Here is a 141880-nt window from a genome sequence, read left to right as displayed (position 1 = left end):
ATACTGCGGCTGCTCACAAAAGGCTCTGTGAAAACAAAATGTGTCCCAAGGCCATCTCCAGCTCTTCTGTGCAAACCACCGGCTTCTCTTCCGGCTTTATTGCGAGAAGCGAGTCCCAAGGTCTCAGCTTCTCATAGAAAGCGGGGCCAGGAGAAATGACGTATATATTTTGAGTTAGGGCCATATCTAGAGAAGGGAGGATGGCCCAGAGAACCACAGCGGCAGCCGAGGACGTCACTCCGTGGTGTAACCGGTGGGCAGGGTGGCAAGTGAAGCCGAGCAACTTGGGGACATCCTGCAGGATGCTGTCGCTCAGTGTGGCATCACCGCCATCCTCCTTTCCCAGGGGACAATGTGATGCTTGTGTGGTTCCCATTGTCCCCTTCCTCAATCCCCAGGCTCTGAGCATCAGGCGTAGGATGCTATAGCAGCACTGGAAAAGGAGACGATGCCTATGAACTGCGGTTACAGGTGGCATTGAGGGACAATTGTGGATGGCAATGGGAGAGCAGCTTGGCGAGAGGGAGTCCCAAAATTCAGATGTAGTCTCATACCTCCCAGAGCTTCCCCACCCCGACACAGAAGCCGTAACACACCATCCAGGGAAACAAGGCAGCGAGTGTCTGCCAAAGCATTGTGTAAGGCACCAGGAAAGCTCAGTGCTGCCAGCACCAGTTTTCTTTGTGATAACGCGGTGAGATCTGCTGATGAGAAGCGCTACGCAAGACCTGAGGACTATTAACCCTCCTTACAAAGGCTGCGCCGAGCATCCTGCCCCCCAGGACAGGTGTGCGGTACCGGGGAGAAAACACGGCGTCAGGGAAATAATCGGAGACGTGCAGCAAGATTAAGAAGCGGGGTTAATTTCAGGAACGTAGGTGAAAGACAATTCCAACCGCCAGCATGCACAGAGCAAACAGAAGTAAATGCAACGTGGAGATAACACGACAGGCTCACGGGTGTTGGAGGGATGCAGGGCAGGCAAATAGCAAGAGAAAGCAAAGCGCTGATAAATAAGCACAGAAGTGTGCGCTGGCTCCTGAGCAGGCAGCGAGACTCCTAATTTCTGGGACAAATATTAATGGGAAAAGCCATTTTGGTAGCCCAGTGGCGGAAATTGTCCAGAACTAGGTGGAGAAAGCTTGCAGTTACAAGATCGCCTGGAAAAGCTGCGCTGATGGAGGGTATTTAGACATCCAGTGCAAGGGGGATTTGGGGTGTTTGGGAGATTGTCAGCTACGTGTCCCCAGCTGGAGGTTTCCAGCATTTTTAGTGAAAACTACCCAAAGCGCTCAACAAACTTTCCTCCTTCCCATCTCCTTCCAGCTCTCACATAGAATTGACTCAGGAAAGAGAACTTGTGGTTTTCCCCGTATTTCCAGCAGCCGAGGGCTCTCCTGCGCCCCAGCGAGCGCCAGGACACCCCACTTACCGCCAGCCGCAGTCGGGCCAAGCGCACGTGTAGGGTTTCTCCCCCGTGTGCCGCCGAAAATGAGCCTTGAGGTGGGAGCTCTTGGTGTACACCTTGCCGCAGCCCGGGTGCGAGCACCGATGGGAGCGCACGAGGGAAGCGGGGGCTTTCTGAAACCTGGGGGTCGCCTCCTCCTCTCGTACATCCCCCGGCGGCCCCGGCCTCGTGGCGATGGGCAAGGGGGCGATCTTGACGTATTTTTGGTCCCTGGTGGTCACAGAGGGTTGGGTCTGAGGGAGGAGGGACAGGTTTTGGCCCTGCAAGCTGAGGAGCAGCTGGACACCACCCGCGGCTCTGTGTGTTAGAGCAGAGTCCATCTGGAGGGGCTGGATCTGGAGGACAACAGGAACCCTCCCCGCAGCTACATCACCACCATCAGTGGTCCCTCCAAGCTGGGCAGCGTTTGAGACTTCATCCTCATGAGTCACGCCGGAGATAAGCCATCCCTCAGAGCTACCTAAGCTGAGCTCAGATTTGATCTCGACCTTCCCTCCAGCCGGGCAGAGCTCGCTCGCTTCGTCTTTGAGGAACTCGGCCTTCTCCCTGAGGAACTCCTCGATCTCCTCCAGGGTGGGGATGAAGTCCTGCGAGAGGCGGCCGCAGAAGTCGGGCAGCTTGGGCTGAGCCTCGCACACTTGGGGCTTCGCATCTTCCCCCTTTGCGCGGGACACGGGGAGCGAGGGGCCATCAGAGCGGCTGGTGTCACCCGCATGGAGGTGGCCGGAGCCCTCGGGGTGGCCGGACACCCTCTCGCTGCCGTGTCCCGGCAGAGGGGACGGTGGCACGTTGTGCTGCAGAGCATTGGCAAAGTTCTCCAGGAGGGAAGAGCTGGGCAAGGGGGGCAGCAGCTCCTGGCGATGCACAGAGACCATTTGTTGACTCGTGTCTTCTGCTCTTGGTTCAGCTGGATCAGAAGGCTCTGGAAGAGCTGGGGAAGTCTCCGTTCATCTGCAAGAGAACACCAGCAAGGTAATTTCCAAAAACAAACCGACAACCCCCCAAAAAACCCAACTGACCAACAAAACGTCAACCTTTGAATAAAATGGACTGTGCGTTAGAAAGAAAACATCAAAACTAGTCAGCGGCCTTTGTTTTTAAGGAGGCTGTTGCTCAAAAAACACATGCTGACCATTTTCCTATGCCAACAAAGAGCTGGATACACCCCCAGAAGCAAAGTACTTTGGGGAGTTTAAAATACACAATGAAACACTTCATCCCTCTTCTGCCCAAGCCAGGGGGCAGGGATGCCCTGCTCGATGCAGAGGATGCTTTGTGGCTTACAATGAGGAGCTAATTCAGGTCCAAGAGAGGGGGCTGGTTTCTCCACGCTGCAAATGTTGGTACAACCACAACCTGATGCAGACCCATCGCAGCTGGATTAAAACCAAGTCGTTTTGGAAGAGATAACAAGGCAACCGCTGCTGCCAAACCGCCCGGGGCTCTGTGCAAGCACCGCAGCCGTGAGTGCTCACCAGCAACCACGCTGCTGCGGTTACACCAGCTCTCGGTGCCTCAACCAGCAAGTTTAAGGCGAGTTCAGGCAGGCTGAGCTCAGTCACACCTCCTGAAAGCATCGCAGACGGACTGGGGTCAGCTCACGGGGCCCTTGAGGACACGAATGCCGCTTTTCAAAATGGGTGAGAAGAGTCACGGCGTCTCCAGGTTGGAGTCACATCGTCCCTGCCCCTGTGGACAGCAGCGTGGAGGCTGCGTCCTGCTCCCGCAGCACCTAAACCGCCCCAGAAGGCAGGAGCTTCTTACATTTAATGCAAAAAGCGGGTTTCCAAGAGAAAGAAAACCTCTGCCAAAGTCCTTCGTGAACCTCTTCCAGAGTGAGTGAGTCCATGAGATTTCTGCAGAGCTGCAAACCAGTCAAGCCAGTCCTTGTTATCAGTGCTCCTCAGGGTGCTGAGAGCTGGAAAGGGAATTTTTGAGAAGCTGTTTGGGTTTAAAAGAAAGGCTCAGCTCCTTAAGAAGAAATACTCCCCACGTCCTTCAAACTCTGCTAAGCACGTTGCTTGGGGCTGTTCGTTGTGCTGCCCATCATGTGTCCCCAGCGCAACTCCAACAAACCGTGATGAGCAGAGACCATCGCTGCTCACATGGGAGGTATGAAAGGTGTTTGGGCCAATCTCAGCCTTCAGGTTTTCATCACATCATAAGTTAATGCTCTGAACCATCACCTTCAAGGCAGCACCCAGTTCCACTCCTTCCTCCACACCGATTTCATGATCTCTCTCTGATCCCTGCTTCTCTGACTCTTGTCTCCTTTTCCTACAAGCTTCAGAGGCTACAAAAGCCTTTGCCCTCTGGCTACCAAACACTCTTCCAGAAAGTCTTAAAACCTGATTTTCCAACAAGGTGTCCTTGGCAAGCAGCTCAGGAAGTCTCCAGCCCTTCAGTTTGCCCCCAGGACAACTGAATTAAACTATAAACTCCTTAGCTCAGGAGCATCACTTAGCACATACCTTGCAAACACTTCTGTTGAACAACACACAGAAAAGCACAACCAGAGGGCAGGAAGGTCCAGTGGTTAAGCTGGGACTAAGGAGCTCTGAGCAGGGTGTCCCATGCAGCCTTGGGGTAGTTGTTGGAACACTCTGCTCCTCAGCTTCCCATCCAGCTGGGGGCAATAGTGACAACCTGCCTCACAGAGCGCTGCGGAGGGGAAATGTGCGACCTGGTGGCACGCTCCGTTACTAACAGACTTTGTCGGTGCCCGTTCAGACGTCAGTGCCTTGTCAATCCAAGGCATTTTTGCAAAGTGCACGTCAACGGTGCCGTCATCCCAGATCAGCTACTGCAAGGAAACGGAGACCTGACTTTGGCCTTCAGCAAAGCGCAATGCAGGACAAGGTCAACGTCGTGTTCAAGCTTCACTTTCTATTCCTAAAGTTTTTCATGTCCCCAAGAGCGCGCCACTGCGAACGAAACCAGCAGATGTGCACTTTGGGCACACAGAGGAAAAGCAGTTTGCCCAAGGTCAGCCAACGAGCAGGAGCCGGGAAGCCAGCCGAGGGCTCTGACTCTCCTCTCGCGACAAACAAACACCTGTAACCTCTTCAGAGCCGGGAATCACATTCACAGCATCCGCGCCAAACACGGACTTGCGAAGTCATTGGACAAATACAACACGCTAAATAAGTGGGACGCAGCGATGTGTAGCAGATCCCCCAGTGATAAGGATGCCCCACGCTTCCACCCGGCCAAGGACAAGCGAGTGTGAACAAAATCTGGCACAACTGCAGTCCCACACCCCCCGGGCGGAGCAGAGCCGGACACCCCGGGGCCGAGGGGCCCGATCCTGGCCCGGTCACTCGCTTCATCCTGGAGGGTGGGGTGGAAAAACAATCCCCCCCACCCCAGACCGACCTTGTCCCCCGTCCCGCACCCCCTTACCCGTTCGCGCTCCATCCCGCCCGTGGCTCCGAGCGCGGGGGCGGCTCCCGGCCCGGCCCGCCCCCCGGGGGCTCGGCTGCGGCCGCCGGTCCCATTGGCGGACGGAGCACAGGGCTGGGCTGGCGGGGCGGCCCCAGATCCCCCTCCCAGTCCGGGATTCGGGCAGACCCGCGGCTGCTGGACCGAGTCCTGGAGGAGACGGGTGGGACCCTGCCGCGGTTTGCCGGTGTTTCCTCTCCCTGTTCATTTACACTGGAAATAGTCCAGATTTCTCCAATATCCCAGGGGCGGAAAAAAAATGAAGTCAAGTCCTAGCAGGTAGCAGCAGTGAGGGTTGTGCTGGCGGCACAGGGTTTTGGCACAGGAGGAAGAGTTTCGGGAGGGTCATTGCGTTGGGATGCTGGTGCTGTGTTAAGGAGTTGCATCTGTCTCTTCTGTCCACACAGGGAGCTCGAGGCGTCCTGAGCGTGTCCTTGGGAACAACCTGTTGGAAAGCAGCATAGGGGAAAGGGACCTGGGGGTCCTGGGGACAGCAGGGTGACCATGAGCCAGCACTGGGCCATGTGGCCAGGAAGCCAATGGGACCTGGGGTGGGTTAGAAGGGGGTGGTCAGTAGGTCAGAGAGGTTCTCCTGCCCCTCTGCTCTGCCCTGGGGAGACCACACCTGGAATCTTGTGTCCAGTTGTGGCCCCTCAGTTCCAGCAGGACAGGGAACTGCTGCAGAGAGTCCAGCGCAGCCACCAAGATGCTGCAGGGAGTGGAGCATCTCCCGTGTGAGGAAAGGCTGAGGGAGCTGGGGCTCTGGAGCTGGACAAGAGGACACTGAGGGGGGACTCATTCCTGGGGATCAATATGGAAAGGGGGAGTGTCAGGAGGATGCAACCAGGCTCTTCTGGTGACAACCAGTGACAGGACAAGGGGCAATGGGTGCAAACTGGAACACAGGAGGTTCCACTTCAATATGAGAAGAAACTTGTTCCCGGTGAGGGTGTCAGAGCCTGGCCCAGGCTGCCCAGGGGGTTGTGGAGTCTCCTTCTGTGCAGACATTCCAACCCGCCTGGACACCTTCCTGTGTAACCTCATCTGGGTGTTCCTGCTCCATGGGGGGATTGCACTGGATGAGCTTTCCAGGGCCCTTCAACCCCTGACACTCTGGGATCCTGTGGCACCGCTGCTGTTCCCAGTGCAAGCAGCCACTTTCCAGCCCGAGTGAGTGCAGAGCTTCTCTGCTTTGTAAGAAGCATGAGATTCTGAGCCTGAATGAAAACTCCCACAGCAAAGGCTTTGCTTTAATTAAACAAACAAACAAACAAACAATAAGAAAGACGCATGTTCCTTTGGAAAGGGCACCCACAGCTATTCCCCCGACTCGCTGCTGTGCCTCTGGGTGTCACCCTGTGCCTCAGCTTCACAGTCTTTATCGTTAAGTGCTGATAATAACTAAATCCCTTGCAGAGACTGGGAAAGTCCTAGCGCTTCAAAATCCTCCCGTGCGGCTGCTGTGACACTGCGGGGTTCAAACACCAGCGGCTTTGATTCACAGCAGGTCACAGGGTGACAACAGGGAGCGATTCTTCCGCGGGGTCTGCACAGCGGGATGTTCGCGCCAGAGACCCGCAGGGAGCAGGTGACAGCGAGTCACAGGTGACAGGGGGTGGCTCAGGTGGCGTTGCCCCCCAAGCCCGCCCCTCCTCTGCGGAACCGACCCAGAACCGCCCCAGCCCCTGCGCCGGGGATGCGCGAGTCCCACCGCGGGGGGCGGAGTTTCACCACGAGGGGGCGGAGCTTCACGGGTAGCGTCACCACGGGGGCGGGGCTTCATCACAGGGGGCGGGGCTTCATGGCCAGGTCACGCCCCCCGCCCCTCACCGCAGCGCTCGGGGCGCCCCCTGGCGGTTCATTTAGCGACACACACACACACGCACACAAGCACACGCCACATGCACGAGCCACACGCACACAGAGCCGTCCCATTTAAACATCGTTTTTAATTTCCTCCTTTTTCATAAAAATTTATAATAGCCTTCCTCTTACATCGTATACAAAATAATTGCTCTGCTGAATAAATAAAACATGAACATCTCGCGGACAGCACACGGTCCCAAAAACCAGCACCCACCCATCCTTCCCTCGCCCGGAGATGCGCAACAGTCTCACGTTAACGACATTCTCCTTTCTCCCCATCTCGGCTCTCAGCACCCCCATCTCACAAAAGGGAAGGCGAGGCACAGCACGACTCCCCCGCCCGCAGAAAGCAGCGGCGCACTTTCTACCTGGAACAGAAAAACTCACGGTAAAACCGCCTCTGAAGGGCTTGTATGTTGTACGGGATAATCAGGTCCTAGAGAGCTTTTTGTGATCACACACGCATCAGAACCTTCACCAGGATGTGCCCGTGTCCCTTGCTGTCTGTGTGTGGCCCCAACACCCAGAGGCTGTTCCCACCCGCTCGGCCAGGAAGGACAATCTCACAATGGCACTTTCTCAACTGATGCTCTGGAAAACGCCTCTCCCGCCAGCCCCAGCCACAGCCTGAACTGGGAACAAAGGCTTTTGGTAATAACGGAGGACACGGGCCACTGCGGTGACAGCGAACGGGTTTGGGGACGGCGGCTGCCGACAGCCCAGCTCAGGCCCTGAGCTCAGCCTTGGCAGCCGGCCCTTGAGACACGGCTGGTTGGAAGCAGAAGGGCTGTGAAGTGCTCTAAGGACGGGGCACGGCCACAGCGAGGGCAGAGCCAGCCCGAACCCTCACGTTGCTGCAAACCTCCGTTTCCCCGACCCCCCGTTCCTCCTGCTCCCTCACCCCGATCTCTCCTCAGCCTCCATCGATCCATCCCAATCGCTGCCTTGTCTTCCCTCCCTGCTGAACGCACACACAGAAAAGTGTTCCCTGTGTCCCCCGACAAGGACCTGAGCGCACGTGGCAGTTTCTTCCTCTCCTCGTGCAAACAGCCCAAATCCATTTGGGCTCCAGCTCCCACGGTGGACAAGAAGTGAAGGCAGAAATGGGTCTTGGCAAACCCTCCTTCCCATACCCATCTGCCCGCCAGATGTCCGTAATGAAGTGTTCGAGACCTTCATCATCAAACACGAGACCCTTATCATCAAACCCATGCACCTGAAGCTTGGGGTGGAATTACCTTTTAGGCACTCAAACAAATGGCTCTGTTATCAAAAGCACTTAGCACTGTAGCAGCCTCCAGGTGTGAAGGTTCCCAACATTTTACATCAGAAAAAATATAAAGGATACATCAGCACTCAAGTAGGGACCTGATTGATTAGAGGTTACTGATCACTGGGAACCTTTGTCCACAAAACACCTCACCTTTGGCAATAACATCTTCCTGCTGCAGCCTGGAGTGGACAGACCAGGGTAGGAAGTACAGATGAAAAACTGTTTCCGTAGGTGGTTAAACAGCTGCCAAATCCATCCCCAAACCAGCTGCGTTTCAGCACACAAACCTTGTTGTGGGAAAGGGAGGCTGGCTGGCATATAATTTGAGAAGAAAGCAAACAAAAACAGTCACCCTTTACGGGAAAGAAACGTTGAAAAAGCTGAGGAGAAGGCCAGACAGTGGGGACGAACCTCGCTCCCATGCCAAGGAACAGTCTGACAAGACCTTGCAAAAATAGCAACGTTTTGCCCTTCAGCAGAACCTCAGCAGCGCATCCCGCTGCCCACACACCTCCGCAGAAAATGACTCTTTGTTTGGACCAGCCAAAGTTAAAGACTGATGAACAACTTCTGTGTGCTCACAGCCTCGCCTCCAAACCCCCAACTCGCGGCTTCCCCTACCTGTCGTAGGCAGAATTTGGACTGTTTCAAAGTCTGAAGTGCTGACTGTGGGCCAGGACCTTGACTCCTACTCGGTGTGTTGTGTGAGGGGTGGAAATCTGCCACCAGCAGGATGGTTCCACTCGGCTGGGACTGGCCAGAAGGACACGCAGCTGCAGCCGCTGCAAAATGACCCACATCTGGGAGCTAAACACCTGCACAACCCAGGGCTAAGGCTGCAAGAGGCGCTTTGCTTTTCTCTAGCGGGTAATGTGTCTATTCTGCGCCTCGGTAAGAATCTTGACTCCTGCCTGGAAATAAAATATATATTTAAAAATCCCAAGTAAGTATAACATGGTAAATAAGCCATCTGGATCAGCAGACCCTGTTCTACTTCATTATCACAGGACTGGAAACCCTCTGAGAATAGATTTGGGGATATTGCAGCATCGTTCAAGGGCCGGGTGTGGAAGAGGCACAAGGGTCTGGATGTGTCAGGGGAGGGAACAGGCGGCAGCTCTGAGGAGCGAGAGGCCGGAGTTACTGAGAACTGCGTGAGGAAAGCTAGAAACAATCATTAGAAAAAAAGAATTAAGAAGTCCTTTCCATCTGATGCAACTTAGTACGTAGGTAAAAGATAAGTCACCTTTTGGAACTGGTCCTAATGGAACATTACTTGTTTTTCCAAAACAAGACGTAGTAACTTTTCTCCTGAATGGCTTCTCCCAGTCGGAACAGAGGTGGGGTGGAAGGACGGACGGACGTGTTTGTCCACACACACACGCGTCCCCTTTGCTCCATGGCCAAACTTTACCCACCCACCTTTTTTTTCCAGGGAAATCTCCTCCCGTGTCCTATTTGCAGAAGTATTGCTCAAGAAGCTGAGTTAATCTACAAGCAGCAGGGGAAGAGGGTACAGATATAACTGGAAAACAGGAGAGCCAAGGATTTTTTCCTCCCCCCCAAACTACTGCATCTCCTGCTCAGTTTAGGTAGAATTATACAGAAACATCACCCGTTATTCAAGGAAAAGTCCATTTCCCTTCTCTCCCCTGTATAAACCCTTTGGTGCTGGCTGTGCAGCACTTTCTTTCGACAAAGGCACCTTTGGAAAGCACTGATGGCCCGAAGCGTGACACCCCGATGCCTCATATTTACACCTGAGATTAGCCCTGCTGCACCTCTCCTGCCCCCCCCAGCCCCAGAAATACCCCCCAGGGCTCCAGCAACAGCACGGGGGCAGCAGAAGCCACACGGGGCTCCCCACAAGCGGCCGTGCAGATGCACACGCATCTCGTTTTGCCACGTGCGGGCACCCGCACGCCGCCCTTGTGCCTTCTCCATCACACCGAATACTTGGCCATGTCACTCTTATCGAAGACAACTTTGGTTGCAAAGTAAATGGCGACCAGGCCAAAGCCGGCAGCGGACACCATGTAGGCAGTCACCGACTGCGTAAACTGGACGATGGAGCCCATGAAAAGGGAGGGGACAACCTGAGAGAGGAGGAAAGCACTGTCCAAAATTGCCAGATCCAGGCAGATCCCTCGGCCTGGAGCCACCGAGTCCGGTTCTCCCACCATCATCATCAGCGAGACGTCGCAGGACGAGCTGACGCACAGAGCCGAGCCGGCGGCTGGAGGCGAGGAGGAGGATGAGGAGGAAGAGAAGAGGCTCCCAGTGTGGCCGTTCTGGTAAGGCAGCTTCTGGCTGGAGAGGAGGCCTTTAGAAAAGGCTGATTTCTTGTCCATTCGGGCTGTGTCTTCCTCCTCTTTGCTCTTATATTTATGCAAAAATACCTGGGGGAGAGAGGAGGGCACATGAGGAATGAGGCAGTAGAGGGGGGAACGATTTGCTTCGGGAGGAGTGGTTGAAGTGAAAAAAGAGAGTGGGAAGAGGAAGCAGGAGTGAGGGAGGCAAATGAAAATGACGAGTGATTTCAACAGGAAGGAAAAGAGAACAGAAATGGGGAAGATGGAGAATTTTCTGCAAAAGGCATTTTAGGGACTAGTTCTTGTGGTGTCTCCCTGCTGCGAAGTAGCTGGTAAAAGACAGAGGAACTTTCGAGTTAGAGACACCAAGCCCAGCTATACCCCACACCTCATTGCATTCAGGGGGACTGGACTAGATGATCTTTTGAGGTCCTTTCCAATCCCAAACATACTGTGATACTGTGATCAAGCCTTTTGCATGTGGCCTTCGCATTCCCAGCCTGGGGAGTTTGGTTTTCGTTCTGTTGCTATTCTGTCCATGGGAAATCCCAGCCAAACTGAAGATTTGCAAAGCAGAACACTCCCTCGTACCCCGATTTTGACAGGGTGCCTGGTGCAAATTGGGATGGGCCGGTCAGAAGTATTTGTTCAATGTGAACATCTGGATGCCTGTGGTAAAAACTCCTACTTATTTCACTGCACAGTGAAGCGCCTGCCATTGGGATGAAAGAGCTGCTCTCAAACCACAAATTAATTTTGCATTTGCAGCACAAGAGAAACTCCTATTAATCTAGTGTGCGACTCAGGAACCTCTTAGGCCTTCTCCACAAGGAAAACATATGCGGGACAGGATTACTAGCTCTTGTGTTGGTGTCAGAAGTTTCACAATGTTTATTTTTCTTGGAGCTGGGGGAATATGTAGAACCTCAGTTTTCATTTTACTGATCTACATGCTAAAATTGGAAAGCAGGACCTCTAAGAGCTGAAAATTGTGGAGGTTTTTTAGCACCTCAGGTTGGCAGTGCTGCAGATGTGACTTGGTTGCCAAATGCACAGAGGTGTAACTAACCTGCACCAGTTTCCCTACAAATATGCAGAACACAGAGGAATGTAGCACATCCCTCTGATACACCGATCCCAGCCGATTTCCCCCATCCTACCCACTCCCCATTTTAAAAATTTGCGTAATGCTTGTTGTGAGCAGCAGATGTGGAAGGAAAGAGACGCTAAACCCGTTTATGGCCTCTATTTCAGATAAGAAGACACATCTTGGAGACAAGAGGCACATGTGGAAAACCTTTGCGCATAGACATGTGTTTCTCTCCCGCGGGCTGAACTGATGGTACCAGCTACAAGTGGTAGAAGAGGGTGGTCAAGCTGTCCTCACAGCTCCCAGGCACGTTGCCCTACCTGTTTCTCATGGTGATACAGTGATGCCAGCGTGTATGGCAGGATCTGGAGCGCGGAGAAGGTGAAGCCCGTCAGAGCGGCCGAGACGGTGACGACGATGACGCTGTGGGAAAGGCACATGACGAAGGCGGCCGCGGGGAAGAACACCACGCTGGCCAGGTAGACCGTCCGCGTCCCAAACTGCTTCACCAGCCGGTCCATGATTGTCGAAAAGAAGATGGATGTGACGCATTGCAGGAACAGGCCCAAGCTCCCCATGCGGACGCCTGCGGGTAAGCAGAGGTGGTGACAGGCACCGATTTCACACAGCCGGGCATCTCGAGGTCTGTCTCCCTCCCTCCCCTTTGCTGCCCAGCTCTGTGCCGTCTGTGCAGAATGTGACGCAGCCGCAAACAACCGCACGTCTGCATCACCTAAGACATCCCAGGGTTGCAGCACCCAGACTGCAGCTCCTACCCTGCACCTGCAGCGAGTATTTCTGGGCACCCCAGTGTAAACAGCAGGGCGATGGGAGATGGGAATCCAAACGCCTTTCTTGTCTTTGGAAGTTGTTTTTCGCACTTTCCTACTCTTAACCTAGGATCTGTCACCTGCTTATGAACCAGGATCTGTGTTATCTGATGTCCAAACCAGCAACGGAACAAACGGAAGAAGGAATTACGCTTAAGCCAAGGTAAAGTACACAACACCCACTAAACGACTGCAGTATCCGGTAGCAATCCGGACCTTACCCTTTGCAAAGATCTATCAGATTTCAGGGAATTAAAACCACTCACTCTTTGAAACAAGGATCATTACTCAACACATGTTTCTATGACAGCTAACACAATGGAGTCCTGACCTGCTGGAAGCTATACAGTGCAAATGTTAAATAATAATTAAGCTGCCTCTAAGTTAAACAGACACTCAGCACAAAGAGGCAGTGTGCTGCAGAGCTCACGGAGGCACTGAGTGGAAAATTCGGAAGGCAAGATGCACCAGCTGGAGGAGGAGGGTCAGGAATAAAAGACTTAGATCAGGGAGAGGAAAAGAAGGGCTGGGCAGCAAGTCAAGAGTCTGGCACAACACAGCAGCCCAAACAGGACAGCAGGGGACAAGAGGAAGCAGGTCTCGTGCTGCAGTATCGCATGATGTGGATGTGGCAGCCGCAGCAGCGAGCGCGGTCAGAAAGCGCCGGAGACAGGGGTGAGGATGGGGAGGCTGCTCAAGGGCTCCCCAGATCCAGGTGTGAGATGGGAATCTCACAGCAGCACGAAAGGGAGATGCGGTAAAGACCACCTGGCTGCCACTGAGCACATCCTGGCTTTCCAAGCAATGGGGAGCACTGCCACTCCTCGCTTCAAAGGGAGGGAAGAGCAGTGAAAGGACATGGGCAGCGGCAGCCACAGCTCGCAGACAGAGCTGGAGCCGTCCTGTCCAGCCTGCAACCTGCCAGACTGTTCTGCCATTTAACAATCCAGCCCCAGGGCTGCGCTGCCAGATCTGGTTCAGTGCCTGAGAGCCGGAGGAGAAAGAGGCGTTTTGCTATTTGGTCCACTGGGCAATGCTCTGGGGCCGTGGGACAATTTTTCCTGACCCATCTGAACAAAGTTTACGGTTTCCTGTAACTTTTTTTTGTGTTACTAGCAGAGCTGAGCTCATTCCCAGCTCCCACTAAATGCTCCTGTCCTAAGGAACAGGTGCTGCAGCCTCAGAGCAGCTGGTTCACTTCTCACCTTCATCATAGTGGCGTCTGGCATCCGTGCCCGGCTTGGCTCTGGGGATGCCGTGGTACAGCCCTTCCCCAACAAAGTCTGTGTAGAACAGCATGAAAGTCATGAGTGCCATCCAGCTGCAGAGCTCGGCCACGAACAGGCGCCGGATGACCTTGGGAATGCGGCAGTAGAGGCCGTGAAGCCGCGGCACCAGCGTGCAGAGGTTTCTCAGCGCCTGCAAGACGTGCCTGGCGTGCAGGAGACACGAGCTCCTGGAGAGCTGGCAAGAGCAGCAGGCGGGAGGTGAGGGCTTGGGGGGAGCATCCTTCAGCGCTGGACCATCCAGGACATCCGCCTGGGTGGCCGCCTCCTCTGTCACGAAGAGCGTGGCCAGCACACAGCCGAGGAAGATGACGGCAAGGAGGCTGAAGAGACATGTCTCCTGCCCTCCCAAGTACGGGGCCAGAAAGCTGCCGCCCCAGTCGATGGCTGGAAGGAGGTAGCCAATGCAGCCCCCCAAGCTGATCATGAAGGCGTACATGGAGAAGGCTTGGCGGCAGTTGTCTGGCTCCTGGAAGAGGTCGGAGAGCAGGGCCTCCAGCGGGGTGAAACAGACCTGGCCGCAGAAATCCAGCAAGCCGATGCCCAGGATGAGGAAGGCGATCTCCAGCGGGCGAGGGTTGAGGGCAAACAGGCTGGCCAGGCTGCTGGCGTGGGGGATAACGAAGAGGCTCAGCAGGACGCCCAGGCACAGCATCCAGATGAAAGGTCGCCTTCGGCCGTAGCTGCTTTGCCAGTGGTCGCTGGCGGATCCGATCAGCGGGACAAAAACCAAGCCAAGGACAGGTCCTATCCCTGCGAAAGGGAAGCAGGTGGTGTTAGGGGGACAGATCTGGAGGGCACTGGTGTGTATGAGCAGGGCTGTGGGGCATTGGAACAGGCTGCCCAGGGCAGTGGTGGAGTCACCATCCCTGGAGGAGTTCAAAAGGCATTTAGACAAGGTTGTCAGGGACATGGGTTAGTGCTGGAGTTGGGTTATAGTTGGACTTGATGATCCTGAGGGGCTCTTCCAAACAAAATGAATCTATGAATTGTGAAAAAAGCCTGGGACATTTAAAGAACTCAGGATGCTTTGCTGGGTTACAGCCCCTTTCTCCAAACACATATAACACATGGTAGCCCTGCAACCATCCTGCAGCAACAGCCCCTTTCTCCAAACACATATAACACATGGTAGCCCTGCAACCATCCCGCAGCAACAAGCCTCCGTGCCCTCCAGACTCAAAGGGGAAACAAGCACCTCAAAGACAGGAAAAAACAAAATCACCTACCCAAAACCATGGTCATGAACTTCTCCTCCACCCCCACTTCCAGCAGCAGCGGCGGCACGTAGGTGATGCCGGCAGCCAGGCAAACCTCCAGGCCGAACGTCAGCGAGTTGACCAGCAGGAGCTGGGTCTTGCGGTTGTGGAAGAGCATGTTGAGCCGGGCTGGCTGGGCCACGCTGCCCTGACACACTCACTGACCACGGGCTGCGTCCCCCCGGCCATGTCCCTCCCCGGGACGCCCCGCAGGCGAGGGCTGGAGCTTCCCTTCCCGGTCTGCCGGACAGATGCTGCCTCCCATTTTTAGCAATGGCGAATGAGCTGTATTTTCCTCTTCCTCTTACTGCAAGATGTGTCCCTGGCGATGTCGAGTCCAGGCGTGGGTAGGCAGGGATCCCACCACAGGCTTCCCCTTCTGCTCACATGCTGTGGGCTGAGAGAAGAGACGTTTGTTAGACACAGTGGGATTCAGGGCAGGGAAAAGGGCTAAAACCAGGTACCACACAGACATGTCACTGCTGACAGGGAGGATGAAGAGAGGACATTGGAGAGAGCGTCAGGGTTAAAAGATATGAACTACATTCGTGATGGGTTTCTCTCCGAGGGCTTGTGACCGGTGAGACAGGCACCTGTCAGACATTGTTGGGAAAATCCCATCCTGCCTTCGGGCCAAGGGAGGTCTAATGACCTCTCAGCGTCCCGTGCAGCCGCATCTTATAGATGGGCAGTTGCAGCAGAGAGACAAAGGGTTTAGGGTCTCCTCTCCCAGTGAAATCAATTAAGAGTTCCCGTGGAGGATCAGGGCTGCGGGCACTCGCCTGCGGTCACACAGGGACATCCCCAGAGACCCACACAGCTGCCTAATGACCCTGCAGGCTCCCGGGGAAGCAGTTTCACCCAAACCCTGTCTCCAGCCCCTGAGATGGGACACAGAGAACAGATGGTGCCTCCATGGAGTTTCACAAACAAACCTGACCCACTTTAGCCTCAGCTAACAGTGAACGGCAATTACCTTACTCATTAGCCTGAGTCATCTATTTGCCCTGTAACATGCTCCCTCTCTCCAGCCTTCTTCAGCGGGGAGAGGCCAGCAGATCAGGACAGGGGCTAAGCAGTTAAGGCAAGAGTAAGCAGATGCCTCTTAGTAACCTGTTATGAGCCTGCAACTACGTCGGTCTACAAATGAAAGAAATCCTGCACGGTTACCAGCATCCAGCCTGTCAAACTGCTGTTTTGCTAAAAGCATCTCAGAAAGATGGTCTGTAGCGATGCTGGAAATGGCAGAATGGGTTAGCAAGACATTAAACTCCTTCACAGGCACTGATTCAGGAGTAAAACAAATTGCTGCCTAATTCTCGGGATTCACGCGCTCTGATTTCTCAGCCTAAAAGAGCCGCCGTCGAGTTTCTCTGTGTGGACAAGGCAAAACGCGTCCCATTGGCCTGAATATGCTTCAGCTCGTGACCCGTTTCTGGCCCGATTTCACAGAAACTTCTGCCTCCCATCCCACCGCAGCCCCCAGGGGCTTTGGGTCCTTGGGATGAAGGAGGTTGAACAGAATGCGAGACATGCAGGCGGGGGAGTTTATCTCCGCTGGCTCCCTCCCTGGCTGCGGGGAAGCAACAACCACGTCCCTGTACACCCCCTCCGTGCCAGAACTGCCCTTAGCTGCAAAGAGTGAGGCCAGCAGAACAACTGAGCTAATAATCCAGAGAGAAGACTCCACGTTATCACCAAGCACAGCACTAATCCGCGCTCCCTGGCTCCACGGAGCACGGGTGTCTGACGTCCATCGCCGCACAAGGGTTGGTAGACAGGTACAGCTGGGGCAGTGTCTGCATTCTCCCTTTTGTCTTTCTTCTCCTCTTGCTATCAGCCAAGTAACCCACATGGAGACGACTGGGAGAAGCTGGAAGCGTGGCAATGAGGTTTTTACACAGACAAAAGCATCGTTCTCCGCCCGTGTGCTGCAGAGGAGCGGCACCGCTCCTGCGCTGAGGAGCTGACACAATGCCAATTACACACCGTAAGTCCTGATCATTTTCCCTCCGGGATCCCTCACTTTCCCCCTCCACCCTCACTTAGACCTCCACTGTCACAAAAGACATCTCCTTTTAAACCCGCCAACACTGAGATGACTTGCCCAAGGTCAAACAGCAAGCTAACGGCAGAGGGGGAACGGCAACAGTTTTCCTTTAATCACTAGACGCGGCTTCAAAGTTCAAAGAAAGCCTCGGCGGCTCCAGATATGCTCAGCGTCACTTCAGATCCACTCCGCCTGCAGAGGATGCGACTGGGGGCAGCAACCACCTTTCTCAGATGTGGGGTAGACACAGGATGTCTCGGCCGTGTTCGTTTCTAGGGGTGCCCAGCTGGCTCACAGCCTCGGGACAGGAATTGAAGCTGCAGCACAAGCCGGGGTGCTGGCAGCTGGAGGAAGCAGACACACGAGGCCAAATTCAGTGAGCCCCCATCACTCCGAGCTAGACCTGTAATGTCCGCTGTGGTCCAGGGTCTGGGGGGGTTACAGAAGGGGACTTATCCCAAGGTAAACCCCAAACATTAAGTAAAAGATGTCACACACAGACAAAAATAAAGGTTTTCTTCCCTTTTCTTGCAGTGACATCTCCAGCACTGGAGAGGAAGCAGGAATCTGTCCCTCTCCCTGACTACCTAAGAATTTCAGTTTTTAGGCAGAAAGGCTGAATTTCTGACCAGTGGGTATGAAAAGAACTGGCTCTTCCCCATCCACACCCTCAGAGCAAAACAAATAAATCCCAGCGTACCCAGAAGCAGTACTCACGTACAGCCAGAGATGACAAGTTGTCAACAGCAACCAAGCTGCAGGTACGGCTGCAAGAGACTATGAACCTTTTTCTGTTTAAATTGCGCTTTGTCCCAACACCCATCAACTGCTTTTTAAATTTTGTTCACAGAACACAGAGAGATGGTTTGGCTGAGCTGGAGAGAAACGCCAGCGCAGACTAGGAAAATCATCTGAACCGTTGATCCATAAGGACAGAGGGATGGAGAAGGAGGATTCGGGAGGTTTGCAGGAAGGGAAACCAGAAGCCAGGACTCACCTTTCCACGCCGAACAGTGACAGGTGATCCCAGTGGCTGTGAGCTGCGCTCCCCAAAGCCAGCCTAGCTCCCCAAAGCCAGCCTAGCTCCCAAAAGCCAGCCTAGCTCCTCGAAGCCAGCCTAGCTCCTTGAAGCCAGCCTAGCTCCTCGAAGCCAGCCTGGCTTCCCAAAGCCAGCCTAGCTCCTTGAAGCCAGCCTAGCTCCTCGAAGCCAGCCTGGCTTCCCAAAGCCAGCCTAGCTCCTCAAAGCCAGCCTGGCTCCAATACGATCCGCAGCGTCCAGGAAAAGCGACTCCGGTACTTTGCAGGCGAGCAGAGGTGGAACCAGTAGCAGGTACACGGGCGGGTTTGGTTTCAGGGCCCTCCCTGCCTCCCGATAACCCGTCACACCAGTGTGTTATTAGCGGCAGAACCACGCCTGGGCCCCTCGCGCGGGGCGCTGAGCAAACACGGGCTGCAGGCACCAGCCCTGCGAACCCGCTGATCACACAGCACCGTGTCACCCCAAACCAGCCCAGAAGGAAACTCCAGCTTTGGACTTTGCTCAAAGCCCTACCCTGGTGTTAACATTTGTCACGTTCCCTTGATGGCGTGCTGGCACCTCACAAACAACTGCCACAGAGAGATTTAGTACATGGGATTCTTATTTTCCTTGTAAAGATGATGAGATGTTCCCTGCAGTTTCGCAGGTAACAGTCTGGCTCTAAGCAACAGTCCCAGCAGCGAGACCAAACACTTCACTTAAACTGCTAATGTCTTCCAGGACAATTGATCTGACAGACCGGTGTGGATCTGGAGCTCTGTGATGTGGAAGGAGTCAGGCAAACCCGAGCTGGGAGATCCTGGTCTAACAGCAGCGCTTACACGTCACAACCCAATCAAACCTGCAACAGCCTGTCCAGCCCAGGGGGATTTGGTATCTTGTGATGAGGAGACCTGTCACAGCCAGACACAGGGGTGGTTGGTCCGAAAAGCTGCGTGACAACAGGCGCCTCTGGCCTCGGTTTCCCCAAACTTCTACAAGAGGGGCACAATGCCAAGCACCTTGACAAGGACAACAGCCATCCCCCCAAAAGGGGCTCACTGTGTAAGGTTTCCTGCACACAGAAGCAGAAGGAAGCCACATGTGGGGCTTTTTCGCAGTTGCTCCCCGAGCTGTCGTGCCGTGGGGACATCATCTGCTGCTGAGCGCTCAGGCTCTTCCTCTGCTCTCCCTCTCCCTCCCCAAGAAGAAATAAAACAACTTTAAACTCCATGTTTGGGTTTTACTTTTAAGCTTCCAACCTAAACTTTTCCTTCCTTTTCTCTGCAGAGAAACAACAGATCAACGCCGAGAGGCTGGTTCACCTGGTAGGCAGGTAGGAGGGCGGGTCTGGGGGCAGGAGCAAAGTGGCACAATGCCGGACAAAGGACATGAGGAGAGGAGAGGAAGAGGGAGAGGGAGAGGGAGAGGGAGAGGGAGAGGGAGAGGGAGAGGGAGAGGGAGAGGGAGAGGGAGAGGGAGAGGGAGAGGGAGAGGGAGAGGGAGAGGAGAGGCAGAGGAGAGGAGAGGGAGAGGAGAGGGAGAGGAGAGGGAGAAGAGAGGGAGAAGAGAGGGAGAAGAGAGGGAGAGGAGGGCTCTGTGCCACCCAGCTGCACACAGGAGCCTTTTCAGCAACGGCAAGCAAAGCAGAAACAATTGCAGCCCAGGGACACCAACCCGCCCCGCAGCGCTGACGGGAGTGAGAAGGAGCAGGGATGGAGCCAGGGGAAGTGGCTTCCGAGCGTCCACTCCTCCCGAGGCACTGGGCCAGCAGGTCGGATTCACCCATTTCACCTACTCAGAGCTCGTTCCCTGCTCACACGCCGCAGAAAAGCTTTTGACAAACATCTTCCTGCGCTCGATGCGGCAAGGAGGAAACCACCATCTGAACTCGAGCAAAGCGCAGACACAAAACAGGACCGAATTTACCAGCAACACCAGCTGTACGGACTCGTTTACACCGTCGCCAGCAGAAAAGTTCACTTCCCGCTTTCCCCCTCTTGGCCGGTGCGGACGCTGCTCCGCGTGCCCTCGCTAACGGACTTTGACCCGCACCTTTCGCCTGTGGAGCAAACGAACCCCGAGACACCTGAAGAAAGGGGACTATGCGCTGATGGACACGTACAAGCAAAGACTGGGAGAAGTCTCTTCTCCTCCCAGACCCCTCTAATCTTTCCAACTTAAGATCTTACAAGTAATTGCACCTAAACAGTGCGACAGACATTTTAAAAATAACATTTGCGTGTAGTTACGTGGCTGAGAAAAACTGATGTAGACCTCAGAAGAATCCATATCCTGCCACTCCATAACCCTTCCAGTCTCTCACATGGGCGCAGAAGGGACAAGAGATGTTATTAAAGTGGTCGCAGCCTCTCTGATTTATGATGGTCGTGCGCCCGCCCCACAGTTCAACAAACAGCCACAATAATAATCAAACAGAGAATTAGATTCATCAGCTACTTGTGACTTGTCAGGGCTCTGTAATAACCTGAGTCTGTCTCATATGGGAAAAAATCACCACGCAAAAGCCTTAGCAAAGGAAAAGCCCTCACATTTTGGAGAAGCAGGAGGTGATGCCACATCATCCCTCCTGCAGCAGGTTGGATGCAGAAACCTCTCCCCAACGAGCAGCAGAGAGAGGGGAGCAAGAAGGGTATCGCCAGCCGTTGGGTTTCCATTCACAACCGCAGCGTTACACTTCCAACCTTCCAAGGGGCTCTTTATGAACATTATTAATTCCCCGCTCCCTGGAAGCCCTTGGGAAGAAAGGGTGGGAGAGAGCACAAGAGCGAGCGCTTAGGGAAGGGCTGTTCATACGGTGCCAGATCCTTTCACAGCTATCAGTGTCCATTCACCGCGGCTGAATGGGAAATACCCCATGGAGAATAGCTCTGGCAGGCTTGCGCGGGATGAAATGGAAAACTCACCTGACCTCTCCTGACCCTCTCCCCTCCCAAATCTCCTTGACCCCATTCATGGCGTGGGGAGAGGGGAGTGGTCATTGAGCAGGGACGGGAGAACGGGCGATTGATTTAGTCTCTCTGAATTAACTCTACGTTTCCTTTGAGCTCAGGGGTTCCCATTATATCGGCTTAGGGAAAGAGCAGCAGCGGGTGGAAATCTCGGATGGGAACAAGGGGGACCCGCTGCAGCCCGCGGCAGGGGGAGCAAAGGGTGCGGAGGGGAGCTGCCTCTCTGCAGACACGCAGGGTCGAGGCTGAAGGGCTGAAATGTTGCCTTGCTGGTCTGCAGCTCAGCCCCGTTTCCATCAGGGACACCGTGAGACGACTGCACCCAAGGGCCAAGTTCAGCTGTGATGCGATGAAGGACCAAGTGGCCCAATAAATGTCCTATAGGTGAGCTTGGCTACAGAGGGATCCACAACGGCTCTGCTTGCGCCTGCCACACAATATCTCACAGCGTTTTACCTGCCCAGGACTGGCACCTGATCAGCAAACTTCAGAGAAGCCTCAAACGCTCTTTAACACCCGCGACGCAACCAAAGCAGCAGCATTTTCAGCCTTCACGCTCAAGAGCTTCTCTCACCCTTTCCTGAGTTGGCGTCAAGTCTGTTATAAACAACTCCAAACCTCCAGACAAGGTTGGCTGGCTCTGCATCAGAGCTACGGCTTTGTTTTGCTCCGGCGTGACCAAAGCTCTCGCCTTTCTTCATGAGAGGAGCCCCCGTTTTGGAGTGGGAGGGGAAACGAGAGAAGATCTGGTTCTGCTTTTTGCTCAGAGCTCATTTTTGGTGTTCACACACTGTGCCCATCACCCTGGCGTTTGGTCTGAGTCAGCCCCTCCTCCACCCTCTCTTCTTATTATTTTTAGCAGAAGAATAAAAATGTAAATTGAACTGGATAGTGAAAAAATAAGCCCCCTCCAGGTGCCCCCCTGCTCCGCAGCGTGGTAACGGGCACAGATTATATCCGGCACCACATGACCAGGGCCCGTCTTTATATGTCAGTGTGTAAAACCCACCCTGCTGAGCTGCCTTTTCTCTGCCCGGGGCTGGGGGCTTCTGCTACGCGTCTCGTCAAACAGCCCCACAAAGGGGATTAAGGAGAGCCCCTCGGCCCCGCAGAGTAATCCATCAAATTATCCCTTGTTGGCGTTGCTGTCCTCTTCAGGGGGAAAAAAAAAAGCCCTCCAAAGGCTTTTAAAGGCACTGAAATTACACTTGAGCCTGAAACACTCCACCCAGCTGCCGTAGCTCGCAGCACAATGGGCTGGTTGTAAAGGGAATACCGGGAAGCGAGGAGAAAGGAGATGGACGCTGTTAAAAAGGGCAGCGGCTGCCCCACGGGTGACACTCCAACAGGTGGCTCGGCCCCCCCGCTCCGGGACAGAGGAGCCGTCCCCGTCACATCGGGCTGCAGGGGCTCTGTGAGGTGTTTGCTGTGTCTGGACGGACCCACGGACACGTCCCCATGGACACATCCCCATCAGAGCCGAGGTTTGCACAGGTAAAGTCTGTGTCCAGCCATGGAAAACCCAATCCCTCCTGCGGGGACCCCGACCCCACGCTGTCACTGTCACCCCACGCTACCTGCCCAGAGCCCTACAGCCAACAGTCCAAAATCCCTACAGAAAACCCAGCGCGGACAACGGGCTCCTCTAAGGTTCACGGCATCTTCACCGGTGAACCAGCAAAGCCCAGCCACACTCACCACAACTCTGCAAATGACCACCGGATGCTGGATCTGGATTTTCTTCCACTGCAGCTGCCTAAATAAAACAATTGTGCCTGAACTTTTGTGCTGGTCATCACCACCTTATTTTGAGATATAGAATCATTTCAGTTGGAAGAGACACTCAGGATCATTGAGTCCAACCACAACCCAACTCTGACACTAACACATGTCCCTGAGAACCTCATTTATATGCCTTTTAAACCCCTCCAGGGATGGTGACTGCAGCACTGCCCTGGGCAGCCTGTTCCAATGCCCCACAGCCCTTTGGGGAAGAAATTGTTCCCAAGATCTAACCTCAACCTCCCCTGGCGCAACTTGAGGCCGTTTCCTCTCATCTTGTTGCTTGTTAATTGGGAGAAGAGACCAAAATTATGAAGACATAAAGTCCTCTGTCCATGTGGGATTTCACAGGTTTGCGTCACTGTAATCCTTCTTAGGAAGAAATTATCACTGGGAGTGAAACAGAGAAAATGAATAGTAAAGCACTTACCCAAACAAACTGGAACGGGTAAAGAGAAGAGCAAATTAGTTCTGGTGGAAGGATGTTCTCATGTACAGAAAACACAGGTCACCTTAGTACTGATAACAGAGATACACAACTTCTGAGTTTTAATCACTAGCGCTGAGTAGGAGAATAATTTTCCCATCTGTTAGGCAGAAACTCTTGCTGCTTTATTGGGTCCCTTTTGCAATGCCTGTTCACGGGACCGGGAAAATGGGATGTGAAATTGGAACTTCTTGTTTCCAAGCAAAGAACAAATGCTGCGTAACGGGACGTCTGAGTCCCGAGCAAGTCAATGCTGTAACTCAGCTCCTCTGGCCACCGTGGCTCCAAGGCATCACACAGAATCGGAGATGCATGGAGCCAGGCTCTTCTCGGTGACATCCAATGATAGGACAAGGGGCAACGGGTGCAAACTGGAACACAAAAGGTTCCACTTAAATTAGAGAAGAAACTTGTTGGGGGTGAGGGTGGCAGAGCCTGGCCCAGGCTGCCCAGGGGGTTGTGGAGTCTCCTTCTGTGCAGACATTCCAACCCGCCTGGACACCTTCCTGTGTAACCTCATCTGGGTGTTCCTGCTCCATGGGGGGATTGCACTGGATGAGCTTTCCAGGGCCCTTCAACCCCTGACACTCTGGGGTTCTGTGAAAACCCCTCATGCGGCAGCCCTAGAGGAGCAACCCGCACAGACTCATACAGACCCTTCTGCTTCAAGTTTTGGGAGCGTGACCTCATGCTCTTCCTCAAAGGCAATACTTTGAATCCTAGACACACACAGAACTAATGGGCTCTTTTGTAATCACATGGTAGTTAGTCCATTTTTTCATGGTAATTTTCTGGTCTGCAATTCCAGTTATTTGTGTCCCTGCCCGAGAAGTTTGATGCTAACACATCTCTCAGCGAGCCCTTTGACCTCCGCTGGCAGGTTGGTGGGTTCCTCCCTCTCTGTTTTCTGTCTCTAAAATGAGGTCATGGCTTTGAATGAGACAAAGAGCCTTTGCAGCGTGAGGAATAGCCTCAAGACAGCTGTGAGCGCAGAACCCCCATCAGTCACAGCAGAGCCGAGCACACGAGAGGCGAGGGTTGTGTTTTACCCCCGGCTCCAATGGCACGACCGCTTGTATCGGAGCCGCTGCAAGAACGGAGGTGGAACGGGCAGCCCCGCACAGTGGAAGTATTCAAAGGGAGAGGGAATAAAGCAAAACTCTGTAAATACCTTAGACTGGGAGCTGCGGGAAGATGCTGCTGTCCCTGCCGCCCGTCCCTCCGACACAGGGACCGTTTCCACCCCCTTGCTGGCCCTCCAGCCCCCTAGTGTTCCCAGTCCACCCGTCTGGCTTCAGCGGCCACGGGGCTGGGTCTGTGCTGATATACCAGACTGTCAGTGAAGCACTTTCTGTCGCAAGAGCCACGGGCCAGCACCCTCCGCCGAAGGGACAGGTGATGAGCACGTGTGCAGGGAATAACAGGATTTCTCTGGGGTGCTTTAAGGTCAAAGACCATGTATCAGAGTCCTGAGATCTGCAGCACATCAACTTCTCGGTGCTACCGAGGGCTCTCACATCACTGCTGCAGCGGGAGAGTCTTTCCCTTATCATGACAGACCAGTCATGAGGCCGGGGACTGAAAAACACGAGATTCTATGATTTCACTTCTGCCTGAAATTGCCTGGGTAATTGCAAAGATAAGCAGCAATCAGATTTTATTTTCTAAGACAGATAAGTTTCACTGGAAGACCTTTATGGGAAACTTAAGCCTTTTCCTTTCCCCATTCTCATTATCGGCTGAATGTGTTACGGCCTCTGAACATGCAGGGATTTACCATGAAGCCATAGCCGTTTACAGAGAACACCCGGCAGCACCGAGTGCCTGCAAGGGGAGCTTTCCACTTCCAAAAAGCCAAAGTTCAAAATCGCCATTCCACTAGGAGGTGAATGGAGCGAGGCGTTTCACCACCCCCTCACTCCCCAGCCCCTCTCTCCTTACAAACAGAAACCTAATTTCTATTTCAAGCCCTGGAAAAAGGACATTAGCTCTAAATTATTAGCTTTTTAGTAATTAAGCACGGAGTTCAAGTTCAAAGTTCCCTGGATTTTGCAGAGCGCTCTGAGCTCGGGCTTTTTGTTGCACACGGGTCGTTTCTTGCTCTGACACAGAGAACACACCACATACGTCAAGGAGGATGGTCAGGAAAGCGTTTCGAGTGCTTAAGTTATTTACCGCTTGCTGCAAACATCTGCGGGGGATAAATGACGGTTAGTGTGTCTCAGCCTCTGAGCAGAGGGAGGATTTTCTCCCTGCACCGGGCTCTCTCTGCCCATATTTACCAGAGTAAAGTTCAGTGAGCTACAAATGAAGCAGAAAGACCTCTCATATTGCCGCAGTGTTCAAAGGGCCCGGGCACCTCGGGCAGGCACAGCAAAGGGCTGATCAGCAGCACCGTCCCGGCCATTCTGAGCATCAGCATGTGCTAAGCAGCCTCATACAGCCTTCTGCTAGCAGAAGGGAGAGCCAGCGTCCTCCGCTCCTGCCCAAAAGGCTGATGCGCTGCTATCAACATTGGCCACAGACAGTGATGAATGGGAGTATCTGGGGGCAGCACAAACGTCGGCTGTGTTGGCAGGAATCAGAGATGAAAGGGGCCCTGTTGAATCATCTTCCCCGGGGCTGCTCCCGCCAGCGCATTCTCCAGTGATGTGTCCAGTCGGGATGGATGGATCTCAAGCACTGAGGTTGCAAGAATTTCCCCTGAAACAATATCTGTGGGCTAAGAGATTTAATAGCTGGGAAGCGTCCTTCCTCCCTCCCCTCCCTGCAGTGTAATTCCTGTGCTCTCCTTTTTATATGCATGCTCAGACCCCTCTCCAGACTACATTCTGCCCCTCTCCTAAACCTAGCTTTGGTCAATTCTCATGAAAAGCCACCCTTCCAGGCTCATTAATTGCTCGGTCGGCCTTGGCCGTTGCACAGCAGCCTTTTGTTCCTGCATCGCTCCAGCTGCTCCCACCGCCCCTTGCACACAGGAGTCGTTTGTCATAAACATTCCCAAACGCACCTCTGGAGTCCAACAGCAACAGCGCCCACACAAAGCCCTCCCTTGTCACATAGAGCCCGTACCTGGTACACACAGACCGCTGCCTCGGAAAGCCACTGTCACCTCGCGGATCCTTTGTTCTCCGTCTCTTTGTATTTATGAACTGCCTCTCGCCACAGACCTACAAGGAAGCTGTTTCCACGACCAGAACAATCCTTCATTCTGTTTGCACAGAGAACTTCTCTTCCAGAATCCAGAGTGAGGTGGCACAGCGACAGCCAACACATTGCATGGGCAGAGGACGCTCAGCGACAGCTCAGGTCTTCTAGATAACAGAAACGCTTTGTGTAACCCTCTCTGAACAGATCACAACAGAAGTGGCTTTACAAGCCTGGGCAGAGGAGAAAAAGGAGCAGCGTAACATCTTGGATCAGCGGCAGATGCTTCTGCAGAGGCAGAGCACAGCCCAGCACTTCCAAACAGAGCATCGCTGATGGAAAAGCATCAAATCACTGGCCAGGAACACGCACACTTGTGGTCTCTGTGCAGAGAGGACGGAGAACCGAGCGAGTGCACTCACATCCACTCCAAACCCAACTGCAGAGCCATTGCTTCGCAATTAGAAGTAGGCAATTGGGAGGAGATGGCAGAACAGCGTTGGATTTGAGGTCTGACCACCAGCTCAGTTTCTTTGATGTAGCAGGTCGGATCCCAGCATGAATCACTCCTAATGTTTGGTAAAGAAAGCGCGATCCATGGATTTTATCGCACGCACCATTTCACTGAAACCCTGAACCCATAAATCTAAAGCAAGATGTAGATGTTATCCACAACTATGTACACATGATTCCTGAAGCTGGCCCTAGCCTGCTCTGCAAGAACATTAACGTTTTTTGAGTGCTGACAACTCGCACGATTTGAGTCACTGCACTCGTTATATCTGCATTTTTCTGGAAGCCTTAGCTCCTGGAGACAAAGCACCGTGGAGAACTTCAGCTTCCACCAAAATGAAGGTGGGAAAAAATCTCCTCCCTTGATTGAAGAGAAAAACCTTAGACCTCGTAAACCGAAACCAATGCCCGTCATTGGTTTAAGTTTCTTGTTTCAAATAAACCTCATTATTTTGCCAGGGGCCATCCTTACACCTGAGGATTCAAAACCTGGCGGTTACGAGAATTCACCTGCAAGTCATGCGTTACTCAAACAAGGTTTCCCTGCATTTAAGATGGGGCCAAGGCCTCGAGATCTGAATTAGCAGCAGTTGCTTTTATTACATGCAAAGAAAGAAAAACTGTTCAGAGCTGCAAATCAAGCACCTGCTTATTGCTGTGTGTGTTCCAGCCACCCTCCAGCACGGAGACAAAGAAGCCATTCGGATCACATTCCTCCATTACACTTCTTATTTTGCCAGACAATATTCATGGGGGTCTGCTTCTCCTCTTATGCAGGCTGGCAAAATGTTAAACAAATATTTTCGAACTGCAAGAGGAACTGACATTTTAGGATATGAAAACAAGGAGGAAGGGCACAAATTTGAGGACCTCCAAGGAACAGCATGCAGACAAATAATCATAATAAAATGGTGACTTTATAGTTCCACTTAGTTATGTTTTTTGAGCAAACAACTCAATAGCTTAGTTGGTGGACATATTAGCAACTTCGGCAGCTTTGTAATACAAAATCGGACCCAGGTTCTTAAAGCAGCAAAGAGCAACAGCAGCACAAGAAACAGAACAGGTTTCAAGGGATGCTTGGATTCAACATACTGTCAGTCTGAGAGGTAAATGTGGTTTGACTGAACAATACAAGCATCGGGGCACAGAACTGCAAAAACAATTCTTTGATTTGCTGCCTTCCTTATCCTTTTGTTTGTGGCGAGTGCAAGATTTCCTTTGCGTTATGCAGATCCATCTCACAGGGAGCCTTCTATGAGCACATATGTTACTTCACTACCTTGCAGAGAATAATGTTTTCCCCATTTCTTAAAAGCAACGTTTCCCTACGGTTCTTGTTTCTACAAGGACACTTTTGACATCTGATATTCCACATTCAGAAGTCAAATCAACATTGAAAGCGGTTGACAGCTGCTCACAAGCTCCTCATGACGCCCTTGTTCCCCTCACAGCACAACAATCATGAGCTTAACTGCACAGGGATCACAAGGTTGGCTCTCCAGGGTTAGTTTTACTTAAGTCGCTGTCTTACGCTGCCTGCCCCCAACCCTTTGCAGAAGCCACAGGGCACGATCATATGATGGAATTATTTGCAACAGCAGGAGTGAATGGAAAAGATTCAGCGGATACAACTCTTTTTAGTTTCTGTGTATCCCTCTCCATACCATCTGCTGCTCATCCCCACCACTGCCCGCAGCTCCTCTCCTCCCATCCCTCTGGTCTTGTTGCTTCTCGTAGCCTTGAATCCATCACAAACCTGCACAACTTTCACTCAATGGGTCAGGAGTTTTGCTTTGATGTTGCCTTAGCCAAGATAAGGAGATAGTAACACACACATTAAAGAAAACCCCCAACAGCCAGCTACCAAAATAAGACACTCCTTGGATGAACTGCTCCAATACAGAGAAAGGCGCAGGATCAACACATACAGATGTTACTCACGCTGTTTAGAGCTGGTCTGAAAAGCTTTACAATCCCACTGAGACAAAAGTGTGATAAACCTCTAAAGAGACCGAGGAGTGCATTATGTCCATTGCTGTATATGAATTAAGCTTGAGAACACGTAGCCATTGAGAAAAAGACAGACCATCAGCAAATCACTTTGTAATGCCTGTTATGCATTTTTTCTCGTCATTTAAGCATGGTCTTAGCACTAGTCCAGCCTGGAACCAGACATGACAGACTAATAGGCATCTAGAATCAAACCAACCACCAGTAATGGCCAGGGGAGAACACACAGGCCCAGCAGTGCCCTGAGTTCCCCGCCACATCACCGGCTGCAGTTCTCCTTGGGGAGGGAGCAGTTGGGAAACTGCCACAGGCATAACTATTTATGCTGGGTTTTATCAGTATAAAACTAAGGAAGCCAGAGATCGAGACTCACATCACCTAGTAGATTAGAAATACAGCTTTTACAGAGTTATCCTTTGATTTTGTGCATTCCTCAAGAAGTAATTTGCAAACCCTCGGAGCCTCTCGTGGATCAAACACTAAAGGCTCTGGGTTAACATTTTCAGAGCGATGCAGCCCCTCTGCAGACAGGTTAATATTTCCAAAGAGGCTTTGAAAGAGACACACGAGGAAACTCACGCGGTTACATCTGAAGAGCAGTTTTTGCCCTGTCACTTCATCATACAACGGATATGATGCTTTTAGGACCAGCTTTTTCGGTGCACTCTCTGAACAAAGCTTCTACCAGCAGTTTCATTATAAAACCGGGTGGCTAAGGTTAGTTTATTTTGAAGAGCGTGCACTCACACAGCCATCAGAGTCCAGCCATGCAGAGACATGTAATTTGGGGGCGGGAGGAAGAAAAACACCACCCCTCCACCCCCCCAAAAACTGCCACATGAGTGCTCCAGTGAAATAAACACCTTGGGGAAAAGGTTAGCAAAGGTTTACTCTAGACATCCCTATTTTCTAGGGGTTCTGGCAAAGATCAAGCAGACCAAAGGCTACGTTTTCTAACTTGGCAACCAGTCCAGCTTCTCGCCCTATGGCTGCAGCACTTCTGCCAACAAAAAATGACTGTGTGCGCTCAAAAGATGCCGCCAGTGCAGTTTGTCCGGAGTACATTGCAGTATCTACTAGTACTCTATCACATTACAGTGATGATAATCTCAGAGTCTGTAAGACTACTGTTTTGTTCACAAAGAATGTTCCCTTTACCTCCAGCCATGTGGTTTGAGCCTTCCAGCGATGGCTCCATGTTGGGAAACACCTTGGTGTTCAGGTACTTTAATTGGAACCTCTTTGAGAAGACAAGACACCCTCATAGAATACACTGCACAAGGCACATACGTAACAAGTTGTAGGGGAATAGACCCACCAGTGCAAGAAAAATCTCCCTACAAGGAGAAGTTTCCTACTAAATCCTAAGATTGGTTTATGCCCTAAAATACAGGGATTTATATCCCCTGTAAAGCTCTTATTTAATTTGCTATTAATTCTGGAGATTCTTGTTATCAAATTTCTAATCCTCCTTCCAAATCCCGTAAGCCGAGCGCTCTTGGCTTCCACGATGTTTTACCATAATCAGTTCCAGAGGTTCAAGGCGCTGCCTGGAATCCAAGCGCAGGGCTGGGAATCTGGCATTCCCGGCTCCACCGAGCGTAAGGGCAGGAGCTCCAGATGATGCAAGAAAGTCCAGGTAGCATCACAAGTTCAAAAAACAAAGATTGCATGTAGGGTGAATAATAGAAAAATGTTTAAAGGCTGGTACATGTTTTTCAGGAGTGCCTGCATGACTCCAGTGCCCAGGTCATTTGGATGCTTTTGAAGTTCTTACTCATGTTCTATTTCTATAATTTTCTAGTTATTCTCACGTTACACATACAAATGCGAGGCTTTTGAACCCACTTCGAGCAGTAGAATAGTGCTGGAATGGATATGGTTTGAGCCTGGCCACTTTCTCTGTACTGCTCAGGAGTCTGACAGATCTAGATCAAGACTAGGAAAGCTGTTCCTGGTACGTTTCTTGTCCAATTCTTATTTTCATTTTAAACATAAACATGAAGACCAGGCATCTTGCCAAGTCTGGCCATCCCCAGCCTAAAAGTATTAGTTTATTCCAATGCTTTTCTCTTCCTCCTAAAGCTGTCATCCACGGGAAGACAGATTAGTCTTTCAGTTTATGTTTACCATAAATAACTAAGGCATTTTACCACCAAAGACTCCAGTCACGCTCAAGTCAGTAATCTTTGGAATTACAACATTTAGGTACCACTTTTAAGAAGACAACCTCCTCAAGCTCTCACTACAGCTGAAGGAGAGAGGCAGGTTAACCTGGCAGCACATTTAAAGCAGAGCCTACAATTAGGCGCAACAAAAACTTCCCTTTGTCAAGTGCCTGGTTCCTTTGATTCCACGGATTCACTGACCTGTCCCCACAAGTCCGCAGGATTTCTGGAAGTCCACGGTCACATCGCGCTTCCCAAACTCTTCAGTGATCTTTAAAACTACCTCGGTTGCGGCAGATGTTTCTGTAACAATGAGAAGTATAGAAAAAGCTCACACCACATCCGTGCGTTAAAATTTATCCCGCATCCACACAGCTCTGGGAGGCCTGAAAAGGTGCATCGCGCTGCTCGGCAGCTCTACCTGCGGCTTCCTGATGCGCAAGGAGGTTTTTGTGTGTGTGTTTTGATGCCGAGGAGCATCAGCGGGAGCGAAGATGAAGCCGCAGCGAAGCGGCCCCGCTCGGGACGCGCCGGGGCAGCGCTGCTCCCACCCCTGTGACCACCCCCCGGGGCCGCTCCCGCTCCCCGGGACCGCAACCCCGCCCGGATCTCCGTCCCGTACCTCGGCGGCCCCGGCCGGGGCTCAGCCCGGCCCCGCTGCAGCGCCCGCGCCGCCGCCGCCGTTTAAAAGGGCAGGTTGGCCGGCAGGGAGCATGCGCTGCCGCGGCCGAGCGGGACAGCGGGGGGGCCGTGCCGGGGGGGGCTGTGCCGGGGGGTCCCCGGCCCGGGCCGCCCCCGCCGGGCACAGCGGCCCCGCTCCCGCCGGGCGCCCGGAGCCCCCGCTCCCCCCGGTGCCGCTGCCGTCGCTCCCGCATTCAACACAATCGCATTTTTTAAAAGCCCTTTTCTTCCCCCCCTCCCCATTTTTTCCCCCCTTCTCTCTTTTTCTCTCTTTTTTCCCCCCTCTTTCTCTCTTTTTTCCTCCCTCTTTCCCTCTTTTTTCCCTCTTTTTTCTCTCCCTCTTTTTCCCCTCTTTTTTCTCATTTTTCTATTTTTTCTTTTTTTCTCTCTCTTTTTTCTCTTTTTCTTTTTTTAAATTATTATTATTATCATTATTTTTTGTTTGGTTTTCCTAATCTATTCATGACTCGTAATTGCTCGGATTGTATGCAAATGGCATTCCACGCTCTGGGAAGCTTGTGACCTGGCCCCTGGACGTTATTCATGGTAGATGACTGCTTAAAAATCACATGGCATGTGTGGGAGAGCGAGGCAGAATATATACACTTATTGTACAGAGAGACCCAGACATTATATCAATATCTAGCTTGCCTAACAATAACTAAACAGAACCATGAGTTGAGGAAAAATAAACGCTCTTTCATATACCTCAAGACGAGAACCCTTGGCAAAAAGAGCCTGCCTTAAACATCACCATCAACAAATAGCATTGCTTTGTGTGTGAATACTCACGAGCAGAGGACAGGAAAAACGAGAGAGGAATGCAGCTGTTCTTAAATTAATGTTTGCAAATGCTTGGGCCAGTTCGTCAGCTGATAGGTCGCCAAAAGATTTGGGCTAGTTTGTACTATTTAATGATTTGGCCTCTGTTTTGCAACGCGTTCACTAGTTGCAGAAGCGTTATGAAGATCTAGTTACTTTTAACCTCCAAAGGGTCCCTCCTTTGAGCAATTTAGTACCTGTCAAGGTCAGAAATCCCATTCCCATGTCCCGTTTCAGCTGGGATCAGCAGGACAGCCTTGTTTTCACTGTCAGCAGCTGTTCCCTCCCAAAGTTGGCTGAGAGGACTCACCCCACATGGAAAAAGCAGAGAAGCACCTGCATTTGTTGTCACTCGAACCGCTGAGAACTCGCTGGCTGGGGCGGCTGACAAGGAGAAACGACACTGCTGTTTCCTGAAAAAAGGTTTTTTGGTGCTCCAGATGCAGCTGAAAAAAAGAAAGCAAGAAAAAAAAGATATTGAAGTGCTACGACATAACCTGGCGAAGTGCCAGAGTCTGAATTTGGGTGGGGAGAACGGCCTCTGTTTTCTAGTCGGGGAAGTTCACAAGCAATTAAATCACTATTAGCGCTGCTTTAAAATTTTTATGGGTTTTTTTGCACTGGAGCGTACGGCTCTCGGTAGGTGGATTCCCAGATGCTCAGCATTGTGGGCTCAGACCAGCAGTGTTAACTTCAGCTTCCCATCGTCTGTTCCCTGACCCACCGTGCGATCTGGGTCCAGGCACAAACAGCCGCTTTTTAAAAAGAAATTCACAGAATGACAGAATCCCAGAGTGTCAGGGGTTGGAAGGGACCTGGAAAGCTCATCCAGTGCAATCCCCCCATGGAGCAGGAACACCCAGATGAGGTTACACAGGAAGGTGTCCAGGCGGGTTGGAATGTCTGCACAGAAGGAGACTCCACAACCCCCCTGGGCAGCCTGGGCCAGGCTCTGACACCCTCACCCCAAACAAGTTTCTTCTCAGATTTCAGTGGAACCTCCTGTGTTCCAGTTTGCACCCATTGCCCCTTGTCCTGTCCCTGGTTGTCACCAGCAGAGCCTGGCTCCATCCTACTGACACTCCCCCTTTCCATAGTGATCCCCATGGATGAGTCCCCCCTCAGTGTCCTCTTGTCCAGCTCCAGAGCCCCAGCTCCCTCAGCCTTTCCTCACACGGGAGATGCTCCACTCCCTTCAGCATCTTTGTTGCCCTAAATTGCAGGTGGTGGATCCTTCTGGGGCATCGCTGAGATCACAGACACATCGCATCTTCTAGATTTGCCAGACAGAAAATGGGTTTAACTACGGCTTAATGAAGATGAGATTCTGAGTCACAACAGAGCGGATTAAGACAATCGATACCCTGCCACACCAAATACTCGTTCGTTAAATTCCAGCAGGCCTGAAAAATTTCCCTTCAATTGAGGCACTGTAAAAGTTGGGTGCTACTCAAATATTTCAGCCTTCCCATCTCCCAAGTCATTTCCCCTTCAATAAAGCGGCGATAACAGTATTTACGCACTTTGACAAACACTTGGCAACTTGTTGGTAGAGCCTCCGGTTGGCGCGACGTATCTTTATTGCGATAATCTTCTCAAATTCCAGCTCCGGAAAGCATTTGTGAGTTCTGACTGCAGGTAAACACTGCTCTAGTTCCTCCCAAGGTGTTTTCATGCTTAGTTTAAAGCAGATCTTCACCTCACCTGACTTCTGCTGGATGGGACTCGCTCTGTGCTCAACCGCTCCATCATGTATGAGAACTGAGGAACCGTGAGCTCTTCTACGTGGTTCTTCTTTGCACAACTTTTGCTCCTTCCTCTCCAAAACGCCGCTGCTTTCGTTTAATGCTTCCTGCTCATGACGCTGAAATTCTCTGGGACAAGTTGGTGCTTTTTTCCGAGCTAACAGCGAGGTGCTGGTCCTGCACAGATCAAGAGGAATCATAGAATTCTGATGCTCTGATACCTTGAAGGACACGGGGGTCCTGCAATGGCTCATCTGGTTTCAGCCGTACTGATTCACATCTGGAAAAGTAAAGTGAAAACAGTAAGATAAGACTGAACAGAGCGGGGAAAACACCACCACCACCACCACACAACAACAATGAAACACAAGTCACAATAAGTCACATTCCACCTTTTTCTGCTACTGTTTGATTCTTCATGGACACATTTTTATGATAAGCAACTGTACTTTCGATATGAATTAAGGCTATAATCCCTTCTTTTCTTTTTTCCTCCCCAGATAATGAAATTTGTAATTCTCCCACAAGTAGGGGACATGTATACAACTTGTCTTAAACAAATCTACAGTATTTGACAACAAAACCTCATGGTTAAAACTCATGCTTCAGTTTGATACTATACTTCCTATTTTTAAAGTTGTTGCAAGCCATTTTTGTAACTTTTTTTCCCTTGCTGGGTCCCACTTGCAAGTTCACACACTTAATTTATTTAACACAATCTCATTTCTCATCAGGTTGCACCGTCAAGTTCTGAAGAACATCGGCGCTCCGTCCTGATTTAATTCACTCGCAATGCGTTCCTCTAGATCCTTATTTAGAAATCTTTAGAAAACAAAAAATGGACACATTTTTCTCTCTTTCAGAGGGTTAAGCAGCCAGAGACACACATAAGAGAGAGTGGGGCGGCAGCACATCAGGGACAGCGCTCACAAAGCTGTGGGCGAGCGCAGATTTGAGTTTCATGGTCCTGTGACTCAACCACCGTCCAGCCGAGGATTCCGGGGCATGTTCCACGTTTTCCCGCTCCACGCTCGCAGCTCCTGAGGATCCCACACCTCAATCTCAGAAGCATTTTGGTGATGACCCAGTGGGATCTTCTGTGGGATCAGCAACTCTGAAAATTTAGACTTGGGTGCCTAAACGCGGCAAGAAGAGCCTCATATTGTTTATACTATTGGTTTCAGCAGATCCAGTCCTGGGCTTATAAATGGAACTAATAATTTTGCGGAAGTAGGACTAGAAGGTTCAGAATATTGCAGGATTGAGCCGTCATGGGAATCTGCAAACTAGATTAATTTATCAAAAGAGGGAAATACAGAGTCAACTGCCGTCTCAGCTGCTCGTGCCTGATTAGATCATGGCACAGATGCGCCCTGGTCTTATCTAAGTCTCGTGTACCCAGTCAAGTGGTATCTGCTAGAACTTTACAGGGGTTCGGCACCATCACATGTGGCAAATAAACCAAGGAGTCAGAGGGCAAGAAAGCATCTCAGCATCACCCCGAGCACAGCTACACAGACACAATCCTCAATGCCTCTCCAGACCTTAACCGTGGTGCTCAGAGGGATTCCGCAGATGCTCGGATTGGCCAGTGGAAGCTTTAAGTCTATTTAGTGCTTAATTACAGAAAATGTGAGTCCTGAACTTGACTGCAGACTGTCTGCTGACTCACGATGCAAACCTTTCACTCTCTGTAAGCCCAGAAAATCAACCCACACTCACATCCCAAGGTGGAAAAGCGTTAGAGAAATGCAAAGTAGAAACATACCTTGGTGGCGCTTAGGGCTTGAGAACAAAGGTGGGAATTCGTGCTGGACACTCAGAGATTTTAGAAGGATCTTTCCTGACAAGCCGACAGCCCCAGACCTCTCGTGCCAGAAGATGGACTCTGTATAATTGTGTCTAATGCACCTTTAAAGAGAAAAAGCCACTAGAACAAACAAAAGCAGCACCCGGCCGCGCAGCCTGTTTATACTTGAGGTAGCCAGAGCAGGCGGCTGCACTTTAGGGCTTATCTTCGTTCTCTTTCTAAACAGGAAATGTATTTCTGTCTCAAGCATTTCAGGAGAAGCCACCAGGCTAAAACTTTCAGAACGTGGGCTGCCAAAAATGAGCATTTCAGCTCCCTCCCGAGACACCGTGGGTGGGTGGGTGGGTATCATCTCGAACCACAATGAGAGCGACTTTGCGCAGCCAGGAGCGGCGGCTCCTCCAACACATGGGCTGGAAAACATCCACGGATGTAACGGGGCTACCAGTTCATGCAAAAACTGCCATCCCCCCAACTAATGGTGTGAGCAAGGGATTTTCTCTATGTAGGGCTGCGGGCAGGACATGGTATCAATGCTCTACCGGCTTGGCACAATTTTTAGCTCCCCCAGTTTTGCTCTAAGCTTCACAATATTAAATCTCAAAGCACTTGGAGTCATGGATTCAGTGAGGTGTTGTATTTGTTGGGTTTTTTTTCTTTTTAAAAAGATCCATTTCCACGTCTTGCGGTTGTAGAGAAAAGCCTGGAAACACAATTGGCCATGAACTGCCAAAATCAGAAGGCAATTTTTAATTTGGAGTCTCAAGACTTACAATCTCATGGTTTTTGAGACTCTGCAAAACCTGTCTCATATTGGAAGGGCTGCATTTGGTTAGAGGGGTTTTCTTGTTTGGTAGGGAGATGGGGTCACTGTGCACCACTTACTGGATTTGCAGCCGAGCAAACGCGCTCCCTCCTCCAAATCATTATTGATCCTGGAACAGCTCCCACCGTTTACCGCTTAGCACCAACGTCCCCGTCCCTGCAGGCGATGCAGAAGGAAAGAAGCTGTCTGTGAAACTGTGTTGCTAAACCGGGTTTGAAATCCGGGCATATCTGCTATATTTACAGAGCGCAGGACAAACATTTTCGCGTTCCCCCCGCTGTTCCCTGGGCCGCATTCTTAACCTCTGCCTCTTGCAGCCAACCTCCCTTCCACGTGCTCCGTCGCCTTCTGAACCGTCTGCTGTGGTTGTGGGGGACACTGCGGGACCTGGCAGGGAAGGGACGTCCTTGCTACGAACACACAAGGAGAAAACAGCCAACTGCAACAGCATGAAATCCAAACAGCTTTGCCAAGGGGAAGTTTGAGAGGAGATGAACAACAGCTCTGCTGAATCCTCTTGCTTTGCATTTATTTTTACTTTGCTGTGCAGGTAAGTGTGAGTTTTCTCGGTGTCAAAAGGAAGCGCAGCTTGGTGTCGCAGCCACAGGCTCTTTGAACCTCCAGCTCCTGTGAACTTCAATCCTCAAGGTTGCGCAGCCCTGGCCTCTGTTCGCAGCTCTTCAACCCTCCATGTCACGCAGGAAAACCTGTAAAGAGAAGGATCGCTTTTCACCAGCTTATTCTCCAACCTGCAGCGCATCTCTGGTACCACCCGCCTCTCCCCAAATCCATCCCCGCTTAGTCCTACCAATGAGGCAGGAAAAACGTCCTGGCCAGAACCTCCAGCTGCCCCGCAGGGAAGGGCCCCACTGTCCTCTGACGTGGCTCAAGCTTTCCTCATCAGACTATTAGGTAATTACTCGCATCCTGCCCATTTCCTTCCCACTCTTACCCCAAGGGGGTAAATTGTGTTCTGCTGCAGCCCAGAGTTGCGTTGCCATGGGGCAAAGCAGGCAACTCCTGCGCCGGTTGATGGTTTCCAGCTCACAGGAGAAGATCTGAGGGGTCTTCCTTGTGCAATAGCCTATTTTGATTCAAATCCAGTTAGAGAAAGCTGCTTATGGATCGAGCTCCTTCTCACCACGGGTATTTGGTACATGCAACTTAAGCTACTCTCTGCCTTGCCCTCGCTTAGTCCCGCTAAGCTGGAGGTAAAGCGGTGGATTTCTTTCTGGTTCGGGTGCCAAGGAAACTATTTCCAAACCATTCCCTGCGCCACGTTTGCTCAGCCACTTACAGATGATGCACCCCGAGCCCTCCTGTCCAATTCCCGCAGCAATGAGCGCTGGCCAACGACCCTGTGACAGGAGGGGGCGACAGATGAAACCCTGGTATGCGAGAGGCTGCTGACCTTCACCAAAGAGCCACTTACTAATCCACGCCCCCTCTTGAACAAGGACAACTAGATGAAAAGCCTTGTGCTTTGTTCCAGTTAGGGATCATCGCGTTTCTTTAATGATGCTGTACTTGTTTGGCAAGGGATATAAAAAGTTCCAGTTCCTTGAATCCCAACTCCTCCAGTCTGTGTCTTCTGATTCTACGTAAGCAAGAATAGTTTGACAATTGACAGGCAGATATTTACTTCAGGTAAACAACATGCGCCCTGTTTATAGCACGCGGTGCAAATATTTCCCCGCGTGTTTATTCTGAAATATTTGTACTGTATAGAAGGAAGTGATTGCAGAAGAAAGACACCCAAGTTACGCTCCTTTCCAAAGCACTGGTTGGAAGCAGCTGTTGGATAAGCTGCATCTTGAATCCTGCCTTAGGAGAACTGAAGCACTAGAGATGGTGAAGAACGAGGCCATACACCTACAAAGAAACATTAAAGTCATCCTGTAGGACTGGGAGAAACTTGATTCTACTTCATTAATTAAAAAAGGGATCAGCCGAAGAATAATAGGAGCGTCTTCCATCCAAATCTCGCAATGACGGAGCCAGGCAAACAGGGCTATCTCATTTGCTTACCATCATCCCCAGTGTCTGCATCTTCACAGGTCTTGCCCTCCTCTCCTTTAGTGTCTCTAAAAGCTATTTTTCTTTTTGTGTCACACTTCTCTAGAATTTTTATTGCTATTTGCAGTGCCAGGAGTCAGGAAGAAGGTATTCTAGAACCAGCCAAGCTCCTTTGCTCCTATTCCCAAATAAAATGAAAAAAAAAAATAGCATGTGCATTGATAATTTTGTAATTAATTCACCTCCGAATCAGCCTCGCTGTCTTAAATCCTAGGGATGACTTTGACCTGCATGTCAAAAATTGTTCCACGATGAACCCCACCAGATATTCTTATTGACAATTGTGTGTCACCCTCAGGCCCAGCAGCTCAGGAGACTCGCTAAGGGGTCGCTGGCATTCAGCAAATCACTTGGTTAACGAAGGCAGAATGGGCGGATTGCCTGGGGTCAAGACACAAACAGCACTGGAGACTTTCCCCAGCCGTGGGTCCCAGACACAGTCCCCCCTTTTTCCATATGGTAGAGTGAGCGCTCAGATTTGATGTAATGAGCACTGTCAGAATGAGATCAACTCCAGAGCACTATCGACTACAACCCCCTTATTCCTTTTTTATGAAGGAGCCAAGAAGGCTGTTCTGGAATGAATCGAGCTGCCACTTGGCCTTGATCTTTAATAGGGGAATTTTTCTCTTGTAGAAGCCTAAACATAAGAGCCGGAAAAGATCAGCCAGCCTTGCCACCAGAATAAATCAACCCAGGGCTGCTCGCTACCTTCCCAACAGCTCCAAAGTCACCAGCTGCTTGGTCACCTCTCAGTAAAATGCAGAAGGAACATCTTGAACATCCCTGTACACAGGGCCAAGATGTACGGAGACGTACACATGATGCGGACGGCAGAGTCAGCCCCGCGAGGACAAGAGGTTCTTTCTCCTTTTCCTGACTTTTATACAGCATTTCTCAACTTTTCCACCGCATTACCCTCAGTTACAAAGGAAGAGCACAGCTTCTTTCTCGCCAGCTGGAGGAAAAGGGTAAAGCTGCAGGCCTCCAACATGGACTCTGCTCCTCTGTTACATGCAGGAGGACGCAAGGAATTTGGTTCAAATGGCTTTCCCCTCTTCTTTTTTTTTTTAGTATTGGTCACAGTAACTTCAGATATCACAGAATCACAGAACATTAGAGATTGGAAGGGACCTGGAAAGCTCATCCAGTGCAATCCCCCCATGGAGCAGGAACACCCAGATGAGGTTACACAGGAAGGTGTCCAGGCGGGTTGGAATGTGCAGCAGGTTGAACCCAAGTTCAGTATCGAGGCTCATTGCAGACCAGGACAAACTGCCTCCACTAACAAGTATTTAAGCTGCTGTGCATCCTCGTAGAGCGGATACAACATGTGCCTCGAGACGGCATTTCCCACACATCTTTGTGTCAGAGAAAAGCCTGGAGATCCAAGTAATTAAGATGTTGCAATATCAGTGAGGAAAAGGAACTTCTTTTTTGAAGGATGTTACACCAACAGCTATTCTGCCAATGCTGCCAGATATAACCAAGCTTTAAACACAAACCTAGTCTTTGTTTTGGTGTCAGCAGTGCCTTCCACCATTTCAAGCCTTGGCAATTTCTATTTATTTTAATTAATGCGGTGTCACAGTTCCTGTCTTCACCTGCGCCCAGCACAAACCTGGCCAGGGGAAGGAAGATCCAGGGATTTAAAGCAGATTGAAGCCATATTCCTGAAAAGAAACAAATATCCAACAAGCTCACCTTAGATCTGAGCCCAGATAGCAATATTTAGCACTCATATAAAAACTCTATTAACATTATATACGTTTGCATTCAACCGCCTCAGGAAAATACAAAGCCCTTAGTGGCGCGAGGAGGAGACGCAAGAGTGAGAACAAGGGTTTACACCCGCGTATATTTTCTTTTACCCTTGCTCAACAAAAGGAGGAAACGGGGAAAAGGTTTAAAAGTCACTTTAGTGGTATCGTGGTGCAAAACCAGTTTAATGCGAATGAGACTGAAAGAACTCGAGTCCCTTCCAAACGTGAGACCCAGTTTGCCTGTGTGAGAAGCATCACCTGTTAGTTTAAAACTGATGTACTGACCTGTTTTTGGGAACAGAAAGAACTGTTTCAAATGGGTCATAGTTAGGAGTGAAGTATAACTTAAACAAAAAAAGGTAGTTTAGGGGGAAAAAAAAATGGTGGCTGTATATAATAAATAGGATTAAGTTCAAACTATTCCTTCTCTTCATTCATTTCTTAGGAAATGAAGCGGGAACACGGCACATGCTTCAGGAGAGACCACGAGAATATCCTCTTGACAAGACACTCAGAAGATCATTTAGCTGAAAAAAAAGAGCTATTAAAAAAAAAAAATCAGTAGTAACTTCATCTCACAAGAGGACAGAAGTTCTCAGACATAAACCACTTCAATTCATCAAAAATGTCTGAAAACGCTTGTGATGAACAAAGCTAACAGGCCCCACCGTTAAGGAAAGCCACTAATTGATAACGTCAACCAAAACCTCCTGCTTTGGTAGAAATGCTCAAGGAAAAGAGATCGTGTGACAACAGGAAATTTATTGCTGCTGGAGCTGTTATCTTATCTACTAGAAACACAAACGTTATTCAATCTGAGAGACAAGAGATTATTCACATAAAACATCAGTCTCTTTTCAAGCTACAGGATGCGCAAGTGAATATAAAGCAAACAGAATGACAGAATCCCAGAATGTCAGGGGTTGGAAGGGACCTGGAAAGCTCATCCAGTGCAATCCCCCCATGGAGCAGGAACACCCAGATGAGGTTACACAGGAAGGTGTCCAAGGCAGCCCTCAACCTTTACCGCTTCAACCAGACCCTCCTTGTCAGTGAGGATGAGGTCCAGCAGCGCACCTCTTCTAGTCGGCTCCTCCACCCTTTGCATCACAAAGTTCTCATCAAGGCACTGGAGGAACCTCCTGGACTGTGGCTGCGGCCGAGTTGTCCTTCCAGCAAACATCAGGGAAGTTCAAATCCCCACCACAACCAGGGCCTTTGATTGTAAGGCTGCTCTCAGCTGTCTGTAGAGGCCTCATCAACTTCCTCATCCTGATCTGGTGGCCTAGAATAGACGCCCACAATAGTATGACCCTTGCCAGCCCGCCCCTTAACTTTCACCCATAGACTCTCAACTCGCTCCTCATCCGTGCCTGGACAATACTCAATACATTGTAGTTGCTCTCTCACATAAAGAGCAACTCCACCACCACGCCTGGCTGGCCTGTCTCTCCTGAAAAGGACACAGCCATCCATGACCACATTCCAGCCATGTGTGCTGTCCCACCATGTCTCCGTAACGCTTGAATATAAACCAAAACTTATCACTTTGAAGGGTAAATGAATTATTATTGAGGAGACAGAGCGGGAAACGTCTTTGTGCAAGATTGTTTTCATCTGTTGTCCATCAAAAAACATGCAGGAGACCAAACTGCAACCGCACTCCAAGGCCAAGGGCTGAATTTGACCTGGAGACTCCAATTTAGCATTGACTTTAAAAAGCATTCCTGACCACAGTGGGATAACAGCACTTGAACTTGACCCGTATCTATGGAAAGAGGGGAAAAAAAAGCCCCAAACACACAAAACCATTTCCTGGTCGACATAAAGCTCTGAAGCTGGAGCCTGTGGTAGCCCAGGATGTGGTTATGAACCAAGAAGCAAGCGCTCCCAGATCAAATTCAGGTCTAACACGTCGTACGTTACAGACGTTTAGTGCTTTTCCATCAACACACGATGAACATGCACCTTCCAGAGCTCGGTTTCCGTTATTAGCAAGATCTTTCAAGACTCAATTTCTCATATTGCGTGGTACACAGACCCCAAATACCAGTGAAAGAAGTAAATAATTAAATACGATTCACTTTGTGGTTTGCTGCATCTAGACTACACCTAAAAAGATGGTTTTAAATACAGGTTTTGTGGGAAATCTCTCAATTTCCAGAGTTTTGCCAGGTTTCCTTCAACACGCAAGATGGGCAGGAATAGAACAGCAGCTCTTTAAATCAACTCCTTCCCATTTACTCTCTCAAGGCCAACATGGAACCTTGAATTCCACCTTTTGACTCTATTTTCATTCTCTAACCAAACACTACCAAAAGAAACACAAACAGGATATTCCCGAGGCAAAATTCTCTTGGATTAAAACTCGACGGCTCATATTCTTCGCCAAGGGAATCTCATCCCCCTGGTTTGGCAGCACTCGCTGTATTTACAAAACCCCTTTGCGTGTCCACTTCTCAGATGCATATCCATTAAATAGGAAAACAAGTCAGTTGTTTCTGGTATTAACTCTCTGTAAATACTACTACAGAGCCAATGGGAACTTTAAACTTGTGCTGGCAGAGCATTTGCCCACGGGACTGAGCAGTCAGTAAACACACGGGGTTCAAAAGAGCAAAAGTGGGGAGAAAAGCAGCCAAACACTGCGTTTACTAATAGGGCAGTCAAATATTAGTGGCAGTTGGGAAGAAAGTAGGGGTTTGGTTTTCTTTTTTCAAGTAGGTCTTGAAAAAGAGTTCACAGATCCTAGTTGCACCAACTCTTTGAGTAAATAAGTGGTATTAATTAATCCTAAAACTGAAGTTACCTGAAAGTAACTCTGCAGCTGCTGCAGATAAAGAATCCAGGTCAAGGCTGCAGCGTAGAACTGCTGATACCACAGCAGCGAGGCAGCAATCGCCATTAATTACCTGGTACATTTAAAAAGAAAAGGGAGTAATGTTATAATCTGCATTATTAAACCATCCTGTTCCAGAAGCCTGGAGCATCACTGTCCAGCAGCAAACACACCTGTGTTACAATCATCTGATTTTAACCACACTATGGGATAAAATAAACTGAATCTGCAGTTTAGGGCTGTGGATAAGGGTACAAGATTTCGTGTTGGGCAACAGAGATGGGATTTCAGAGAGAACCCAGAACAATCTCTGTAAACAAATCCATTAACCATCTTATGCTGGAACTGGGGGCAATGGCAACTTGGTCTCCTGTCCAGTTGTACTGAGCCCAGTTGAGGTGCTGCTGAACGGGGACAAGCCTGAGAGATCCCAAAATTACTCGCTCAATAAAGTCATGTGTGTGTTTTGCCACACCGGGGCCCTTCGGATCCCAGAAGCGGCTTCGTCCTAAACCCTGTTAGAAACAAACGTTTTCAAGTGAAGCACAACCGCAGGTTTTAAAACACAGACGTACACACAAGCAAAACCCCAACATAATGAGAATATTATTGTGGGATTTACGATGCTGACAGCCGCCCCCTGCTGGCCCAACGAAGCGACAGGGACCAGGGGACAGTAAGGACTCAAAAAATGAGTGAACACTCATAAAACGGCTGTGTGGTCGCTGTTGTACAACATTGCAACTGAGATTCTGCAGGAGGCTGGGTGAAATCTGCTATAATCGATTTTTTACAAGCATAAACTCGCAACACGTTGAGGAAACGACCTGTACCTGCGGCAACGCACCTGCATTCGAAATGACAACCAGTTCACGAGGGTTTAGTGCGGTCCGGATGAACGGGGTTGTTCTCTTTGATACGATACCCATGTTTATTGGCATTGCTAGGACACAGTGAACCAGAATTGCTGAGGGAAAGCTCTGGGAGGGGAGCGGGATGTGTAAAAGGCTTTGTCCCTCCTTATCGTCAGTTTTTATAATTGATTTTGAACCTTAAAACCTCGAAAAACCTCAGAGAAGGGCCTATGAAACCGATGACTGTGATCTCTGTAGGCAATATGACTTAATTGTTTAGTTTTTCCCCCCCAACGCACAGGTAGTAACAGGAAGGTCACACTTGCCAAACTGTTCTGGCCAAAACCTGATTTACCCTCGTCAGGCAAAGGCCGAACTCTGCAACAAAATGAATCCATCAGCATCCAAGATGAACACGTTTTCACATCTCACATGCACAAAACAAAAAGCGACCGCAGAGTAATACCTTGAAACAGCAGAAAAACTACACAAGTCACGTTTATGGGTTATAAAAGCCCTTTTATAAAGCCATTTTTAAACAAAACCAAAAAGTTTACAAAAGAAAATAAAAGATACAGAAGAATGAGTTGCTTAATATATTCCAAAAAGGAGAAAAATAAAAGAGGGGACACAATTCCAACATGCTGAACAATAAAGGGTTCTTTTTCCTTGTGTTTTCTTTTAATACAAAATACAAGCGAAGGATACACATACTTAAAACAGAGCTCAGGAGCAGGTATGCAGTCCTGGGAACCCTTCCATAAAAGCAAAGCAGGGTTTTGTTATTTTTTCTTTCTTTGCAGGTACATACAGAGACTGGAATATGTAAAATTAAGTAGCACAAAAGACCATCACACAATTCTACCAATGAATGTTGCATCTATAAATTCACGAACATGGTCAACAGTCATGTTCACTTCAACTCCTTAAAAAAAAAAAGTGTTGTTTTTTATTTTAAATAAAACAATGTTACATTCAGACTTAACTCCTAGTACCATGTGGCAGATCTTGGTATTGCAAGAGTCGCCAACCGTACGGGGTCCGGTCTGCACACACCCCCTGACCACACCGGGTGCAGCCGCTCCTTTTTCTGTCTGCTCTTGAGATTCAAACCAAATAAAAATAACTAAAGGAATGGGAAGGGGAACTGCAAAAAGCCTGATTTGTAGAAAAGCTCAACAGGGGATTGCAAATACTCAAGACAAAGATTCGTTGCATACCATTATAACGATGCCTTGCTGATAGCCAAAGGCCCCAAGGCCCTACCTGGAGTCTCCTCCTCTACCTTCAAAGCGATTATTCAGGGTTTGCTGTGACATGATGTTCACGGTTAAACAAAAATTATGTAGCTCTTATTTACAATTTGTTTTTTGTTTGTTAACAATTGCTTCTGCAGAAAAAAAAAAAAAAAAAAAGAAATATAACTCACAAATCTTCAGAACACAAAGGGAATCAGATGTCAGACACTCCCATGCGCGCACTCACACCCGCGCACTCACACACAAAATACTTCAGGGGGCTTTTACACACATTATTCTGGCTTAAGCTGATTGAGTTATTTCTCCATTCCCACCCACTCCCCCTCCCAAAATATATATATAAAAAACCCTTGCCCCAATATACAAAGCATATGCACAACGGTGTGTTTTGCAGTCACACTGAGCATGCTCCAGCCGATGGACCCGCAGGATTCACTGCGGGGAGGGGGGCACAGAGTCTAGAGAGTCCTTCCACTAGTGGTTGAAACCAGAGTCAGCACATGGCGAGAACTCCGCTAGACTTGGAAATATCGTGGTTTGTTTTGAATAGAAAGAGGTCAATGGAAACACATTCAAATGCCAGTCACCTAGTGAAGTCTAAAAGGAGGATACACGCGGTTTGGGGAGGTCTCGAAAGGACACCTGTCACCTTTCTGAGCTCACCTTGGACAGTAAGAACAGAATAATTCGTTTTGCTTCCTAGTTTCATGAGCAGAACTTGTATTTAAACCTCCTCAAACCATAGGAAAAATATTCAAAGCTCCGGGAAAGTTTTCCGTTTGATCATATACATATAGAATATATAATTTCCACATATAGATGTGACACCCCACCCCCCCCCAACCTAACAAATCCTATACGCCAGCAACTATTTTGTGACAGTGTCCCTTTAAACATCCATCTGCTTACATTTCCATATCCTGCCTCCCCCAACAGATGAACATCCACTTCTCAGCTGTTCAACTCATGGATCAGTTTGTAGTTTTTAAGAACCATGTGTTCAACAATATGATCTGTTATAAAAATAAACACTTCACAAACAAATTACATAAAGCAAAGCACCAGTTTCTACAGCTCAAAAAGCTTCCAGCATGATACAGTTTTACTTCCCTCCCTCCTTAACCTGGGTGCCTCAGTGACTATTGTACCTTTGTGACCATCACCAGAGGAAGGGTTAAAAGATTAAAAAAAAAGAAAAATAAAAAGAAAAAAAGGAATTCAAGTGCATCTTTTGCCACTGCCCTGGTGGTTCAGCACCTGGGGACGGAGCCATGTGGTGGCACAGGAGCCCATGTGCTCCCAAATTGTCCCCAGCACGGTCCCCCGGGCTGTGCTGCTCCTCTCCCCGCGCTCTGCTGCTCCGATGAAGTTAAAACTAAATTAAAAGCTCCTTGCTAAGTCTTGCTCTCACCCACAGTCCATTCTGAAACCTGGTTAGCTCGACCTGTTTGGCTTTCTCAGGCTGATCAAACAGAAACTGAAGTAAATCATCTTTAGAGTGGATTTCCAACTGAAATTGAAGATTTTTAACCGCTCAAGCCTTGCGGCCAGTTCAATTAACTACTGGCATGTAACTGCGAAAAGGAACGTGGCGGTGTGCATTCTGAAACAGGATATATAACTGAAGTTGCTTATGAACTAACATTAAGACCAGAGCACTAGATGAACTGAACTTTGGAATAAATCAATTTACCTCTCTGAAAAGGATCCAAAGCTACAGCTGTGTAACAGGAGACAATCTTTTCAAAGCCTTCTTCTGCGCCTGAAACTTTCTGCTCCATGAAGAACTATTCATGCTCCCAAAGAAAGGCATTTTTACAGCTTTCCTTCAAGAAATCAGAATGCTTAATACAAATTAATTTAAAAAGACGTTTTAAAATGTTAAGCCTGATATTACTGAAAAATGTGTACTAAAAAAAAAATGTATTAAGCTTCACAATTTTCTTCTATCTGTAAAAATGTAAACTGTGCCACTTCTAAGAGTCACCAAGAGACCGTTAGGACTTAGTGTTTGCACAAATCAGCAAAACAGTAAAATATAGAAAAAGTTACAAAATCCCAGAAGTAGCAGAGGATGTACATAGTGTTTGGGTTGTGACAAACTCCCAGATAAGCATTATGCAGCCTGTCACAGCCACGAGAGATGAACACGTGAGAAAGCAGAACCGGTTTGTAAGATCAAGGGCCAAAATTGCCAGGCATGAAATAATCCAGCCCAAAAGCTGCACTGAGAACAACAGGAATAGATTTTTTCACAGCCTTAACTTTAGTTTGTTAGAACGTGGCCGTTTCTTTTGCGATGTTACCCAAGAAGCTCTGGAGGGGATGCAAGAGACTCTGCTCTCCCACAGGGGGAAGGTGGGAAGAGCTGTGGGAGAGGAGAGGGGACGACATTTGCTTCTTTCTCAACAACTCTGAGAACTTCACTCCAGCCTTAAGCTGTTCTGCAAAATTAAACCACTTTAAAAATAAAAAGATTTACAATGGAAACACCGATCATCTTTATTGTAACGGCAACAGTAGTTTCATTAGAGTAAAGAATGTTAGAGAACTTGAATTTTTATAAGCCAAGGTAATTTACCAGCCTCAATAAAATCCATGGCTATGAATCACACAAGACAATCACTCGGCTGTTATATGAATATTCTGTTCCACATTTTAGGCTCCACACTGTGCTCAACATCCTCAAGCTCCCTGTGTCACTCAGCCAAGTGTCCTTCCTGGTCATATTAGTGTATCGTATCTAAAGCTCTTGAAATCCAAACAGGATTAGAGATCTGGTAGCATGTGCACCACCTAATTAGCTGCCTTATGTTACCTTCGAGAGGCTGGTTACAAAATGTGTAGTTCTGTGATCAAAAAAAAAAATGCGAAGTTTGCAAGCTATAAAACAACCGTGAGCAACATACAGAAAGCACAAAGGGTTTAAGGAGAAAAGAAAAAGAAAAATGGCAGGTCCAGTTTTCAATATTTCCACTAAGAAATATGGCAGCAACCTCTGTATTAGGGTTTGAAAAGCAAGGCTTGTGTATCTTAAAGTTTAAAAAAAAGGATATGGCTGCTTTGATAAAAACACATTAAAATGCCACCATGCATATCTCTGGTGTCTTGCATTTTCAGGGATATCCTGCTTTTCTATTCTAAAATGACAGCCCTGCTACGCCGCTTCCAAACTGCGCCTCCTCCCAGCGTCACCCTTTACCGCTGTTCCCCACTCAGCACTTCTCAGGCTCAGGGAGCAGAACGATGGCCCAAAAATGAGAGGCAGAGCCGCGGATGCGGGAGCAGAACCCCCGCCATGTGAGATGGGAGGATGATTAACGGAAGTGGTCTCGGGGTGACGTTCCTCAGCGCTGGGACCGCGGAGGCCGAGAGGCCACGGAGCCTTTCTGAGCACAGACCGAGGGAGAGAAGAGAAACACTTAAGCGTGACTCATGGGATCCGAGACTGACCAGAGCATTACAGGAATCCTTTGCTTCACATTTATAAAAGGACATCCCTCACCCCAAAAGCTGAAGAATTACATTTTATACTAACCCGTTCATTCTTTTTTTTTTTTTCTTGGGAAAGTTTCAAAGGCATTTTCCACAATACCAAATGGAAACCACCGTTTGAAAAGTTGTTTTTGATTTCTGCTCCCTATTCTGCCCATCTATAGCCGACTTTGGAAGAAATAAAGTTAACGGATGGGAGAAGCTTGTAGGTTGTGTATCTGAATCTGTATAGAATGAACTGCGACGTGCCTAAAGCAGAACAGCATTCTATCCAAAGACAAATGAGCTCGCAACCTATTCAAATGCAGAACTCTTACCAACACTGAGAAATCTATGCTAATTAATGATTTGTAAGTATGGTTTCCACATATCAGTCTTAAACCTTATTGCTTCGCAACTGCATTATCCCTTGAAAAAAATATATCTTTAATGGTCTGTTAATTTGTCTTGAATGGCTTTCAGATTTGGTGGGGGAGGGAGAACGGAATGGCCAACAGAGAACATTGACTTCAAAATATGACTGTATAAGGGTTTCCTCTTATTAAAAAAAGGATACACTGTATTAAACAGCTGAAAGTAAAGACAGCATTCAAAGCCCATGAGTCAAGCCACAGCCAAAACCGTGTTCTACCCCTAAGTATGTTTACTTTTCCTTTTTTTTTTTTTCTTTTTTTTTCTTTTTTTTTTTTCTCTTTTTTTTTAAACAAAGATTTCCTCAACTGCCATTTAATCTTCACCAGAGGGTGCTTCATCTTCAGATCCCTCATCCCCCGATTTCTCTGGTGGAGGGCTGGCTGATTTTTTCTTTTCTGGAGGACTTTCAGGCTCTTCATCCTCTTCTTTGGGGGACGGGGTCTTTTCTTTTGTTGGCTTGGAAGCTGTGGGGCGCCCTGCCTTCCCTTTGCCTTTCACTGGACTGGGAGTCACTGAAAGGAAGAAAAAGTTTTTTAAAGTTGTGATCAGCAAAGACATAAAAAGTCATTTGGCTTTAAACAAACAGGATTTACATGGCATTTCAGTAGCAGGTTTCATTTGGCTTTGACTATCACAGAACCACGCAGAATCCCAGAATGTCAGGGGTTGCAAGGGACCTGGAAAGCTCATCCAGTGCAATCCCCCCATGGAGCAGGAACACCCAGAGGAGGTTACACAGGAAGGTGTCCAGGCGGGTTGGAATGTCTGCACAGAAGGAGACTCCACAACCCCCCTGGGCAGCCTGGGCCAGGCTCTGCCACCCTCACCCCAAACAAGTTTCTTCTCATATTTAAGTGGAACCTCCTGTGTTCCAGTTTGTACCCATTACCCCTTGTCCTATCACTGGTTGTCACTCAGAAGAGCCTGGCTCCATCCTCCTGACACTCACTCTTTATATATCTGTAAGCATTAATGAGGTCACCCCTCAGTCTCCTCCACGCTCTCCTCTTCCACTTGAGCATACCCAGCAGTTCCCTGTTTAACTGCGCAGGTCTCCTGGCTCCCATCCTTGACTTCCTACGTGTCGGGATGCTCTGATCTTGTGCCCTGTAGAAACAGTCCCTTAACACTAACCAACTATCTATACCACACACGGTGGGTTTTGCACTCTGTATTAGTTCAGTTGGACTGAAAGTTAGTTATTAAGATTTTAAATACATGTAATCGCAAGTCCTAAATAATTGCTGGATATGATATCATAAACTAACATAATCACCCTCTTGTCAAACCAGCACATATGTTGCTATTACGATTTTAGATTTCCTGCAGAAACGCAGCAAATTTTCCTTTTGTTCTTGTTTCTCCGCATTCTTCTACCCTGGAAACAGCACAGAGTCCACGAGCTCAAATCAAAGCCCCAAATTACATTATTTGGCCACAACACAGAAAGTCAGACCACAGCATCTCAATAGGGCAGGTTTTGCAATCTATGCACTTTGTGCCGATGAGACAGATATCAACTCCATCTCTTAATTAAGAATTAAAACCACCTTATTATTCCATAGCACTGCTTGAAATCATGGCAAGTTTCATGAATTAGGCTATGTGGATACCTACTAACTCCTGAGATTTCCACCAAGTCTTCTACAGTAGAAAAAGAAAATACCAGCTTCTAAAACAAACTGCATAACTTTATTTGCATAGACTCACCTGTAGCCTTTAGCCTGGGCTTGGGCATTTTCTTTTCTTTCCTCTCTGGCTTGGATTTCTTGGAGACCTTTTTATTTTTCTTTTTTGAACTGCCATAGTCACTATCATCGTCATCTTCCATGAGGAAGTCTTCATCGCTTCCTGAATCTGCTGAAAGCACAAAGCAATTTAAGTCTCCTGGCTCCCTTCCTTGACTTCCTACGTGTCGGGATGCTCTGATCTTGTGCCCAGTAGAAACAGTCCCTGAACACTAACCAACTCTCTTGGGCCCCTTTACCTTCAAGCAGCCTTGCCCATGGGATTTCCCCCAGCAATTGCCTGAAAAGGCCAAAGTTTGCCCTGCTGAAATCCAGGGTTGCAATTCTGCTTGCTATCCTGCTCCTGCCACATGAGATCCTGAGCTCCACCATCTCGTGGCCGCTGCAACCAAGGCAGCCCTCAAACTTTACCGCTTCAACCAGACTCTCCTTGTTAGTGCGGATGAGGTCCAGCAGCGCACCTCTTCTAGTCGGCTCCTCCACCCTTTGCATCACAAAGTTCTCGTCAAGGCACTGGAGGAACTTCCTGGACTGTGGCTGCGGCCGAGTCGTCCTTCCAGCAAACATCAGGGAAGTTCAAATCCCCACCACAACCAGGGCCTTTGATTGTAAGGCTGCTCTCAGCTGTTTGTAGAGGACTCATCAACTTCCTCACCCTTATCTGCTGGTCTATAATAAACGCCCACCCATCTCTTCTTATGAAACAAACGACCCTACTTTGGTCAACCAAGGATAAAGTACTTTTACATCACATGACAGCAGAATCAGTGCCTCAAAACCAATGCGATAGTAAGAGACAGCAAAAAGCATTAAGAACTTTACAAGAATCCTCTAGGGCTACTTATAAAGCCACACATCTTTGCTGCAAACTTCAAATAATTCTAGATGTGAAAAATGTAAGCTGGGTCTGTTGGACAGATACGCAGCATTAAATAATTTACCCAACTTTTTACAATCCCATTTACTCACTCTCCTGGAACTGTGCCTCATCATCCTCTTGCTCTTCCTCCTCACTACCCACATCATCCATAAGCATCTCTCGTTGTTTCGAAGCTGCTTTGGACGCTGCCTGTCGTTGCTGACGCACATTTTTGTGGTCTTCTTTCTCGTCCTCACTGTCCTCTGCAGCAAAAGTCACCAAGTTGTAATGAAGACACAAATACAGCCCACCTAAGTGTCCTGAGGTCGCACGCAGGCAAGACAAAGGTCAAGCCATTAATGAGAAAGTTAATCAGCACACTTTATTTTTTTACCTGCAGGCCTTTTCCTGGATTTGGAGGCTGCTCTCTTATTCTTGTCTGGTTTGGCCTTTTTGCCTTTTTTGCTTTTTTGAGAGCTCTCATAGTCACTGTCAGCTTTGCCATCATCTGCTCCTAAGTCATCATCTTCACTGCCAAAATCTTCATCTGCAAAGAATAGGTAAGAATGTGAAGTTTCTTGTATCATTCTGAAATATGGATGAGAACTACAAGGAAGAGCTTAACATTCATTTATCTAGCTGTGAAGACCAACTTTATAGCAGTATCATATTATACACAAAAAGAATACATTTGCTATCCCAAATCAGGGCAGGAAGTAAGAGCAGTAGAGGCAGCATCCACCTTGAGATAAATGTAGCAGAAAAGTGCGTGTTTCTGTAGTCAGAACAATTTCTTTCCTATGTCAAATCCTACTCCTGTAACTCTTACAAACTGGCCTTTACTTTGAAGACACACTATGTAGTTACCTGCTGAGTGTGAATCATCTTTCTTAGTCTTCACATCTTTTTCTTCTGAATCCTCACTGAAAAGGAGAGAAAGACACGGTTTAACGGTGATTTCAGTCTCTGCTATATGGAAAAGATCAATGTTCATAAAGCAAACTGAACTCTAGGCTGGGAATATGCACTTTTTCTGGACGTTAGCACATTATACTTCAGGATTACTCAGCTGTATACGTAGTTATCATGGTCAGAAAGATAATGTTCAAACTCTGAATCACACACAAACTTACACTGAGTCAAGTAAACCAGCCAGGAAATAATAAGGTTGATATGAATCACGCACTTCATTCTGAAACCTACCAATAATCCTGATGTCTTCCATTTTACAATTAGAATTTTGAATATTTATTAGCTAATGCATGGGCTGAGCCTACAACTGGAATAACGTTTCATTCTGAATAGATTTTGGTCATCACTTATCTTTATGTCATTAAAGTAGTCAATTGATTTAACAGGTATTGAGGCAACCATGTGCTGACCATACTTTTTGTAGAAAGGAAGACTCTACAAGGCAGACTTTCCCTATTCAATAGGGCATTTCACACAATCTGGTTGTCAAAACAAGTTACTTTGTTTCTGAATTAGACAAAACAGGAACTGGGAAACAAAGAACCACAACACTAAGAAATAGCCCCTGCTCCTACCTGCCACTGTACCTCCCATTCCATCTTTAACCACAGGAATGCTCTGAGCATACGAGAAAACCCACGGATGAAACGCATCTCGCCACTAACCTACCTGGATAATTGCATTAGTTGCCAATTTTTGTAACTCTGATCATATTCCCTCCCATTCCAACTGTCTAGCTCTGGAAAGCTATTTTAATAACTAAGTACTAGTGACAAGTACTTTACACATGATTTCTCTGTCTACTCAAATAAGAAAGAACCCCCTCAATGTCTGAGCTGGTTATGCAAGCTTTGTGACCCAGAGCTCTCTACCTTACACTGTACACCTTGAATTCCACTTACAATCGTTCCTCTTAGAAGATACTGCTCCCCACACACAGGACAAGCTTTGGAGACACGTTCGTAACAGATGAAGCGCTTCTTTTACCTGTCCTCCTGAGAATTCTTCCCAGATCGCCTCTTATTTTTAGCCTCCCGGGGAGATGAGCGGATTTTCTTGGATGGGGGACCTGAATCTCTTCCATAATCTTCATCTGGACGGGACAGTACAAAATGGTTTTGAATCAAACTCCTAGTTCCCAGCAAACTGACTTCCTCAGCTATAACTTAAACTGACCATTTCATGCACATCAAAAAGAAGCCCTTCAAAAAAGAAAAAGATCACAAAGCTTCAAACAAAACTTTATAGAAGCAAAGTCCTGTCAAACTAGTGATTTATCTTTTCTTCTGCCAACACCACAAGAAAAATGCCGCACACAATCAAGTCTGGCACAGGAGTATTCGGAAACATAGAAAGCCTCAGAGGAGGACACAGTATCTTAATTTTACAGCTAGTCAGAAACAGACTTATTATGTAAACCTATTAAAAGTTAACATCCATACATATCCTACATGCTTCTAACAAACACCTTATTTACTTATTCACTCATTTCCTGAGATCAGCTGATCGGAGCAGCTTGGCAGGTCCCGATTATGCGAAATCTTCGAGGTACAGAGAAGCTTTTTAGCTGCAGCAGCGGGTGTGGTAACTCATGAACCAGGGTGCAGAGGTTGTCACCTTTTGCTAGTTAGACTCTGTCACCTATTGCCATGTCTCATACTGTTGCCGACCATGGTCTCGACCAGAAAGAAAGCTTGTCTGAAGAAGACTATAGCAATTCAGACTGTCTGCCCCGAACTGTGGCTGTTCAGGTTTCTGGCTGCAGGGAGTGCCAGAGCCTGCTGCTGCTGGATGACGATGGCAGCATCCCACCTGTGTGAGGTGTGAGCAGGTGCAAGATCTGCTCTACAAGGTTGCAAAGCTTAAGGAGGAGATTGAGATGCTGAGGACCATCAGGGAATGTGAAAAGGAAATCGACTGGTGGAGTAACTCCCTGGCATGCCACTCAGAGAGGCTCCAGGGGGATACCCCAAAAGGTGATGAACCCCTCACCCTGTCGGGCAGAGGGAGAGGACCTGAGACAACCCCTGCCCTATCAATGTCGGGCAGAGGTAGGGGACAGAAAAGATGATGAGGGCTGGAAGCTAGTTCCAGTTTGGGGCTGTGGGCAACCCCCCTCCCTACCTGCTTTGCTTCCCCAAGTGCCCCTCCGTAATAGGTTTGTGGCCCTGGATCTTGAAGAGGAGGTAGGTGAGGATGTGGTACAAGGCCCACATACGAGGTCACACAGAAAGAGGCATTTGACCCCATGCCTCAAGACCGCCTCAGATAAGAAAGAAAGAAAGAAGGGTAATTATAGTAGGCAATTCCTGTCTGAGAGGGACGGAGGGCCCAATCTGCAGAGTTGACCCTCATCGTAGGGAAGTGTGCAGTCTACCTGGGGCCCAGATCAGGGACATCACCAGGACACTTCCCAACCTGGTGCACCCAACAGACTACTACCCACTGCTGATCTTCCAGACATATGGGGAGGAAGCTGCATCCCGCAGTCCGATGGGAATGAAAAAAGACTTAAAGGCCTTGGGACAGATGGTAAAAGAGTCTGGGGCTCGAGTGATTTTCTCTTCCCTCCTTCCAGTTTTGAGTGATGATATGGGAGGGAATAGAAAAATTCAGTCCCTAAACAACTGGCTACAGGACTGGTGCTACAGCAGGGCTTTGGGTTCTTCAGTAACGGCTGGCTTTACAAGACACGAGTCCAAACAGTGATACGTGGGAAAGGTTTATCTCACAGGGGCAAAAGGATGCTGGGACAGGAATTAGCAGGACTCATTTGGAGAGCTTTAAACTAGACTCAAAAGGAGATGGGGTGGTAGCTGGGCTTGCATCAGTAGGGCATCACTCTAGAGTTGATGAAGGCTGGGAGGCCTCCCACACCCCTGGGGTGAAATCAGAGTGCTCAGCTCACTCTCTGAAATGCCTGCACACCAATGCGTGCAGCACGGGGAATAAGCAGGAGTTAGAAACCTGTGTTAGGGCAGGAGATTAGGACCTGGTGGCAATTACAGAGACATGGTGGGACAGCACACATGGCTGGAATGTGGTCATGGATGGCTGTGTCCTTGTCAGGAAAGACAGGCCAGCCAGGCATGGTGGTGGAGTTGCTCTTTATGTGAGAGAGCAACTACAATGTATTGAGTATTGTCCAGGCACGGATGAGGAGCAAGTTGAGAGTCTATGGGTGAAAGTTAAGGGGCAGGCTGGCAAGGGTGATACTATTGTATTGACTTTTGATGAGAAGAAGTATGTCAATATATAGCAGATTACAGTATAACTTTTTACAACTATTACACAATATCTTATACAATCGTAGTAACAGTACTGCAATTAAAAACTATGCATATTTGTTTCCATTAATTATCAATGCAACCCCACTTAGCAAACAGTAGCAGTATGTCTGTTTTCTAAGAACACAAACCATTTTCCATATGGCTTCCAGAAATATTTTGTTAATTCACATGGAACACACAAAGAGGTTCGGGGTTTTTTTTTAGATGCAATTCACAAAAATGCCCAACATTATGGGATTAAGGAGACTCCACTCAAACAAATGGAAAACATATTTTACTGTAGAAAAAAGTAGCATCATGGAGATTCTGCCACAGTACATAACATAGAGCAAGGAAGAAGACAGTTGCTGCCAACAGCCTCAAGGCCCTAAAACAATACAAGCGGTAAATAATAGGATTTCTATCACCATTGTTTGTTTAATGCAAAACATATGAAAATCATTATATTTTCAAATACTTATTAACAGTTCTGAGACTATGAAGAGCAGAAACTCCTTAGAATTTAACTTAAAGATATGACTAGAAGCAAAACAATTAACATGCAGAGCAATAAATGAACCGCTCTAGCCCAAGAATATTACGTTGTTAAGAAAAAAGTTATTTACCAGCATCATCCGATTCCTGAAACTGGGAGTAATCGACCACCTTCCTGTTCCTGTTAAAAAGGAGGGGGGAAATATTAGCAACTCAGCCTCAGAGATACAAAAGCTTTCTTCAAGTAACAAGAAGTTCCATATCCTCACTTGCAGGGCAGGATCTGTAGCCTCAAAACATCCACGGAAGACACTCATAAATAAGCCACCTATACCTCTGAAGTCAGCAATAAACACACAGTACACTCTAGCATTTTCCTAAAGAGCTACAGTAATAGACTTCATTATGTTATCAGAATATGAAAGTGCTTTTTGATAAGCAGAGCTCTCTTACGGCTCATGAGCGCAGTGAGGAAGAGCCATCTTAACCTACCCTGCGTGGTTCTTTCATTACAACTCCCCATCTATCATCATTACAACTAGACTGGTGACAGCACTATTTTAAAGCGTTATCTGTACCTCAAAATTAAAGACACATTTAAAGAACGCATCAGCCTGAACTTTAAGCCAGAGACTCCCCTAGCGCCCTGTCTCAAAGCTGTGATATTTAAGGCGAGGATTCCAGGTATAAAACAAGTACACAAGTATGCTCATGAATCAGATAAACATTTCCTAACTGCTCTTTTCTTAAATTTCTGCTTCTCCTGGCTCCATGTCATCATCCTTGCTCTCACATCTTCTCCTGGATATTTTTCCTTTCCCATGGTTCCCTGTTTCTAAAATATTTTAAGATTTTTCATCAGGAGCTTTCTCAATTAGCTCCTTTGATGCTCTAACCAGATGTATAATCACACCAAGGGAAGAAGATTTGCATTTCACACAATTGATGTTTTTTGGGCACGGACCCATCTTCCTCAGCACCTTTACAATCCCAAGCCAACGATAAACCTCATTTTGCAGTAATTGTCCCATCAACTCACTTTTACAGCTACAAAAATCAGGCAAGCGGCAGAGGAAGTGACCGACCCAGCACCACAGACTTGAGAAGCCAACACAAGTCCCATCCCATGCAGGAACCGCAACGTCCTTCCAAATCCTGCACCGCTGTGTTTCCCATTCAGTTCTCCTAACCCAACAGCACTTCTTGATTAATATCATGCATTGCTGATAAGATTGTTTAGTTGAAACGTAGCCCAAAAGTCACTGTTGCACTCTGGCTGTTGAGCCATTTGAAATCAATTATAAATCACCCTCCTGTACTTCTATTTGTAGCTTACAGCAGCAGCCTCTTGAAAAACTCCAAAAAAACCCATCCCAGCCCATTAACCAAACAAATGAACAAAAAAAAACCACCAGGGAAACAAAAGGAAGTCGAGAGCAGATATTAGATTTCTACAGGTTGAATCCCATGCAAACTTCAGAGTACGCATGAGCAGAACCAAGTACAATGTGCTACGGAGCATGGCCTGCTCACTCACCGTCCAAATATGCTTAAATACCAATGTAGGAATGCAACTTCTTTACAATCAAATACAACAATTTGGGCTCTCGTTACCTGGGGAGCAGGAGTACTGACATTTGTATCAAAAAAAACATGGCAGAGCACAGGAGAGAAGGCTGTTTGGCTTCCTTTATGTTATTTTGCAGGGCAAAGGGAAGGGTGGAGGAAAGAAGGAAATATCTTCAGTAACAGCAGTGTAGGTATTATAGAAACTTGCAAGTGTTCCCAACAGAACCGAAGCGGATCACGAGGGCAGAAACATCAAACAAACTGCTCCTGCATCTGCCATTCTCCTCGCTCTCTATTCATCGTTCATCCCAATTAGATCAACGTATGTTTTTCTTTGGAGTTGTCAACAGCGCTGATGTGCAATGCTTAATAACTACAAGTTTGCAGAGAGAGATTGCATCTTTTATTACACCAAGGTGATAAAAACAAAGCAGATAAGCTCACTGGAATTAAGAGCCAGAAAAAAATACTGCTGGGTTTGTCAAACAGTATCTCTTTGCCACTAGCAAAAACTGGAAGATGTTAAGGCAAGCAACAAGACATAAAAACAAGCTATTTGTTAAGTTTGGTTAGACAGAGCATAAAAAGACAATCTAGTAAACATCTGGGATGCATATTGTTTAAAATATGCACCGGAATTTTAAGATAACTTACTTAGTAATTCAGCTTAACATTTAAAGTGCACGTGAGAAGGAACTGGGGGAGGAAAGGTATTGAGAGAGGTCCTGATAACAGAAGTTTTTAGTAACAGCTGTCAGTCCGATATTTCTGGAACAAAGAGTAACTCATCTAGTAATTCACCAACATGTTACATCAGAAGCACTCACTTTGCAAAGTAATACCCAAGTAATTTAATACAAACTAATACTCCCATACTCGATGCCTACCAAACTGAAACGATGAAAAACAGTATTACCATTTAAAAGGCTCACTAAATGCCTCTACAACTGAGTAAGGACTGTATAGTAACACCCCATCTTCAGCTAGTGAGGACCCTAAACCCTCAGTCTTTGTAAGTCAACAAGTCTGGATACAAACTGACATCAGTTAGAAGGTGTTTTTGTTGAAAGGGAATGCTTATATCCCCAGATATTTCCACAGGCATTAAAATCCACAGATAAGACCGAGTTAAAATAAATAAAAAATGTACTACAGAAAAGCAATGCTGGAATGAGTTTTCAAAAAGCTAGTAACTGATCTCACAGTGCGCTGAAGAGGAACGTTTAGGTCAGGTGATTACCAGTAGAAGGAACGACCTATCCTCTTATACAACATGACAAGTAAAACGAATGACGGATTAAATGGTTACTGAGGTGTGGTTTAATCAATATAACCCTCAAACTAAGCAACTGTGACAAAAGTTCTGGCCCATACTTCACTGTGGCTGCTCGGTGCAGCTCTGGCACAGGTGGAGGGTCCATTTCACTTTCTGGTTCTCAGTCCCCTTGGGAATGGAGTCCCCCTTGGAGGCCAATATATCAGCAATAAATATTGCCATTAAAAGCACCCCTTTGGTGCCTCGTTATACATAGAGAGGAAATATTACAGGTATTGTTGTGCAAAACAAATACACAATGCTAGATTTAGGCCCTGAATGAACATTCACTTATAATTATGCATCAGGAGTTGAAACAATGAAGCCTAATTACAGTTCTGTACCTAAAACAGGTCACTATGGTGTTAGTCTACTGAAAAATTGGCACAACTGTACTCAGACAAGACTCACCAACCAGAGGTTCCCAATTACATGGGTCATTGTTTGGGTCTGGACTTGGTGTAACTCCAAATGTCAATAAGACTAGGCACTGCTCATAGTATCTGCAGAATTTTTAGGGATACACATGACTTGAAACTCCATAAAACAATTCAATAGTTTATGCAGCAGCAGTTTAAGCAGCCTTGTGCCCATTCTCCATTTAAACCTAACTGCAATTGAGAAGATTTTAAAATGCAATATAGAAACGTTGTGATGCAGAGCAGGGGGGAAAAAAAAGAAATAAATAAACCAAACAAAACCACAAACCAACCAACCAAACCCCAAAGCACACACAAATCAATTCTACAACCTGTGTGTTGTTCCTCGTATTTTGATTTTTATTGTACCTTGCTCTCTGCTTCTCTTTAAAATTTTCAGAACGAGAATCGTATCTTTTTCTTTATCTGGAAAGCATCTCTATCTTATTCTGGACAGAACCACACATTAGTACTCAAGTTAAATGCCAGTCCAAGGAAATGTTGCTCCCCTCCTACCCAGAGAAGCTTTCCAGAATCACAATATTTACACTTTACATTGTCAGGTACAACACTGGCAACAAGACAAGTTATATTTAATAAATATATTTTTTCCTGCAAGTAAAATTTCAAAGGACCACCCACTGTAGCACCAATGTGAGACTGGGATTCAAGACTTACTAATAAAGAAAAATTCAGTATGTAAAGCCTGAAATAGATCAATTCAGAACTGGCTTTAATCTTAAAATGACAAAGAAAAAAAACCCTGTGATTTCTGTACTTGCTCACACAGGTTCACTTTGCAGAAAAGCAGCAGCAAGTGAAAGCCATCAGTGAGGAAAAAGCAAAAGCAAGCTCCATCAAATTTAAGTCAAAACTCTCACTTAAAACACATTCATGGATGTTTTCTACAAAAAACAGTGGCTCAAAATGTTTTCTTTCATTTGTATTCCAGAACAGATAAGGATATAATAGCGTAGCCACCAGCTCCAAATGCTCTTCACAGCACTTCAAAAGAGCTCACCACAAGACACAGGTTTAACAACTGTAGGTTCCTTTACTTTTTACTTTTTGCCATTTTCTAACACCATCATTATATTATTACTACTTCTCAACAACTTTAAGAAACTAATTCAACAAGCAGGCTCAGTCTGCTACCAACAAGTGAAACAGAAACTGAGGAAAGATGCTGGATTTTAAAGCTCCTTGCTTTAGGTGTTTATTTATTCACTAGAAACTAGCAGACAGAAACTAATTCAAAGACCACTGAACAGAGGAAAACTTTTCCAACACTAAATCTTATTCTCATGAGAAACCTTTCACCAGACTTGCTTATTACCAACAATAAGCTATCCAGAAAAAAACCAGAACAACAGTAGAAAAAAAACACAACACAACAAACCTTACACAATTTTAAAAGTGTTTGATTTAAATCTACGAGGAGAGTTCTCCAGTCACTACCTGGTAGAGCAATATAATGTATATTTGCACTTTTTCCCCTGAAAGGAACACTAAATACAGCTGGACAGCAGATCTCTTCCTGACACGTGCCAAAAGGTTTTCTGCTGCTAACAGCCTGCTGGACTTCGGCACTTAATCGTCCCGTAGACCAGCGCCTATCAACGGAGGGCACTAGTCAGATCTTTCACAACACTGCCACCTTTTACAGATTTTTCTTTTAAACATTATTTGAGAAATGGTTGCTAATGCTTAATACCAGAAACCTTCAAAGCTGTATTTCTCAAGAGACGCTTTCCTCACCTGCAGCAAGAGTCCAGTGCTGGCAAGTAAATCACCAGCAGAACGTACTCTGAAGTGTCACCCTGAGCAGCAAAGTCACATCCCCGCTGTATTTCAGAACAGTCACTGTCACTCAAGATCAGACCACGAATCCATCGAGGCCAACAAAACTTACAAAACGCCAAAGCCTGATGCTTCTGACCAGAGGATACCCAGACCTGTCAATCCACTGTTTAAACCCAAGACGATTCCCTAAGACTGGAACTCAGGGGCTTTATTTGCCCTTCCCTTCGCACGCAGGAATACGCTACTGGTCAAAAAGCAATTACTTCACTAATCACTGTGCCAAACTCCCCTACTTAGCAAAGTAGTTCTAGTTTCCATTGTTTTTTTTTTAAACTCTCACATATTAGAGATTTTACTTAAATAGAAAGGCTATCATCCATACATGTATATATGTTTTACAGCCACAATTAATTTCCTATTTATTATTCCCAAAGAACAAAAATACTCAGAATCGACACTCCAGATCAGGCTTATCTGAAATACAACCAGTTACTTAAAGTATCTTGAGAATAAAAAAAAAAATTGAGAGCATTTGAAGAATATCTTATGAAGCCTCTTACCTTTTCTATAAAGACAATTTAAATTACAAGTTAATACTCTTAGTGCTTTGTAGAGAAAAATGAAACTACACTCCTCCCCCTCAATAAACTTTCAGATACATGGCAAGTTCTCTGCCCCGTAGATTTGCAAAGTTATCATGGTTCAACAACATGGTTAAGATTTCCCTGCAACTCCACGCTCCAGATCCAACACTGTGTAACTAAAGACACAAACACCACGACCTGTGGAGAGAGCACAGCCCGTTTAGCTAAACAGCCCCCAGTTTCCTGCTCCCCGTGACATTAAATCAACCCTGTTCTGTGGGGAGGAAAAAGGGGGAAACACCAGTAGGAAACTGACCCTGGGAGCGCAGGCAGCGAGAGGAAAAGGGCGTGTGTTCAGCGCTGTTCCCACCAGAAGGGGCGGCTCCTCCGAACTCCTCCCCTAAACGTGGTTTAACTCGCCTGTACAGCCCCTCTCCACCAGACCCTAGCTGGGCACACGGATCGCGGGCGGGTCCCCTCCCCCAGCCCACGCGGGCGGTTCTGTCCCCACCGTGTCCCCCCCTCTCCTGGAAGGGGCTGCGACAGAGGCCCGGGCTGGACGGCACCGCCAGCCCAGCGGGTCACGGCGGATCGCCAAGAGCCACTTTTCCCGTTACAAAACGCGGGGCCGCCGCACGCAGCCGCTCCCCGGGGCCTCCGCTCAGCGGGAACGCGCGGCCGCCCCCCCTGCGCTACCCACCGCCCGACACCACCAAATCAAAAATTATATATATATATATATATATATTAAAAGTTGTAAGGAAAATAAAATGAGAAATAGAGGAGAACGCGGCCCACGCTGCGGCCTCCCCGCCGCGCACGCTCCGCTCCCCACGGCCACGCAGCCGCCCCGCGGGAGCCCCCGCTGGAGCCCGCACCGCCCGGCCCGCCCCTCCGCGGCCCGGCCCGCCCCGCCTGGGGCTGCCCCTGCTCCGGGCACGGCCTGCGGCGAGGCCTGGCTGCGGAGCGGGCGGGAGGGCCTGCACCGCCGGGGGCCGGGCCGGGAGGAGGGGAGGAAGGAGGGAGGGAACGAGGCAGCGCTGGCGCCGCGGGTGGGAGGAGAGGCGGGAGCGGGGCCTCCGCGCTCCGCCAAGGACTCACCTGACAGGCCTGGACATTTTCCCCGGCGGTTCGGGCCCGGCCCGGGGAACGTCGCCCAGCGCTGAGGGGAAGGAGGGGGGGAAAAAAAACGGTCGCCTGGTGCGGGCTCGGCGTCGCCCGTCCCCTCCCCGGAGCGAGCGGGAGCGCTGGGCCCAGCGCCTCAGGCCGCACCTCCGGAGCCGCCTCTTTCCCCCTCAGGCGCCTCCGCCGCCGGCCCGCGCCCCGCCGCGGGAGACGCCCGCTCCTCTGCGTGGGCCGCGCGGCCCCCCCGCCCCCGGTCACGGCTCCCGGTCCCCGCTCCGCCGCCGCCGCGGTTGCCTCCGCTCGCCAATCCCCCCCGCAAAATGGTCGCGTTCGCACCGCCGAGAGGATGCGAGCGAGGGGCGGTGCAGCCTACCTCGCTGGCACCACCTCCTCCCGCGTTCATTGGCAGCGGCGGGCGGATCGCCGCACGCCATTGGCTAGTTCGAACCATCACGGCGGGCAGACCCCGCCCACTCTCCCCGCGGGGAGGGGAGGGAGGCGAGGACGCCCCACACGCTCAAGCTGCTGTGAGCGGTAGAGCGGGCCGCGCTGCCCCGCTGCCGGCAGATTCGCCACCGGCTCCCGACTGCCCCACGCCACTTCCCCGCGCTGAGGCGCTCCGTCCCGCTTCCCCAGGCTTACGTCGCCACCGCCGCTACCCCGCCCGTATTTTCCTCGGGGCGCACGGGGGCCGGTAGGCTTCTCGAGGCCCGATCCGCAGATTCGCCTCAAAGGGCCTGGCGTGGTTTTGGAGGGAAAACGCGGGGAAGCGGCGCGCGCCGCCTCACAGCCGCCCCCGGGCCGTCGAAGGCCCCGCGGCCCCGGGCCCGGCCCGCACCCCCGGCCCCGCCACCCCCCGGCCCCGCCGCCGCCTCCCGCCGCTGCCCGCCCCGCCGGCTCCACGCTGCGCCCCGCGCGGTTCCGCGCAGCCCCGTGGGCTTCAGGGTCCGGCCCCACGCAGCTTCACGGGTGAGGCCTAGGGGGCCCTGCGGCCCGGCCGCTCCCCTCAGATCCCCCGTGGGCTGTGCCGGGACAGGCCGTGCCCTCGAGGGGCGCCGGCCTTATCGCGGCTTAGGAAGGCAGGTTAGGGCCCGAGAGAGTGATCCCAGCGGCCTTTGTCATGCAAGTGTCGCCATTCAGGGCCAGACTTCAGAGGGGTCTGTGGGGGGAGGGAGATGGACAAAGGGCTGGAGCATCACGACAAGCCGGTGTCTGTCACAGAAACACCCCGAGGGCTTCACAGCGAGCCCCTGGCACCACAGACGGCATGGAATTCCATGGCATTTACTGCTCCCAACACCCCCTGTGCTCTGGTGAGCCCCCACGCCACGTGAGGTTTGCACGACATTATTTATAATCACATAGAATCCCAGAATGTCAGGGGTTGAAGGGCCCTGGAAAGCTCATCCAGTGCAATCCCCCCATGGAGCAGGAACACCCAGATGAGGTTACACAGGAAGGTGTCCAGGCAGGTTGGAATGTCTGCACAGAAGGAGACTCCACAACCCCCCTGGGCAGCCTGGGCCAGGCTCTGACACCCTCACCGGGAACAAGTTTCTTCTCATATTCAAGTGGAACCTCCTGTGTTCCAGTTTGCACCCATTGCCCCTTGTCCTGTCACTGGTTGTCACCAGAAGAGCCTGGCTCCATCCTCCTGACACTGCCCCTTTCCATATTGATCCCCATGAATGAGTCCCCCCTTAGTCTCCTACAGGCTCCAGAGCCCCAGCTCCCTCAGCCTTTCCTCATAATGAACCTACTGTCATATTTTTTACAGCACTTTGCTTCTTTTGTTCTACAGATCAGCCCCAAGTTTGGTGTGAAGGACTTTTCTTAGGAAGAAATGCAGGAAATTTCACCAGGTGTAGACTTGATGATCAATATTTTTTTGTCACCGCCACCTCCTTCCCCTGCGCTGGGCAGCAGATGTGAAGAACACACACAACTTCTGTGGAGCCTAAGGAAGTTTTAGGGTTCTTCAGATTCCCTAGAAACCTGTAATTACCCATTTTGTTTAGAAACTGACATGGAAAAATAAAACATATTCCTCAGTCCATGAAAATGGCAGCTTGTGCAATAGCAGGTCACTTGTGCTTTGCACTTGAATTCTAGAGAGCCTCATTCTTCTGTTTTATTAAAAACATCTTTTTATATGTTGGGTTATCTTAGAAGACTGGTTTGACAATAGGAACATGGTCAGCTTTTACCTAATTACAGGAGTAATTTGAGTTCATTTAATGCCTTGCTTGAGCTTAATTTGCCTCCTTTGGAATTACTGCCATTTTTCTGATCAATTCAGATGTGCCCCGTCCTTTGGACAAGTCAATACTCATGAAAATCAAGCTGATCGGGAAAGAAAGGGGCATTCAGAGCAACTGCAGAGCCAGCCCCAAAATACACTCTGGGAATTAATGAGCCATAAGGAGGAAGGCGTATTAACAACCAACCACATCAAGGAGTCCTTTTCTTTCTCCTCTTAGCTGGATATATTGGATTAAAAGCCGCTACGACTGACTCACAGCTGTGGAAGGTTTGCATGCTTGCGTCCCGCTTGTGGAGCAGGAGGACGGCAATAATTGAGAGAGCGAGATGTCGCGGTGCAAAGGATCTAATTTGTTTTGCTGGCAGCGCAGGGCGGTTCACACTGTATGTTTTACGCATTCCCTATTAGTGACAGCAAGACTTTCCAGTTTGAACTTGTGAACCCATTTGTTGAGGCTGTTGAGACAGGAAAACTACAACTACACAAGCAATGTTCAAAGTTTTATTTCAAACTTTTGCAATTAGTTACTGATCGATATGGAGAAAATCCCCCGGCAGTTTATTTTCTTTATAGTAACACGATAATACTGCAGCTTTACAGTAATCAGAACCCTGTCTCTAAAATACATCTGCGTAACTGCAAGCAATTAAAAAGAGAGGATAAGTTTTGATATTGTTGACTATAGTCTGCCCTCAGGACTTCAAATTCTATTGCGGTAAAAATTTCCCGCTATGTGGACCCATCATGTGCTGTCATCAACATATAAAATACACCGTTAAACTTCATGTGGTTCTCAGTCCCGTGACCACAAGTTAAAGTTGTAAGAGCAAAGAAGAACACATGGAAGAGTGAAATAGGTACAAGAGTCACACAACGAGTACGAAGTCAAAGCTGCGGAAGGGAAAATGAAGTGCCTTCTTCTTCAAACAAGGTCATTCCTGCCAAAGAAACGGTTCATCAGAATAAAGATGAGGCTTTTCTGATTCAGATTTGAAAGATTCAGGTTTTTTTTAATCAGTCTGCATGAGCGAGACTTCACTTTGTTTAAAATATTTCTTACAAACTGCTTCGCTCCAGTTGGCTTTCTCCTTTCGGTTGTTTTAAAAACGAGAATTACTTCAGCTGGACAAGCTGGGCACAAACAATTTCATCACCCATCCCAGCAAAGAAGTTTGCATTGTTTTTAATTATTATTATTACTTTGTTGTGCTTTTTTAAGCACTCTGTGTGCCACGGAGCGAGCTCTGAGCAAACACGCACATCTGCACAGTAAAATCGTTTTCCTGTCTGGTTGGGGTTTTCTACCGATCTCAAGCAACGACTTTTCTGTTGTGCGGGTTTGGTTTCTGACACTTGTTTGCTGTGTCTGTTAAGATGTTAACAAGCAGTAAGCGTGGAGGAAAAAGAAACACCAAGGCACACACCGGTACCGGAAACCACTGGGCAGAGCAGAAATCATGTAGAACACAAGAAAACCTTCAAATATCTTTGGCCTTTTGCTTGTTTCTGAGAGGCACTTGCAAAAAAAGGTCCAGCTTAAGAGATCCAGACACCCAAGAGACACCGGTGCATCTCAAACCCACACTAAAAAAGGTATAAAGATGTTTTCCTGCAAGCTGCGTGGACAGAAATCAATAAATAACACATAAATCTTAATGGTTTCCTGACAGATCCTTTTAAAAATCAGCCACTTCTCCCCATGTTCCATAAAGAACTAGAAATACTTACAGGATTAAAACAATTCTTTTCTTTTTTTTTAAGCACAATATTTAGGAAGTAAAATTCAACCAGTTTGATTTTGTTGCTAACCAGTTCTACAGTGAATCCAATGGCACAGAACAGGGTATATTTAAGTGCCTATAAACCCAAATTGGGTAATATTTGCACAATATCCTAGCCCAGACATTTTAGCTTTTAATTAGGACAGTGGAGCGCAACACTAGTTTCAGATTTCTCCCTTTTCAACTCCAGAGAATGAAAACTCTGAATTTTTTGTGCATAGTGAAGGCAATCGGTTCCTGTCCCTCCCACCTTTATACATTATACGAAGTGAGGAAAACAGAAGGAATACTCGCCCCAAGAAAAGCGGTTGTAATTCAGCCAGAACCGGGCCAAACCAATTTCTATCGCCTTGTTTGCAAATTAAATGACTTCAGAAGGGAAAAACCTTATTGAAGAGCACGTGAACAACTCCTGACCTAAACCATGTACAAGACAACTCTATAAAGCTTATATAAAATGTCCTCTATAACTTCTACAGCCCGAGTTTACCATTAACTGTCCCGAGATAACAATCTAATGTGTTTTTACCCTTGGTTTTTTGTTGTTGGCAAGACCCGTTCTCACTAGTGAGCACCTGGGGAGATGCTTGGGCAGCAAAAGGGAAGCGGGGAGTGGTTTCTCTTCATTTTGTGTCCTGCGAACGTTTCTCCTCCGCTTCCCCCTCGCCCCACTAAAATCCACAGAATAACAGCGGGCAGGCAATTCAGCAGCAATCGCAAAGCTGTTTGGGGTGTCAGGAGATGTGTGTGTGTGTTCTCAAAGCGAAAAGGAGCATCGTTGTGTCACACAAAGGAGTTTACAACCTGCTCCTCCTTCAGTTCTCGGTGCCCCAGGAAAGCGGCAGCACAACAGAATATGTAAGATGGTGCTGGACAGAGAGAAGGAACGAACAGAAGGCAACAACTCTTGACAAAAATCAGAGGTTTCTGCAGTATCACCACAACCGGGATACACAATTCCGTGCTACGCCATTTCTCAAAGTCACACCCATCGTGTTACAGGTCTGGTTTTGGGGGACACCACGCTAACCCACAGCTGCCTTCATATCTTAGTGGCAACGACGAGACGTGTTGGTCCCTCCAGAACACGGCAGCAGAGGTTTGTAGTTCCAGAAGTAAACAGTTTGCTGTCATCCCACCCTGGGAATCCACAGGCACAGAGCGGCCTCTGCAACACCGTGTGTGTCCAACAAGTCCCTGTCACCTCGGCCCGGTGCCTCCGTGTCTGGTGGGTGCACGCAGTGGGGAATAAAAGGTGCAACAACATTAAAAATATACCTTCGACACCCTTGGGCTGGCCTGGGACAGCCCACCACGTGTCAGAAGACGAAGTGCTCAAAATTAAAACCAAAATTAATCCAAGGCACGTGCTTGAACACAGACGACTCGCAAAAGAGCAGCCAGCTGCGCTGGAAGAAAGAGGAACCCGCTGACTCCTCTCGGATAAGCACTAAACAGAAGACAGTTCACGATCACGTAGAAAACAAAACAAAACCCAAAAAACAGTGACAACTTTAGGAAAAAAATGATGCTGATAATAATAAAAGGGCAGCGCTGCTAGAGCCACGGCAGACAGGCAGTCGGCGTGTTTAACAGCAAGCCCAGCCCGGCGGGGTTGTCTCTTTTATGTTAATATAATCCCCACTCCCAGCAGCAGAGGAACTTCCATCACCCGTGGATGAGGACATCATCTTTTCAATCAGGACTCTAGAAGACAAACATATATGAGTTTGGTTTGTTTTGTGGGTTTTTTTAATGTTTTCTTTTTAACAAACAATATTGGGCCACACAGCTTTTCAGCAATATGAAAAAGAAACTGCAGTTCATTTCAGAAGGACACAAAAGTCCAGGACTTTGACGGTCAAACGATCGGGGTAAGGAACCTCGCAGCACTGACACCAGCATCGCTGTTACGAAGACTCTGGATCACTCCCAGCACCTCCTGCAACCACCTCACCTCACGCCCAGTTTGAGACTGGGACAAGCAAACTGGCTTCCCTGGTACTGCCCAACCTCAAGATCAGGTGCGAATATCCAGTCTAACACCTTTCAGGAAAGGTCGAATTCTCCATCAAAGGACTGGTGCATCGCAAAAGAATTTCTAAAAGAAGTCCCATCCTCCTGGTAGAGGCCAGTGATGAAAAAACATCCCTGGGATTGTTCAAAGAATTTTCTGTTTCCAAAAGCATGTCAGAGCTTAACCAAGGAGACAAAAAAACCTTCTAACCTTTCAGAATTCAGTTTCCCTTCAGGAGATTTACTTGTGTGTTATTGCTGCTATTTGTTACTTACTGACAGCATCTCCCCTCACTCTGAAGACAGCCAGGCCTGAAAGAGGGAATTAACCCTTAGATCTACCACCAGTCCTTGGACCTACCTCATGGACTCGTTAATATTCTTGTTTTCCTTCACCGACGTCTCCACCCAACCAGAAAAGCCATTTTCTTTGCTGAACCGATCCACTTCGTCTCTCGTCACTGCCCACGGGGAAAGGTCGCACTGCAAAGCGAGAAATCAGTCATTTTAAGGTTAACCTTTTAATTTTTAAGCTGGGAAGGGAATTCTCCCCCTTCCTGTGTGCAGGCAACGGGCTCAGCCCTTCACATCTCCCCAGACCACAAGCTGACAGAGAGTTCTCAGGGCAAGGTTCTTAATGGGATGTTGCAAGCGGCAATGGATTTATCTCATCTGAGATACCGACACACCTCAGTCAAACATGCATGGAATGGAGGTTCATCTGGCACGGGACAAGAAAACATTGTCACTCAGCCAAAATTCCCCAAATTTGCAAAATTCACCCAGAGGGAAAGTTCCTGGTGCGGTGCCGCTGCGGCTGATACCGACGGGATGGACGAAGAGGCAGTAAAAAGGACAGAAGACACAAAACCTGTCCCACAAGAGCTTGTGTTAGTGTGACTGCACTACAGCCACGCGGGACTCCCTAATGCAGGCAAAACGGTGCCTTAAAGCAGCTCTCGGGGGACAGCGATATTTGTGAAGAGGAGGAGAAAAGCCGCTCTGCTGCCCACCCATCACGTTTGTGAGTCATCTCCAGTTTTAGGCTCTCTCCAACCAGGCAAGTCCCAAACTGAATCAGGAAAGGGCTGCGGAGCCAACGTTGGCACGTGAAGAATGGAAAGGTAGTTTTTAAGTGAAAAAAAATAAATCATTAAACGACAGCAATGATTCTACAGGGTGCAACTCGACACGGCGTCCCAATGAAAACCTGACATCCCTCTGGCAGCGCAGAATAGAAACTTCACTTGCAGCGTCATACACAACCTTCCCCAGCAACCGCAAATTAAAGACCAAAAGAGAAAAACAATAAAGCTTTATAACCCAGGAGCTACAGAGCTCGAGCTCCGACAGCCCAAGGCTGCATCCCCGGCCAGAGCAGTTAACATCTCAGTGCCACCCATGGATCAGATCCCACCAGCGCCCTCGTTAAAAAGAAGGATCCTTGCTAAAGAAAGAAAATTCAAGAATAGTTAAGAAAAGGATTAAAAAGACCACAGGCTACGGGACAAGCCGAGGTGAAACTTATTGCTAAGGGGGTCTCGTTGCGCTTTGCACACCCGTGTGCACACACGTGGGAGCTGCTCACTTTGTTGGCCAGCAGCAGGCAGGGCACGGGGCTCCCGTCTGGCAGCACCAGCTTGCTGTCCAGATCCTGCTTCCACTTCTGGCTGTTGCTGAATGTGCTGACGTTGGTGACATCGAACATGATCACACAGGCTGACGCATCCCTGTAGTACAGCCGGGTCATGGATGTGAAGCGTTCCTGCCCTTTGGAAAAAGAAAAAAGCCTCATCTCAGTTACCATTTTTAGATTTTTCAGGCAAGGTTTTTTCAGCTGACACTAACAATCTGCACGAGGAAATACAGTGAGATGCATCCTGCCTGGGATTCCTCGGCAACAGAGCTGGAATAAAGTCTTCATCCTGACCCATGCACTCAGATGTCCCAGAAATACCTGCATTACTCCCGGTGCGACAATTTAAATTCAGCCCTGACCACACGTTCACCCCCCTGAGCAGGATCCCACTTGCAGCAGCGTCCCTGCTCCGGCAGGACCCGGCACAGGGCAGGATCCCCGAGAGAAAAACTGGAGACTAAACACAAAAAGCATCATTGCTCACGTACGCCGCTATTTCTGCTCACACCGTAGGGCCTGCCTGTGCCACCTGAACTGCATCCCCGGGTCACTCAGCCATGCTGCTGCGTGGTTCGATGGCAGCTGTGCAGACGGGATGCAGCATAGAGCGTCCCCACGGCATCGCAGCGGTGACAACCAGCGGTCCCCACACCACAGAGATTTCACCGCAGGCTCCCGTGCAGCCCCGGAGCTGCTCAAACAGGCGTTTCGCTCTGAAGCCATTGGGATCTGAGCACTGGGAGTTACCTCGAGCATCTTCCACCAGGGTGGAAGGTGATGCTGTGGGGACTGTCGCTGTGACCACTCCCCTCTGCTCGGGGTGCGACCTGCGTGGCCGCTCTGCTTTCCAAACACTAAACACCTTTTTGGGGCTGAAATCAGAATCAGTTTCTTGCTGCAATCCTCTTGCTGCAATCTTCTCCTTCCTGTTTTCTTCTTGAGGGTTCCAGGCGCACGCGTCTGAGAAGCGAAACCGGAGGAAACCACAACCCTATTTTCCTCCCCGCTCCAGATCCAGAGGTGCCGTTTCAGAGACACCACCGCACCGACCTGTCCTCGGAATTCTGCTGCGGGGGGGATGCAGGAGCCACCTGTTTCCCTATCCCCTCTGCTCTGGCTTTGAAATCAAAAAGAAAGGCTCGACAGGATTTACAACCTGCGCTGCTGTCGTCTTTGCAGGTGGGCTTTTGACTAAGTATTTAAATTAGTGCTGCAAACTAGAGATGGCACTGCAGACCGGAGCAGTCCTGCCCCTTGGGTCGGCAGGCTTTGAAATATTTATTTTTGTAGCAGACTCCTATTGAAAGAAAGGAAAAAGAAAAAGTCCAAGCCACTGAGACCTCTCAATTCTGCTTTGTGGTTTGTGTGAACATACCTGCGATGTCCCAGAGCTGCAGCCGGACTGTCTCTGATTCCGACCACTGGACCACCTTCAGGGCAAAATCCACTGCAGAACACCCAGGAGAGAAAATAAACCTATTTAGTGCCATTCTGCACCCTGGGGCTTGTTCCTGTGCAGCCTCTCACCATTTCCCACCATAGGGAATAATAAAAAATATAATACAAAAAATAATTTAGAAACATAAAATAAATTAAGAAATATCTGCATCTCTTATGCCGGGAGTGACAGTGGGTGTGCAGCCCCAGGGGGTTGTGGCCCTTCGGTGTTTTCAACTTCTAATTCAACCCCTCTCTATTCATAAGATTTAAGCAGCCGTGCCCGGCCCCCACTGTTCTGGGTCCTCAGGGACATTTACCAGGTCAAACCTCAGCACCTCCTGCTCCTTGGAGTTTATTCAGTTACACTGATGTTAACAAAGTAAAAACGATTCCACTTAATCTTGTTCCCAGACTCCTTGTTCCAAAGCTGCTGTTTCCCCATCATCTTTGCAGACACTCCATTTTACAGCACTACTGATGCTTTAGCAGTGGGATCACAGAATCCCAGAATGTCAGGGGTTGAACAGACCTGGAAAGCTCATCCAGTGCAATCCCCCCATGGAGCAGGAACACCCAGATGAGGTTACACAGGAAGGTGTCCAGGCGGGTTGGAATGTCTGCAGAGAAGGAGACTCCACAACCCCCCTGGGCAGCCTGGGCCAGGCTCTGCCACCCTCACCGGGAACAAGTTTCTTCTCACATTTAAGTGGAACCTCCTGTGTTCCAGTTTGAACCCATTGCCCCTTGTCCTGTCACTGGTTGTCACCGAGAAGAGTCTGGCTCCATCCTCCTGACACTCACCCTTTAGATATCTGTAAACATGAATGAGTCCCCCCTCAGTGTCCTCTTGTCCAGCTCCAGAGCCTCAGCTCCCTCAGCCTTTCCTCACACGGGAGATGCTCCACTCCCTGCAGCATCTTGGTGGCTGCGCTGGACTCTCTCCAGCAGTTCCCTGTCCTGCTGGAACTGAGGGGCCACAACTGGACACAAGATTCCAGGTGTGGTCTCCCCAGGGCAGAGCAGAGGGGCAGGAGAACCTCTCTGACCTACTGACCACCCCCTTCTAACCCACCCCAGGTCCCATTGGCTTCCTGGCCACAAGGGCCCAGTGCTGGCTCATGGTCACCCTGCTGTCCCCAGGACCCCCAGGTCCCTTTCCCCTACGCTGCTCTCTAATGGATCATTTCCCAAATTATACTGGAACCTGGGGTTGTTCCTGCCCAGATTCAAGACTCTACACTTTCCCTTGTTCTATTTCATTACATTTTCCCCGCCCAACTCTCCAGCCTGTCCAGGTCTCTGATGGCAGCACAGTCTCCAGTGTCACCACTCCTCCCAGTTTCATGCTGTTAAATGTCCGTATTCCCGCCCCGCTCCCCTCCCGCCGCGCTGTGCTCGTTTTGCTGGAAGGAGCTGAGGTTGGATGTCCGACTCTCCAGGGCAGGACTCCTGGCTGTCCCCAGGGGCCATGGGCACCGCCAGCCCTGAAGAGCGCCGGGGGTGCCGGGTTTGCCCCCCAGCACAGGGGCTGCCCCAGCACCTGCGGCCGGAGCTGCAAACCCGGGAACGCACCGACGGGCGCTTGTTCCTTTACAGATTCTCGCTCCCATGTCTGCGGGGAAGGGGGGGCGGCAAGTTTCCCCCCGCAGCCTGCCAGCGAGCGGGGCTTTACCGTAATTAATGCAATAGTTTTGCAGTCATTAACGCAATAGTTATCGGGTGTTTCGAGCTGCAGGAGCTTTGCACCGGTGGACAAACCGCAGCGCTGGCTTTGCAAACCCGCCCACAGCCCCGGTAGCGAGAAAGCGGCAGCACCGGCGCTCCCGCCCCCGGTACCGGGCCCCGCTCACCTCCCACCGTGGACTTGTAGTGCCGGTTGAAGCTGTCGTTGGCGTAGCGCTGCACCAGCGAGGTCTTGCCCACCGTGGCGTCCCCGACCACCAGCACCTTGAACATGCGATCGCGCTGCCCCATCCCGGACACGTGACGGGACACGTGACAGCTGCGGCGGAACCGCCGCCCGAAACGGGGAAATGGGGCTGGGAGTTCGAGACCCGGGACCGGCCCCGGCACCCCTGAACACCCAGAGCCCGCCCCAAGCACCAGCGCACCCCCAGACACTGCCCTCTGCACCCCTGCCCCTGCTCCGTGCACTCCTGAACCCCCAGACCCTGCTCTGAGCACCCCTGAACCCCCAGACCCTGATCCAAGCACCCCTAGGCTTTGCCCTCTGCACCGCTAGACCCTGCTCCAAGCACCAGTGCACCCCCGGACCCTGCCTTCTGCACCCCTGAACCCCCAGACCCTGCTCCAAGCACCAGTGCACCCCCGGACACTGCCCTCTGCACCCCTGCCCCTGCTCCGTGCACTCTTGAACCCCCAGACCCTGCTCTGAGCACCCCTGAACGCTCAGACCCTGCTCTAAGCACCCATGCACCCCCAAGACCCTGCTCCAAGCACCAGTGCACCCCCGGACCCTGCCTTCTGCACCCCTGAGCCCCCAGACCCTGCTCCAGCTCTGCCCTCTGCATCCCCAGACCCTGTCCCGTGCACCCCTGAACCCCCAGACCCTGCTCGAAGCACCAGTGCACCTTCAGACCCTTCCCTCTGCATCCCTAGGCCCTGCCCCGTGCACCCCTGCACCCCTAGACCCTGTCCCATGCACCCCTGAACACCAAAACCTTGCTCCAAGCACCAGTGCACCCCGAGATCCTGCCCTCTGCCCCCTCAGACCCTGCCCCAACCACCCCCGGGCTCTGGCCCATGCACCACTGCACCCTGTTCTCTGCAACCCTGCACCCCTGGATCCTGCCCCATGCACCGCTGCACCTCCAGACAGTGCCCTTGACACTCCAAGACCCTGCCCCAAACACCAATGCACCTCCAGACCCTACCCATGCACCCCTGCACTGCCAGGCTCTGCACCCCTAGACCCTGGCCCATGCACTCATGCACCCCTGGATCCCGTTCTCTGCAACCCTGCACCCCTGGATCCTGCCTCGTGCACCCCAGACCATGACCCATGCACCCCTGCACCGTCAGCCTCTGCACCCCCCGACCCTTCACCTTTGCAATAAGAAAACAAAGGAGGAGAATCCACAACATATACACACATGTACATACTTTTAACGCAGCGCTACCCAGCTGCTGGGATTCCTTCAAGGTCAAGTTGATGCCAAGACGTTTCTCTTCCCAACACGCATCAGTAGCTTCTCCCATCACTCTTTCCTCCAACCAGAAAAGGAAAACACAACCCTTTCCCTACACCCCAAGATGGCAAATGACCCATCCTGCATCCTGATATATTTAGTAAGCCAAAATAAACTGCAAAGATGCGAGAGACACCTTTAACCAAGCAGAGGAGCAAGAAGGAAACCACAGGCCACATAAATAAAGTTCATCTTTATTTAACCAAATATAATTTATCAGTTAAGTTGACATCTGTCAATTCAGTTATAGGAGCTATAAATAATTAAGACAGTCTTCTTCCTTTAATAAAAAGAGTAAACCAGTATTTTTCATTTGCAGTCAGCTGTAGAGTAGGCATGCATTTGAGTGCAACTGGTGGGAGAAGTTTCTGACCATCGATATTCTTCAGTTTTAAATCAGAGCCTTCCCTGACCTGTTCCCCACACACCTCAGACCTCATACGAACATCTGGACACCCCCAGCCCAGCAGCGACAGCTCTCGGCACCTCTGGCCTCCTCATTTTACAGGAGACTGAGCGGCAGATTCTTCATCTGGGGAATCTTTTCTTGGGGAACTAAATAGTGATGTGACATCTAAAAGACCAGGAGAGTTTCTCATGTATTTATATATATATATATATATGTTTAAAAGCTTAAGTGTTAATGGGAGGAAGTCTCAGATCTGTTCCTCAACGTTAGGCAGAGAAATGAGGTGAGCAGCAGAAAATACCCCAGAAGTGCCCAGGCAGAGACCTGGGTGCAGGATGGGCTGAGGGTTGGGTTGTTGGTTTATTTTTGGGGGTTTTTTGAACAGTTTTGGCCAAACGAGCCGAGTCACGTCAGCGGGGTGGAGAGCACGAGATTCAGAGGTGGGGAAGGGGAAAGCGAGGCTGAACGTTAACGTTGGTAAGGGAGAAAGGGGAAAACAGTCTCAAAAATAGGTCACCTGCTCTTCTGAGGGTCTGAGCGAGAAACGAGGGCGAGATCCCCGCTCTGCCTCCCGACACCCACACGAGCAGGGAAAGATTGTTCTGCAGCTTCAGAGAGGTCCTGAGACAGCAAGAGCCCAAGTGCCCGTCGGTTTGGACACATCTGCTCTGCGGCTTTGCAGAACGGCGTGCCCACTCGCTAATCCTGACCTTCCTTTCCAACACGCTCGTCTCCGGGTAAGGACCAGCTCTGCAAGCCGACCTTTGGCTTGGGACAATGCTTGATCCCAAACTTTGATCTTGACTTGGACAGGTGCCTTAGCTTTGTTTTCCAGGGGGAGGCAGGAGCTGTTCTAACAAATCACTCCTGCCCTAAAAATCAAACCTGTCTGCACTTGGGCAGGGCTTTGTAGAGCTCAGCTAGCTCTGGTCAGCACTGAACAAGATCCCCAGGGAGGTGTCACAGCCCCAAGCCTGTCAACATTAAGAATCAATTGGCCGATGTCCTCAGACACACGGTGTGAGTTTTGGGGTTGTCCTGTGCAGCGACAGGAGTTGAACTCTGGGTCCCTTCCAGCTCAGGACACTCTATGAGACCCCGAGCTCACCTGCTGTCTCACACGGAAACAGGGGTTTTGGCACAGAGGACCCGTCTTTGTTGATCCCTCTCGTGTGCTTTGGAGCTTTGTAACCTCATCTGGGTGTTCCTGCTCCATGGGGGGATTGCACTGGATGAGCTTTCCAGGGCCCTTCAACCCCTGACACTCTGGGGTTCTGTGATTCCAAGAGCAAATACAAGAGCTGAGGAGACAGCAGGCACCCCACACCCTCATCCTCGAGGGGTGCTGGAAGGTGCCTGTTCACTAAAATAAACCTGAACCTTAACTCCAGTATTTAAAACGCTTATGAAGCGAAAAAAGCAGCTCTAGTGACCGGGACCAGCTCCCTGTGCGATCTGACTGATCAGCGTCTTCACTGTAACCTCGGTTCAAACCCAACTACTATGGAATTGCACTTGGTGATTGTCTTGTTACACTTATAATTTGTTTTTTTTTGTCCTTCCTAAAACTAGATTTACTTCCTGTACAAACTTGGCTTGAAATATAAACCACATAAAGTTCCCATTGAAAATAATGAGAATCCAGTATCAAAGATGAAGTCTCAAGAGAGACAGGGTTGGGGGGAGGAAGCCAAGGAGAGCAAGGGTGGGGGAAATGAAACACCGACAACAGAACGAGAGGAGGAGGAGAGCTGTGATAAGCTAGTCGCCCACATCGGAGTCCCGGTCACCGATGTGCCAGAGGATGTAAAAGCTGAAAGCGAGAAGACCCGTTCCAAACAGGTCCCCCAGCGCTGTCAAGTACGGGATGCAGTAGTTGTCAGGGTCGAGGTCCCTGCTCCAGATCCAGTGCACCATCCAGTCGGCAACGTACAGCAGGATGACAACCTGGGATGTGGGAAGGAAAGAGCTGCATCAGCCACAAATCCTGAGCTCTGCAAGCTCAGCCTAAGGACAGAGCTGGGGGTTGGTCAGCGCCACTGCTCCCCCAAGCAACAAAAACAGCACCAAGAGGAATTTGGGGAGTTTCAGAGGGGCCCTGGGCATCCAAATCCTTAACAGTCTCTGCCCGATCCTTCTTTAGCTTCACACGTAACCATCTAATTTAGGCTTAGAAAAATTAGGTGTAAATTTTACATCTCAATTTTTAGATCTAAACAGAACAAGCTCGAAGAGATACGGGGCAAAGAGGGGAGCTGGAAGCACACGAGATGCTTGGGAAGGGACAGCAGGGTCCGGCTTCCAGAAATAAAAGAGCAACTGCCCAGCACCTGAAACCACCAGGGCGATGTTCTCCCCATCCACTTCAGTGCAGCGAGAGGCTCGTGTTAATATTTGAAGACAAGAAAGCCACACGGGGTCTCTCTCAAGCCTTAGGTCTGGGACAAGGATGTGAAGAGTCCATAGGGCTGTTGCTAACAGCCGGTGTCCCCGGTGTTGGGAGGGGACACAGCGGAGCTCAGGACACAGCAGAGCTCAGGACACAGCAGAGCTCAGGACACAGCGGAGCTCAGGACACAGCGGCCAGTACAGGGTGGTCCCTCCGGTGCTCTCTCTTCGCCCCATTCTGAGCGCCCAAGCACCAGTTCACAACCTAAATTTAGCCCCGGGCTGACAGCTCGCTGCTCCGGCCCCTGATGGATGCTCTGACTCATTTCCTCGCGCTGCCTTCAGTTGTCGGGCTTAGGGGACGCTGAAACCAGGCCCAAGCGGAGGGGGCAGCACAGCTGGGCTTAAATCAGGAGCCCCACGGCGCAGAGCGGGGCAGGACACGAGCCACAGGGGCCCTGCAAATCCCACATCCCCTTTCCTTCAGCAGCAGCTTTTAAATTGCTAAAGCGCCTTTTATACGACGGATGAAGACACGAGTGGTAAACACTTCTGCTATCAGAGCGACTTAAAGTTTCAACACTTGTCAAGAATGGGAGGTAAGAAAAACGGTGTGTACAGGTATCAACAACGGAGGATTTATTCCGTTTGATACCAGCTCATTTGACAAATTCAATCTACTTGGCGTAACTCTCCCTAGCGCACAAATCTCTTGCCTAGCGACAGGCTGTAGCGCTGCACCCTCAAGCGGTGTATCTACAACTGGACAGGTCCCCAGTGCAGGTGACATCGCAGTGTCCCCTCACCCCCGAGGGTCCCCAGCCCCCGGCAGGGCTCCCACTTACCTGGAGAAGCGCAGCCATCATGTAGAAAACTATGAAGATCAGGGTGAGCGTGGTGTGGCCGCCTTGCAAGGAGCTGATGGTGTAAAGGAAGATCAAGTGCCCAGGCACCACCAGAAGCAAGAGCACGCGAGCGGAGCGAGAATTCACATCTGCAAGGAAACCCAGACAGAGCTCAGGCTTCAGGTGGGCTCGAACACACAGGACTCTGCAGCTTCCCCGGGGGACAAGGCGGCACAACGGCGGTTAAAGCACAAGCAGGGACCAGCACATCGGACCCTCATCCCCACGGGGCAGATTTAGGCTGGTTCAATGCCCTGAATGGCGCCCCATCTGTCAGGATGCCCAAGGACTCCTTGCACCAGCTTGGTAGGAAAGTTTAGTTCTGTCTCCGGAGCAAAAGCTGTTCCAGCTGCCAAAAGGACTCCTGTTTCACATCTGCCAGCACAGAGCTAAGAATTCCCTGTCAACACCGAATTTCCTCAGAGCTCTGTCTGCTCCTCGGTGGGCGATCTGCTTTCTAACAGGCCACCACATCAGAGACCTCTCGCCGCTCTTCGGGGACACCCTTGGCCCAAAGGCTGCAGCCTCTTTAGAAGCCTGGACACTAATAATCTCTGCGCTGAAGGGCAGGTTTGGGCTGTGCTCTGCCACAGTATCACAGCATGTTTGGGATTGGAAGGGCCCTGGAAAGCTCATCCAGTGCAATCCCCCCATGGAGCAGGAACACCCAGATGAGGTTACACAGGAAGGTGTCCAGGCGGGTTGGAATGTCTGCACAGAAGGAGACTCCACAACCCCTTGGGCAGCCTGGGCCAGGCTCTGACACCCTCACTGGGAACAAGTTGCTTCTCAGATTTAAGTGGAACCTCCTGTGTTCCAGTTTGAACCCATTGCCCCTTGTCCTGTCACTGGTTGTCACTGAGAAGAGCCTGGCTCCATCCTCATGGCACTCACCCTTTATATATTTATAAGCATTAATAAGGTCACCCCTCAGTCTCCTCTTCTCCAAACTAAAGAGCCCCAGCTCCCTCAGCCTTTCTTCATAAGGGAGATGCTCCACTCCCTTAATCATCTTTGTTGCCCTACGCTGGACCCTCTCCAGCAGTTCCTTGTCCTGCTGGAACTGAGGGGCACAACTGGACACAAGATTCCAGGTGTGGTCTCCCCAGGGCAGAGCAGAGGGGCAGGAGAACCTCTCTGACCTACTAACCACTCCCACAACTGTCACAAATAACTGAGCTTCCAGGAAGCCTCCAGAAGTGAGACACTTTCTGCAACTGCGATGCTTTCTCTAGCTGCAAAGCTTTCCAGAAATGCGAAGCTTTCTAAAGCTCTGTAAGCCCAGCAGAGCTGCAACGCTCCAGCAGCCCCAAGGTGGCTCTCAGGAGCCTGGACGTGTTTGGAAAAGGTGGAGAAAGTAGAGGATCTACAGTATACACAGTTAGGACATGGGACTTGAGGGCTGCGTCCTCCCGCACAGCAGCTTTGCAAAAGGTCTGAGCGTCTCTAGAGGGCAGAGCAGACCAGAGGACGGGCTGCACCGCGAGCTCACAGCTCGGAGCAGAATCCAGCCACCATTTCCCACGCCAGCGGTGCCACCGACAACTTTAACCAGCCACGGACAAGCTGAACCAGCAAATGCCGCTGGCACGAGTCAATACGCTAATATTTCAACACCCAGCTTAGATACCTGAGCCGAAGAAGGTGCTGCAAGGGCTGGGGCACTTGCGAGGGGCTGTTTCGGAGCTCTCTCCAGGCATCCCGCTCATGTGCAGGTACGTGGAGATGCGACTCGCCTGCACCGCCACCAGGTTGCCACCCACACCTGCGGATACGGAGAGAAGCAGGAAAATGACGTCTCCAACACTCCAAAGAGCCGTTTCCAACAGCCGGCGGATCTGGAGCTGCCAGCTGCCGGAATAATGTGGGACGGTCTATTTTTGACCCGAATTCCACTTTTGCAGGATGTAAAGAGCTGAGACAAAGCACAGTGTTCTACAGCTTCCCCTCAGTAAAACAGATGCAGTTCCATCACTGCCGCTGTGACGGGAAGAAATATGTGAAACTGAAAAATGACAAGTCAGCCGCCAAAACAGATACAGGAAGTTATTTCTATTATATAGAACATATCTGTACTTTTTATATAGAACATATCTGTACTTTTTATATAGAACATATCTGTACTTTTTATATAGAACATATCTGTACTTTTTATATAGAACACATCTATAGCTTTTATATAGAACACATCTATAGCTTTTATATAGAACATATCTATAGCTTTTATATAGAACACATCTATAGCTTTTATATAGAACATATCTATAGCTTTTATATAGAACATATCTGTACTTTTTATATAGAACATATCTGTACTTTTTATATAGAACATATCTATAGCTTTTATATAGAACATATCTATAGCTTTTATATAGAACACATCTATAGCTTTTATATAGAACACATCTATAGCTTTTATATAGAACACATCTATAGCTTTTATATAGAACATATCTGTACTTTTTATATAGAACATATCTGTACTTTTTATATAGAACATATCTATAGCTTTTATATAGAACATATCTATAGCTTTTATATAGAACACATCTGTAGCTTTTATATAGAACACATCTATAGCTTTTATATAGAACATATCTGTACTTTTTATATAGAACATATCTATAGCTTTTATATAGAACATATCTATAGCTTTTATATAGAACACATCTGTACTTTTTATATAGAACATATCTATAGCTTTTATATAGAACATATCTATAGCTTTTATATAGAACACATCTGTACTTTTTATATAGAACATATCTATAGCTTTTATATAGAACATATCTATAGCTTTTATATAGAACATATCTGTACTTTTAATATAGAACATATCTATACTTTTTATATAGAACATATCTGTACTTTTTATATAGAACATATCTGTACTTTTTATATAGAACATATCTGTACTTTTTATATAGAACATATCTGTAGCTTTTATATAGAACATATCTGTACTTTTTATATAGAACATATCTATACTTTTTATATAGAACATATCTGTACTTTTTATATAGAACATATCTGTACTTTTTATATAGAACATATCTGTAGCTTTTATATAGAACATATCTGTACTTTTTATATAGAACATATCTGTACTTTTTATATAGAACACATCTGTAGCTTTTATATAGAACATATCTGTACTTTTTATATAGAACATATCTGTACTTTTTATATAGAACATATCTGTACTTTTTATATAGAACATATCTATATAGAATATATCTATAGTTCTTATATAGAATATATCTATTATTTTTGCATGAAGCACAATGCAACTGTGGAACCCATTAGTGCAGGATGCACTGGTGCAGAATTAGCTCTGTGATTGCAAAAAGTCATGAATATAAGAGTTTCCTTGGGTCACCAGGCAAAAGGGAGGACAAAGCTTTATACCAGGAACGATTATATTTCCTGACTCTTGAGTTGCAAATCCAAATCTTTATGTCACCAGGTGGCACAAGGCACATATTTTGGGAGATGGAGGTGTCTCACCAGCCAGGAGGAATCAGGAAATGAAGAGTTTTTGTTGGGTCCCTGGAAAACGTGTCGTTTAGACAACAGCCTCTCAGGCTATGCTGTGGAAAGCTTGGGTCTAACCACCCAATCCAAAGGAAATTAATTAGTCTCTTTAATCTGCCCAAAATAGGCACACGGGGCGACTTCACCCTCTGCCAAGAGTCTCCAAGAGCTGCAAAGCCAGAGCGGAAAGGAACTCACCGTTAATAACCGGCGTGAAGACAGCCATCCCAGCAAAGTTTGGATTCGTGACCATTTTGTCCAAAATTAAGCCCCCAATACTGCAGAAGGAAGATTGAAGAGGTCAGTGCTGAAAGCTCAGAGCACTGGGGGTTCCCTCTGCTGCGGCATGTGCACCCAAGGGTGACACAGACACCGACTGGCACACACCTATGGTTGTTGCACGTGATTTCAAGCCTCAACATGTGACAGCAGAAGACAGTTTTAGCAGGGTCTGTTCTCATCGCTGCCAAAAAACATCAAAGACTAAATCCCCTAAGGTACAGTTTGTGGCAATGCAGTAATTAAAAGCAATCCTGCCCTTCCGAGGGCAGAGAGGGCTCCTGTGCACAACACTGCTAAACAGGATCTGTGTTTACTCCACGGCCATGCCAGAATCTCCCTGTGCAGCAGCTGGGACTGTGCTGGACTCCAGCAGGCAGGTGCTTAATCACTCCTGTGCCTCAGGACATAGAAAACACAAAATAACCCCCCATTTACTGGCAGTCTGGGACTGCGGAAGCCGACGTTTGGTCCTGTGTTGTTCCAGAATCTCCCAAGGGCTAAGAGGTTGAAAGGGCTTGGGGAAAGGGTTTGTTGTCTGCCTGTGTTTGGGGAAGAGGGGTTGAATTCCCCCGTGCCTCCCTACCTGCTAATTCCCATGGCCATAACGACCGGATGCCAGCCAGAGTACAGCACCTCCCGGGTTGCTTCGTTCCTCTTGGTGATGACGACCCAGATGGGCAGCACAGCTGCGAAGCAGACGCACACCAAAGGATTCACGTAGGTTTTGATGTCTGAGGTGGAAACAAGCAGAAACAAGAGATGAAGGACACGTTCCCGCTGTGGGGAGGTGAGGTGCTACATCACCTGAGCTCATCAAACCTGTCTGCACACTGCTGTCCCCCTCCGGAGCCAGAAACTCCAGCAAACCAGAGCGGGCCACCCTCAAATCTGCACGACACAGCGTTTCCTTCTCTTGGTGTACTCACAAAAGCTTTATCGACCGATCCAAGTGAGATCTCTTCCGTTTCTAACTGCTCATTCCCACTTCCCACTCTTGGGCAAGATCTCCCGGTGCTGCTTCACCTTTGGCTGAACCTGGCTGAGTCACGTCCCCGCGTCCCAGCTGCCGGGAAGGAAGGTGGAGGGGAGGAGGAGGAAATCGAGAGCCCTACAGCTGCAGCTCTGCCCGCAGCATCCCCAGCTGGTGCGGACAGCACCAACGGTTAAATCCACAGCTGCCTTTTCACAGAATCACAGAACCGACTGGGCTGGAAAAGACCTCAGAGATCATCCAGTCCAACCCTTGGTCCAACTCCAGTCCGTTTACTAGATCATGGCACTAAGCGCCATGTCCAATCTCAGCTTAAAAACCTCCAGGGACGGCGAGTCCAGCACCTCCCTGGGCAGCCATTCCAATGCCTGACCACTCTCTCTGTAAAGAATTTCTTTCTAATCTCCAGCCTAAACTTCCCCTGGCAGAGTTGAAGCCCATGGCCCCTTGTCCTATTGCTGATGCCTGGGAGAAGAGACCAATCCCACCTGGCTAGAACTGCCCTTCAGGTAGTTCTAGAGAGTGCTGAGCTCAGCTCTGAGCCTCCTCTTCTCCAGACTGAACAAGCCCAGCTCCCTCAGCCTCTCCCTATAGGGCTTGTGTTCAAGTCCCTTCACTAGTCGTGTTTTCCCACTGCTTTAGCCACAGTCAAGCCCCTGGCGCTTGGAAGGGAGACAATCTCCCCCTTGTCACTTTACCTGGTGAGAAGGAAGTATGTGCATCACTGACAAGACTGTCTGCAGCTACAAGGCTGTAAGAAGGTCCGTTTGCTCCCCTTATCAGTTCTGACTAGGTCACACTAACTGAGGAAGCTTCGAGGCCAGGCATCCTATACACCCCAGAACGGGACGGGTAAAGGAAGAGGGTGAAATGAGAGGGAGACGCAGCAGCACGTGGAAGGACCAGGCAGAGACAAAGGCCTCTTGTTGCTCCTCACCCATCTCTTTGTACAAGCCCCAGCTGATTCCCGAAAGCAGAGCCAGGGTGACGAGATCCCCCAGGCTGGCGGCGATTGGCGTGGAGACGTTATCGGGGTTGATCCCCATCTTCCTGGATCCGACGATGACCCCGATCATAATCAAGCCTACAAAAAGAGGAGGAAAACAGGATGAGGCCAAGGGGAGCCCAGAACTTCAGGAAGAATCATTGGATCATTTCAGTTGGAAGAGCCACTCAGGATCATCGAGTCCAACCATAACCCAACTCTAGCGCTAACATATGTCCCCAAGAACCTCGTCTAAACACCTTTTAAACCCCTCCAGGGATGGTGACTCCAGCACTGCCCTGGGCAGCCTGTTCCAATGCCCCACAGCCCTTTGGGGAAGAAATTGTTCCCAGATCCAACCTCAGCCTCCCCTGGTGCAACTTGAGGCCTGGAGGGTGCGCAGGGTCTGTTTCTCACCCAGAACAAGGGAAGCGATGAACGCAGTAGCCACACTGCTGGCACAAAGCAGCATAGCATGGACAAAGTTGAAATGCCCGTTCGAGATCCAACCGAACACCACAGCTGTGATTGCGGCCAGGAAGCCAACCACAGTAGCCTGGACCTGAAAATAAAAACCAGTTGGTTACCAAGAGAGAGCAAAATGGTCACTTGTCACAGTTGGGTTTGCACCAACTACCAACATTTCTTTCACATTAACTTACCTGTATCAGAGCCATGTTCCCCGTTATCAGCCTCCAGAGGTCTTTGGGTGTATCCATTTGGCCAATATTAGCCTGCAAGAGGACACCGCAACATCATTAAAAACTGATAGTGTTTTGCACTTGTGACAGTCAAACCCGTGCAAGTTTGTACCAGGAGTAGGAAAGACTAATGACCTCAAATCCTTAACTCTTAGAGGAAAGCAATTCAGTAGAAAAGGTATGTCTGTGTGTCCAGCTGGGGCGCAGCTCTGCGGTAACAGAACCATAGAATGTCAGGGACTGGAAGGGCCCTGGAAAGCTCATCCAGTGCAATCCCCCCATGGAGCAGGAACACCCAGATGAGGTTACACAGGAAGGTGTCCAGGCGGGTTGGAATGTCTGCACAGAAGGAGACTCCACAACCCCCCTGGGCAGCCTGGGCCAGGCTCTGACACCCTCACCCCCAACAAGTTGCTTCTCAAATGTAAGTGGAACCTCCTGTGTTCCAGTTTGAACCCATTGCCCCTTGTCCTGTCACTGGTTGTCACCAGAAGAGCCTGGCTCCATCCTCCTGACACTGCCTCTTTCCATATTGATCCCCAGGAATGAGTCCCCCCTCAGTGTCCTCTTGTCCAGCTCCAGAGCCCCAGCTCCCTCAGCCTTTCCTCACACGGGAGATGCTCCACTCCCTGCAGCATCTTGGTGGCTGCGCTGGACTCTCTGCAGCAGTTCCCTGTCCTGCTGGCACTGAGGGGCCACAACTGGACACAAGATTCCAGGTGTGGTCTCCCCAGGGCAGAGCAGAGGGGCAGGAGAACCTCTCTGACCTACTGACCACCCCCTTCTAACCCACCCCAGGTCCCATTGGCTTCCTGGCCACAAGGGCCCAGTGCTGGCTCATGGTCACCCTGCTGTCCCCAGGACCCCCAGGTCCCTTTCCCCTACACTGCTCTCTAATAGGTCATTCCCCAACTTACACTGGAACCTGGGGTTGTTCCTGCCCAGATTCAAGACTCTACACTTGCCCTTGTTATATTTCATTAAATTTCTCCCTGCCCAGCTCTCCAGCCTGTCCAGGTCTCTGATGGCAGCACAGCTTCCAGTGTCACTCTGTGACCATCACTCAGGCCTTACACCCCAGGGAACTAAAGCGCCTCTGGCAAGTTACTCTGGTCTTGCACTCCAGAACACCGAAGCCAGTGCCAGTTTTAGCTTCAGCACCTTCTCCTTCCCAGCTGCAGGAACAGGCCGATGCTCTCCTACGAACCAGACCTGCTACAGAAGGGGTTTTGAAGGGAGCGCAAAGAGGAATCGACATCAACAGACCGTGTGATGAAAACCTTGCAAAAGCCACGAGATGCACTTTGTCCCGCGCGGAGTCACGCAACGCTGCTCGTTGAATTTACCCCGCTGGCGGGCGAGCCGAGCCTGGCTCAGGCACAGCTGGGTCACGCTGCCCCTCGGGAGGGAAACGGGGTGTCAGCTCTCCATGCGCCCCGCTCCCATACGGACCAAGGCCAGGGCAGCATCACATGCGTGGGGAAAGTTGGCAGCAAAACCAGCTGTTTCGGTTAAAAGCTGAGTAAACAAGGCTAATGCCACGTGGAGACCTACCGAGGAGCGGGAAGCGGCGGCACACGGGTCACCCGGCGCCGCCACGGGAGATGCTGATCACGCTAACCAGAACAGTCGGAAAGTTGCTTTAATTCTTTGGCGTACGGTGCAAAATAACCCAGCAGAATAACCCAGTGCAATCAGCGCAGGTTGCTGGTTATTGCAGAGCATGGGGGTTCTGCACTTCCCTACCACCTTCTAGGTCATGGAAAGAATGGACAGGTAGAGGGTATAAGCTTATATCCAATCTATCACAACACGAAGAGGAAACAAGTTTGTCGCTATGAAAGCGTAAGGGAGCAATGTGAAGCGGTAAATGTGTGTTGGTGTTACCGGCTGACAGGGTGAAACTCAAACTTGTGCTCAACAACACAGCAGCAGTTTGTGCCTCTCAGGTTTCCTTGCTGGGGTGATCAATTAATCCTTCTGCTCCCCTTGAGAGAACTATCAGCTCATTTCAACCAGCACTGAGACGCGTCTGTCTCTGGAGTGAATGGATTCCAGTCGGTTTAGTGGAAAGGAGGAAAGACTAGAGAAAAATCAACAAATTGACTAGGGTAGCACTGAGCGCACCCAGCACAGGGATTTGAGCTCTATATGAAGCCTGACCTTAACATTCCAGCCACACGGCAATTAGGTTGGGATTAACATAACCTAGCTGTAGTCACTGGCAACGGGATTTTAATCCTTTAACTAATGGGAGAGTTTGGCTGCTTAATTGTGAAAGGAATTTCTGAGGTGCCTTAATGCAGCTCTAATTAGAAACCCACGGTCTGAGAACGCACCCCAGGCTGCTATGCAGCGACCCAGGGGGAGCGCCCCCCGCAAACCCGCCCGTGGGTCCCTGCGCCGATGGAAGAGCAGGGCAGGGGGCAAAACCAAGAGGGAAAAACCCTGTCCCACCACGCAGAGCTGTGAGGACACCAGCTGTGCCAGCTCCTGCTGCAGCCACCGATGAACACAGGGGACAGTTTTGCATCCTGCGGCTTTCTACACAGCAGCGTTTCTCTGCCAAGCTGCCCCAGTGCTGCCCCATTCCAGCCCCATAAGGGAAGAGGACGGAGAAAACGGAGGCCATAGAAACACCAGCCAGTATAAGCTGGCCAAGGCCGAGTGGGAGAACTCGTGTATGGGACAGCGAGGATCCTGACATGCTCCAAACAATGGAGAGCGAATAAAACAAAGGGATTTGTTTCCCAGAATGGAGGGGCAAACAAAGCTCAGCCTCTTGGCGTGTCCCTGCCAGCCCTGGCACTGGAGCACAGCTGGAGCAGGGGCAGCACGAAGCTTCTCAGCAGCTTTGTTCCCCCCCAGCAGCACAAGGACACCACAGCCCCAGCAGCACAGGGACACAGCCCCAGCAGCACAGGGACACAGCCCCAGCCCGGCGCTGGCCCGGTAGGGCTGGCACAGCCGTTCTCCAGGCAGCTCAGTGCTCGGCTCCTTCAGAGACTGAAGAGCGAGGGCTGGATCTGGTAATGCCGTGGTCAGCAGGAACGGGCAGGCAGGGGCTGGCGAGCGGAGGCCAAGCCAAGGGCCAGTCCGGGGAAACGCCGTTTGCCTTCCCGCTCCCCGGGAACAACCGCAGGCTCTCCAGAATGTGATACTCACATGCCGCAGGTTCAGCGGGTGAGAGGGAGGGGACAGGAGGGGCTGCAGGTGACAAAGGCTGGACGAGCAGCTCGGAACATTGGCTCTGCTGCCATCCAGGTACACACCCACAACCTCAGGGGCCAACAAGAAACCACTGAGGAGCAGAGAGTCACAGCCGGCATCACCTCATTGCTCAGGATGGAGGAACGAGAGCAGACCCAGGAGAGCGGACAGAATCACAGAATCCCAGAATGTCAGGGGTTGAACGGACCTGGAAAGCTCATCCAGTGCAATCCCCCCATGGAGCAGGAACACCCAGATGAGGTTACACAGGAAGGTGTCCAGGCGGGTTGGAATGTCTGCACAGAAGGAGACTCCACAACCCCCTGGGCAGCCTGGGCCAGGCTCTGCCACCCTCACTGGAAACAAGGTTCTTCTCAAATTTAAGTGGAACTTCCTGTGTTCCAGTTTGCACCCATTGCCCCTTGTCCTGTCTCTGGTTGTCACCAGCAGAGCCTGGCTCCATCCTCCTGACACTGCCCCTTTCCATATTGATCCCCAGGAATGAGTCCCCCCTCAGTGTCCTCTTGTCCAGCTCCAGAGCCCCAGCTCCCTCAGCCTTTCCTCACATGGGAGATGCTCCACTCCCTGCAGCATCTTTGTTGCCCTAAATTGCAGGTGGTGGATCCTTCTGGGGATACACAGAGACCTTTTCAACACTCTCCTTTCTCCCGCAGTGGCCAGCACGGCGATGCTGTGCGGAAGGCGGATGCTCAGAAGCAGCTCTGCCAGCCGCGGTTGCTGGACCGCCCAGGCCGTTCTCCATCCCTGCATCCCAGCAAGCACCTTCTGAGCAGCGACCGCAGGCCCATCAGCTCCTCTGCGCTGCCAAGGCTCTTGCCGCAAGGGCTCTTCTCCCAGCAATTCACAGCACGGAGCTAAAAGCTCGGCAGCAGGCAGCTGACACCTTGCAGATCTAAGATTCAAAGCTACGTGTACTCCCATTGTGGGAAACAGAGAAACCTCAGGCAGTCACTTGCTGTCACGCTCAAGCAGAAGATGCTCTGCAGAAGGATGGAGTATTATAATCCGTGCTAGAGAGGGTGTCGGCCTTTCCGCCGCCGCGCTCAGCTTCACAGACAGACTGCTGTGTTATAGAAACATTTAAACACAAAGCAACTCATTCACAGCTGGACTAACCCAGCACTGAGGAGCGAGCAGAGCCTGCCCCCATCCCTCACAGGGAGCTCACTGTTCCGCAGGGACCGGACTGAATTCAAGCACGAGAAATGCCCAGCCGTGCCTCTCCATCAACATCAAGAGGCTGTCAATCCACCTTCCAGCTCTCCCTGCGAGCTCCCCTGCGTTTTACCCTTCGCCGTTCAATTCTCATCTCCTGGCCCTCCTAAACCCGGCTTGTTTTAGCCTGTGCTCAGCTTCCTCGTGAAGAAAATCAGATGGAAGCACCTCAGATATTAAAGCGCGCCCATGAGCAGCCACGATGAGCAAGAAAACTGTCAGCAGAGCTTCGGGACTATTAAACCTGCAAACCTGATGGGTCTGGTGGGACTCCCTCCCGACTCCCTGGATACTCACAGCTGTCGACAGGCGAGACGCCAGAGTCATCTCCAGGTTCCCCTTCAGGCCCAGCAACGCAGGTACTAAGATAAATATCTCGGTCACGTATTTGAAGACGTCCCAGTGCTGCAAGATTAAAACAAACAAGACCATTAAGGAATAAAGAAACCTTTGCTTTGGACTGAGCATCTTACTTATCACTTACTTTGCATCCCAGCACCACCCGCACAGCCCTGAGCAGACAACTCGGTTCCCTTCTGCTGCCACACTCTGAATTTGGCAGCAATTTTACTGTTTCTAACATTCATGTAGTAGCGACAACATGTTCCTGCTAAGCTTAAAAAACAGATCTCAGCCTGCAACTTCCAGTTGAAAATCCCCCAAAGATTAGCCACTGGCAGAATGGTTATGCATGCAGAGGCCAAAATAGGGAAAGATGAAGAGACTTTGCCCAATACTTGCAGTTTTTGGCAGAACCAAGTACAAGTTTGGTTGGTCTTGGCTGAGAGCCATTCCCTACATGTGTGTCTTACAAAGCCATTTCAGAGCAGGGTATTGGTGCTCCAGCGCCACAAAGCAGCCCCCATGGCCTCCATTCCCCCTTCCTCACCTGGCACCTTCATTACTCAGGTATTTACTAATTACTCTGGCTCCAGAGGCCAGTCAGCCCACTTGGGCATGAGGCAGAAAAGGTAGCTGTGGTTATTTAGGAAAACAGACAAAGAGTAATTGCAGGGTGAGCAGCCTTAAATGAGAGCAACTGGCTCCTGTGAAAACACAAAACCACCCCAAACCACTCACAACCGTATTTTAAAATAAAGCCCTGCAAGCTACACAAACATCACAGCCCTGTATCTTATTTTCCATGGCCCCACTTCTTATTTTCATGAGTGCTTTGCAAGCAGCGTCCAAAATAGCCCCCGCTTCCCACCCTGCCGCACTCCTTAAAGGACACGGCATGGCTGGAATCCTGTTCTCACAAGCTGAAGGTGTTGACAGTCACGGCTCTTGCACTTTTCTTCGTGCAAACGTTACCTGCACCAGGCGCCGCCTCCCGCAGCGTCAGACCGCCAGGATCATTAGCCAACAGGACAGGTATTTCTTCCTAGAGCAAGAAACTATCGGCCAACACCTGAGAGCAAATACAAGTTGCTCTACCTGCATGACTAATCCCTTCCCGTGGGGCAGCACTTGAGGTATTTCTGTTTGTTTTTCCACCCTTTGTGCTGCTCGCCTGCAGCAGCGCACCCACACATTCCGCTGTCCTGTCGGCTCCTTCGTGACGCCGTGCACTTGAGAAACCATTGGGGAGAAAACGGCGCTCGCAGGGGTGCTTGAGATGGGTCAACTGGGGCCATTGTGCCTCTGTTTCCCAGTTGATAAAATCCCAGCTTGGTAGGACAAGCTCCCCGTGCTCTGCGGGTGCACAGACACAAGCTGCTCGGCTATGTCAGGCACAGCTACAGACTGTCCTGATGGGACAAACATCCCTCTCCCAGCCACAGCACCTGAGGATGAGGATGGAGCCAGGCTCTTCTGGGTGACAACCAGTGACAGGACAAGGGGCAATGGGTGCAAACTGGAACACAGGAGGTTCCACTTAAATTTGAGAAGCAACTTGTTCCCGGTGAGGGTGGCAGAGCCTGGCCCAGGCTGCCCAGGGGGTTGTGGAGTCTCCTTCTGTGCAGACATTCCAACCCGCCTGGACACCTTCCTGTGTAACCTCATCTGGGTGTTCCTGCTCCATGGGGGGATTGCACTGGATGAGTTTCGAGATCCCTTCCAACCCCTGACATTCTGCGGTTCTGTGAAACCACCGTGTCCCCGCAGCCCCCGCTCCAGCCACCCCAAGACTCGGGAGCCCTTTACACATGGGTGCTCGGGAAGGGACAACGCGAGCAGAGGGACATCCCAGCTCGCTGTTCACTGCTGGGCAGGAGACAGAACCCGTCGCAAACACTTCACCCAATGCAGTGGCACATCAGCCTGCGCTTCCTTTAAGGTCACATCCAGCAACAGGCGAGCTCAGCTCTCCTTGGTCTATTTTTAGGCAGGCATTACGATTATTTATCTCCTTGCTGTCCGGCTGAATCCTTCGCCATGGCTTCCCTCTAGTACCCCGAGCTCGATCAGCAAGCAACACGCTGCCGCTCCCCCACGGGACGCGCTGGGTGTCAGCAGCATCGCTTCACGAAAGGAACGTCAGCATTACTCAGCCCATGGGCTGGAAGTTGCTGCGCAAAACTTTCCTGGCTCGTTCTGCCTCCAGAGACCACGGGGGCAGGACCAGGCGACAGCTCCGTACAGCTCCCTCACCTTATCCCAACCCCGGCTTTGTAAATTCACCTTTAAAGGCAGCTGCGCTGCAAACCAGTGCCAGCAGCTGCAACCCTGAGCAAGACAGGGGTGCTCCCTGAGAAAGGGAAAATAAAAGCCATCTTCAGGGAATGAAAACAAGGAGGTTTCTGCAGACATCAGCAGCTTGCTCACTGCAAAGAGCAGGAGCCGTGGGGTCCTGCCAGCTTTCTTAATATAAGATGTTATACAACACCGGGCTATGGGCACTCAGCACATCTCAGGGCCTCCCCGGCTCCTGCGGAGAACAAAGCTCCCCCCAGAGATGGGGGTCCAAGGGGAGAACCAGAGTGTTTAGGGGAGACAAAAAGGGGCAACATAAGAGGAAATATAAACTGAAGTTCAGGACATCGAGCTGTTAAAGCCCCTTTACCCCAGTAACAGAAATACGCTGTTTTTCTACCGGGCCTGTGGTCCCTCTGAACACAGATCTACCCCGACAGCAGAGCCACGGAGCTCAGACAGAGATCGGACCCCGGCCCGATGGAGCTTCTGGATGAAACACCAAACCGCAGGTGCCGTTTTGCAGTTTCCTCCAGGCTCGCTGCCTTTCAGGAGCTCTGCCCTTGCACACAACAGGTATTTCCCAGGTAACAGCTGCGTCTCTGTCGCTCTCAGTCACTGTGTGTGATGTTAAGGGTGACAGGGGTCACGAGCGACGGCGCGACCCGATCGCAGCGGATGGTGATTCACGGCGGCTCGGTGGGGAGGGATGCGCTGCAGGTCGGGGCTGGGACAGCCTTGGGGTGGCTGCTTCGCTTCTCCCTCCGAAACACCACGGAACAATTGGCCCGGACAGCAGAGCTACAGCTCAGAGCCGCCCCGGGGTGCTGTCAAGAAACAAGCAGAATCCCTCCTCCATCCAAAACACCATCCATCCCATCCAAAGAACCGCCAGGGAGCAGACAAATCTGGAAAACAACTGGGGCTCTGCTGGGAGAGGGGACTGTGCCAATAGTCGGCTACTGGACACATCGCCTGGCGCAAAGGTCTCGCCGATCTCCATGGGAGCAGAGGCAAATTCTCCTTCCAAGAAGCAAATCCATCAGGACGCATTAACAGGACAGCATGGCCAGAGGCCAAGGCTGCTTGTTTTCACACTGGGGTGACCAATTAACAGCTGGATGATCAGTCCGTTCACCCAAAACGGAGGAAATTGAGCGTACGGCGCTCTCCGTCCATCGTGAACCCCACTCCACGTGCTCCCGTCCTTCCATCCAGGGCTCCGAGGCTCTGGGAAGCCGGTTATCAGGATCAGCTCCCCGGACCGCACATTCCCATCCCCCTTTTCCACCCCAAGGCGTTTAGACGCCTCATTTAATTGCAAGGCTTAAGGGAGTTAGAGGAGCTGGCAGGACAAGCTGAGGAGCCACACGCTGAGCCGCTGCGGGACAGAGGAGCTATGCAGCTTTATTTCTAACTATCATAAAAATAAAAGGTAGAATACAGCAGCACGCCGCAGCATTCACCCCGGCCAGAAGGGCTGCTCCTTCTCCAGGAAGGACTTTAGGCTGGGTTCAAATCACAGAGGCTCTGGGAAATTCCCAGAAGAGCCACACATGGGTTTACAGAGATATTGCAAAGGGAAACGCGTTTAAAACGGCTTTAAGAAAATTATTCCGGTAAATCTCCCCTGGATTAACGCAGCACAGGCAGCCTTTCCTGTTTTGAGTCACTTCACAGCTATCTCGAGAGGCTGCATCAGTGAGACCGTGGTGATGACCGGCACGCAAAGGCATGTGGGGAAATTGCATCAGGGACGAGAAAGGGGAGAAATGTTTGCTTGACCACCCACAGATACAAAACACGTGTGAGTTACTGGCACACAGCTCGTGTGGGGACGACGAGTGACGGGCATTTGAGTCTTTCTACGCCAATACTGAAAGGGCTTGTTTATCACACTTAAGCAAACAGAGGAGCTTCAAGCAGAGCATTTTTGGTTGACCGCAGCTCCAAAAGGGCCGCCTCCTCCATCCAAACAGCTTCATAAACCTCCGCTACATACATGATTGGGTTTTGTGCCTCGGTCACCGTTTTGGGTTGAGCATCGAGACAACAGCAGCTGATCTGCTGCCTGAAATCCTGCACTAGAGCTGCGGTCCCTGCGGTCACATTTATCACCTAAAACCTAAGTGAGACACACAGCCATCGGGTTCTTATCGTGTCATTTGTCACAGAGACCCAATGACATATCCTGTCTGGTAACACAGTTTTCACCCAGAGTAACAGGCAGCTCCCTGTCTGGCCTTTCCTAAGGCTCAGGAGGAACCACCGACTCAGCCCAGTCACTCTTGGCCACTTCAACAGTGTGAAAATGCAGCACAAGGGTCACTCGGTCGGGCTTCAAGCTCTGGAATGAGCCACCACACCAGTGTCCTGCACACAGCACGTCAGGAGCATCGGTGGGTTCAAACTGGAACACAAGAGGTTCCACTTAAATATGAGAAGAAACTGGTTCCCGGTGAGGGTGGCAGAGCCTGGCCCAGGCTGCCCAGGGGGTTGTGGAGTCTCCTTCTGTGCAGACATTCCAACCCGCCTGGACACCTTCCTGTGTAACCTCATCTGGGTGTTCCTGCTCCATGGGGAGATTGGACCGGATGAGTTTCAAGGTCCCTTCCAACCTCTGACATTCTGTGGTGCCGGCACACTGGAACAGCACAGCAAACACCGGAGATGGAAAAGGGACACAGAACCCATGGAATCAGTGATGGGAGCTGGGGTGTCTCCAGCCACCACCAGGGGAGCTTTATTTCAAGCTGTAACGCACGGAGGGGTCTCGGTTCCCAGGCAGGTGCTTCGGCCGCACGTGTCCCAGCCGCAGTCTCCTCCTCGGAGCCGGGCGCTGCGGCACAGCACTGCCCGCAACCTCTCCCTCTCCGCTCCAGACACCACTGAGGTCTCCCCCCGTCTCCCTTTACCCCAAACAGCATTCAAGGTATCAGGTCTCCTCTCCTCGCAGCTGCTATCTGCTGAACAAGCCTTGCCATTCGAGCCCCTCCTGGCTTGAGATCAAGCCCTGGTCTACATAAGCGGGATTCAAAGCCCAGAGCCAGGCCAGGGAAGCGTCAGTCCTACCTGCACGATGTCCAGCACCATTCCAGCAGCAACTGTCCCAAAGCCTGCCAGCAGGAACGGAAAGAGGACCTGCAGCCCGATGGAAAAGGAGGTCTCCTTGAGCGGCGAGGCTGGCTCAGGACCTCGGTCTGTGCTGGTGTCATCGCTTTCGTTGCTTTGGCTGCCGTTTTCCAGCAGGGCGTCTTCTTCTCGCACTCCTTTCGCATTGGCATGAGACTCCAGCACCACCACTTCTACCCCATCTCCATTAGGTCCCCGGAAATCTGGGGGGTCCAGCTGTCCCCGGTCCGGACTGGTGAGACAGTCCATGGGCACGATGGGCAGCACAGCCCCGTTGCCCTGGTGGGTCTCCTTCTGCTCTGGTTTGGAAGACATGCTGCAGAGCGGCTCTCCTGACCCTTGGCTTGGTGGACCTACAGCCAGCAGCTGTTCCAGAAGAGATCTTCTGCCAGGAGCTTGTACAAATGGCCTTTCCGGCATCTAGAGGCGACCTCTCCTACCCCCGCTCGCCTGCCTTTGAATGCAGAGCCTGCTCCTGCACCAGAGATCCCCATCAAGCAAAGTCCAGGAATGGGGGACACCGAGCACTGAGCAGGGAACACCGCAAGGACTGGGAGCTGCAGCAAATTCACTCTAGTTCTCCTCCTCTCCAACGCTGTTCGGCAGCCAAACTTGTTGTCTTTGAGGTGTGGCGCTTTAGCGCATCTTTCTTCAGGTCTTTTTCCCGCTGTGATGGGGCAACCCAAGAGAAAAACAGATGAAGTAAAGACCACTGAATAACACAGACGCTTGAATGGATGAGAAAGAAAAGAGTAGGTATGAGAAGTACTGGCTTTTAGAGATGATACAATCCAGAAAAGCTCTTCTTACTACCAGGGCTTGGTTGCTTTCTCCAGTAGCACCGTCCCTCTGCAGAATTTGAGCCTGAAGGCTCCTGGGGCTTTTGCTCCGTTTCGTGCTCCCTGCCAAAACAGCCTGTGAGCTCCAAGTGTCACTGCCGTCCTCTTCCAGAAGAATTTCTCACCTTCCAGCACGAGGTGAAGGGAGTTCTTATTTAAAGTAACAGCAGGCTCCCCGTTGAGGTTACTCTCCGAGCTGAGCAGGCTGTAGGGTGGGAGCTGGCATCTGGACAGCTTCGCAGCCAACGTCACGCTCGGAGAACTCGTCTTTCACCTGAAATACGTGGGAGGAAAACGGATATTCTATTGGGTGTCGTGGCAGTCGGTATAACGGCTCATTCATCTGCGCGTTTCCCTTGCACGTACATTGAATGCTGCGCTATCCCCTCGACTCTAAACCTCCTTTCACAGCCCTTCGGGGGCTGTGCCGGGGGACCAGGGGGATAACAGCTCTCTGCCCCAAAAGCGAGCATCGGGAGGGACCCAACCCGCAATGCGGGGACACCCAGAGGCCAAACTCCGCACGGAGCCGGCGGCCGGCGCTCGGCCCGGGGCTCTGCCCGCTCCCCGGCTGCCGCAGCACTGGAGCTGCCGCAGAGCCCCGCGGAAGCGCTACCGGGAGAGCGCGGGGGGAGCGGGCGGCCCGCAGCCCCGTAGCCGCTCAAGCCACCACCCTCCGGAGCGGACCCAGAGGCCCCGGGGAAGGGCTGCCCCGGCCCCACCGCTGCCCCCGGACCCCAAGTGCCGCCGCGCCCCGGCGCTCCGCGCATCTCACCGCCGCGGCCGCTCCGCTCTGCCCGCCGCGCCGCGCCGGACCCGCTGCAGGTTGCCCCGCACCGCCCTGACATCACCGCCCGCCAATCGTGGCCCTGCCCAGCGCGCCGCGCCGCGCCCCCATTGGCCAGGCGTGTGTGGCGTCACACTTGGCCCCGCCCCTCCTCACCGCGCTGCCCACGCAGGGTGGGGGAGGCGGAGGCCACGCCCCTCTCCGGCGGCGCAGGGGCGTGGCTTGCGGGTCACATGGCGCCGGCTCCACATGCAGCGAGCGGGGGCGGTTTATCATTTAATCCGCCTTGTTAATTAAGCACAGCTTGGGTGCATTTTCTGTCATTTTGGGGCCCGGGAGCAGCGACAGGGCGCGGGCGCTACATGCTGGCTTTCAGCCTCTGCGCTAGACCCGCGGGCTTCTCTGCTGAAGTTCAGTTCAGCCCATATTGAGAACATTGTCATGTCCTCGCTTTGCTTTGCACCACCCGCCCCACCACAAACACACAAACCGCGGAGCTCAGTGCCCTATTGCCCTGTCGAATTCCTGAATGAAACCAGCTCTTCTGATTCATGTTTGGCTTTTACTTCCTCTTCTTTTTTTTTGCACGACTGGAACTTGTGACCAGCTGTCGTTTTTCCTTCCTGCCTTTCCTTTCCTTTCCTTTCCTCCCAGGAAACACTCAGCAGTGAGTTATTACCCCGAGCGATGACGTGATCCCCAGCCCCGTGCCTTGGAGACAGCTCTGGAGCCAATGGTGACAACGTGACACACGCGTGTGACAGCGCAGGAACTGCCCCCCCCCCACGTACACTGAGTCAAGTGGGGCCGGTGACTTCATTGCTTAAAATAAGGAGGCGAAGGGAGTTGTGGTCAATGGCAGCAGGAGATCCATTGTGATCGAGCCCCCCACCTAAAGATGTGGGTCACGCTACTTAATTTCTTTCTGCTCATATTAAAAACTGAGCATGGGGAGCTTCCTTTCCTGAAATACCTGTTGGTTTGGAAGCAGAGCAGGATATCTAATTATATAAAGCAGCATGGAGACAGCTCAGATAGACCCGCTCAGGTCTTTTCTAACTGTCTCAGGCCCAAAAACCTTTGCAAATCGGTTTCTTTTAAGAAAGTGGAGTTTCTGGAGGAGATGAGCAGCGTCACCGATACAGGAACTGGCAGAGCGCTGGGTTTTGTGCCCATCTGCTGCTACACAGCCTACTCGAACCTGGTATTTCAAGGGGTGATGAGCATTTACAGTCATTTAACTCATTCTCAGGGCCTCCTGATGCGACACTGGGAAAGAGACACCAAGGAAAACTCGAGATACATGGAGATGATGCCTTAAGTAAATCCATAGCACAGGTCTACACTCAGGCTGGGAATGGAGCTCCAAATCCTGCCTCCAGCCCTCGCCTCTGTTTTCCTTTGTCCAAATAAACCTGCTCTGTCAGGCTCGCTTTCCACCTTCATCTTTCCTTCCTGGCTTGGAAAATCTCCCCTGGAGCAACCATTCTTCCTCCACCCTACCGAAAACAACCAAAACGCGCCCTTGTTGATGAGCAGCCCGGCCAGCTGCACGCTCAGGAAGGGGAAGCACAGGGACAAAAAGCTGCCCGAGCAAACAGAAATAGATAAAATCCCCCCCAGCGACGCTGCCGCGCAGGGATCAGAAAGGCCGAGGATGAAAGGGCAGGAAACGGGTTTCCAGTTGCGGGACAGCGGGTACCAAAGGCAACAAAATGCTTGGAAAGAGTTTACCGTGGAGCTACATGAGATGGTGGAATGTGGTGTCCACGTGTTTTACGGCAGCCACGTAGCTTTAGCACTACCCAGCTGGCCAGCTCTGGGCAAGCACTCAGGAGGCTACAATGGGTATGGGATGATTTCCCCCTTTTCACAGAAGAATCCAACCTCAAGAGAGGTTCTCCTGCCCCTCTGCTCTGCCCTGGGGAGACCACACCTGGAATCTTGTGTCCAGTTGTGGCCCCTCAGTTCCAGCAGGACAGGGAACTGCTGCAGAGAGTCCAGCGCAGCCACCAAGATGCTGCAGGGAGTGGAGCATCTCCTGTGTGAGGAAAGGCTGAGGGAGCTGGGGCTCTGGAGCTGCACAAGAGGACACTGAGGGGGGACTTATTCCTGGGGATCAATATGGAAAGGGGGAGTGTCAGGAGGATGGAGCCAGGCTCTTCTGGTGACAACCAGTGATAGGACAAGGGGCAACGGGTGCAAACTGGAACACAAAAGGTTCCACTTAAATTTGAGAAGAAATTTCTTCTCAGTGAGGGTGACAGACACTAGACCAGGCTGCCCAGGGGGGTTGTGGAGTCTCCTTCTGTGCAGACATTCCAACCCGCCTGGACACCTTCCTGTGTAACCTCATCTGGGTGTTCCTGCTCCATGGGGGGATTGCACTGGATGAGCTTTCCAGGGCCCTTCAACCCCTCACATTCTGGGATTCTGTGTGATTCTGTGAATTCACTCCAAACCCCCACCTAACATAGAATTTGACAGCGTCCTGTCAAAGCCTTTGCTCCCTGTTGTAGCTCCACCACTCCGTCACATCAAAACGCTGATCTGCACGGAGCCCCAGCTGCCTGTGACCAAGGATTCTGAGGGAACCTTGTTCTTCATCTCTTGTAACTCAACAGCCAAACTTCCAGACTGAATCGGCGATGGATAATGACTTACCGCTCGAGACGTCAGTCCGGAGCAAAAGCAGCTCATGAGGGCAGGTGAGAACGTCAGCAGCCAACCCTGATCTGGTCCTAACACCACAAACCTGCCAGACTGAGCAGCGCAGATACTGATATTAAAAAAAGTCTACAGGAAAATAAATTCTGAACTCCCCCCATTACCTACTCCGTGAAGATCGTCTCACTTCCTAACATCTCAAAGAGGATTTGGGATCACAACCTTTTCTGGTGTCTATTTAGAGCTAGGCAGTACCGCACTGCCAATGTTTAAAAATCCAGGTGTGCTTGGAAGGATAAAAGTTCTCCAGGGCAAATAATAATGACTTGTCCTGAGCACTGACACAGCTGGTCGGGTAGGCTGAACACAGACCTGTGCTTAAGATAGACTAAGATCAGTAGGTGAGCTACTAAGTGTAAAGATAGTTTAGATATGCACGTGTCAGGTGTAGTGGCTGCAGTGCAGCTAAAATAGAATATGGAAAAAATATTGTTTGCCCCTATGCGCTTCCTAGAGTAGTTTGTATCTGTTCTTGTGGCTATTGGATCAATTTGTGATGATAACCCAGCTACTGCCTTTCTCTAATTGTCTTCACCATCCAGAAAACATGAAAATAAGCTGGGGTAGTTGTGGTAAGTGGACAGAGAGCAGGTGGAGAGCGTCAGCACGGACACAGCACAGGCACCAAGCAGAGGATTATTGCCATGAACTAGGAGCTTTTTTGGTTAACGCGGTTAAAGAGCTGAACCATAGCCAGGCCCCTCCACATGGTGCCTTTCTAGTGCGAGCTCAGGCACAGCGTTCAAGTGATTCAGAGTATTTACAGGGCTACAATAAACCATACAATTGTGTTGGATCGAAAATATAATTGAAAAGATGCATGACAAGTCCCCTACATGACTCGCTTCTCATACCCCACTGCCCAACTTGGAGGTAAATCCATCAGTTCCAAAGAGCATTTACCCTTTGTCCCCTACCCCCTGTGTTAACCACCCTTCCATGTGGTCATTTTTCCTTCCTGCTGAGCGCTGCAGCTTCCTCTGGGGCCCAGCATCGTGGCTCCAAGATCAGCTCCGCGGGTCCCTCCCTTCCCCACCACGCTGAGCTCTTTATCTCGGCCGCCTCCGCTGCCCCGGGAAGCCGTGGAACCGGAAAGCGGAGCCGAGTCCCCTGCACGGCAATGCTGTGTTATTCGGGTAAGGGAAATAGATCCCTGCGCAGCACTTCTAGGTCTTGCTACAGGCACTGAGATGCTGCCCTGCAACCAACAACACTGGACTAGAGACCTGGCAGGTCACAGCAGCGCGGGCTCACAGAATCCCAGAATGTCAGGGGTTGAAGGGCCCTGTAAAGCTCATCCAGTGCAATCCCCTATGGAGCAGGAACACCCAGATGAGGTTACACAGGAAGGTGTCCAGGCGGGTTGGAATGTCTGCACAGAAGGAGACTCCACAACCCCCTGGGCAGCCTGGGCCAGGCTCTGCCACCCTCACCCCCAACAAGTTTCTTCTCAGATTTAAGTGGAACCTCCTGTGTTCCAGTTTGCACCCATTGCCCCTTGTCCTGTCACTGGTTGTCACCAGAAGAGCCTGGCTCCATCCTCCTGACACTCACCCTTTCCATATTTCAAAATATTAATGAGGTCACCTTCTTTAAAGAGTTATTGTAAGAGCCTGAATTTGGGGACTAAAATGACAAACGTGTCTGTAAAAGTTTCAGATTCAAGTTTTAAGCTCTGCACGGGAGCTGCGGGTGAGGACAGGAGGCACCGGCAGGAATCCCTGCGGGGTTCAACCTGGCAGCAGCCTGCAGTACTAAAGACCAGTGCAGGCCAGTATTCAGAGTCTCAGGCCAGGATTAAGGGTCTCAGGCTGAGCCCAAGCCGTGGCTGAGCGGCCTCCAGATCCCTCGGTGGATGTTGTGCTCTGTTGCACAGGTAAGACTCGTGCTGTGCCGAGCGAGGAACCTTTCACAGCACCTGCTGGAGAACTTCTGGATGGATTTCAGCAGCTCCACGAAATCTCAAACACAAGGGCAAAAGAGGAGCCAAGGATGCGATTGACAAATGCAAGGCTGGAGGAAACAACTTCAAACACCTTGTTCCTGTGTTCTCCTTCCAGCTCTTTGCCTGGACTCTCCGTGGTCACTTGAGGCTGAAAATAAAACAAGGCCTTTTAGATAAAGGCCAGCAAGAGAGCTTTCTTTAGAAAATACAGGTGTGGGATGTGACCTTTTCTCCATCGTGTAGCATTTAGTGTGACCCTAAATCAGCTGGTCTGCTCCGGCTGGACAACGATGGGCACGTTACTCTGAGTCACGGTTGTCAGCTTTGGAGGCTTGGCCATAAATAAGGGGAAGAAAGGAAATGGCTATAGATGTAACACAGAAACGTGTTAACACGCTGGAATTGGACACGCATTTATGTGACTCCGGAGCAGAAAATCAGCCTTTTTCTGATGATTCAGAGGTAATTGCTCTACGGGCTCAAAGCACAGTGACTCATTACAAAAAGAAAGGATATCTCACAGAGCTATTACTCTGTGTCTTCACGATGTACTCGGCATTATCAAATAACTACTCATGCAATGCAAAGCTGTACATGATCTTAGCAGATAAGACCAGCGCATCATCCTGACACAGTTATTTACATGATGACACTAAGATTTCAAAGATGAGAGGCAATCGCTGAGAATGTATCACGGGAGCAGTAAAGTGGGGCGGAAAGAAAGCAGAGGTGTTCAGATCCCAAACACCGAGTGATCCTTCAGAACTGGGCCAGATAAGCATGAAACAGCAGCCGATAGGACAAGGGAAGCTGCGAATCCGAAGGGCAAAGCTGCTGCTCGGGAAAAGCACAGACGATTATCAGAAGCGACTGGAAAAAGCGGGCAATGTGCTTTTTCACCGTTAGATCGATCCCACGAGACACGGGCTGTTCAAAGCGCCTCGGGTTGGTGGCTCCAGGCTGCAGTAAAGCTGCGTTGGCCGTTTCCGTGATGCAGAGGCACTGCAGGATTTCAGCAGCAGCTGATGAGCAGCGCTTAACGAGCTCTGCAACACTCCTGGTGCACATCTGCACCGTACCAAAACCAACCCTGCCTTCCCAGCACTGTTCGCTTTCCCTTCAGCAGCAAAATGAATCTTTAGATGAACGTCCTCAAATTTCACCAAGACACAGAGTGATTTTGAGTGGGAGACAGGAGATTACAAAATATAAAGGATGCTTTCTGTCTTTAGGGCCCATTTGCTGTTACAACAGGCAACAAATCCCTCCTTCCGCACCACAGCAGCATGACCCGAGTTCGGATCTTCACCAGCTGTGCCCTAGAACAGAATCACAGAAGGGTTGAGACAGGATGAAGATGTCAAACAATATCGACCCTATATGGCCCCAGTCAAAGTGAAGGCTCAGTTGCCTTTATAGACAAACGAACAAACAAACCCCAACTTTCCTCCACCTCCAGCTCCCGGGGATGTATTTTATTGTGTGTTTTACCCTGACACGTCGCTTTTGCTGTGTCTGCAACAGGAGTTTGCAAGAGGAATGACACCTTCACAAAAGAGCCATAGACACGAGGCTAAACAAATTAATGAGAGAGCGCACAGGCAAAAGGCAATAAACTGGAAAAGGTGCAAGCTGTTTACTACCCAATAATGCACAGAGTTAGCTGGTTTTGTATAGAAAGGGGAGCACCAGGGAGGGTGCAAAGATGAAAGCAGGCTGGAAAATATGTGGATCTGTTTTGATGGAAACTTTATGACTTGCTCTAGTGTAGCATCAGGTGTGGAAATGACTTCATTGCAATTATACAGCCACATAAAACCACTAAATACTAATCAGAGAAGAATCTGCATTCCTTGTTTTATTAGATGAAAATGCTGATCTGGTTTCAATTATTTAGTAGATTGATACAGTTTTAGCCCATTTGCCATAGTGATAAGATCAGACTGCAAATAAATAGAGAATGGTGAATGGAAAGAACAGGAATCACAGTTCCATCACTGTTTTTCAGCATTTTTCCTGTACCTTCCAGTACATTTTACAATATGAATTTAGAGCAGAACAACCGCCCATTCCAGTGTGTAATTCCCGCTCTGCAAAACAGACACATCTCAGCAACACGAGTTCCTTCAGCATCAAGTTCTTAGAGGAACAGAACAAACATACACTACAGAGCCTGACCCAGTGAGAAGAGAATGTATCTGTGCAGACAACACTGATTTACCTTATTTAAAAGTGCAGTTCCTCATTCTGACACCCAGATGTATGACACACGCTGGGCCATACCAGAGAGCGAGAGAGAGGGGGAAAAACGTCACTGAAAAGACAAGAAGAAAAGTTTCCAGCACCTTCAAGATGAGGGTAACACCCATTAAAATAACTTTTGGAGCTCAGTATTTAAAATAGAGTCCGAAATCAGTGTGCGCATGGGAGAACTTAGCGGTACCAAGTTAACACTGACGCTGGTTGAGAGCATCGCTTGGGGAAGAAGCCCCTGCTGAGCAGCAGTGCCACAAGCTCTTAGTGTCACTCTCCTGGTGACATGAAACCTCCACCACGTTGCAAACCTCTCACCCGAGCTTTTGACAGACACGTCATTTGTGAAAAATCAATTATTAAAGTCAGTTTGTGAAAAGCGCACACAGAAACCCGCCTCTTCTACTGACAGGTGAGTGAGTGCTGATTCTAGCTTAGGTTTTTAAGTGACTACCAATTTCAGAGGCTTAAAGCGCTGAAAAAATTAATACCATCAGATTAATGGCTGCATGTCAGACCAGGGAGGAATAGAAATCAGGGTTATTTGTTGTGTTTTGTCCAGGTTCTTCTCACTTCCCGGCAAACTGTACACGTGCCTGAAGCAGCAACCAGCCGTTTTTCCATCTGTATGTAAAGTACAACGTGTAAAAAACCAAATTCCAGCCATAGATCAACAGGAACACAACTGCACCTTATGGCACAGACCCTGGCAGCCCAGAGTCCACTCCAGCGGCTGCTCCTCTCAGGTGTGTTTCTCAGAGCTCGTGGGAGTTCGCGTGAGGCTCCGGCAGCCTCTGGATATCACAGTTCTGGATCAGCTGGAACAGGAACTCGACCTGTTTCTCGTAACTCTCAACCGAGATTCTCTCATTCAACCCATGGATCCTCGAAGGAAAAAGAATGTTTTTCATTCCAGTGGGAATTTGTGACCTGTGTACATACACTCAGCACCCTAACGGCGGGCTCACTTCATAAAGCGACGCGCAACATAAAAATACAGCGATATACACCAAATAGCGCACCGTAACTGCAACCTGTTCCTCAGGCCAACCCAATTTACTGATTCCAAGGCTCAGAGTGCAGCAACTAATTGAAGATTTGAAGCAAAAAGCAGCAAGGGCTAATGTTCTCCCAGGGTAATCACCATCCCAAATTTGTGCAGCACCCAAATGTGCAGGAAATGGGTGGCCTAACAGAATGTGAGGCAACACCACCACCACGCCAAGGTACACAAGGCTGGGTTTCCTCCTCCTGCCTAACGCAGATCGATTTTCTCTTCCACTGGTCCCCACCCCAAACAGCTGCCCACATACCGGCAGAATACGGTACCTGGGAAGATCATCTGATTTCAAGAGCAGCGGGTTAAATCGATAAATGGCCTTCGTGACGTTAGTGAAGTGCCTGCTGTCTGTGTTTCCAACACACGTGCCTGGAAAACAAACCTCAGGTTTGCTTTGCATGACAGCGGCAATTTAACGACCCACATTTTTCCCCCCACTCCGCCCGGAGAAAGGCAACTGATAAGAGTTCTATGACCCCGAGCTACGCCAAAAGCAAAAATCACTGGAAACAGTTTATTGGTGCCTCCTGGAAGAAGAACATTCTCCCCTTCATGAACAGAAGGAACTGAACACACAATTCAGTCATTCTAAGATCAGCCGTGAACACTTGGCCTATGCAAAAGCTTAAGATCCCAAGCGCAAAGCAGTGCAGGAGTAGGAAGGAGCTGTGAGAAAGGGAAGGGGCTGAGATCATAGGGAACAATGCAGAAAAGCAGGAATGGCTTTGCCAGCTAAGAAAACAATAAAAGAAGAGCTAAAGTAAGAAGACCTCCTACCCTCCCTCACTATTCCTTTCTTCCCTGAAGAGATTCCTTTGTATATGCAGAGTCAAATTCAAGCCTCATTGTTTCTGTCAGTTTCCTGTTTGCTTTTTTAACTTCCACTACTAAAAAACAACATTAAAACTTGTGAAACATCCAGAGGGAACTAAATAGAAAGAGGAAAAACCAGCTGTTTCCAGCAGTTAACAGCTGGGGTGGAGAAATACACAGAAAATGGAAACAAGTCAGTACTAGGGATGGGGGAGAGACAAGCAGGGTGGAAGTTGGAGAGGAAACAATCACCACGTGCTCGTTGTTACCTGGGACCACACTGTCAACGTTTGGGAAAATATCCAGAATGGTTCTTTGGAAAATATGGACTCCAAATGTCTGGTCATCCCAAGGGCTGACAGGGAGCGGGTCAAAGGCCTCTACTACGTCAATCTTCACCCTGTCATCAGCAACTGTGTTTCTAACCGCCTCGAGCACCTGTGGGTAAAAACACAGATTCAATAAGCAAAAGAAGTAAGGGAGGTCCCCTTCTAGATGTCAGCAAATGTTGCACCTTCCAGAAAATGTTTGGCCATGAACTGCCAATTGTGGCTGCAAATACAGATGAAGAATCAGGACTGAAACTGTGTGCCAGTCCCTCGTGCTCCGTGGATGGCTGACACTTGAGCCATTTATTTTCCCTAGTGCAATCAGATGCAAATCACTGTTTCGAGGTATTCCTGAACCGCTTCGGGCCTGGAAGGCAGGTGGTCAACCTGCTGCTACTGGGTAATTGGGTTATCCAAGTAAACTATCCAGAAAAAGCTTCCAGAAAGATCAACTTTCAGCAAAGGTTTGGGATGAATCTGTTTACTGACCGTGTTTCCCAGCTGTCCTCGCCTGGACAGGCATGTCTGACCTACTGAAGGTCACAAACCTTAACATTTCCATTCCATAATCATTTAAAATCCATGTGCTCTTTGGCACAAAACGACTTCTGAAACCTGCTCGATATAACTGCAAGGCAGGGGAAACGATGCACTTTGCAATCCATCTCACAGGAGGAGCAAAGGCGCTCGATAAGCTGTGTTTCTGATGACCTCCATGAAGGAGCAACTCTCAGATCATTCCCTTCCACTGCTGGTATGAAATACAGGGAGAGATGATGCTCGTGGAGCAGATCGGCTGCCACAAACTGCTCAGAAGGGGATGAGAACAGCCCCGGATCGGGGGACGGGAAGGACAGGACCTCAGCAGCCGTCTCTGCGGAGTGGATCCGGAAATTCACAGTTGCTTTGGCAGAAGATGGGATGACGTTTAGCTAGGAAAAAAGAAATATAGATTAAAAAAAGGAAGGGCCCAAACTTAAAAGAAAGTTAATAACATTAAAATGCCAACTTCAACCTCAGAAGCTGCTCAAACAACTCCAGGTTTCACACGAATGCTTTGCTTTGTTTCAACTAAGTGTGATATCTCTTCCTGTACTCTGTTAAAATACTGTAAATCTCATCTGTAATGCAGATAATTACACAGAGATATTCATCGACGCAACAAAACTGAAGTTAGCTGTTATAGAGAAGTTTTCCTCTTGAGGAAATAATATAAGGTTTCCGAAGGGAGAGGGCTTAAGAAATTATGGAAGTTTATTGGTTTTTCGAAGCAGTATTTTTGCCTAATTGTCATATTGATTTTCCCCAAGTATGAGACATGTAAGTCACTTTACAAAGGATGTCACCAAAGACACATAACTTCTCTTTTCTACAGAATGAGTATTTCTAATTCTGTTGAACACAAAAAGCTACAATCTTTAGGAAAATAAATGAAACCAGGGTGTCACTTCACTCCTGGCCACTCAGTGTCACTGTTCAGCCACTGTCTCATGTTCTCTTGTCCAGCGATGCTTTTCAGTACCATTTTTCAGGGACACACCAAACAGCTGGTTTCTTTTCCAGGGCTATAATATTTTTGGACAGCTGCACCTCCTTGGCAGGGCAAGACCTGGCTGGATCAGCCAGAATCTGTTGTCTCACAGGCCAAGGACACAAAATCCCACCTGGTTTAAATAGTGTCATGAATATTTTGTATGATTACATAGAGCCCTTTCTAGCCCATCCCAAGACATAAACAATCACACCACTAGTTTACCGAGATCTTTTTGTGCCAGAAATCAGTCACTTCTCGAAGAAGCGACTTTCAACTTGAGCTAAATCCAGGCCACATCTAAAGTGAAAATGAGTTGGTGGTGATACCTCATGAGCTCTAAGACCAGAGCTCGTAATGAGCTTGTAACTGGATATAAACAGGTGGAAATCAAAGGTCCTGATGCCCTCATTATACTACATGGAGCAAAATCCAAACAAAGGTACCTTGATTCCAGCGTTAAACATTGTGACCGCTGTAGTAGTTCGGATCAAAGCATTGGTGGGAGGTTTCCAGGCAAGAACTCTTAGAAAGGAGGGAAAGAAACAAACAAACAAACACATTTCAAATAAGTTTTATATTGATAAAACATAAGCACCACAATTACATAAGCAATAAGCTGAATGATGGCCTATTCAATGAATCACAGAACGGACTGGGTTGGAAAAGACCTCAGAGATCATCAAGTCCAACCCTTGGTCCAACTCCAGTCCGTTTACTAGATCATGGCACTAAGTGCCATGTCCAGTCTCAGTTTAAAAACCTCCATGGCCGGTGAGTCCAGCACCTCCCTGGGCAGCCATTCCAATGCCTGACCACTCTCTCTGCACAGAATTGCTTTCTAATGTCCAGCCTAAATCTCCCCTGGCAGAGTTGAAGCCCATGGCCCCTTGTCCTATTGCTGATGCCTGGGAGAAGAGCCCAATCCCCCCCTGGCTAGAACTGCCCTTCAGGTAGTTCTAGAGAGTGCTGAGCTCACCTCTAAGCCTCCTCTTCTCCATACTAAACAAGCCCAGCTCCCTCAGCCTCTCCCCATAGGGCTTGTGCTCAAGTCCCTTCCCCAGTCTTGTTGCTCTTCTCTGGACCCTCCAGCACTTCAATCTCTTTCCTGAGCTGAGGGGCCCAGAACTGAACACAATACTCCAGGTGTGGCCTCCCCAATGCAGAGCACAGGGGAAGGATCACTGCCCTTGTCCTGCTGACCACGCTGGTTTGGATACAGGACAGGACACCATTGGCCTTCTTGGCCACCTGGGCACACTGGTGGCTCATGCTGAGCTTCCTGTCCATTAGTCCCTCCAGGTCCCTTTCTGCCTGGCTGCTCTCCAGCCACTCTGTGCCCAGCCTGGAGCGCTGCAGGGGGCTGTTGTGGCCAAAGTGCAGCACCTGGCACTTGGCCTTGTTGAACTTCATCCCATTGGAATCAGCCCATTTTTCCAGTCTATACAGATCCCTCTGCAGAGCCTCCTGCCTTCCAGTAGGTCAACACTCCCTCCCAACTTGGTGTCATCAGCAAATTTGCTGATGATGGTCTCAATCCTCTCATCTAAATCATCAATAAAGATGTTAAACCGGACTGGACCCAACACTGACCCCTGAGGGACACCACTAGTGACTGGCCGCCAGCTGGATGCGGCCCCATTCACCAGCACTCTCTGGGCCCGGCCCTCCAGCCAGTTCTTAATCCAGCAGAGAGTGCACTTGTCCAAGCCACGGGCTACCAGCTTTTGCAGGAGTATATTATGGGAGACAGTGTTAAAGGCCTTGCTGAAGTCCAGATAGACCACATGTCCAGCTTTCCCCTCATCCACCAGCTGGGTCACTTGATCACAAAAGGAGATCAGGTTGGTCAGACAGGACCTGCCCCTCCTAAGCCCATGCTGGCTGTGTCTGATCCCTTGTCCCTCCTGAAGGTGCTGTGTGATTGTGATGATCTGCTCCATAACCCCACCAGGCACCGAGGTCAGGCTGACAGGCCTGTAGTTGCCAGGGTCAGCTTTGACGCCCTTTTTGTGGATTGTGGTAACATTAGCTGATTTCCAATTGTATGGGACCTCCGCAGTGAGCCAGGACTGTTGGAAGATGATGGAGAGCGGCTTGGCGAGTTCTTCTGCTAGCTCTCACATCACCCTAGGATGGATCCCGGCTGGTCCCATAGACTTGTGAGGATGCAGATGGCTCAGTAAGTCACCAACTATTTCCTCCTGGAATACAAGGGGGCTATTTGGCTTCCTATCTCTGTCAACCACCTCCAGAGGCCAGTTGTGCTGAGGGCCACCTGTCTTACTGGTAAAAACTAAGGCAAAGTAGGTATTAAGTACCTCAGCTTTCTCCTCATCTTTGTTAACTATATTAATAACCACAGAGTGGTTATTAAGCATTGACATTGTCTAAACTATGAAAAAGTGCAAGTGATTTCCTGGGAAGACCAGAAACGGCAAGTGCTCTTCAACTTCTATGGGAACGTTCATCAAGGGTATCTTTTCTTACCTGCTGACAATAGGTGAAAACAGCCAAAGATTGCTCATGATGAGATTGAGAGGAAACCTGAACTAAGCGGAAGAAACAAAACCACAAATCAGACAATTTCTACTTTTCAAGAAGGTACCACAGGCACTTGGCTATGGCTGAAATAATTCCAGCAGAAACAATTCTAATAGCTGGGAGAAAGGCCAGCTTCAGCCTTCTCCTTCCCAGGAATAACGTAATTATGCTCTAAATTCATATGCTGGGTTACTCTCCACTTATTAATATGAAAATCAGAGAATGAAATTATAGTTCCTTCCTCACCTCTGATGCAAGGTGCTCCAGAGTCAAGAGTTCTGGCCCGTGGCCAAACAGACTGGGCAAGGGATTCTGCTCCAGCCTACGACAAAGCAAATCAGCATTCAGAATTTAATAAAAATCTCTAGCTATGATTGCTCAAAAGGTTGATAGGAATTCGTGAAATGTATCCGTGTATTTGAGATCCTCTCCTGTTAAGTAAATCTGTGGGCACAGCTCCATGATGGATTTCTGAGCATTCCAGTCACATGAAAATATTTTCTATGAAGAACAGCTGAAAAAATCACAAACCTGACTCTTGTAAAGAATACATGGAAAGCCAGAAAAACAGCACACCAAATTCCATCCTAGCTGTACGTATTTTTTCTAAAATCAGTATTTATTAGCAGATTTGATATCTACACAGACATGTAATAAGATGATTTACCCTGTCACATTCTGACCTTATACCATGGTAATGGTTTGGAAAATTACCAGCAAGAGGTAGCAGGTATGTGCAAGGAGAAATTCCAGAGAAATTCTGTAACCCAAACCAAGCAATCTTTATCACTACACCATAAATTATAATAAGACATCAGGATGTACCCCTTGTCTTGGTTTTAAGGAATCAACCGACACTAGAAACAGCTGAAAAGACATTCCAGACGTTGGGTCCTTTTGCTGGGATTGCTTTTCTGCCCTTCAGCACGAGCTACAAATTCCAGTTTCAAAGACAGAAGGGGAATTTGCACAATACTCTAAACATTAAACAAGAAAGTCATGCATCAGTGACTTAGGAGTCTGCTTGACTTGTCCTCGACATTGGGAGCTCTCACCTGGCCATCGCTGCTGCGAGAATGCCAATACTTGTCTCCCTTGGCGGAAAGGATGAATGTCCTGGCTCTTTTTCCACAGTGAAATTCAGTGTTATCGAACCCTTTTCTGTGATAGCGATGCTGGTCAATGGTAAATAAACAAATGGTTAACGCAACTCCAAACACACACGCATAGAATATAGGTAAAAAGAACTACTCTGTTCAGTAGTTCAGAACTACTCTGTTCTGTTTTAGTACCATAAAAAACACCAAAGCAGCAGCAGCAGCAACAAAGCATTAACACAACGTCTAAATGTTTGGAGGACTGATGTCTTGGCTACTTCTCCAGCAAGCGGACTCTACAGCACGCAATTAACATGCCTGCACTAGCTAAGCGGAACATTCTGCTTTTGTCGGCACGGTTGTGAAGGACAGAAGCAAATGCTGAACGTCCTTTGCTTGCACTTTGTGCCCCTGCTGCACCTTCCGCAACACCAACACAGCCACATGCCATGAAAATGGATTTTGTTTGCATTAGCGAGGCCATTCCTCACAAATTAAGGATTGAAAATTGATTGAAATGTTCTCTCTTACTTACACAGCTACCGGCTTCTCCACTCCCGCGACAACGCCGTGCAGGATCGCGCTCCCCTCGTCCAGCAAGAAGGAGAGTTTCACGCCTCGGGCTTCCAGCAGAGCTGCCATGGCCATCGCTCCCTTCCGCCCAAACACCTGCAGAACCCAGGCACAGGAACTGCATTTCAACTATCAACAATTCTTTGCCTTTATATTTTGAAAATTAATAAATAAAACCACCTCACCTGTCTGTTTGGACCGTTTACCGGTGGGTATACCCACAACAAAAGCAGAATGTTTTTGTTGGCTCTTCTTGATCATTTGGAACAACCATGTAAATCTTAGACCGGCTTTTCACATGTTATATTTACCCCAGAATGTGATTTCTGCTGCACCTTTCACGTGGAAAATAATTTGAAATAACACTCTACTGTTTTCTTTTCTCTTTGCTCATCATGCCAAACCCTTTGTCAATGTCGCTTAAAGCCAAACAATCAATATAGAACTATGACCATGTGCCTGACACACTATCTACCCACATACCAAAGAAAACCAGGAAAGATTCTCTAGCTAAACAATGTTTAAAAATTAAGCCTTGTTACACAGACGAACAATGCAAACAACTAGTTGTTGTGATGGAAACGAAAGAAAATACCTCTTCATCATGTCCAATGCCAACATAAAAAGATCTGCGGGGTCTGTAGTTTCTTCTCAGCAAAAATTCTAGAGCTTGTAGAATACCCTGCAGAAAAAAAAAAAGGCAGAATGTATTGTACTATTCTTCTCATTTGGTAAGAAGATCAGATGTAAGAGAATGCAATGTAATGTCAAAGAAATATGATGCATTCACAGCCCTTAAGGACACTTTGTCCTGCTCACAGTTGAGCTTTTATTTCTACAACCCCTACTGACGATATTTGTATTCTCTGGGAAACCTGCTGCAATATTCTCGATCAATAATGCTTAAGACTTCGTGTGCAACACAGTGTCAGCGCACACACACAAAACACAGCGTAGGCTTGTTCTCAGCGGTGAAGTCAGCGACAAACTGCACAGGAAGCACGACAGTTATAATTACCCAAGGAATTCACTGTTCCTTTAGACTGTCTGTCCTACGCACAGCTTGGCTCCCAACTGAGCTACCATTTATTTTAATGAGCAGTATATTTTGTACCAAAAACGCTAAGATGACAGAAATGGAATAAGAAACTCAATCTGAAGGATGAGAAATGAAATCTACCATTTGCTATACCATTCCATCTCCTCTGTTTTTCCAATTTAAGCTGGTTAATTTTGTACATTTAAGCAGAAATTACATCATCTCTGCCTCACCAGCACCTATTTTTGCCATGTTCCCTGAAATTATTGCTTTTCATTGTCCATTTGTGGAGTAACTTGTGTGGTTCACAGTAGAAGGATGCACCGAAACAAAGTTTTAAGTTGCAAGGCTTTGAGATGGATGATTAAACTACCTGAAGAAACTTTCTAGAAGTATAACCTGTGCCATAATAAGCAGCCACAGCATCTGTGACACTGGTCTGCAAAACCTCTGTTTAAATTTAAATACAAGAATGTCACAGAAGTGCAAGTCGCAAAGGACTATTTTCCTTATTAATTTTTCCTCCAACATTTTCTCAAATTAGAAATCCACAGATCAATCTTTTTTGCACTTTATTCATCCCAAATGTACTTGAAACAACAGCTCTTTGTTCTGCCACAGACTAGATACTAAAACATAGAAGGTTGTTTCACTATAATACTAAATAAACATTGTTTGTTTGGAAGCTCAAGCCTTTTCAAGGGCCAAGTTTGGCTTTGAATGCCCACGTGACACCTGGGAAAAAGTATAAAGTCTGTCTCTGACTTCAAACACAGCATCTGACACCAAATTTAAATATGGCATCTAACCAAACACATCTGCATTTGTGAACATCTACTTCTGCATCTTCTCAGAGCTTTAACTCTCTTTTCTTCAGTAATAAAAGACCTCTCCACTTTATACCTAGGAAGAGTTGGGATTGAGGAATTTGTCATTAACATCCTGCATTTAAAGAGGGGCAAGAGAGACAACACAGTGATTTCTAGTCCTCCAATCTGCCTTTTCGGGTTTTGTATCTCTCTGAAATGACATTACCAAGGTGACGTACTATGGCAGAGTTTTTGTTATCCAGCGTTCCTCGTCCATAGATGAAACCTTCGTGCTCTGCAGCTGAGAAAGGAGGGAAATCCCAGCCCTCTGGGGGAGCAGGCACAACATCCATGTGTGCGAGCAGCATATAGGGCAGCAAGCCAGGGTCAGAACCCTGAACAGTAAACAGGTGGCTGTATTTCCCAACAATTTCATGTTGAATGAACTTTGAAGAAAATACAGCCGGGAAGACTGTTAAGAAAAGAATTAGACACGAAAAAGAAAAATTAACAATAATGTCCAATTTTATCATTATATATATATATATATATATATTTAATGGCAAGGTCATTTAACCATCTCAAGGACCAAAAACCACCGCTGCAAAAAGATACTTGAACCTTGACTTTTGTAGCTTTGGCCATTTTTATATCAAAGTACACTGTTCCAGACGTGACTTATGTACGGCATTTGTGACAGTCCTTTCTAGAGGAAAAACAAACCAACAATCTGTTCCATTATATTCAAGAACCATATATACACTCTTCAATTTATGAAAATAAAATTGAGCAGAGATACTCAAGAATGGAAGTTGAGTACCTTCCTGAATGTAATTTCCAAATTCTGCCATGGCCGTTGTATTCAGGTCCTCTGGAGATATGGAAACAGTTGGGATTTTAATAGCACCTTCAATGAAATAAATAGAAATAACACTGAAATCAGTCAAACAATACTCGAGCTGCATTTCAAAAGGGAAAGTAATACTTATGTTACTGACCATTTTCCAGGCTTTAAAGATTATTTCACAGGATAGTAAGAGCTGCCACTATCAAAAATGAGCTGTCAGCAGGTAGCACATAAGTGCTTCCTTCCAGTTTCAGCCACGGCATCTTTCTAGACACTCTGTTTTTCAGCCTAAAGTGTTGAGTGATATTATTAGAAATGCTGCTTCACAGAAGCAGCTGCATTTTGCTCAAGTGAACCGATTTGTGAATCATACACGATTCTGGTGGCTGCGCAGGAAGCTCAGCTGGCAATTCCAGCTTCTTTTTCAATAGTAAGTCAGGTTGAGATGGCAAGAGTGTTACAGCACCTTCTTGCAAACTGCTCCAACCCTTAAAGATGTATAAACAGAAAGGTCTTTTGTTGCTCCTTCTGGTCTGCTCTGCCAGTTAAAGGGTGGGACAAGGCTGCTCTCCAATATCGAGTCACTCTCATGCAAAATACGGATATAACTTAGTACCAATCACAGCTGCCTTTCCTAAAAGCCCGTGTCAAGTGAGTTTACAGATTCTTTTAAAGGTTGTGTTATTTGAGACGAAACATAGGAATAAGTATCTCTCACATGCCTGCATTTTCCCATTAAAAAAATAGGTGAACTTGTAAACTTGCTAGGCAATAAATCTTCCAAACCAAAACCGTATGAGAACCCGACCCCTCTTCTAACAGGCACCGCTTTGTGCCAGGTTGTGGTTTCCTGCAAACTGCCGACCCTCGTGAGATCGAAATATCCTCCGAGTCTGCTACAGAAAACGGTGTCGGAGAGGCCAGGCAATAACCCAAAAAACTGGCAATGATTTAACCGGGGAACAAGGAGCTGCCTGGCGCAGGCAGTCACGGGGTGTCCTGCGTGTATAAAGAGGGCAATGTTGAGGAAAACCAACTGGGAAGGGAGCTGGGCTTCAGGAGAATAAAAGAATAAAGAGCACCTGAGGGAGGGGCCGTCCCCGCGGCGGCCCCGTCTGTCCCGCAGCCCCCGGCGGGGACACGGGCCGCGGGCGGCCCGCCGGGCCCCCTCACCTCGCAGCGCCTCCTTGAGCTCCAGCCTCTCGCCGGCGCTGAAGGCGGCGGGGCCGCCTCGCCGAGCCCACAGCCGGGGGATCGCCGGGGAGCGCAGCACGTAGGCGCGGAGCAGGACGGCGGCCGCCAGCGCCAGCACGGCCGCGCTCAGCCCCAGCGCCGCGGCGCAGCCGGCCCGCCGCCACCCGCCCGCCATCCCCGCGGACTCTGGCCAGCGCTGACGGGCGTGGCCGAGCGCCAATCGTCACGCAGCCAGCTGAGAAGACGACCAATGGGCGGCTTGGACACGCCCCCTCCGCGGGGGCTTCTGGGAGTTATAGTTCTGCGCCGCCGCGCGTTCAAAATGGCGGCGGGCGAGTGGGGAGCGGGTCATACAATGTGCTGAGCTGGAGGGACCCACGGGTTTAATCGAGTCCAACTCCCGTCCCTGCACAGGTCACCCCGTGTGTCAGAGGACGTTGTCCAGTCTCTTCTTGAACACCATCAGGCTTGAGGCCGTGACACCTCCCTATGGAGCCTGTTCACTGTCCAGCACCTGTGGGTGAAGAACCTTTTCCTCACGTTCCACTGGCCCTCCCTGGCACATCTTCTGCCATTCCCCGGGTTCTGTCACTGTCACAAAGAGAAGAGCTCAGCTCTGTTCCTCCTGCTCCCCTTTTGAGCGCAGGAAACAATTACCTTGCGAATATAATAGGTCCAGGCAGGATCTCTCAGCAAAGTGTATTTTAATAAAGATTTTGCAACATGGGGTGTTCTACCTAAAGTTAGGCATGCATAAAAGGACAAAACTTATATCCCCCCCAAATCCCGGCCACAATTTCCCTGCCCTGTTCCCATTAGTTGGTATTGTAGGGTTTACAGACCCCCCCAACACCTGCTTCAGTCTACATACAATACCCTTCCCCTTATCAATCTATTGAAGATATGGATTCCTGGTACTTTGGCTACCCTTCCCCCTAAATTAACCTGTAAATACAGGCTATCAGTATGCATACATGTATCAGTATACATTCTGGGAAGAGACTGTGTTTTACTTTAAGGATTCATAGTCCGATGTCTCTCAGTCCTGCTGAGGCGCCAGGTCCCCGGATATGTAACAACAACAGTTGTTTGTGAAATGTTCCTTACATGAGGAAGCTGTAGTCTGGGTGTTGGTTCTTTCTCTTCTACGTGAAATCGTGTGTTTCTTATCCCAAAGGGATCGTTTAGGAGCTGTGGCGAGCGTGGCAGCCGGTTCCCAGAGCAGCAGGAGATAATGGGAATGTCCCCGCACCCTGGTCTGTGCTGTGCACAGAGACCAAGGGCGCTGGGGCTTGGGGCGCTGCTCCCAAAACAAGTATTCCCAAAACAATGAGGTGCATGGGGAAAAAAGGGGCGTCCCTGGGGAATTCAGTGGGGTGGTGAGTGCCAGAGTGGGGCAGGAGGATGCCGGGGGAGACCGGGCTGAGCGCCAGGCCCTGGGCAGCGTGTGGTGTTTCAGCCCCGCTCCTCACAGGGTTTAAAGCTGCCTGATTTTCACCACTATTTACTTCACCACTGAGCATGATGGAAAAAATTGTTTTTCCCCTTTTTACAGCTGTCTTGCACCGATTTGAAGATTTATTCTGTCTTGACAGGAAGCTCAACATGAGCCAACAGTGTGCCCAGGTGGCCAAGAAGGCCAATGGAATCCTGTCCTGTATCCAAACCAGCGTGGTCAGCAGGACAAGGGCAGTGATCCTTCCCCTGTGCTCTGCATTGGGGAGGCCACACCTGGAGTATTGTGTTCAGTTCTGGGCCCCTCAGCTCAGGAAAGAGATTGAAGTGCTGGAGGGTCCAGAGAAGAGCAACAAGGCTGGGGAAGGGACTTGAACACAAGCCCTATGGGGAGAGGCTGAGGGAGCTGGGCTTGTTTAGTCTGGAGAAGAGGAGGCTCAGAGGTGAGCTCATCACTCTCTAGAACTATCTGAAGGGAAGTTCTAGCCAGGTGGGGATTGGTCTCTTCTCCCAGGCATCAGCAATAGGACAAGGGGCCATGGGCTTCAACTCTGCCAGGGGAAATTTAGGCTGGATATTAGGAAGAAATTCTTTACAGAGATAGTGGTCAGGGATTGGAATGGCTGCCCAGGGAGGTGCTGGACTCGCCATCCCTGGAGTTTTTTAAAGTGAGGTTGGACGTGGCACTTAGTGCCATGATCTAGTAAACGGACTGGAGTTGGACCAAGGGTTGGACTTGATGATCTCTGAGGTCTTTTCCAACCCAGCCCATTCTGTGATTCTGTGATTCTGTGATTCCCATGGCATAAACTGGCCTGAGATGTTTAATACCAGTGAGGAGCTGCTGTGGAGAGCCTGCTTTCAAATCAGCAGAGGAAGCAGGTGATTGTTCGCACATTCTTTATTATCAAAAAAGAACAAACCCAGTATTAAATTAAATAAATTACAAACATTTCTGAGCGGGTTATATATCATGTGTTTATCGCGTAAGGCTTCAGAGCCATTACATGTCGACATCACTTACTTTAATAGCAAAAAAGGGACACTTGAAATTAAAATTTTTCTACCCCAGTGTGAATTTGTGCTTCCCTAACTCTCTTGCCTGGGCACTTAGAAATAAAGACTGATGTTATTGCTGGAATCTGCCCATGGCTGACATGACATATCCTTCTGCCCAGGTCATCAGAATTACAGAGCATATGGTCACTGCTGTTGCCGCCTCTCTTGACATCCCATCCATTCTGTTTGTAGGAACTTCAAGAAATGCAATTTATTTTTCATACATGGTCTATTCCTCTGAGGCTTCTTGTGTTTGGCCCATCGGGCCCTGAGACTGTGGAATCAGCATCCTGTAATTAAGCTTGAATGAAGAACTGGAAATTGGAATTTTCCTTGTTTAACGCGATGTCGCCTCAGAGAGACAGAAGTATCGATTAGCTACTGTAGGAAAGTTTCTTGTTCCGTTGCACCATTTCTTTGTTGCTTTTTTCAAACAAGCAAGTAAAAGGAAAACTCAGGCAGTAACAAAAGACCATGAGTAATCACCCTCAAAGATAATTTAAGAGAATTAATCCCTTGATTTTGCCTTATAGAACAAGCTATACATGGATTTTGGAAAAATCACTGCTGTCTAAGATTAAAATACATAATCACCATTAGTTAGTGGGGTTTTCCTTTTGGAAACTAACCTCTTTTGGTTTTATTACTCTCTCCTGTACCACATAATCAGAAATTGAGGTGGAGAAATGGTGACTTAGTTAATGAGGTGTTATTACATATCAAACCAAGCTGGCTGAGTCCTGATGTCGTTTCCTTTAATGATGGTTCACAAAACTCTATTTTCCTTAAAAATGAGACATCTGGGAGCTGTTGGAAAGCCCCACTTTCTCTCCCCAGAAAGCTTTCTAGCAATTGGCTTTTTAGTATCTTGGAGTAATAAAACAGAAATAACTTTAAAAAATATAATTGACTTTCATTATTAAGGCCAGTCTTTATTTTTTGCAAGCATGGAAAGATAACAAACCATCCAGTTTTACTTCCATCACTGTTCAGTTTTTCTTGTCGCCTCTTGCGTTTTATCCCAATGCTGAAACACTTTGTAGGAAGATTTGAAATTCAAACAAAAGAAATTGTTTCCATTGCAATTGAAGTATGTGTCTTTATCTTAATTTTTTTTTTATAACCTTACCTTCATAAAAGCCACGTTTGAGGTTGAAATGCACTGAAGAAAGAAGTGTCCCTTCAACCCCTGGTTTATGCTTAGATTTTTCAGGCTTTATATTGTCATCTTGTCATTACTGTCACAACATCAGCACCGGGTAGGAAGGGAAGGCATCAGAAAAGGAAGCTAAAATAGCAGTTGCTATTAGCATCACTCAAATGTAAAAGAATGTCAGATTCTTTAGAAATTATTAAGATCTCAGCTGTCTGTCGGTGGGTTAGTGAGGCAGGCGTGTTTGCCTGAGAGGTAGATGGTCCTGGTAGCATCAGTCTGTGGTGAATTTTAGCAAAAATCATCTAATGTAGTGGAAAAGTGTTATGGAAATATGCCATCCCATACAAGAGATGACTGTTGTTGCACAAGTGACCACTTGAGAGCTCGTCACCATAGCCCAGGGTGTCACTTGGGCTGGTCCTGAGTTGGAGACATAAAATACACTCAAATTTCAGTTTTCCTGCTCTGGATCGCTGGCATTATGAAGAGTGTGCAGAAGGGGCTTCCTGCCCTGTCCCTGAATGTGCTACTTGTGATCAAAATGATTTGCGAAAAACAAATATCTCCCCAAAGCACTCAGCCATGTTCTGGACTAAAGCTTTGAGTCGTTCCGATCAGCTAGAGGATGGGAAGGGAGTCAGAACAGCCTTGGGGTGAACGCTGCTGTGCCATCCGCGCTGTTCGGTCAGTGGAAAGGTCCCTAAAAACCTTGAGAGAGGGTTTGAGCTGGACCCTGAGTCTTTGAACACATGTTCAGCCCGTGAGGCGGGCAGGAGAATATGTGCACGTAACACACGGTGACAAGGGATTCTTATTTGTGATTACAAACTAGTCCTATTAGCAAGAAAAAGAAATGACATTAGAAAGTAGCCCTGCTGAGACAGTGTGGAGGTCTTTGGGTGTCAGAAATACGGGACGGGATTGCAGCAGCGGTGTCTGGGACATTGGGGGGACATGGAGGAGGGGACACGGGGAAGGTGGAGGGGGGTGGCACGCAGGGAAATCTGGGAGGTCGCACTCACTGTGTGGACACCCCAAAGGTCAGTGCATGTTTTCGAACAGCATCATGTTACAAAACTGCATCATAGAATCATAGAATCATTTCAGTTGGAGGAGACCTTCAGGATCATCGGGTCCAACCGCGTCTTGCAAGAGTTGCTTTTGCTCGTGAGTTGAAGCTGTGAAAGGCTCTTAGTATTTGCTTGTACTTCATCAGGAAAAGAGGGAGCGGGGAAAGAAAGGAGGGGGGTGCCCAAATTACGTGGTGCCTGTGCAGACAGAAGAGTGCGACTGTGTGAGACAAAGAGCACTTGGCAAAAATGAGTAATCGTCCCATGTGTTAAGGCACCTGCCTTCAAATGAACTCGCTTCTCTTCTGTAATTAATGACATGGCTTTTTCCTGAGTTCCTGCTTCTGGAGATTTCTGTTTTCTGCTCCAGTGTCCGCTGCTCTGAATAGCAGAAGCAGTGGAGGGAGGAATTGATCAGTTTGAGAGGTGCGATGGCCTCTTGCTTTGCAAACTTATTGTATCCCCGGGTGGAAGCGCAGCTCTTCACGGAGGGATGGAAGAGAGGAGTCTGTTCGGGGGGGTTTGCCTGCACGCCGATGCTCACAGAGCTGTCTGGGTCTCTGAGTGGAACATGCTGCCAAACATCTCCTAAAGGGCACACAAGGCATGTGGGGTTAAGGCTGGTGCCACAAACCCAGCAACGCGGCTCAGCAGCCGTTGAGTCACAGAAACACCACCCTCCAACCCTCCTCCACGGGGGACAGCTGGTGCTGGAAGGGTCACTCTGCCCCCCAGGACATGGGTTCAGTTGGTGTAGGTCACTTCAACATTAACAGTCTTGTGCTGAAAAACTCAAAGCATGACCCTTCTTTTGTGCTTGAGCTAAACCTGACCCCAGGGGATGGAGACCACAGGTCTAACCATGAACCTGACCTCTGTGGCCCAGAACAGATGGACGGACTCCCCGGTGGGATGACCGGGCTGCTCCTGCATCCAGGTGCCTGCCAGAGCCCCTCGTGAGTCTGGATTTGGGTTATGACTCAATGATCTTAAGGGTCTCTTCCAACCAAAATTATTCTATGATTCCACGATTCACAGAATGGTTGGAGTTGGAAGGGACCTCTGGAGATCATCTTGTTCAGCCCACCTGCCCATCTATGACAGGGATTTAAAATTATTTTTGCAAGTAACTTCCCAAAGCATTACTGCTGTTAGCTGTTTGCCTGGCAAGGGCACAGGGGACTTCCCATCTAATAAATCCCAATCACAGCTTCTGATTTCCACCTCATGTCCCCAGGTGAAGAAGTGACCCCTGGAACTAGACCTCACCTCCTCCAAGTTCTTGAACTCCGCACTGCTTTCATCCACAGACTCGTCGGAGATGGAGAGCTCCGTCTGGTGTGGCCTCTACGCAGGAAAGAATCAAATCCACAAATTAGAAGAGCACAGGGTTGAAAGGAACGAAACAAAATGACCAACCCGGGCTTAAAACATGACACAAGCTCAAAGGGAAGAAGGGGCACAGAAGGAATCCTGTTTCAGTTGTTTATCTCTTCTGACTGAGCTGGCATTTACATATCTCTCTGCTGAGATATGAGATACCTTAACTTATTCACCACAGATAACTAGCTAACGCTGCTCTGGTTCCACCTCCAATTATCGCACAATAAACCAGCCCATATTTGAGGAAACAGCTTGTCTGACCCTGTGTTGGCAGCAGGGGCCACATTTCTGCCTCTGTTTTTTCTCCTCCCGCCAAAGGAAGTGTTCGTGGATGCTGGGGCGATTCAAGAACAGAGGCATGTGCTTTGCCTTCATTTCTGAAGGCCATATTCTGCCTTTGCATGCAGCTGCATGTTCCAGCCAACCCCAGGCTGAGACTGTAGTGCTGGAGCAGGTCTTTGGGCTTCCCCAGGCTGGGACAACATTTATCTCTGAGCTGGGGGTTGCAGAAGACATTTACACTTCTGAGCTGCCATTGAGATCAATTCCATCAGTAGGTGCTTGGCCCATACATGGGAATTATTATTATACATGAGATGAAATATTGTGTTGGATTTAGGCCTTTACCATTTGAGATAAACAAGGGACTTTATTAGGTGCAGCAGTCCGTTGTTATTCTTCCTTTGTGCTGACGTGGTGTCTAAGCCTAATAGTGCACTCCTGTGAGCTGGAGAAAGACTGGGGAGCGAATTTACCTCTTCTGAGACGGGCGGGTGGACAACTTCTCTGCTGTTGGCCAGGGCAAACAAAACAGCGTCGTGGATGGTCAAGAAGATGTGACTTCGGTCCAGGCCTCCTTCTTCAAAGACTCCACCTGTGCTAATGTCATTGTACACCTGGGCTGGAGAAAGGAAAGGCAGGTGAATGAGAAGGAAACCAAAGAATGAAGCCTTTGAAGGTCTGAATGACTGTCAGTGGTGCATAGGGAAGAAGCAGGTTTGCTGCAGAAATAAGAGTGTAGGGATCTATTTTCCTACATGCAAAAGGTGGAGATGTTCCAGTCATACCACTTTCCCAAATGAAAGGACCTATTTTACACACAGAAAAACAGTATTTCTCTTTCCTTTCTTCTGTTCTTTCATCTGTTCTGGTTTGGTCTGACAGGAGGCTGACAGCTCGCATGGTTTGCATAAAGAACACAAAAAGATCTCCTGTCTGCCAGGAGCACATCCATGGGGGAAAATCGCATGGAAATGTGTCCTTCATGGATTCTTACCATGTACATTTGCCAAGAACACTTTAATCCCAATCTTCTGATAACTGGAACACAGCTAGAAGGGATGAGAGGGGAGAGGATTAGTAACACTGCCACCCCCGTTTTGTGTTTATACATAAAGTCTTTTATCCAGGACCTTACGCGTGCCCTGGGGATGCTGAAGGAGAAAGCCACACAAACCTTCTACTGGGAAGGGTAACCGTAATTATCTGAGGTGCCCAAGAGAGCGGAAGGTACCTGGGTGATACATTGCTTGGCTGTGTTTGTAGTATAGAACTAACCTTGCCCAGTGCTTTTGTGCCCATTAGGTCAACAAAACACACTCCGCTCATGTCCAGGATGATGGTGTGAAAGCTGATATAGGGCGGTGCTGTCATCACAGGGTCAACATTTGCCGTAGGTGTGACGCTGAAAGTGCTTCCTTGCAGCGTAGAGGTGCTGCTGGAGGTGTGGACCTGCTCAGCGCCGTTGGCGGGCGGGCGGAAGGTGACGTAGGAGATGCTGGCACCATTAGCAGTCGTCTGGTTGTTGTTGGTATCTGTTGGAGAGGTGCTCTCGAAGTCTTTCTGGAGCTCTTGCAAAGACAAGGTCTACAGCAAACCAGAAATGCAGAGTCAGGGCAGGGCACAGTGACCAGCACGAGCTGAGATTCTGGCATGGGAATGCACCTCAAGTATTCAGTGGCATGAAGTGTTTTAATCTGGACTAACTCCAGCCTGGTGCTAGACTAAATGTCCCTTGGGGTGGAGCGCCTTAGATTAATTTTAAATGATTCCTGGTCGCAGACTGCTCAGCAATGCAAACCAAACCAAGCTGGGGTGACTGGGAAATGTGCTTCAAAAGGGCACAAGAGGACAAGCCTAGTTTCTAGCAAATTGTTCACTGTGTTCCCATTCTAGCCACCTCTACAGCTTTCTTGATGCCAACCACTTCCAGTCTTCCTGCATCTTGAGGTTTTGGCTATTGGGAGGAATGGAGATGTGGGTGGCAAGGAAAAGAAGCAAGAAGTGGTAAATGGAGCTGGGAAGACAGTGCAGAAAATCCTTTATCTAGAGGAGCTGTTTGATGGGGACTTGAGATCTTATCCATCAACGCAGGGAAACAAACCGAGTTACCTTGTTCTGCTTCAGTAAGAATTTCGGTAGCTGTGTTGGTGGCTGTGCTGTCCCCTTCTCCTGCTGTTTCACATATTTCTTCCTGGCTAAGTACACTTTACCAGGATCCACCCCGGTCTGTGGAAAAGACAAAAAAAAAGAAAGAAAATGTCTTTCTTCCAATTTCGCAGCCTGTGGCACATGGCGCAGGGGGACAGCAGCAGCACATCCTGGTGGCAACCGGGCAGCAACATCTCCAGGGTCCCTGCACACGCAGGGAGGAGAGACTTGCAGTGGCAGGATGACTCTGCTTTGGCAGAGCTTGGAGGAAGACAGTGCCAGGATTCGGGCATAACCTCTAAAATGAGATCTACAAACCGTCCTGAAGATCGGGGAGAGAAGGATGGAAAAGGATGGACGTGACCATCTTTCATGGCCATTTTAGTTACCTTTGTGTAGCAACACGGGAGAGAAAAAGGCCCCTTTGCTGCAAACAGGGATTTCTTAGGGCATCGCTCACCTTGGCTATAATCTTCTCGCGGAATATCTCTGAGTTGGCAAAATACAGCGGCGAGCAGTAGGTCACAATTTTAATCCCATTAAGTTCGTGTACCTGCAACGGAGACAAGAGCTCAAACCAGGCGTGACAAGGGGTGACCAGGTGTGACAGGGGGTGTGTGAGGGGTGACGGGGAGTGTGGGCAGCAGGTAACTGGGAAGGTCAGTTGAAGAGCAGCTCTCCTGCTACCCCCGAAACGAGCAGCAATAGCAGCAGCAACATCCCGGTCACACTGGGTACCAGTGGTAAAGAACAGTGTGTTCTCTGAGGGTGCTCTCGCTTCTGCTTACCTTGTTGTAATCTTTAGGGTTCTTGTAGATGTCAGTGGAAATTACTTGGCCCAGGGCAGAGCCGTTACGACTGGGAGAAAAGAGACAACCAGAATTAGAGTAAATACTGCAGGGGAGTAAAACTGCTTTGCTTCACATTCCATACCAGGATTTGAAAATTTGCTTTATGAAAATACTTAGATTTCAACCCCGCAGAGTCTACAGGGCAAAAAAAGTGTCAGCAGTTTGACATCCCAGACTGGGAAATATTAATAAAGGGCTTTGATGGATTAAAAATGGTGTATAACCTTCACGCCAGTCTCTGCACATGTACGGGGGGCTCTTTATGCACAAGATTTTCTGCTGGGGACTCTGCGGGCAGTGTTTTGTGCTGAAGTGAATACCTGCAGCCTTCCCCCTGCCTTGGGATGTGCACATCGCTAAGCGTGCGCAGGAGCGGGAATGCAGGCAGTAAATTAGCGCCTGCCATTCCTGTTTGCACATTCCAGGGGCCGGGGAGGACACCTGCACTCCCCCAGGCTCCTGCCACACGTTCCTCCGAAACACGGGCCAGAGGTCGGTTATAAAAATAATCTATGGTTTATTCTGCAGTTTTGGGAGCGACACCGGTACTTACAACTGGGTATGGAAAACCACAACCAGCACGGAAAATCCCACACCGACGGCAACTCCATAGGGAAGGCTCAGGAAGAAAGCGGAGAGGAAGCTGACGAGCCAGACCAGCTGTGGAAAGAGAAGAGCACAGCGGGTCATTTTACTGTGTCATGGGCTGGAGCACAGCGAGGGAGGGATGCTGGTATTCTGCACCCAAAGAACTACCCAGCTGAGGATCAAAAGACCCAAGACCTGAATTCTGCAGCTATTCTAATTAGATGCTTTATTGCATGCTTTGGTGTGAAACATCAGTGCTGGGAAGCCTGCCAAAAGCCACAGCTTTTCAGCTGTAAAAGCAGCCAGCGCGTTTCTTCACAGCAGTGGGGACGTCCGCACCGCTCGCTCCGTTCGAAACGTATCAGCCTCTCTAGTCGAGAAAAGGCTTTCTCAAATCAGACCATCTGCTGCTCAGAAAGTGCTCCCAGCGCCCCCCAAAAAGCTCCTGCTGCCAGTCAGAGCATTTCGGAAGGAATGGACGTGTCTGAAAACCATCTGAGCACCTACTGTTAATGACATGAACACAGAGCAGATTTGATGACAAAGTATCACAGAGCATATCAAAACCTGCTCCGTCTCTTGCTCTGAGCTCTGCCATTTGTCATTTTTGTATATTAAGCACTCAAGCATCACCTTTCGTATGAAATTAGTCCTTCCTCAACATATAAACGTGCCTGCTGAGAATCATTATCAGGTTATTATGATCCCATCCTCAAGGCTGACAAAACCTATCTTTGACCTTGGACAAATCAGGGTAACTTTGGTGACTTCAGCATCTTAATTTCTATGCGTGGTGCATAGAAATGGCAAGGGCTTCCCCTCCACCCAGAGGTCACCCTGGGCTGTGTCTGTGGAGAGATCCCTCTAGTTAGCACTGCAACACAACCAGATTTGAGGTAACGAACACCGATGGGCTGACATCACCCAGAAATGGTGTTCCCAGTTTTGGGACAGGACACCGAATCTAGTTCAAATTCCAGGGAGATTAAGGTCAGGGGAAATGCAGTTCACTCCATTGGCATCTCCCTGCTCCCCATACTCCCTGCTCCCCATACTCCCTGCAGGATTTGAGCTTTTGTCTCTCTGATGATTCTTTCCTGCATAACCGTGTCAGCTCAGACCTCGCATATCCCTAGTCTGGTCAGTCTGTCAGGCTTAATCCTGAGCATGGACCAGTTTGTTTTTGTATCTTGTGCCATGTGCTAGAATGTGCCATCACATCACGCTCGCACCCTGGGCTGCTTGCTAACCCATCTCTGCTCCAGCACCTGTTTGAACGGTATTTTGGGAAAGCTCTTGATGACTCGGGTCAGCCCCTTTGGACTCCTGATTTCTCCGATAAGGTGGTTTGTCGGGACCTGACAGGATATTGGCTCAGTGTCCACACGCACCACTCAGCCGTGGGAGTCCTGTTCAAACACTGTCTTTTTATGTCAGACATTTCCAAATTCCGTTCTCACTCCCCCGCGCCCCCCGCCTGGGTTTATACATCAACCAGTGCCTGGAGTCCTTATCGCTGTGAAGGGCTCTCCTCACCCTGGAGGGCTATTGTGTGAGTTTTTAAGTCATGACTCCCAGATATTGAGCAGGGCCGGTTTGGCTAGTTCTGGGCAAACAGGCTCCCGTGGTTGATTGGCATTTAAACAGAGCAGGTAATAGTTCAGGCCTCTCTGATATGTGTGCTGAGCTTGAGAGTGCTCAGCTGGGCTGGACAGGCTCTCGGGACATCGTTGGCGAGGGGTTGGGAGCACGATCGCATCGAGAGAGTGAAACCCACCTTTTGCAGGGGACTCAAACTGCCCTCCTGCCCCGCAAAAACCTGCTGGGGGGTTGGTCTGCCCACCCTGCCTCTGCCTCCCAGCCGACCCCAGGCACTCACACAGTCCAGCTTGCTCTTCTTCCACAGGTAGAAGGGATCGGCCAGCTGCTTGAGGGAGTTTTTCAGGTTCACGGCAATGAGAGCTCCCAGGACGGACTGCGGATGAGAGGGGATCGTGTCAAGCTGAGGTGTGGATGTGCCACGCGTCGCAGCAGATGCTTTCCGCAGCATCTCCCTTCTGTGATCCAGTTACCACAAGGGAATGCTCAAAAATGTCTCACTTGGATCTGAGCATGATAATTTAGAGTATTCTTGCTTCCAGAGACACAGTGCAAACAGGACCCCAGCCCAGGAATGAACCATGTGTGGAGATGTGGTGCATTGCACAGAAGTTCATGTTACCTTTGGAAGAGGTTCGAGGTAGATCCCCAAAGCCAACATGGTCACCATGACCACCAAGGCCACAAAGAAACTTGCCACCTGCAAAAAAGAAAGAGATCACATCAGTAAACGCCAGTGTTTTCCTAAACCCCCTCTGGGTCTTTCCTCTCACGCTGCTCCAGCCAACGGCACAAGTGGTCCCTGCAGTATTTTCTGTGAGCAAACGATTGCCTCCGAGAAATGAGCCCAGATTTTGCAGATCCCACAGATAACCCCAAACTTCCCTCACGCGGTAGCTCTGCTCAGTCACAGCCAGACTGGGAATGCAGATTTACAACCCTTCATCTGTGACCAACTCAAAGAACCACCCAGGGAACAAAATAGGGTTGGAGAGAGAGGATATTGCGCTTTTAACAATGTGGAACAGTGATCTGTGGAGCTTCTCCAGACCTGCAGCAAGCGATGTCAGGCTGGCAGCGTGCATGGGTTTGTGGTCAAGTGGGGTCACGTAGGGAAGAGAGGAGGAGGAGGAGGAGGTTACTAACTTGTGATTTCCCTCCTGCCCCATCGACGGCGAGAGTGACGGAGAGAGCACAGCAGATCACGTGGATTTTGAAGAAGGATCCAAAGAAGTTGCTGCAGCCCAGGGCCAGCATTTCCTGTGGAGATGGGGGAACATGGTCATCAGAAAGGACTCCTGCCCTGCCAGCACCTCTGAGCTGCCAGGTGGGAGAGCAGGAGCCAGACCCTGGGGTTTGTGTGGTCTGGGGAGGGATTTGGGTTCCCCACAGTGTGTCCCAGAGCTTTTCCTTCCAGCACGGGCTGGGACAGGCGCTGGTATAGCAGGGAAACCTGGAAGCACAGCTCCACATAAACACGTTGTCATCTGTTGACACACTAAGGGCAGGGCTTCACGTGGTATGCGTGGCTGTTATTGAAAGCTGCCACTGTGCTAGTGATGACAAAAGAGGATTATTTAATGTCCTGCCTCTCACAGTATCTAGGTGACACACCAGGAATCCAGGTCTTTCTGCGCTCAGTGAGAAACACATGTGCCTCGTGCTCAAACAACCTGCAGAAATGCTCTCTATGACAGTGCTCAGTGCTTAAGCTAGATCTGGAGGGAGAGCAAAGCAAAGAGCTCAACCTAAGGCTTTCTTCCCTTTCGCAGGTTCTCTCCAGTCCATGGGAGATGAATCTGCCGTGTCCTTTGTCCCCCCACCTGGCAAGCTGCCACCCGAGCCTGCATGCACGGGAGCAGCACGTCTGTTTGAATCAGAGCACGTCTGAAACCTCCCCAATCACACAACAAGGTTTTCCTTTCACGCCTGAGAGCAAAGGGAACGATCCTGGACCGTGTCCCACCAGACCAACCATTACCTGGTTGGGGTCCACGTCGTAGCCATGCTTGGCCGCCAGCGTCCTCCCCATGGCCAGGTTGATCACGTAGCCCACGATGGCGAGCGAGAAAGCCGTGCCGATCATGTCCTTCCACTTGTTCACCAGGGGCAGGGTCGGTGCTGGGAACCTGCACGCAAAGCAGAGGCCAGAAGCGGTTGTGACACGGGTGTCTGGGTGCTGGTGAAGTGGACGAGGAGCCGGTGTGTTGAGGAATGACATAATCCATGTGTACAGCGAGGACATCTCGAGTGGCTGGTGGCAGTTGTGTAACAGGGCAGCCCTGGAAGGGGACTGTTGGGCAGCAGGGAAGAGTGAGATGTTTCCCGGCTGCAGGAGGAGGAGGGAAAATTATCTGGAAGTTGAGTCAGACCTGCACATGCACTTACCCCATGCCGATCACCCCAACAACGGGCATGCCGTACTTCTCAGGCATGTTGAAGCCACCGGAGATTGCAGTCGCAACTATTACCTGGAAGTACAGATTATAAAACAGCGGTAAGCAGGCAGGGCATGAGCTCTCTCGGAAGCACTAAGCTTGCTGTGCTGCTGGGGCTGATAGTGGAAAATTAGCACTAAATTTGGGCTAGGAAAGGAGAGAACCTCCCCAGCAGGAGTTCTGTCCCTCATCCTCAGCATCATCAGGATGCAGGTACAGTCTAACAGGGACGAGCTGGGGGGCAGAGGTGTCCTCCATGGGGATGGCCCATTTTCTGACCCCAGGATGTGTGGGAGTCACATCATATTCACTGTATAGATGCTCTACATGATGGGCCATCTGTGGAGGGACTGTCTCCTGGGGGGTCTGAGGGACAACTCATGTGTCACTTACAATGATGATCTCCATGGGGATGGGCATCCGGATCTTATTCATGTACTTTAGGTTGAGCTCCTTGACAATGATCAGGAGCACGGCACTGACCAAGGCGTAGACCAGGGAGGCCACGTTGGTTTTAGGCAGACCTTTACAAATATCAATGAACGTCTGAAGGGGAGAGAAGAGGAGAAGGTGTCATGGGGAACCAGAGTGGACAACATGGACAGCACAATTGAGAGCACTTGTTACCATAATCACCTGCAAACACCCTGAGATGTGCCAAGGGTGAGAGAAATGCTAGAAACTCTGCTGCTGAGAGATCAGCAACCAGCCCTGGGCCTGTGCTGTCTGGTTAAATGCAGTTCTAGCTGCATCACTGGAGGATGCATCCATGGAAGATGCAGGAAAGCCCAGGAATGGGTAAACCTGCTCATAGCAAAAGCTTCTGTTGCTAACAATTGCACAAAACTCCTGCTGTAAGGCTTTGTATACACGCTTTGTATTATCACCTAATCCCAGACCCGTATCATTATTTCTAATTAGAAAGTAGCAGACGAGGGCTCAGATAATGCTGTGAACACACTGGCAGCAGCCCAGACGTGCTGGGCTGGTAGTGCTGCAGAGAGCCTGTCCCCCTCCACCCTTCCCATCTCCCCAAGCCCTCTCGGTGATGCTGCGGTGGCCGCTGGGGTAAGGAGGTGCAGGGGAGGCCCCTGCCCAGAGCACCCACTTACGTAGACGATAGCTAAGGGCCCGGTGTAAGATGGGACTGTCAAGCCGAAGACGTACTTGAGCACGGAGATGAGGATCTGCAGCCCTGCTGCTGTCATGAAACCCCTGATGAAAGACTCGGAGAGGTAGATGGCAACAAAGCCAAACTGCACGAATCCCAGGCACAGCTAGGGCAGGACAGACAAGGCGTTAATCGGAACGTGCCGAGGCGCAGAGCCTGAGTGTGCTGAGGCATCACCCACTTAGAAGTGGGGCCTCTTCTAGCAGCTTCTACCACCATCTCTGCTCCAGAGAGAGACCCCAGCTGACCCTGTGGGGTCAGCCCTGGCCAGAGGACACAGCAGAGGTGGTGCAGCGAGTCCTTACTTGTATGATGGCTGTCAGGCAGGCCAGCGTGGCAGAGATCTCCAGCCTGGCTGCTTCCAGGGCTGTGGTATTCACGCTGATCTCATTGGTAGTGTGGTTGAGGTACTCGAAGTCCGACTCCGGAGCCAGCTCATGGCAGACGTTGCCAACAATAATGCTGATGACGGCAAAAGTACCTATAGCACAACATTGTGCTGTCAGCAGGTTGCTCTAGAGAGCATCCTGTCCTAGAAGGCGCTTGGACAGGTCGGGCTGTCCAGGCAGAACCACCCAGCCCATCATCACAGCCAGTGCTGCAGTGGGAGGCGGCAGCAGTTCCTTGGGGTGAGATCCTGCTGTGAAGCCAGAATCAGGGATCCCATAAACCGCTGATGGCCCAAACGTGCCCAGACATCTCTATTGCCCAGAGAGGTGGTGGATGAACCATCCCTGGAGACATCCCAGGCCAGGCTGGACGGGGCTCTGAGCACCCTGAGCTGGTGAAGATGTCCCTGCTCATGGCAGGGGGGGCACTGGGGAGCTGGGAAGGTCCCTCCAACCCAAACCATCTGTGATTCTTTGATTCTATTCTGGAACACACTGAGTATTCCCAGCCTGTATTTAACTGCCTTGTGCAAACAATTGCTGTGCAGATTCTTACCTGGGACCATCTGACGGATACCGCCAAGGAAGAAATATGTTACCAGGGGGAAGAAGGAGGAGTAGAGCCCATTGACGGGTGGCAGGTTGGCCAGCAGCGCAAAGGCCATCCCTGGAAAACACAAGGGAATTGGGTAGGTCAGCCAGGTCTGCGCAGCTGGCGGCCCTTTGACCTGCTCACGCTCACGTCACCTCCAACAAGGTGCTGCAGCCAAAGAGGGCAGGGAAAGGCACCGCGGAGAGGTGTAGGACAAGCAGGTTGGAGGTAGAGCTTGTGTTTATACAGCAGTAAAGGTAGCTAATCCCCCCAGACTGGACATCAGCTGTCATCTGCAGACCTTTATTTGAACTGGCAAAGTGCTATCCTGGTGACCCAGAAAGTCACCGTATCTCACCTTGTGGCACTTGAATCGTCCCCGCACTGAGCCCACCAAGAACATCAGGCAAAATGTAGTCCTTAATTTTGTACTTGGGGAGCCACACAAGTATTGGGAACAGGCTATAGAGAATGACTTTGAATCTGGAAGCTGAACATCTGGAGGAGACAAAAAAACAATGCAAATAAGTGAAGAAGGAAGGAAGCAAGTGAGCTGGGAAGCGAGCAAAAAATGAAGGATGTTTGTATGAATGTCTCAACCTCTCTCCCACACCAAATCCTGAGCCCAATATTTGGTGCACAGCCCTTCCCTGCGAGGGCAAGGCTGGTGCAGTGAATGGGCTGGGGGTGCCATGGAGGGGGATTGTGGGCATGTTCCTGGATCTGTGAGGTCCCTGATGCTGCCACAGCTGGAGCAGGAACCTGTGCAGAGCAAAGGATTTACCTCCCCAATACCCCGATACCCTCCAGGTAGGGGACGGGTGAGCTGTAGAGAGCAAACACAGCTCAGAGATTCATGCACAGAGCCAAAGATGAACTTTTTCAGGTCTTTGGTCAAAAAACCACAAGTGTGTCTGTAGGAAGAAGATTGCTGCTGGGTTGGCACATGCAAAATATCATCTCTCTGCTTCCTGTATGACTGCCTTCTTTTTTCCAAGGAATGGATTTCCAAGGCAGCAATCAGCAGGATTAATCACCTTTATTTAAGGAAAGCCAGTACTGTTTTTGATCAGAAAGCTGATAAAAGGAAATCCCAGCTGGAAAGCTTAAAGAAATAACCCCCAAACTCAGACCTTCATCACCATTTATATCTTTTTCATTACTAAACAATTTGGAAAACAGAACCCCAAATCCTGAATGCACTTAGTGCAAACTGTTCTGCTTATTTGCCTTGCAGTGGAGCAGCTGAGGCAGGGAAAAGAGCAGCCAGATTCACTTGCTTCAGTACAATTTGCATTTCTCCTGTGCCTTTCATCCATCTTCCAAAGAAGATCATGGAGAAGGTTTCTCAGGATAAAAATGGGAACTACATCCCCAGGTCTGAATCAAATCCTAATTCCAAACCAAATCTGCTTTACATTTGCCCCAGCGATTGTGTTCTATGTTACCTGAAAAGGTTTTTCAACTTTTCCCCAACGGGGTAACTTCTGCTTTTCTTCTCGAACTCTTCATCGAAGAGGCTGACGGAATACGCGGGACGTTCGATGACATAGCGAGGCCTGGCGTGGCTCATCTCTGGATCATTTATCAATTTTTCCCAGAAAATTAAATAAAAAGAAACAAAAAGCAAAGCCAAGAATGTAAATGGAGCCGGCCCCGGCCGCGGTATAACAGACCAGACACCTCCAGCGTCTGGGAGCCCTCCCCGAACTTCTCCACCCTAAATAGTTTCCCCGTGGCGCGGAGGCAGGTCCTGGGAGTGGCTTCTCCCAGCACCGGGGGCTGTTGCTCCCCAGCGCGGGGCGATTTTACCGGCTATTTTGAGGTGATGCTAATGAGCGATGCCGCATGAGGGGGGTCGGAGCGCGCCCTGGGTTGTCTGGCAGATGAGCACGGGTGTTAAGCCGAGCTCTGGCAGCATCTGCATTTGTGCCTGGGGCAAAACTTGACCTTTCTCATGCCTCAGCTTCACCGTCTGCCGGTGGGGTTGGCAGGACTGGGCAGCCCTGACACGGTTTGCGATAGTAGATAGTGGCATCATGAACAAAGGCGGTTTCCACTGAGCTGTTCCCGTTGTGCTGTCGAGTGGTTTCATTTGCATTCAGCGATTTCTTGCTTGCCAGGAGAGGCTGTGGACGAGCCCTTGCTTTGCTCTAGGAAGCGATGCGCAGAAAGATAACCGTTGCCAATTCGTTTCAGTGATGAAGATGCCAAAACATCCCGATGGACTAGTCCTGCCCAGTATCTGGGTCTCGCCAAAGAAAGATGCTGAGCTTCAGAGAGCCCTTATTTTACTATGCCTGGGAAGAGGGGAGAATCATTCTGCACTGGAGAGGCTGGGGGTGGAGGGAGGAAGTGGTCAGATATAAAACAATCATCTTGGTAATTGTTCGTGGTATGGAGTGTATCTAAGTGGGTCATTGCCCAACACAGGAGTGGAAGAGGGGGTGGAAAAAGCTGGTGATTCAGGCAGGAGAACATATAAAGAAACAACATTCAGGTTGCTGAGAGCTTAAGGAGTGATTTGAACGCACCAGCTCCTCCTCTCTCCTTTTTCGGCACAGTGAGAACTGGCGAAATCAGTGCACACCTTAACACTGACTTCAGTGGAACCGTGATGAGCAAAATGTCCATCCGTAGGACTGAGGTCAGTCCTCCCTGACAAGCAGTTACCTCAGAATGGGGGCTGGAAACATGAGTAACCAGCAGCCGAGCAGCCCAAAAGTCCCGGGCAGGCGGGAATGTGTGATGCAGGCAGCCGAAACTTTTGGGAGAATTTAGGTCAACAGGATCATTATGCAAATAGGAGTTAATGGGTTTAGAAAAAGAGGTCATCAACCCCACTCTTTCGGTGGATGCTTTCGCGATCACAGGGGCAATCAAGTGCAGTTTGCTGCGAAACTGCGATGGTGTGGTTCAGATTCCAGGCTCCAAGCTGCACTCGCTGACTCCAGAGGGACCCCAGCCTGTGTCTTTGGAAGGCCAGGGCTGTTCCAGCTTGCTCAAACAGGAGACAAGCCCCATTCCTGCACTGCCAGCTGCTTATTCCAGTGCCCTCTGCAGGCATGCACACACTGGCACCCCTGCTACCGCTTTTCAGCTGGAGACACCCTGCCAAGAGCAATTACAAGCCTTACCTTTTGGGCGGTTGGTGCAGGCCGAGACTAAGCAGTGTCCTACGCTCTTTCCTAGTCCCTAGGCTCCTGCCAGAGGGCCGACTGATAAACAGCCATTCCCTGGTTTTCCCACGTCAGTCTGCGCAGCACTTGTCCCTGCCTCGTGGCCTTGCTGCGGATCCCGCTGCCAAGCAGGTTCCCGGTCCTGTGCCCGGTCCCAGCTCCACAACTCTCCTCTGGATTCACAGTTCTCCTTTGTGAACATTTTGTAGCCCAGGTCCTGGCCCAACAACTGGATTCTAAGGCGTGATATATCCAGTTGAGCTTCTGGTGCAAGAAGTGTCAACTTTATTTCTCGGCTCCATCACTTGCTGAGCAGCATACCTGCATCAGACAGACTGAGCCAGCCAATTACATCACAGCTCTTTAATGAATTTCCCCTGCTGAGCGAAAGTGCTGGCAATCACAAAAAATAATAAACAGGGCAAGTATAGAGGTAAAAATATCCCCATGATTAAATTCCATCTTAAACAAACAGGCTAATGATGTCAGAGTCTCGGACAGAGTCAAGTTCTTGACTTGGCTTATCACTGGCCTTGCCCTAGATCAAACAGCAGGTTAAACCTTTGAGATTTCAGAATTAAAGAGAACGAGCTGTGCGACTGCTCTTTGAACAAAAGGCAACACCAGCTGTCCTGGTGTTGATGGGGTAAGACCACAACAAGCTGCAGAGCTGGTTTAAACCCTGCAGCTGGGGCAGGATGCTGAATCGATGCAATGTGTGTGGAGGGAAAAGCAAAGTGCCACTAAGTTGCTGTGTTGCAGGGACCAGGTTTTTCAAGAGCTCTGTTCCAAAATGGGCATGGAAATAAAGGATAAGGTCTGGGGGAAGAGCTCCAAGTGTGGAGCCCCCGTTACAAGAGTTTTAGGAAGTCCATTCCTCCGAGGTGTTGGAGTGGGTGATGCTGAGAAATGTGGAGTTTGGCCTCGCTGATAAATCTGAGCCTGTGATCTTGGAGAAACTGTGACACACCGAGTGCGTAACTGTGATGTGATACTTGGAGCAAGCCACGAATGAAGGCAGAACTGCTTCAAGAATATGATGTGGGTGAAAGATGTTGTCCCAGTAGGTCACCAGTGAAGAGTCTCATCGGGTCATACCTGCTGCAACCCAGCCTGTGTGTGCCAGGCACAGACCTTTTTTCCCAGTGTTCGTCTTGCAAATGCACTTACTAAGCTCTTATCTTCTGTCCCGGTGCTGATGATAGCTGTGTTTGGGAAGAGGAAAGTCACATTGAGGTTTCTGGCTAGCGTTGATAGGAGCCACTGGCATAAAGCCACTTTGCTGTGCTGGCGTAGGCACTCAAAAGGGACTCCAGCCCAAGAAGTGAGTCAAAATTTAGTGGAAAAGCAATCTGATCGCTGCCTTGTGCGTAATGTAAGGTCCCAAATTGACCCCAGTGCAAGAGCTGGACATTCAGGGAGTGCCTCTGCTACATTTTGGGCAGAAAAAAGAAATCAGTGCTCTGGAAATAACGTTTCCTCCTTTGTCTGTCCCCTCTCCATCCCCATTCTCCTTGCACAGGGCAGCGTACACACAGATCTCCCTGCTGATGGAGTTCAGAGGTCTGTTCTCTTCCAAATCCTGGGTGAATCGTCATGAAAAACATCTCTCTCCCCTCTCCATTGCCCAAGAGACGGTTATAAAGAAGCAACTCTCCCCTACCCCAGAAGGCAAGGTCTGCCCGGAGAAGGCGAGCACAGGTGCAAGGGTTTGATTGCGACACCAGGACAAGGTCTTGACTCCTGTTCCTCTGAATTGACGCCTTCAGCACCGCGTCCACATCGAGTCCCAATCTCCTGCTTGCGGCTCCGGCCGCAGGGACCGCGGGAGCCCCGGGGCAACGCGGTGAAAGGGCCAAAGTCTCACAAGGTCAGGGGAGAAACCTGCCACCTCCTCCTCTGGAACCTCGGCTGGGCTTCTTCACCGCAGCGTGGCGTGAGGAAGGACAGCGCGGCTGCAACGCTGGGCTCTGCGGTGCCAGATGCTGCAGCGTGGATGCTGTCGTGCCAGAGGCTGTAGTGCAACGTGCTGTGGTGCTGGATGCTGCGGTGCCAGATGTTGCAGTGTCATGCTCTGCAGTGCCAGATGTGACAGTGCTGGGCACCACAGTGCCAGATGTTGCATTGCCAGATGCTGCAGTGCCGGGTGCTCCCCCAGACCGAACTCTGCCTCACCCTCTCACCACACACCTGCATCCCTCTCCCTTTCCAGCCTCTGGTGTTGAGCTGGGCTGGCAGAGAACACAGGCAGGAGAAGGAGGTTTCTGCCATCAGTCGGGTATTTCAGAAGGACGTTGGATGATTTGCCCGTCAGCCCAGCGGATCCAGCCCCACGCTCCCGGATTCTCACTCTCAGACCTCCCGGCATCAGGGACAGTGGCTCATGGGCCGCACCAGGAGCTCGTCACCAAGGGACTCCCAGCAGGTTTGTTCAGAAAACACCTCGCAGGGGTAAATCTATAGTCTCGCATTTCTGCCACAGGTGTATTGCTACAAACACCTTTCCTGGTAATCCGAGGAAGAGGCAGAAGCAGGGAAGCGGTGGCTGTATTCAGGGGCTGCACGCACGGTGCCATGTACTGAATGCACACACTTGACCATGGGCTTTGACTTTTCCTTAATTTGGAAATAGAAGCGGCTGATGCTAGGAGAGCATATAGGAGCTAGGAAAAATACCCTATCCCGAAAATGACAACCTCAGAAAAGGCAAAATGCCAGAGTTCATAAAGCTCAATGAAAACTTAGTTGTTTCAATTCATTTTCCGTCACGACGGCTGGTGGAATAAAAAACAGAGAGAGAAGGAAGGACAGAGGTGCCAGGAGGTGCCAGCCGACCCTGTCCGAGTCCCAGAGGAGCCGTGTCCTGCGGGTGCAGGGACAGCGAGGGGACATCTCTGTGTCCCTCCGGCTCCCACCTTCCCATCCCGTCCCACTGCGCCGTAGCCTTGGCTTGACCGTCCCACGGGAGCAGCCGTCCTGTCCTTCCGCCCCTGCCCTTTTGCCCACAGAGCAGCCAGGCATTAAATCAATGTTTTCTTTTTGTTTAGATCAAATATTTGGAGTGTGAAAGAGGTGATTTCCACAAGGCAGATGGCCCTTTTCTTGTTTTAAGCGAACTGGGCAGCAGCGCTGCACTGTGCTCTTGTTCTGCCGGCGCTGGGCCGGTGCCAATGTTTGATATACCACTTCACACGAGTTTCTAACCAAACTAGCTCTGCGCTTGGTAACCAGAATAATAAGATCTGCAGTCATCTGCCAGCTACTGAAGGTGAAGCTAAAGTGTTTGGCTCAAAGGGTGCTTATTAAAGAAAAGGCTTATATTCAGCAGCTCGGCTTCTGCTCTTTTTAATGCTGTTGTAAATGCAGCGAATGCCGTGAGCATGGGGATCTGCTCTGTGCTGACACCGGGATAAACAAGCCCAGATTTGGCCCGCTTTTTCTGCAATTTGTTTGATTAACATTCTTGTTCTCAACCCCACCCTCACTCTTCATTACTTTGATAGTTGCATCCAGCGCTGTAGGAGGGCTGGGCTGGGGCACGGCCCGGGGTGCTGAGCTCCAGGATGCAGATACAGCCCCATCATGGTCCTCCGAAAGCCACCGGCTTCCCTGCTGTGCCCTGGAGGTGTCACTGTGCTGGATGTAGCCCAGCGGTGCTGGGATCAGCCACCTCAGTCCATCCCCTAGAAAACGGTGTCTCCATCCTTCCCACCACCTCGGCATAGAGACTCCTTGGGATGGAGAGGAGAGAAGGCTGGAAGATGCACTTAAAATAAGCAGCAGTGCAATTTCGGTGGCCCTCGCTGCCACAGGTCTCTGCTTCCCATGTGCCTCTGACACAGCCCTGACCCTTCGCCTTTGAAGAGCCGGCGGGCAACGCAAATCCCGAGGAATTAAAAAGGCTGCAGCATTCTTGCTCTGCCTGCGAACACTCGTCAGGGATCCCCGCTGAGAACACGCTCCTGCCCGCACTCCCCACCCCTGCGGATCCGCTCTCGGAGGAGGAAAAACACCTCTGGGGTCACCCAGTCCATCCTCGCCCAGAGGTAGAGGATGGGAGAGCATTTCTCTGCTGGAAATCTCTGACCCGGGGCAGAAATACTGTGTGGCCAGCAACAAATGTCACTCCAAGGACTCAGCTTCAAGGGAGAGGAGGACAGGTCTCTAGCTTACATTTTCAGCTTGCTTACAAATAACGTGTGGACAAATTCTATCGGGGCAGAGCAGAAAGCATCCTAGCTGCGTGAACTGCGGTTTACCGCAATGGACACAGTCTGCCAGCCTTAGGGGGATATTTGCTTTTGTCTCTATATGAGAGATTTTGCCCAAATTGGACATAAACAAGCCATGAAATGACACTGGGAGGAGCTGGAGACCCTGCACCTGATCTGACAGGTCTCAGTCTGGGGCAACTTTTGATTCCCAGGTTTAAAGTTCCCTCTTAATCCAATTCCATGTCCACAGCCATGCATCAGGGTGTCCCGGGCAGCAAAACCCTTTGCCTCGGTCAGATTCCTGTGCACAACCTTTGCTCCTCAACCATCACTTACAGAAACTGGGGTCCACGTCCTTTTTCACTGTGTCCGTATGAGCAAACTCAGATTTGGGCTGCAACATCCTCGGGGCAGGGACCACTTTACATAGTCACATGCACAGAAAGCTCTGATCAGAACAAGGATCCAAAACCAGAGGGTCTGTCAACAGTATTGCCTCTCCTATACCAGGCAAATCCCCCCACAGATCTCAGCAGGAGCCAGCCAGAGGAAGATGGCAGGATTTATTCTAGTAGTAATTCATTCACATATTTGGCTCTTCCAGCCTCTGTTCATAAATCAAGCTCTTGGATCATTTGGTGTTGCTAATTCCTGAGTAAATCTGCTGCCGTAAATCCCCTTTGCAAAAGGAAGGAGAAAAAGAGAAAGGAGGCGGGGGGGGGGGAACAAAATAGAAGTACCAGTTCTTCAAATACTGAAACTCACACCCCGTGGCTGTGCAACCGGAGTGTAAATCCCCCACGCCCACCCAGACAAAGAGCACGATTGTTGGAGCGGGGTTACCTGCGCCTGGCCGGGCGGAGAAAGGGCCGATTCTGCGAGGGGAGCTGCAGATGTGGGGAGAAAAGCCCGGTCCGAGAGGTGCTCCCGAGGAGCTGTGCGGAGCTCTGCGCTCCGAGGAGCCCAGTGAGTCATTTATAAATCACCTCAGTCAAGGGGACCGAGGGTTGTGCTCGGCGCCTGATTGGCTTGGAGGAGCTAATTGCAAGCAAGTACACCCAGGCTAAGCCCAGGAGATAGCCAGGTGAGATAAGGAGAGATCTGAAGAGGGACAAGGGCTTTTTTGGATGTCCCCCCTCACCCCACCCCTTCCCACTCAGGCTTGGGCTTTTTGATCACCTTTGCAGGTCCCTCCGTGCTCTTGGTGACAATAGCTCATATTCACTGTCACCCCAGGCCCCCTCCCTCACCTGCTTTGGACCTGAGGTGGGAGAAGATGCTTTTGTTGTCCCGGGCGAGCCTCCCGGCGCGGTGGGCAGCGTCTCCGCGGCCTTTGTGCTTGGGGCGACTCTCCGCCTCCGGGATGGACAATGGTGCGCTTTGTGCCAGCGCCGGACCCCGCCGCTCGGGCTTTGAAGATGGGATTGGCAGGGGGAAGTGGTTT

At 49.6% G+C, this 141880-nt stretch overlaps 7 protein-coding genes across 9 annotated transcripts in view; all 7 read right to left on the bottom strand.

Annotated features, from left to right (window-relative positions):
* LOC308048932 (Krueppel-like factor 15) overlaps window positions 1–2343 on the bottom strand; it is a gene marked incomplete at both ends in the record, with an annotated part of 3603 nt that extends 1260 nt beyond the window's left edge. The window contains one exon of the mRNA XM_080358259.1: window positions 1433–2343. Within this exon, the coding sequence (XP_080214385.1) occupies window positions 1433–2343 (911 nt within the window). The remainder of the gene's footprint in view (window positions 1–1432) is intronic.
* Window positions 2344–9991: 7648 nt separating this feature from the next.
* SLC45A3 (solute carrier family 45 member 3) lies at window positions 9992–14968 on the bottom strand (the record flags this gene model as incomplete). The annotated part of the gene is made up of 4 exons (XM_080358115.1): window positions 14796–14968; window positions 13486–14319; window positions 11771–12036; window positions 9992–10447 (listed from the first exon to the last, which is right to left on the bottom strand). The coding sequence occupies exons 1-4, from the start codon at window positions 14941–14943 to the stop codon at window positions 9992–9994; spliced, it is 1704 nt and encodes a 567-aa protein (XP_080214241.1). The 5' UTR covers window positions 14944–14968.
* A 31037-nt stretch (window positions 14969–46005) lies between these two features.
* On the bottom strand, window positions 46006–63994 carry NUCKS1 (nuclear casein kinase and cyclin dependent kinase substrate 1). Of its 2 annotated transcripts, none has more exons than XM_080358436.1 (8): window positions 63694–63994; window positions 57034–57083; window positions 54126–54231; window positions 53034–53089; window positions 52561–52713; window positions 52277–52429; window positions 51270–51419; window positions 46006–50071 (listed from the first exon to the last, which is right to left on the bottom strand). In XM_080358436.1, the coding sequence occupies exons 1-8, from the start codon at window positions 63708–63710 to the stop codon at window positions 49872–49874; spliced, it is 885 nt and encodes a 294-aa protein (XP_080214562.1). In that variant the 5' UTR covers window positions 63711–63994; the 3' UTR covers window positions 46006–49871. The 2 variants fall into 2 exon arrangements, with proteins under 2 accessions (XP_080214562.1, XP_080214563.1); XM_080358437.1 differs by having other exon boundaries at window positions 51270–51416.
* A 5356-nt stretch (window positions 63995–69350) lies between these two features.
* On the bottom strand, window positions 69351–74830 carry RAB29 (RAB29, member RAS oncogene family; the record flags this gene model as incomplete). Of its 2 annotated transcripts, XM_080358162.1 has the most annotated exons (5): window positions 69351–69468; window positions 70139–70260; window positions 71366–71547; window positions 72792–72863; window positions 74707–74830. In XM_080358162.1, 5 exons carry the CDS (start codon window positions 74828–74830, stop codon window positions 69351–69353), a joined length of 618 nt encoding a protein of 205 aa, XP_080214288.1. The 2 variants fall into 2 exon arrangements, with proteins under 2 accessions (XP_080214288.1, XP_080214289.1); XM_080358163.1 differs by lacking the exon at window positions 72792–72863.
* A 3405-nt stretch (window positions 74831–78235) lies between these two features.
* Window positions 78236–96790, bottom strand: SLC41A1 (solute carrier family 41 member 1; the record flags this gene model as incomplete). Its single annotated transcript, XM_080358136.1, has 10 exons — window positions 78236–78421; window positions 79708–79856; window positions 81398–81532; window positions 83500–83579; window positions 84167–84314; window positions 85512–85658; window positions 85977–86121; window positions 86222–86293; window positions 91004–91111; window positions 96416–96790. 10 exons carry the CDS (start codon window positions 96788–96790, stop codon window positions 78236–78238), a joined length of 1545 nt encoding a protein of 514 aa, XP_080214262.1.
* An 8991-nt stretch (window positions 96791–105781) lies between these two features.
* On the bottom strand, window positions 105782–117037 carry PM20D1 (peptidase M20 domain containing 1; the record flags this gene model as incomplete). The annotated part of the gene is made up of 13 exons (XM_080358183.1): window positions 105782–105911; window positions 106356–106455; window positions 107169–107337; window positions 108089–108160; window positions 109206–109284; window positions 111250–111311; window positions 111550–111625; window positions 112359–112478; window positions 112936–113069; window positions 113569–113655; window positions 115061–115293; window positions 115642–115728; window positions 116842–117037. 13 exons carry the CDS (start codon window positions 117035–117037, stop codon window positions 105782–105784), a joined length of 1545 nt encoding a protein of 514 aa, XP_080214309.1.
* Window positions 117038–122142: 5105 nt separating this feature from the next.
* On the bottom strand, window positions 122143–134616 carry SLC26A9 (solute carrier family 26 member 9; the record flags this gene model as incomplete). The annotated part of the gene is made up of 20 exons (XM_080358550.1): window positions 122143–122190; window positions 122872–122949; window positions 123741–123886; window positions 124262–124316; window positions 124543–124851; window positions 125377–125493; window positions 125876–125968; window positions 126204–126273; window positions 126820–126926; window positions 128734–128829; window positions 129076–129153; window positions 129600–129713; window positions 130435–130582; window positions 130842–130924; window positions 131285–131437; window positions 132004–132168; window positions 132368–132543; window positions 133008–133118; window positions 133402–133541; window positions 134492–134616. 20 exons carry the CDS (start codon window positions 134614–134616, stop codon window positions 122143–122145), a joined length of 2412 nt encoding a protein of 803 aa, XP_080214676.1.
* Window positions 134617–141880: the final 7264 nt, after the last annotated feature.

The sequence above is a fragment of the Nesoenas mayeri genome, assembly GCF_963082525.1.
Source record: "Nesoenas mayeri genome assembly, chromosome: 23".
NCBI classification, from domain to species: Eukaryota; Metazoa; Chordata; class Aves; order Columbiformes; family Columbidae; genus Nesoenas; species Nesoenas mayeri.
This window is presented reverse-complemented; position numbering and strand designations above follow the sequence as displayed.

What these genes read in the sequence shown, in the direction of transcription:
- NUCKS1 (XM_080358436.1), bottom strand. An exon ending in AAGAATTCTCAGGAGGACAG is followed by an intron (nt 53,090 to 54,125) that starts GTAAAAGAAGCG and finishes TCTCCTTTTCAG; the next exon opens with TGAGGATTCAGAAGAAAAAG. An exon ending in GCCCAGGCTAAAGGCTACAG is followed by an intron (nt 50,072 to 51,269) that starts GTGAGTCTATGC and finishes TCTTCCTTTCAG; the next exon opens with TGACTCCCAGTCCAGTGAAA.